Source organism: Diorhabda sublineata, chromosome 2, assembly GCF_026230105.1.
Source record: "Diorhabda sublineata isolate icDioSubl1.1 chromosome 2, icDioSubl1.1, whole genome shotgun sequence".
NCBI lineage: Eukaryota > Metazoa > Arthropoda > Insecta > Coleoptera > Chrysomelidae > Diorhabda > Diorhabda sublineata.
The window spans coordinates 8,133,636-8,277,814 of NC_079475.1; the positions used below are offsets into that span (position 1 = coordinate 8,133,636).

The 144,179-nt window shown below is 32.3% G+C and overlaps 11 protein-coding genes across 26 annotated transcripts; 5 read left to right on the forward strand and 6 right to left on the reverse strand.

The window, feature by feature from the left end:
* The first annotated feature begins 10,387 nt into the window (after positions 1 to 10,387).
* On the forward strand, positions 10,388 to 31,468 carry LOC130452895 (PP2C-like domain-containing protein CG9801). 4 transcript variants are annotated; one of them, XM_056792398.1, is made up of 10 exons: positions 10,388 to 10,589; positions 10,647 to 10,764; positions 10,823 to 11,043; positions 13,271 to 13,756; positions 21,834 to 22,055; positions 24,347 to 24,582; positions 24,743 to 24,929; positions 24,995 to 25,657; positions 26,946 to 27,293; positions 29,328 to 31,468. In XM_056792398.1, exons 2-10 carry the CDS (start codon positions 10,649 to 10,651, stop codon positions 29,582 to 29,584), a joined length of 2,736 nt encoding a protein of 911 aa, XP_056648376.1. In that variant the 5' UTR covers positions 10,388 to 10,589; positions 10,647 to 10,648; the 3' UTR covers positions 29,585 to 31,468. The 4 variants fall into 4 exon arrangements, with proteins under 4 accessions (XP_056648376.1, XP_056648379.1, XP_056648377.1 ...); XM_056792399.1 differs by having other exon boundaries at positions 10,400 to 10,589; positions 10,636 to 10,764; XM_056792401.1 differs by lacking the exon at positions 13,271 to 13,756 and having other exon boundaries at positions 10,394 to 10,589.
* A 1,445-nt stretch (positions 31,469 to 32,913) lies between these two features.
* LOC130452897 (thioredoxin-related transmembrane protein 2 homolog) lies at positions 32,914 to 37,429 on the reverse strand. Its single transcript, XM_056792402.1, has 3 exons — positions 37,137 to 37,429; positions 36,261 to 36,441; positions 32,914 to 35,451 (listed from the first exon to the last, which is right to left on the reverse strand). The coding sequence occupies exons 1-3, from the start codon at positions 37,278 to 37,280 to the stop codon at positions 34,985 to 34,987; spliced, it is 792 nt and encodes a 263-aa protein (XP_056648380.1). The 5' UTR covers positions 37,281 to 37,429; the 3' UTR covers positions 32,914 to 34,984.
* Positions 37,430 to 37,661: 232 nt separating this feature from the next.
* Positions 37,662 to 55,605, forward strand: LOC130440859 (inner nuclear membrane protein Man1-like). Of its 10 annotated transcripts, none has more exons than XM_056774244.1 (12): positions 37,662 to 37,964; positions 38,022 to 38,188; positions 39,547 to 39,712; positions 39,959 to 40,313; positions 41,014 to 41,200; positions 42,464 to 42,636; positions 47,363 to 47,583; positions 48,071 to 48,205; positions 48,295 to 48,625; positions 48,689 to 48,827; positions 54,602 to 54,880; positions 55,210 to 55,605. In XM_056774244.1, the coding sequence occupies exons 2-12, from the start codon at positions 38,022 to 38,024 to the stop codon at positions 55,337 to 55,339; spliced, it is 2,283 nt and encodes a 760-aa protein (XP_056630222.1). In that variant the 5' UTR covers positions 37,662 to 37,964; the 3' UTR covers positions 55,340 to 55,605. The 10 variants fall into 10 exon arrangements, with proteins under 10 accessions (XP_056630222.1, XP_056630218.1, XP_056630221.1 ...); XM_056774240.1 differs by having other exon boundaries at positions 37,667 to 37,964; positions 54,596 to 54,880; XM_056774243.1 differs by having other exon boundaries at positions 37,667 to 37,964; positions 42,470 to 42,636; positions 54,596 to 54,880.
* A 1,785-nt stretch (positions 55,606 to 57,390) lies between these two features.
* LOC130453347 (uncharacterized) lies at positions 57,391 to 72,872 on the reverse strand. Its single transcript, XM_056793030.1, has 4 exons — positions 72,681 to 72,872; positions 72,181 to 72,342; positions 68,052 to 68,175; positions 57,391 to 58,612 (listed from the first exon to the last, which is right to left on the reverse strand). Exons 2-4 carry the CDS (start codon positions 72,336 to 72,338, stop codon positions 58,424 to 58,426), a joined length of 471 nt encoding a protein of 156 aa, XP_056649008.1. The 5' UTR covers positions 72,339 to 72,342; positions 72,681 to 72,872; the 3' UTR covers positions 57,391 to 58,423.
* A 5,054-nt stretch (positions 72,873 to 77,926) lies between these two features.
* Positions 77,927 to 103,555, forward strand: LOC130453348 (kinesin-like protein KIF17). Of its 2 annotated transcripts, none has more exons than XM_056793031.1 (15): positions 77,927 to 78,007; positions 83,783 to 83,884; positions 83,975 to 84,124; positions 84,217 to 84,431; positions 86,305 to 86,384; positions 86,832 to 87,011; positions 87,956 to 88,146; positions 88,383 to 88,520; positions 88,695 to 89,179; positions 89,419 to 89,706; positions 92,711 to 92,811; positions 98,200 to 98,267; positions 101,243 to 101,369; positions 101,872 to 102,006; positions 103,430 to 103,555. In XM_056793031.1, the coding sequence occupies exons 2-15, from the start codon at positions 83,813 to 83,815 to the stop codon at positions 103,537 to 103,539; spliced, it is 2,340 nt and encodes a 779-aa protein (XP_056649009.1). In that variant the 5' UTR covers positions 77,927 to 78,007; positions 83,783 to 83,812; the 3' UTR covers positions 103,540 to 103,555. The 2 variants fall into 2 exon arrangements, with proteins under 2 accessions (XP_056649009.1, XP_056649010.1); XM_056793032.1 differs by having other exon boundaries at positions 101,899 to 102,006.
* A 3,052-nt stretch (positions 103,556 to 106,607) lies between these two features.
* Positions 106,608 to 111,255, reverse strand: LOC130452979 (cytochrome c oxidase assembly factor 7 homolog). The gene is made up of 5 exons (XM_056792537.1): positions 110,990 to 111,255; positions 110,657 to 110,940; positions 109,109 to 109,211; positions 107,287 to 107,433; positions 106,608 to 106,811 (listed from the first exon to the last, which is right to left on the reverse strand). Exons 1-5 carry the CDS (start codon positions 111,087 to 111,089, stop codon positions 106,696 to 106,698), a joined length of 750 nt encoding a protein of 249 aa, XP_056648515.1. The 5' UTR covers positions 111,090 to 111,255; the 3' UTR covers positions 106,608 to 106,695.
* Positions 111,256 to 111,376: 121 nt separating this feature from the next.
* On the forward strand, positions 111,377 to 114,245 carry LOC130452977 (lethal(2)neighbour of tid protein). Its single transcript, XM_056792532.1, has 2 exons — positions 111,377 to 111,787; positions 113,085 to 114,245. The coding sequence occupies exons 1-2, from the start codon at positions 111,508 to 111,510 to the stop codon at positions 114,227 to 114,229; spliced, it is 1,425 nt and encodes a 474-aa protein (XP_056648510.1). The 5' UTR covers positions 111,377 to 111,507; the 3' UTR covers positions 114,230 to 114,245.
* Positions 113,152 to 123,782, reverse strand: LOC130452978 (2-(3-amino-3-carboxypropyl)histidine synthase subunit 2). Of its 3 annotated transcripts, XM_056792533.1 has the most exons (8): positions 123,522 to 123,759; positions 122,208 to 122,320; positions 121,909 to 122,132; positions 119,743 to 119,886; positions 118,398 to 118,651; positions 116,930 to 117,383; positions 115,533 to 115,901; positions 113,187 to 115,465 (listed from the first exon to the last, which is right to left on the reverse strand). In XM_056792533.1, exons 1-6 carry the CDS (start codon positions 123,675 to 123,677, stop codon positions 116,943 to 116,945), a joined length of 1,332 nt encoding a protein of 443 aa, XP_056648511.1. In that variant the 5' UTR covers positions 123,678 to 123,759; the 3' UTR covers positions 113,187 to 115,465; positions 115,533 to 115,901; positions 116,930 to 116,942. The 3 variants fall into 3 exon arrangements, with proteins under 3 accessions (XP_056648513.1, XP_056648511.1, XP_056648512.1); XM_056792535.1 differs by having other exon boundaries at positions 113,152 to 115,465; positions 115,533 to 117,383; positions 123,522 to 123,782; XM_056792534.1 differs by having other exon boundaries at positions 114,244 to 115,493; positions 115,563 to 117,383; positions 123,522 to 123,782.
* A 1,121-nt stretch (positions 123,783 to 124,903) lies between these two features.
* LOC130440449 (uncharacterized) lies at positions 124,904 to 133,827 on the reverse strand. The gene is made up of 5 exons (XM_056773593.1): positions 133,526 to 133,827; positions 131,508 to 131,639; positions 130,876 to 131,005; positions 129,918 to 130,121; positions 124,904 to 129,749 (listed from the first exon to the last, which is right to left on the reverse strand). The coding sequence occupies exons 1-5, from the start codon at positions 133,619 to 133,621 to the stop codon at positions 129,070 to 129,072; spliced, it is 1,242 nt and encodes a 413-aa protein (XP_056629571.1). The 5' UTR covers positions 133,622 to 133,827; the 3' UTR covers positions 124,904 to 129,069.
* A 382-nt stretch (positions 133,828 to 134,209) lies between these two features.
* Positions 134,210 to 138,288, forward strand: LOC130453093 (major facilitator superfamily domain-containing protein 9-like). Its single transcript, XM_056792689.1, has 5 exons — positions 134,210 to 134,454; positions 134,507 to 134,638; positions 135,690 to 135,819; positions 136,548 to 136,757; positions 137,580 to 138,288. The coding sequence occupies exons 1-5, from the start codon at positions 134,407 to 134,409 to the stop codon at positions 138,263 to 138,265; spliced, it is 1,206 nt and encodes a 401-aa protein (XP_056648667.1). The 5' UTR covers positions 134,210 to 134,406; the 3' UTR covers positions 138,266 to 138,288.
* Positions 138,289 to 139,182: 894 nt separating this feature from the next.
* Positions 139,183 to 142,851, reverse strand: LOC130453094 (DNA excision repair protein ERCC-1). The gene is made up of 4 exons (XM_056792690.1): positions 142,579 to 142,851; positions 141,281 to 141,552; positions 141,025 to 141,210; positions 139,183 to 140,435 (listed from the first exon to the last, which is right to left on the reverse strand). The coding sequence occupies exons 1-4, from the start codon at positions 142,652 to 142,654 to the stop codon at positions 140,250 to 140,252; spliced, it is 720 nt and encodes a 239-aa protein (XP_056648668.1). The 5' UTR covers positions 142,655 to 142,851; the 3' UTR covers positions 139,183 to 140,249.
* Positions 142,852 to 144,179: the final 1,328 nt, after the last annotated feature.

Genomic DNA, 144,179 nt, shown 5'->3' on the forward strand with positions numbered 1-144,179 from the left:
GTATTCTCAAACAGCACCTGTATTTGTTAATCTAAATTTGAAAATTCGTTTTAGGATAAGTTAAATTCGTATTTTGTTCAAATAAACTTTAGTAAAGTAATTTTGAGTCTAAAATTGATTCATTTGTAAAAAAATTCATTTGGAATGTCTCTGGTAGCTACCTCTGACTATGTATTCTCAAACAGCACCTGTATTTGTTAATCTAAATTTGAAAATTCGTTTTAGGGCAAGTTAAATTCGTATTTTGTTCAAATAAACTTTGGTAAAGTAATTTTGAGTCTAAAATTGATTCATTTGTAAAAAAATTCATTTGGAATGTCTCTGGTAGCTACCTCTGACTATATATTCTCAAACAGCACCTGTATTTGTTAATCTAAATTTGAAAATTCGTTTTAGGGCAAGTTAAATTCGTATTTTGTTCAAATAAACTTTGGTAAAGTAATTTTGAGTCTAAAATTGATTCATTTGTAAAAAAATTCATTTGGAATGTCTCTGGTAGCTACCTCTGACTATGTATTCTCAAACAGCACCTGTATTTGCTAATCTAAATTTGAAAATTCGTTTTAGGATAAGTTAAATTCGTATTTTGTTCAAATAAACTTTAGTAAAGTAATTTTGAGTCTAAAATTGATTCATTTGTAAAAAAAATCATTTGGAATGTGTCTGGTAGCTACCTCTGACTATGTATTCTCAAACAGCACCTGTATTTGTTAATCTAAATTTGAAAATTCGTTTTAGGACAAGTTAAATTCGTATTTTGTTCAAATAAACTTTAGTAAAGTAATTTTGAGTCTAAAATTGATTCATTTGTAAAATCCATCTAAAATAAATTTCGAAAAAAAATTTTATGGGAATTATATTGTCGATTTGACAGTTTTAAACCAAATTGAAGTCGGTACAGTCAATCCTCGACAAAATTAAATTTGGCAAGGTCAATTTTGTCCAAAATCTATTTAGAGAGTGCATTTTTCCGGAATTAATTCTGAAAAAAAATACGTTTATTTCTTGAGCTAAAAGAAAACTGGAAAAAACAAAAATTAACTTCGGAAAAGTCGTTTATGGTCCCAGTAGTATTAGTGAAAATTAAATATGGAAATATGAGATATTATGTTTTTCAACGTTACGTATAAGAAGAGAACATAATTTTGAGTTCAAATGAATTAGGGGATGTTTTTTGTGACATAAATAAATTTGAAAAAGCTATAATTCGATAAAGTAAATTTATGAAAGCCATATTTCAACAAACTAAGTCAGGACAAGTTATTTTTCCGTCTGTTGTCAAAATCATCTTAAACTTCATGGAAACATTCTGCCTGTTGCGGTCTACACGCAGATGTTATTTCTCTTAAAGTCTTCCAAATATAGAGGCCGTATTTCATAAACAATAGACTTTAGAAGACTCCAAACGCAAGAACCTAAAGATCCTAAGTAATTCTGAATCCTTGTTTTTTCTCAATTTTTTTTTATCAGACATCTTTAGGGGAAAGATCAGAGGTTCCTCTTCTTCTTCATTCAAACATTCAAACAATTTTCACATGCTGATAAACATTTTAAGCCTGCTTATTGTAGCTACATTTCTTGCTAGCACAGTCTAGAACAGAGTTTGAAAACTCTGCCAGACTTGACACGCCTCGCAGTTTAAAACGACAATCATTTCAAAAGTAGTTTATAATATTTTGAAACAAAGCAATAAAATAAAGAATCAATGTTAAGGATACTGTACATTTAAATAATCTACAGAAATGTACCAAAGCTGACAACGTAACTCGATCCAGCTAAGTGATGATAGTCCAGCTAGAACCTTTCTAGAAAAGAGAAGACGCAAGCAGGTGATTCTCAGCGTTTCCAACGCCCGATTAGCGACTTTGCCACGGTTATAAGGAAAACTTCCAGGAAACAGAAACCTCCTGAACTTTTTCAATTTTTATATATAATGTAGTTGACTTTCAAGTCTCCTCACTAGTTTCATACGCTACTGTAATTATAAATTTAAGAGGTCTGGCTGTTAAATAGCGAGACTGGTTCCGAAAAAGGGTTTTATTATAAAAATTATTGTACATTCGAATGCTCCCCTTCAATATACTCCCCACCTCTCACCACACACATTTCCATACGTTCCATCTATTGATCGAAGCCGTGCTGAAAGTCTTCTTAGGTGAGTGCCTTTAGGAACTCTTCTTTTTGTTTTACCGTTTCCATCGACTCAAATCGGGTCCCTTTCCAAGCAAATCTTTTTCTAACCTTTCAAGGATATCTGAGCAGACCCGTTGACGCAAGATCTTTTGGTCAAGAGTCAGATTTTTTGGCACCAGCTTCACACAAACTTTTTTCATGTGTATCTCCTCGTGTAAAATTTCTCTAACCGTTTCTTTATAACGACAACTGTAAACAGTCTCGTTTTGCTGTACTGTGATTTTCAATATCCATCCTACCCCCAACACTGTTTTTTTATATGGTATGAATTCAATTTGTACACAATTCAAAGTCATCAGATATTAGTAAGACCCAATTATACATAAAACGTGTTAGTGAAGCTATAGACCGGTTTCGATCTTAGGAGGTCGTATCATCATAGGAAATTCACTCTACCAGAACTTCTAATTTGAATAGAAAACGATTTGAATTTGATCAATTATTTAGTGCTTTCAGTTTTTTATATAAAAAGTATTACCAAATTCATTCTTGAATCGAACATAATCTTTAAGGGTCCTGTATACCTCTGGCTTGAAAGTGATAGTGGCAGTAACGCTCATTCCAGCAGCTATTTTTTTATTGTTATTGTCAAACATTATTTTGAAACACGACAATTTCGGTAACTTTTTTAATCCGATGGCTTGCAAATATTTGCTGGTGTTAATGATTTTAACTTTTTTCTAAAAAGGAAAAGATCGATTTTTAGTTTTGATTACCGATTTTTCAGATAATATACGAATATTATATCGTCAACAATTTTGACATAGAGACCTAATCGTTTTTACAAGAGTTATCTGAAAAGTTTTTCACTCGAAGATATCCGCACTTATCAATTCAAGTTGGGAAAATATAAGGGCATGCATAGGGGAAACTCGTAAAGGTTTCAGCTTGTAAACTGGCGGCCCCAAGTTAGTACATCACCAAACGCCACTTCTTAAGGTCAGCACAGGTAGAATTTGAAAATACCAACCGGTTTTCCCGAATGAAAAAATTGGCTGAAATAACTCATAACGGGCGCGCGTGAAACCTTTTATAACGTGGGGTTTAAACCTCAAATAAAAGCGGTTTAATAGTGCAAGAAGTGTTGCAGGCCGGAAAACCCTTGTAAGAAGTGATCGAAAATGCCGGTAAACTCATCTGAAAAACCTTATAATTTGCTTGGTTCACTGTACTATAAGTTCGCTATTACCTTTAACGCAAATTGAGTTATAACTTACGTGATATATCTGACCAACTTCATAATTGTGGAATATAACATTACACGGAACCACTTTATAACTATTTGAGTATTTCCTTACTAATGTCGCCGTCTTATCTTGGAATTTTGTCTTAACTTCTGTTTCCCTAGGACAAACATATATGCGGAGCTATTCAAAAATCTTCTTTCTCTTTTTTTAACAATTAAACTATTTTGGATGAACTAGCGTAATATGGAAACTGACTAATAAGATTTAGTAACAATCTAAATCGTTATTATAAAAGTAGAAATTTATAAAATCTCCATTAACGTAAGGAAATTAATTTTGGACAAAAACAAAAAAGCAGACTATAGAAATAAACCAACTGAAAAGAATTGACGTTGAAATGAGTTAATTTAGGTATCAAGTATTTCTAAAAAAAAATTAGAATTCGGTAACATTTAAGTTTACCGAAAAGGAAGCCGAGAGCTGAAGAAAGGAAATGACAGGCGGTGGATAAAATTGAAAAAATATGAAAGAAGCTATCAGAAAAGTCATCAGGAGTCATAGGAGTGTGCATGTCAAGTTATAAAAGGTTTTGTTTGTAGTAAAATGAATCCACGACTCACTTTTGATGTTTATTAACCACTGTTTTTATTTTATTGTCACAGGATGAACATAAAATATCACTTCCGTCTCTGAAATCTGCAAAAAAAACACAAGATCGATTAGAGGAAAATAATGAATTGAATGAAAATATTGTCTTCTTCTGGACGCGCTATATTTGTTTAATGAATGTAAGCTGTCTTTATTTTACAACATATCTGGAAAAAATATTCTTTTTCTACAAATTAGATCAATAATTATACAGGGTTTTTTACATAAGAACCGAAACCGTGTAGGGGAGCTGAAAATATGACGAATTGCAGACCATTTTCCTCTCTGCCAATTTGCATCCCTGAGGATTTATAGGTAAAGGGATCATTCGTCCGGGTTTTTGCGAGACAGTCTCGATTTTAACACGTTGAGCTCCCCATAGGCCCGCAACTGCACTTTCCCCACTTCCCAGAGCGGTCTTATCGACCGCATGAATTAGTTTATTTCGAACATTCTCTTCTTCTTACCTTGTGACTTGAACCTTTTTACTTCACTAGGCATTGGTTTGTTTTTAGTTATGGCGTCTATTAATCAGCAGCAGCGGTAGTTTCTTTCCTTAGTGTTGTACACTGATTTGAGAATCAGTAATTGCTATATTCTTTTATAAAGAATATGGGCATTCACCATTTCTGTACCAAATAATAGCGCATTAGCAATATTCCTATGCCCCATCAACGTCCTTCTCAAAGAAGTGTTGCCAATTAATCAGACAGATATATAGAAGATTTGCCTTTATTATAGTCGACCACGGTTTATCGTTTTATAGCCATTCCTGAGCGTCTATCAATGCTTATTGTCTCATCAACATACTTTGTAGAAAGCATCATTATCCTTCCATTTTAGTATTGTTATTCCTTGTTCTTTGCTAGTAATTTCATTTTTTCAGCTTCTTTTGTACAAAGTCTATGGGTAGTCCTATCTTTCGCAATGTCCCCAATAAATGGATTTGGTTTCCTTGCAGTTTTCCGGCTAACTCAAAACTTGTGTAATAAACACAAAAAACATCATTTTTTGTACTTTGTATTTATTCGAAATAAGTCTTTTTATTATTTTTCCTTGGATCCACATCCCATATGGAGTGTAAAAACACAACAAAATTTTTGAACCCTGGGGAAACTTTTATCAATTTTGGTTGGGGCTCCACGTGTTAACATTTTTAAACACAGACCACCCCCAAAAGTTTTGTGAGTGTCTGATTGTATAAATAAAAAAGTCTTGCATTTGGATGTATCTGTTTTATTATATTATTTCATCACTCAAAAGTCGTGTGTCTAACTAAGAAAAATACTTTTTTTTCCAAAAAATAGATTTTATTCATCATCTTAATCTCCTTTAAGAGCAATACGATCATTCCAACGCTTCTCTATCTTCTCGATGCCGTGCTTGTAAAAAGATTTGTCTTTTACCTCAAAATAGGATTCAGCTTCAGCAATTGCTTCTATATTTGAGCCAATAATCACTGGTCACTATTACGAATTCGTCCAAGACATGATCGGTTATAATGAAAATCTAAAATTTGGCGGATACGCCAGTCGCAGAATTCCTTTAATGCTTGTTTTTATCACAGCGGCGATTTGTTTACATTAATTTCTTTAAATATTTTATAGGAAAAGCTTCCGTTTGTTTGTTTATTTGTTAACTTTCTAGAATTATTGCGAAATTATTTTTGGGGTGTAAATACCACATGTTTATGAAATATGATGTTAGTTTATAATTAAAATAATACTGAACGGGTAAAAAGTAACTGTTGAATTTAAATAAACTATAAAAGTAGTGATAAAGTTAATTATTATAGTATTTAGTGTGTGTAAATAAACTAAGTAAGTAGGAGACATTACTATGGTGACCACAGAGTTTTTAAAATAAAATTCCTTGAGGTTTTCCAGAGATCTAATTTTAAAATTCCCCAAGCTTAAAAATATTCGATTATATGTATGATTAATAGATGTATTTGAAGAATATCACTCAGAAAAAGTTTAGTTAATAAGAATTTATTCTTTAATTTCGACGACTAATTTCGACTAGAACTTTCTTTTTATCTAAAAGATTTTTCAATTGCTGTTTCGTTAAATATTTATTCTTACTATCAAGGTCATCTAATTCTTCATAACGGCTTCTTGGATTCTTAACCGACTGAATCAGACTATTCGATATTTCAATATTTTCAATGCCAACATTTCTCAATTTTACCATAAATTAACCTTTGAGCGATGAGCGAATCTTCTTGAAGATTTTCATCCAAGCAGTCTTTATTAATAGAAAATCCTCGTTCAAGAGAAGAGTTACCATGAAAAAATGTAAAAATAGTTTTTATGTATTTGGTCAATTCTTTAAAATCATCTGGCATAGCCATAATATTATCTAACCACAAACAATTAATGATTTAGGGTTTGATCTTGAAAGGATGATCTTCTGCATAACTTCTTGTATTGATTGAGTATTTTATCAGTGTCAACCCCGCTTATCAAATTATTTTCGAATAAAATATAGAGCGAATTTGATAAAAGTTTTGCTCCAATATCTAAATTTTGTGCGACATTTTGATCTGAACAAGAAATTCCTTTCACGAATTCGTAGTTTACTGGACGACAATCTTTCGTCGACGGCGTTCTTTCATGTTTTTGCATTCTTTGATAGATAGCTCTTTTAGTCGCACAACCAATGTTTATGTTATTATAAAAAATCAAATTTTAAGATTTTTTTAAATCCATAGATTTTATAGATTCAAAAAGGTTCGCTGATAGAAATTTTTGCAAGATATCGTGTAATAAAGACGCAATACTTTCATAAAGTAAAGGTGCTAAGCAGTCATCTGATTGAAATTGAACCAAGAATTGGTTCAACAAACAAAGCAAGAAATTGAAAAAAAGTTAGCTTTGCTTTCAAAAACACAGAGTTTTTAAAATAGCAGTCTAAATAGGATGTATCAAGGTATTTATCAAAACATTTTTAAACCTTTTTTTATTAACAATACAACTTGAATATCCAAAAAGTTATAAGCATAATATTCTTTCTTACTTTTGTAAGGTTAAGTTGCTCAATTATCAGCTGATATTTTTTACGCACACATTTCCGAAAGATAAAACAAATGGTACTGAATAGTACAATAAAAAGTACGCTAGATGGTATGCCAATCGCACGCGCCAATTTTTCAATCTTATTCGAAGGAAACGAAAAAATTCTAGTAGTTGAATAATTTCAAATAATCCTAATTGAAAATATTAATTTTTTCCAAATTTTTAGAGAAATTCCCTGACTTTTCCAGTAAATTGAAAATTCCTTAACGTTTCCAGATTTTTCAGGTTTTCCAGTTTTGTGGCCACCATGATTACAATATAATATTGTTTTTCAAATTCAATGGCCTTAAACCCAAGGGTGATTAATTAATAATAAAGTTACAAACCTAAATATCTTCTAATTAAATCGGGTAACAGATCAGAGGATTGAATTAAATTATATTCTGTAACAAATTCGTCTTCCAATTTTTTAAACAAATCGCAACGTTTCAATTTGATAGTTTCTTGTAGTGTAAAGCTACTATTTATTTTTTCTTTTTCAATTAAATATTTGGCTTGTTGAACCATAATGTCGACAGATGCCAGTTGCGTTTTGCGGATATTTTTGCTTTCTTCCACGTAAATCTAAATAAAACATAATCAAAATTGAAGTTAGTTAATCATATTATACTGTTTGAAAAGAAAACATCTTTTAGTGTTTGACAGCGGATATAGCATTTAGAGACACCTCGTGAAAAAATTGGAAAACGTGAATAAGGAACGTCGTAGAAACAAAAATTGTGTATCAATCATGTAAAACCTTTGATTAAAAATGATAAAAATAATTATAGAATAGAAGAATTAACTTGGCAAATACCAAACACAACCACACGCCACCGAAGATCAAATTAAAAGAAATATTAGCGACAAAGTAAAGGTCAATTTATAAACTTTTACGCTCGGCTCGCGTTGTCGCGATTATTCGCGTTCAACAATAATTAAACAAATTATAAAATGTGATATAATGAACACAAACGCCCGCGCTCGCGTTTCAACGCCTACCCAACGTAAAGTCGAACGTAAAGCTACGCGATTTTGAGTGAGGCGCGAACGTAAAAGTTTGTAAATCCAACTTAACACACTCACTTCAACGTTTCATTTTGTTTCTTTTTCTAACGACACATAATTCTACAACCTACTTTTAATGTCTTAAAAGAGCCTTCACTTGAGAAATCGTTACAAATCGATTATGGAACCACTTCACTTTAACAACTAAATTAAAGAGCCCTTCAATTTAAAGGAACCTCTAGTTAAATTACCAATTAAGGTGGGATTATGTATAAGTTATGTAAAAAATATTGATGACTCGACATTGAATGTTCCATTGAAAGTTTTTTCTAACTATATAGTTCTTTCTCTTCGCCGAATTAACAAAATCGACTTTAGATATAATTTGTTCAGTCCAATATAGTTTAATAACGCGAACAATCTTCTCGCCATTGAACTATCCTTGACGATTCGGTTATTGCCATCAGTTTTTTGTGTTTAAAACCACATGCTGAAAAAACTTGACGCAATTTTTCTCACCAAAAGACCCCACTGCTTATCGCAGACAGTCTGGCAGGAATATTTCGAAGAAATTGTGTACATACGCTTTCCAACAGCTTCGGCCAATAGAAATGCATTTATGTTTACGATTCGATGTTTTCATTGGTAAACAGTGAAGATGATGAGTCCACGTGGACTGACGGGTTGTTTACCGAATTTTATACGGGGAGTAAACATTTTTCATTTCTTAATTTGATATGGAAAGACTATAAAACCCTAGAGGAAACGTTCGGTAACACATACACTACAAACTCAACACGTTCTGGAGCGAACGCCATACTTCGAAACGCTTTTTATTTGTGCTAGTGGTACTTCATCTAGTTTTTTTTTTTTTAATTACGATGTATAACCAGCATTCATGTTATAATTCAAAACTAGATTAAACGAATAATTTATAGAGCTCCAGTTTATTTTTCTCATCTTCTTGACCGAATGCAATCATTTCCGTCTAAGAAGGCTACAGCTTAACGTTTGATCACAGAACATCAAATTCCTGGTCTTGTTCTGTATCAGTTTTTGTTCATTTTTCTCATGTTTCAGATCCGCTATCGTTACCAAGAACAAATTAAAAGCATTTTGGAATATGGCGTTCGCTCCAGAACGTATCGAATTTGTAGCGTATGCGCCATCGAACGATTCCTCTAAGGTTGTTCAACAGTTGTACGACTTCGTCTGCCGAATGCGACCGATGTTTCGTGGATATTTCTTCGAATTTGTTGAAGACAGCATACGATATAATTTGTTTATTCTAACGTGAAGAGTTTATTTTCAATATTAATAAGAGAATTTGAGCTCGTGATCATCTTGTGACAAACGATTATTGATCCTGTGGTTGTCAAAAAAGGAAAAATCCCAGTAAGAAATCAAAGTATTGCCAAAGAGCAGGTGCATTCAGATGAACAAAGCGAGGAACTGAATAAATCGGCGCCTCGTGAGTTTCTGGAGCGGGTATGTCCTGACTAAAAGACCAAGCATTTTATTTTAAAAAATACGAGATTTCAAAAAATTAATTACTATATACTTTTCGAATTAATAATTGCCTCACGAAAACAAAATACACTAACTTATTAGACATTACTTACATCAATTACTGATTTTGCATTTTCAAGTAAATAATCCCCTTCTTCATAATGAATGTTCTGAACATAATTTTCCGCAATATCTTTTGGATAAATATTTCCATCTAGCTCTGTTTGTAAAGCCGCTCTTATGCTTGGTGTAACTTCGTGATTAGTGAAATTTTTTGGAACTAAAGGCAAGAGGTCCATTATGAGGCTTCGTATAAACAGTTAAAAAATTCGACCAGCTTTTTACACTCTGACGGATCAATACAGTTGTCAATGGCAAACAGTTTATTTAGTTATGCATGCCTTGAAATTTGAGTGTTATACATATTTTATGGAAAACTATCATAGAATTTGATTTTAAAGACACATGGATTTACGGATTTTTGAGTTTCAAAAGTCAATTTTCAGCCAGAAGCTCAACAAAACCTATCATACAACCCCCGTAATCTGAATATTACATGTCTTCTTACTGTAGAATCATCAGAAGAGACTTTGATATAAAAGTTTCACGATTCTTACGAATAACATAACCGCTAAAACGTACCTTTCACTTTTGTATCTTTTATAGACGATTCATATTCCTTTACTCTTACCGTTTATATACAATTTTGAGCAAAATTTAAAAAATAAAAGAATAGAATAGAAAAAACTGGGAGAGTAGACTAATGATCAAGACCATCAAAAAGATATAAAAGAAGAATTTCCTGGAGGTTATGAAAACATTGCAAAAATAACAAGTTACAAAAATTGTTATTAGTTTAGGGTGTGACCATTATTTTTTTATTAATCCAGTAATCGACAGATAATATAGTAATAATTTTATTTCCATAAAAATGATATCCTAAATAATATAAACAGATATTAACCAAAATCAGTAATAATCGAAAAAGGTAAAATGAGGTTAATTATGGATAATTTAAACTAGTTAACATTTAGTATTCTTTTAGCTATGCCATCACTTAGAAAGAGAGTTTCTAGTTATTTCAGGCAACTAAGTTTCCACAATGAACAAAGACGAAGGCACAACATTAACGAGAACTCCTTCGTAACGAAATATTTACAGGGGTAAGTTTTAAATACTTCATTTTTAGAGTCATATTGATGTTTCAAGTTTCTTATAAAGCCATATCACCATAACCGACGGCCCTCCGATCATTTATGGAAAAAATCCTACCGATTTACCCAATTATGATCTAGGTGTTTATAACAATGGATCGGATACTGTTGTGGGTTGCTACACAGGACCAAACGGAGGTTTAACTACTGTTAAAAGAATTGAAAAACATTTGTCAGTAATGGATGAAGATATCGATTACATTGATACACATGATGATGAAACAGACAGTAAGTATTCATTAAAAGTGCTAATAATTATTTTTTTTGTTCTCAGTACAATTTGGTAACTGTGTGAAGAGCTGAATAGTTATAATTTGATCAATCCACCAAAATTTCCAATGAATAAACTGCATTCTTAGCTAATCCACTTAAAAACTTGATTTATATAGGAAAAAACGGTTGAAATAACAATAAATTGCATATTTTAGATCATTAACACTGTTTTTGAGGGAGGTTTGTAGTAATACTTGATTTTTTTCCATGATTATATTATTTCCTATTTATTCATACATTTATTCCTTATATTTGCAAATCTTTAATAAAAGAAATAATAATTTTTGATCATAAAGAATTATAAGAAATGTAATTATGATATATTAATTTTAAAATTCACTGTTGACTGTTTCTTTTCATTTTTTGACAGGACTACAAATTCAAAAATTAATATTTTTTACTGTAACCTGGTAATAATAATTTTAAATTATCTTGATTTACTTTAATCTAATGAAATAATCAACTCTTTAATTCATTCCAATTTGAGACAGACCGTATATTTTCTTTTTTTTTTCTTGTTCCCTTAGATTAGATAAGATGAGCTAGGGTGTAAGGTCGTGAATATATCTCTCTAACCCTTTGATCCATTGATCTATTGTGTACTCTGGACTGTTCATCAGACAGGTAGCAATGACTTTGCAAAGTGAGCTACCTGCCTTGGGGCTATACAGCTTACCTCTGCTGGCTTTGAAAGCTTGAATTTAAGCACTGTAGTTTTTATTTATTATTGATTACCCTGCACTCAAAAAAGAAGTATTTGGGGGCTTCCTTTGGTTCCTTATAGAAATGACTAGAGCTTACAGGAGTTTCTCCTATGTTCTTCAGTGTCCATTAAGCATAGCCGTAATTCTCCTTAGCTCATCTTTGTTCAATGAAAGAGCCTTTTAAGATCAATTGGTGGAGTAGGAAAGAAACTTTTTCGATCGTTTTAAACCTAGGTAGGTACTTTGTGCATAACGAGCTGCTTACTGTATATTTCCACCTGGAAATGGAAGATTCTGAGCCCATTGGAATAGTGACTTTGATTCCTGTGCTGTGTATTTCTCCTATACTTGTCGATTTCCTGTTTTTCAGCCATCAGTGTAGAATATTAATGAGCCTTGTGGGAAAGCTATTTCTGAATTCCTTTAGAAGCTGTTGAGATTCCCAGTCAGGTCGCCGGGCTTTATGATTTTATTCCTTGTATGCCTTTATTACCCACTTCATGGCTTCACTTTCTATGAAAGTCTCCATAGTACATTGCTCAGTCTCCAAGTCAGAATATTGTAGTAAATCAACTATAAAATTGTGTCAAAACTTGCAAATAGTGACTTCTGTTAATTTTTATTTTTTTTTTTTGAATAATAAGAGAATAATTGAGGGATCTATTTTTCTATAAATTATCAAATATGACATTTTAATATCATTTTACTTTTTATTTAAAACCGAAAATAGTATGAAACAAAACGTCCTCGTCCATAAACATCTAACTCGCACCATACTAAACCACTTCCCGGGCTTATAACGTAAATGACTATTTATAGGTTAAGTTCTTACATTATTACATAATCACATTTTAAATTAAAAGTATAATCAACTCAATTATTATAACATATTAAAATAAAAGTTTAATTAGAATCTTACTTACATTAAAGTGATCCTGGCAACAAAAATAATTACATCTCGCAGGATCGTCAAAACGACCAAAACTTTCAAACTATTTTTGTTGTAGTATATTCGAATTTTCTTTCATAAAAAAACTTTATCAGGTGTTTTAGTCGTGGTATTTTTATTTCCTGGTACAAAACACGATTTATACACCATTTTTCACATTAACCAAAATTTATTTTAGAATAAATGTTTAAACTACCTACAAAATTTTTTAATTTTCAATAATTTTTTTTCTCTATAAATATTGATTAAAGAATTGAAAAAAATACAAATAAAAGTTGTATATAAACTATCTAAACCTATTTTTTCCTTATTGTCTTCATGTATCATATTCTTCGATGTTTCAATGGGTCTATCCAAGACTAAATGTTATTTAATATTTGTTATGTCACACTGAACTAATTCTTCTTTATTTATGATGGTTCAAAATTGGTGAAACATTATGTAAATACACTTTATTTAATAGTTTAGTTGATTTTTGGTGGATAGATTAAATTGTAATTGTAGTATTCTTGTAATGGGTTTCTTTCAGTACAACCTACTTTACCAAAAAAATCTCCTAACCAAATCAGCCCAGGACAACCGATAGATAATACAACAATGGTTATAAAAGTTGCTGGAAATGAATACTGTGTTATAAACAGACCAAAGAGACATAGCAAAAGTCATAGTTTAGGTAGCATCAAGGATTTTAATATAGAAATCGAAAAAACTAAGATCGACAAAAGTTTTTATTCAAATACCGTTTCCCAACCTTCGGAACGTAAAAATAATTTAGTAGAAAACAATGAAACGGATCGGAAAAAGAATGAGGAAGTAGATAATAAAAAAGATGCTCCCAAAGACACAACTCAGAAGAAAATTTCAAAGGAAAATGTCTCTTCTGTGAAAAGAGATCCACGACAAACGGAGAAAAGAAATGAAAATTATAATCTTTCTAAATCTAAAAGTGAGGGTAATCCCTTTCGCCATCAGAAAAGAGGAAAAGTTATCCAAATCGAAAGGCCAAATACTAGGGGTAAAATATTTTTCAAGCATGATTTGGCATATTCCAAAATCATTTTATAAGAAATGCACAATACACAATTTAATCCAAAAATAAAAAAGAAGAGAAAATAAATTTGTTGCTTTTTTTGAAAAATTTCTATAACTGTGTATAGGGGGGATGAAATAAATTATATTGCACCTACAGAGCGAGTCAAAATTAATGTGTCAAATTGTATACATTCAAATAGAAAAATTATTAATGTTTGACTTAATAGACAGTCCATTATGCTTTAGATTAATTTAAAACATTTAAATTGAATAGATTTTTGAAGATAAACAAGTATTTCTATTCTCATGTTAGGTTAGGTTAAGTTGGCCTAACAATACAGAAACAAGTATAACCTTACTTCCCCAGGCTCAGTTAAAGTAAATGAATAACTGGTACTCAGGGTCCCTATTCTTAGCTCACTCCTCTCACAAGGGTTCATCCATAAATTACGTTACACGTTAAGGGGGTGAGAGTGGATCGACGAAGTGTGACATTGTTGGTGGGAGAGTGGGTCGACGAAGTGTGACATTGTGGGTGGGAGTGGGATTTGTGGTTAGGTCCATAAATTACGTCACACGTTAAGGGGGTGAGAGTGGGTCGACGAAGTGTGACATTGTGGGTGGGAGAGTGTGTCGACGAAGTGTGACATTGTGGGTAAGAGAGTGGATCGACGAAGTGTGACATTGTGGGTGGGAAAGTGGGTCGACGAAGTGTGACATTGTTGGTGGGAGAGTGGGTCGTCGAAGTGTGACATTGTTGGTGGGAGAGTGGGTCGACGAAGTGTGACATTGTGGGTAAGAGAGTGGATCGACGAAGTGTGACATTGTGGGTGGGAAAGTGGGTCGACGAAGTGTGACATTGTTGGTGGGAGAGTGGGTCGTCGAAGTGTGACATTGTTGGTGGGAGAGTGGGTCGACGAAGTGTGACATTGTGGGTGGGAGAGTGGGTCGTCGAAGTGTGACATTGCTGGTGGGAGAGTGTGTCGACAAAGTGTGACATTGTGGGTGGGAGAGTGGGTCGACGAAGTGTAACATTGTGGGTGGGAGAGTGTGTCGACGAAGTGTGACATTGTGGGTAAGAGAGTGGATCGACGAAGTGTGACATTGTGGGTGGGAGAGTGGGTCGACGAAGTGTGACATTGTGGGTGGGAGAGTGGGTCGACAAAGTGTGACATTGTGGGTTGGAGTGGGTCGACGAAGTGTGACATTGTGGGTGGGAGTGGGTCGACGAAGTGTGACATTGTGGGTGAGAGAGTGGGTCGACAAAGTGTGACACTGTGGGTGGGAGTGGGTCGACGAAGTGTGACATTGTGGGTGAGAGAGTGGGTCGACGAAGTGTGACATTGTGGGTGAGAGAGTGTGTCGACGAAGCGTGACATTGTGGGTTGGAGTGGATGATAAAAAAACCTAATTATTTAGTTGAAGAATATAAAGGTTTTTGTTTTCTTTCAAAGGAAATTTTATTTTAAATAACCTAACCTATCACAAAACAATTCGCATCGTTTTCGGTGGAATAATGAAACCAAAAATAAAGTAGTTGATTTGAAATCTGCAATTTATCGTCATCAAAATGTTGCACAAAACGAGGCCATTACAAAAGCATCTTGTGCATGTAATTTTGAGATATAATGCAATCAAAATAAATTTGAAAGTACAGCTAATTTTTTAGTCACACAAAATATTTTTTAAAAGATTGATTGTGCTACTTAGCGAAAAGTTATGGAAATATCATTCTTTTTGGACTGATATAAGAGAAATCGTTTAATCAAATTGTTTATTATACTTTGTTAAACTGTTCAAGTAATTTTGAAATATTTCATCTGCTCCACAAATTACACATTTTGTGCGTTTCTTATGCCATGAAATGTTTATTTTTGCTACATATTTTGTTTGATTTTTGCCCCTTATGTGCCTGTCGAACATTGCATTGAATTTTGTAGGGTTTAGTAGGAGCTCGTTTGGTTTATTAACACCATAGTTAACACAAATATTCGAGTCAAATATATAGAATCTGAAATGATCTCTTCTATTTTTTCTAATTCTAAATTGATGTTTGTATCTTTTTTTGGATAGCTTTATATCTAGAAATTGCAAAGAGAGTTTCAAAATCATGAGTAAATTTTTTTTAATAACGTTTATCCATAATCCATCCATCAAAAGATGGAAATAATACCCAAAATGTTTACTTTTATCAAAAAATGGTAAAATCATATAAAGGGAGAATTCTTTTTACAGATAAATAATCTTTTTAACATTTCCTCCAAGACATCCAATATAAAATAAACAAATGTGAACATAAGGCCATTAATAAATGATACCATTAAATGTTATTCAAAAAAAGTGGGATAGTAGTGTACGAGTCTGGAAAAAAAGATTGTAAAATTTGGAAAAACTCTAAGGGAGAGCTCGAATTGTCGTGATGGAGAATGATTCGTCTTCTGCGATTGGTGACTGATTTTTACGAACAATTCTGGCAAACAAATGCTGGTGTCCCATTCAGAATTGACCGAACTACGTGGCTCTAATGGAAAGGTGGTGACATGTCCAGTTATTCCAAAAAATAAACGACCAGTTGTATCGAAGATTCTTCGAGCACGAACAACTTTTATTGAATTTGGCTCTTCTTGAAAACCCCCACAGTATATTATTGTTTAGCTTCGGCTTCATGTGCATGGACCCATGAATCATTGCCTATCACGATCTTATAGATACCGTGGTTGAATTTTTTTCAACATTTCTTGCACCAACGCGAACATGTTCATGCAATATCGAATGTATGCTAGTGGAACTAATGCCCAAATATGCCTCAATCTGACGGTATGTCAAATGACGATGTTGCAATATCAGTTTACGCGCGACCTTCACGAAATTCATCCCGTGATGAAGTGCGACCTTGATTGAAATCGAAAAACCACGGTTTCTCGAGATGGTGCTTGCGTAACAAACCTCGTAATCATGTCTATACCAAGACAGCCATTAAAGAGATAAGATCTTCTGAAATCAGCTGTAAAATCGATTGAGAATGGTTAAGCAGTTAAGAACTATGCAGAAATAACTTAGTTACCCAGGTACTAGGGTAGAAGGAAGTGAGATAATTGATAAATTAGCAGATAAAAGGCGCAAATACTCTTTTGGGGGCAAGAACCGTTTATGAAATAGGAAAAAACTAAACGAACAAAAAAAATTGGTATACTGGGACGACACAGTAGGACTATGATAAGTGAAGATACTACCTGGAAGCTGATGAATTGACCAGAGGAATTATTTTCACCTGAATAGACCCCTTAAGAAACTAGTGGGTAGACTACAATTCAGGTTAGAATACATACATACACACGTATGTGTGTGACTAACATTTTTCTTTTTTACTAGCATGCAGCTGGAAAACCAAATTGTGTTAGTCACGTGGAGCTAACACACATATGAGACTGCTATGGAACAGCTCGTGTTCTAGTCGCGTGCAACGTTACTAGGAACCGATCAGTTGGTGTAGGCAGCGTGAGTTTTAAGTTGGAACATGCGCAAAACACATTTCCAAGTCTCACGGTCATAAGCAGGCAACTCTGACGCTCTCTTTCCCACAGTGTACAGCGTTGAGAATGTATTACCTTAAGGAAATACTGAGTCGTTCCTCAACACCAACAGAATCACGCCATCTACTATTCTTTATGTCACAATGGTCTCTCAGAAGGTCACGTGTCTGGATTTATGCGGTACAACTTCTGGAACTGTTCTGGGTGTTCTAAGAGCTGTTTGCTGATTATGTATTGGCTTCTTTCAACATTTTTGCGCCAATAAGGGTGTACTGAATATTTCATCATTCGACGAGGAAATTTTCCAATGAACTTAGCGCCAAAAAGTTCTCAACTCTCGCACAGTGCTACTGTTATCAAAAATGTTAGTCGCACTGTGCGAGATGTGTATAACCCGCCTAAAGTTACCCTGTGTAGAGTTATTATAGTGAACATTAGAAGAAAGGGGGATAGTTATAAAGAGTGCCTGTGAGTAAAAAGAGGTTCTATTTCAGATGATATAACAAAAATTTGAAATATATCATTACTTGTAGCTAAAATTATAGATTTGTTTCATACTGCATGTGCATGTTGAGGATATTTCTATTTATAAATAGCAAAAATAATCAAGTTCTCCTATCTGTTTACTTATTTTTACTAACTTTCTTATTTTGCGTTGCGTTTTTAACACTGTATTTAAGCTTTACTTTATAATGGTGTGCTTTATTAACATAAAAAATTATTTATTACTACTAATAGACCAAGTGCGATGAAAAATACTGTGAACACGTTTTTATATCAGCATTTACTTATGGTGTATCTATTTCAATTAGTATACCTCTTACTGTGTTTGGTTTCCAAATTTTATGTTGATTTGAAGAAAGTGATAAACTAGCTCATGAAAGGTTAAAATCTGTCAATAGGCGATGATCTACTAACTTTGAGACTGTTTACGAGTCGTATGAGCGATTTAAAATTGGTAATGAACTCGGCAACGATGAAATTGTGCTAAAAAGCTACAAACTTGTTGTTTTGAACAGGCCATTGAGGTAATGGAACGTTTTCAAAACGAAGAAATAGGCATGAAAATGGCAAGAAATAACATCTTTGGATTCCAAATTTTATGTTGATTTGAAGAAAAGTGCCAAACCAGCTCATGAGAGGTTAAAATCTGTCAATCGGTGACGATCTAGTAACTTTGAGACTGTTTGCAAGTGGTATGAACGTTTTAAAATTGGCAATGAATTTCGGCAACGATGAAATTGTGCATAAAGGTTACAAACTTGTTCTTTTGAACAGGCTATTGGGGTAATGACGGCCCGTTTTAAAAACGTTTATTTTCTTCATCATAATAACTCGCAGAGTCACAAGTCGCTTTTTATTTGATCGCTATCTGTCTAGGACTAGCCCATCAGATTTGGTACCATGTCACTATACCCAAAATAATAAAATGTGCTAAATAGGAAACGTTTCAAAGCCATTCCTGATATTGACAAGACCACGACAAAACAGATCAAAGCCTTCTAGAAATGCTTTAATTTATGGATTCCTTCTTTGCTATGTTTAAAAAAATATTTCACCATTTTTTTAATCATTTCACCTTCTTAACAATTATTAAATAAAAACATCTTTTCTTGTGTTGATATTTTCAACCAACCCTAATTATGGTATAATTTATTGATAATGAAATTTCCACGCCACCTGTGAGTTAGTATGCTCGTTTTTTTACCGTAGTTACCCCTGTAGGCCTACTCCACTAACCGTCAGGATAATTTAAAAGAACAATACCCGTCAAGTTCTAGATATTACCTTATTATTGATAATAACATTGGGTTATCTATTGTTTTGATTTCTCTAGATATTTTAATCAGATTCATACTTTTGAAAGTCTACTTCAACAGTCATGTCTTCTTCGATTTATTCTTCATCCTCTTCCTCTTGCTGGATGTTCATAAATTGTTCAAATATAGTTCAGTCATTGGTCTCTTCATTAAAATCACAGCAGTCTTCCTCTATTGTACTCAACTGGACATTTAAGCAAGACTGACCTTGGCAATTGGTACACCCTGGAAAACTGCCACATTTGGCCCTACAACCTTTGTTGCAAATTTTTCTGGAGCAGTTGGGAGTAAAGTTTTAATCGGTTCCAGAGTATTATCTATCGATTTCCAACTTCTGGGTTCAGTTGAATGCCTAGCAATGTTTGAATTTGACAGTATACTCGATAAAAGTGTTGAATAGCAGATGATAATGTTGGAGGAAGACATGATAGTTGTTCTTATTTCGCGTATTTTTTACAAAAGTCAAGTATCGGTATTTATCAATGCAAGTAATTTTTTTTTTGGAGCTCCAAATACCGCAACAAGAAAACGAATTCCTTCCGTAATTATTGTATGAAATCAATTTCCGTAAATACTTTACCGCAGTCAACTGACGTTTTTCCTCTTCTGTACAATGTTGACGAAGTGTCGCAGCCGGTTATCGCATGTAAAAATTAAATATAGTTTTTGCATTTGGAATAAGCAATTAAACGTTTTGAAAAATATTTTTCGCTGTTGAGCCCTTCCAGACTTCAGAAAATAAATAACTTTATCTATTGGAGATCTTGCAGTAAATTGTACTTAACATCTTCACCAACTACATTTGTTGTGTTTGCTAAATTAAATTTATTTCGGTTTTCCTCGAGCAATTATAATAATACTCAAAAAATAAACAAAATTTCGAATGATTATTTCCGCTTCCACTTTCTTTCTCTCAATCATCGCTAATTTCGCTCATTTATTGAAGAAATTACACCGTCGGTCTGGCATCTCGCTTTCCATGTCATTTTCGCTATTATCAGTATCATTCTCTGCATCCAAAGCATTGTCTGTCTCTTCATCTGATAGGTTACTTTTGATTATCTCTTCATTTTCACGTCGACATTTCCGTATAAAAAAAATTTCAGGCGTGTACCATATCATTTCCGAACTTTCGATCGCTTCTGGAGAGTGTCTTCCGACTAGCCCGATTTCTGCACCGCTCTTAACTCTTCTTCAACGTATTGTAGGCCTTAGGCCTGTAGTTTCCAACTTGTCATCCTTGAAATGTTGATGTCCATGAATCCATCCATCTTTTTGGAGGTCTTCCTAAAGGTCGTCGTGTCCATGGTTTACCGTCTCGTTGGATCTTTGCTAATCTTTCTCTGGTCATCCTGTCCACGTGTTCGTTCCAAGCTCTTCTGCGTCCCCATCTGAGTATGTCTTCCACCTAACATTCGTGTCTTTGTTTTTCTTTCTGTCTCTTAGTGTGTATCCGCATATGTTTCTGAGTATTTTCATTTCTGTTGTTGAATGATGTTGTTTTTATAGCATATGTTAATATGGGTCTAACGCAGGTTTTATATATTTTAACTGCCCTTTTGTTCAAACTGGTATTATTCCAGATGTCCCGGAGTGTATCTGATATTCGGTTGGCTTTGTTTGCTTGTCCTTTGGTCTGCGCTCTTAATTAAGGTCCTCAAAAAAATATGAAAAAAGTTTTACGATTGTACCTTGTCGGTTTTTCGGTATAGATTTTCCGGAACTTTGAGTCTATTCTGGCAGCAGTTTTCCAACCAGATACATTTCTGGCACTATTGCACAGTAGAACAGAAGTATGAAAAAAACTTTCATGCGTGAACCTGATCAGTTTTTCCGGCAAATTTATCATCGAGGAAAACAAGCTGCCAGAAATTCCGTTCGGTGATGAATTCAAACGTCGTGTACCAAATCGTTGTTGTTTTATGTAACTAGCTCTCCGTCTACAGTAACATAGTTTATAATATGTATTGTCTTCAATTATGTCTTTATTAATAATGAAGGTTATGTTGTGTGCTTTTATTTTGTTGATTTTCATTTTCTAAGAAATTTTATCAGTCTAGAATGTGAAAAATTTGGTCTTATAGGTGCTCAGGAATTTTTATGGCTAGATAGAACAACTATATAATCTGATGAATGTGCCAGAACGGTACTATCTGCCTCGAGGGTATATATCTAATACTTTTATATGGACAGTTTTTATAAGTGGAAGCTGTTCCAACTAAGGAAGACAGAATGACAACTATTTCTCTATCCTCCGACGTTCCATCTCGGTTCTGTGCATTGTCAAGCATGCGCAGTATAGATAAAGTGTCTCGAACGAGAGAGAGAAAATGGGCTGATATTGAGAAGCTTTATTATTATTGTTCTAAATTGTCTGTCAATTAGATACATTTTCATCAATTTTTCCAGTCTTTTATTATTTTTTAATATTATTGGTTTGTGGAAAATCCTTGATGAATTCAAATTAGTGATTTGGAATTATCTTTAAAAAGCTGGATAAAAAAGAAAAATGTTAATCAGTACCATGTAATTATCATTTGTAATGTTTAATATATTTATTATCATCATATATAATAATCATTTTGCCCTTAACAAACGATGCTTGAATTGGTAAATAATCTAAATTCTGCGTTGATGAAATTATTGGAAAAGTTCCAGTAAGAATAATGAATATTATAAAACAGTATTTAACTTTAATTTATTTTAGGTGATGAAAACGTTACGAATAACTCTAGGCTTCAAAATGATGATTTGTTGCTTCCGAAAGAATGGAGAAGGAAATCTGAATATGCTTATGGACTTTCCGATTCCCTTTACGACAGAAATCAAGTCACTAAAAATAAAAATGGAAATCCTATTGCTGATTGTTTTGGTATAATTGCTAGAAAAGATTCTGCTATTCTAGCCGTAGCAGATGGAGTTAATTGGGGTATGTTAAATTGTAGAATTCACTTGAGGACTATCCAGGGGTATTTTTTTTTGTTATAATGTAACATATCTTCTTCATTATCTGCTCTGCTTTAAATGTGTGAGAGCAGTGCTTCAAACTTTTCTAAGTTTTTCCAAGGTATCATTTTCCAAAAATATTTTTTTTCAATTATCTCTGAAAGGATTGTTGTAATTCAAGACCCACTCTATGTATATATTTTTGTATAATTTTTTAACCTAAGATTTCCAAGGAAAAGTTTTTCCAAAATGATTTTTTCACATGCTCATTTTGTATTCTATTCACATATTTTCTAAACAACAAGCATATTTCTCACTTTGATACTTTGTTGTTGCTCTTTTTATTAATTCATTATTTTGACAGCTATTAAACGATATTCTTTAAGAACTGTCAAATTTGAATTATATTTTAAGGCAGTCTCAAAATAACTCATACAAATCAGTTTAATGCTTTTACAACCACTTTTCCAGAACGTATTTTCTCGAGTTTTGAAATAAGCTGCTGTTTCAGCAATGACTACCTCATTTGTACAATATTTTTTATCTAAAAGTAGTTTTTTCGGATCTGAAATCTGCCAGTAGTCTGTGGGTATCAGATCTGAAAAATTTAGTAGATGTGGAATCAATTTTCCACCTCTTTCAAATAATTATCGAACAATATACCATGTGTATCCCAAAATACAGAAGTCATATCTTTCCCAGACGAAAGTTGCGTTCTAACTAGCTTTTGGAGAACTAAATCCACTTGGATGACTGCCATATTGATTTAAATGTATAGTGGATGAATCCACTCTAAGGTATTGAGGCATAAAATTGTTTTCATTTCGCCTAAATAACTTCAATAACACACTCTAAATAATTGATTCGCAGTTGTTCAAAATAATGTAAAAATCTCAATTGCACTTTGTGGTTTTCCTACCTCTGTCTTACGCATCTGTATAACAGTCAATTGAGGTTAATTTTCATCAGGAGAGTCACATCTAAAACAGTTCTTTAATAACACACCATTGTTTGTCTAAAAATATGAGAGAGACTGTTCCCTTTAAAAAATTCTAATCAACAAACTATCACAGATAGTAGCGAAATATCTAGAAACCATTTTACTTGGAACAAATACCTAGACAAAGTAATCTCAAAACCTAAGATGGTATACTGGGTATCCCAAACACTCATCAAACCCATGATCAAAAACGCGGCGCTCAAAAAAATTGAATAGGATTCAAAGTCTGTCAAGGTATTACAGGGGCGGTGTCAACCTACCCTACTAAACGTACCTCCTCTTAACCTTATAGTGAAGAATGAGACATTCAGCGCTGCTCACAAGCCAATCCAGACAGTAAAATTAAATCTAAGTCACCTAAAAAAAATTCTAGAACTGATGAAGCTAGAAAGCAGTGACAAACCAATGGATCAAATGCATAGCATAATGGACAAAGATATTCCATTCAAAGTGCTAATTAATGACCACCAAACATTGGTCAATAAAAAATTTCCTGGCGTTCTCTAGTACACAGTCAGTTCTGAGCTAGTGCAAGCAGTGCGATTGGACAAGCAACCTTGAAGGTCCTGAAAACTATTGAGTAAACGTCCAAAGTAGTGTGGAAGTGCAAACGAAAGGGTGTAACAAGCTATAAGGCAGATAGCCTTGCCAAAAAAGAGGCAACGACTCTATACCTTGGACCAGAGCCTTACTGTGGCCTCATGAGATGACACATCAATAACGAACTGAATGGATGACCAAATGATCAGATGGAGTCTTATTGAAGAAATACTGTAGACCTAAGACAATCCAAAAGATCATAACTTATCGTGATGACCGGAAACATCAACCTGGTGGTCGGTCTTCTTATATGGCACTGATTAACTATAAGACATGGAAACAGCAAAGCATCTACTCTGTAAATATCCCAATTTCACTGAAAGGCTCAAGTACCTTGGGAAGTGGACACGAAAACCCCAAAAAAATAGCCTTCTTTGGGAGGTGTTTATGTATTTTGGAAGCAAAACAATGAGATGTAGATTCTAGTACAAAATATCTTCTAGGTATAGGTGCAGTGACTCCCCAAACAATCTACAGAGAATAAACTCAAAATTTGACAGTTATCTTTTGAAAAATAGTACATCCAAGGAGTCATTGATTAATTTTTACTTATGCTAATATTGCTCCATCTACTAAACTCTTTGATTTTAAAAAATATCATGTATATTTATCTTATTTGCCATGTAGATGATTAATATTTATATTTTTAATAATGAAAACTAATTTTCTTATAGGTGAAAAGGCCAGTATAGCAGCTAAGTCAGCAGTACATGGTAGTTTACATTATTTGAATAAAACTATATTTAATGATACAAAACCTTTCGAAAATCTCACCATAAAGACTGACGAGAGCTCTTTGTCAAGTGCAGTATTGGATGAAAAAGTAAATCTTGTCAGTAGTACAAGAGAAGTGTTTGTATGTCTTTTAAGAGCTTTTAATTGTGCTCATGATCTCATCTTGGAAAATAAGGTACTTTTTATATAATTCAAAATCTTCTCCATCTTCTCTTTGCCTTTTTAAACATCAGATTGGGATTTAGTGTCCTCTTTCACCCAGTTTTTTGCTTCTAAACAAATTTCGATTCTGTAAGTCACAAAATCTCATTTTGTTTATTTATTTTTTACTCAAGGGCATGTTGACTACTTTGACGGTGGCAGTGGTACTACCATTGAAACAGAAATTAGAAAGGAGAGTTAGAACACCCAATGGAGAAAAAATAGAAACTGAAATTCAGTACGTGTGTTGTGTTTGTAACGTTGGTGATACTTTGGCTTACATTTATTCTAGAAAATATGGAATTAGAGAGCTCACCAAAGGTAATTCATTTCAAAATTAAAAAAATGGTATTCTTCATTCACCACACTTTATTAATATGCTTCAGGTTCACACGATATAAACTGTAACAGAGATATGAGGGATGCTTTAGGAGCTTTAGGTCCCGTGGACGGTATCAATCCAGAACTAAGCAATCTAACACTGTCTGTTACAACTTTGCAACAAGGTGACATCGTTATGGTTGCTAGCGATGGACTTACAGATAATTTTGATCCAAATGTTTGTAAATTTGCTGTTAATATAAAAAGTGATCAACAAAATGTTCGTACCAAACAAAAAACAGAACAGCCAGAAGAACCTAAAGAAATCAAACAATCTTTAAAGAAGCCTGTTAGACAAATGGAACCCGTAGGACAAAAACCTCCAATGAAACCCCCTAGGAAATCTAAAACGACATATGTATCCAGTAGGAATTCTATGGATAGAAGTACAGTTATTAGTAACTGTTTACCCGATAAGTCTTCAGTGAAAAATAGTCCAATACAGGATAAAAACGCTTCCATTGTTAAACATTCCGATATTAGTCATTCCAATCAACCTAAAAAGGACGATAATAGTAGTAAGGATATAAATACGGAAATTAAAAATGATTCTCCTAAAGAAAACAGCATAAATGATTCTATGAATAGCGAATCCGAATATAATAATCCACTTATAGCTGCATTTATGAGCCAGAATTCATTGGATGGAACGCCAAAAAGTGAAAAAAGTAAGTGTTATTTGAAATTTAATTGATTTTTAGGTTCGAATCGAGACCCTTTACCCTAAACGGTGTTTGTATGTTATGATTATGGTGTCAGATACACTGAGACCCAAATGATCTATTGTATACACTTCAACGGCTCTAGCACTGGAAGTACTCAGTGTTTACAACATGTTTCTTGTCAAGGATCTTTTTGATTTTGAAGTGTAATTCAAAACTATCAACTACCAACCATGTAAAAATGTATATGCAACATACTAGTTGATAAACAGATCATGTGAATTCGAAAAAAAAAACAAAGCACATGTCAAATACTGGAAACAATGTCTACTTTCAAAGTAGTAAACGTCTTCTTCTTTTATTGGGTCCAAATCATCTTCTTTGTCACTGCATCTCTTTCTGTTCTCAGTGGACTATGTCGCTATGAAGTTGCTGTTGGTGTCCACACTGTCGTAGCTATATTAACAGACGACTTCTTTAAATTATTCGAAGGGAAACGTTTCAGTTTTCAAGATTCAAAATTTTTGGGTGACCAACCAAGAACAATATTTTATTTGCCCAGAATTTTTCTTAAATACTCATCCCCGCACTGTCTAAAATATCGAAATATACAATTTTGTAATGTTGAAAAGTCATTTAATTTTTCACCTTGTTTCAATTTTTTCTTTGGCCTGCTTTTTCTCTCGAACGTCCAACTCTAACTCTACACCAACGTAATTTTCGTTTAACTTAAGATTAAATGCACTGTACACTATCTCAGTGTCATTCCTTTTATCCTTGATTTGCTGAAGCAGTGTTTGTACCAAGTTCCAATCAATGGACTGTTTTATATGACATAACTATCTATATATATTTTCTTTCATGGCTTCTGTTTATGCTTATCTGAAATTAATAGTAAACAATCCACGCTTCTATAATAGATTATCCCAACAGCACACAAGACATGCTTTTAAATTTTCTATGATTAGTCAATTCTTCCCTAGCCTCTTCCTATTATTCATTTCATTTAATATTTTTTCCTCTATTCTCTTTCTATTACACTATATCTTCTAGTATATTCTATTCATTTTTGTTTATTTCTATCCTAACCTCTCCCACATGTATAGTTTAAGCGAGTATTCTTTCCTTCATTTATACTTCTCTGGTACATAATATTCTTCATTTTCAATATAACTGATACACTTATAACCTTAACTAATTTTGTCCAATTTTTTACTAGTATGATAGTTTCTCATTTTAAAATATCTAACCTCCAAATATCATTATATACAACGAAACCTAACACTATTTTTAGGTTATAAGCAATCCGCAGTAGCAGAAAATAAAGCCAGCAGTTTGAGACGTCAAGCTGCTAGTCAAACTCGTCAAGATATTGTGGGATCTAATCTGAAGCAATCGAAATCACCCCACGCCACCCCATCGAATAGAGAGAAAAAATCCGCTGGAGAAAAATGTAGTACAACGTCGGGAAGAGTTGAGGCAGGTTACAAATTTTTACGATCAAAAACCGCTATAGATATCAGAAGTTCAAATGCAAAACCTATAGTGAGAAATGAAGATGGTATACCTTACATTACTCCAAATCAGAGATATGATCTCCAGTTATTGTTGATGGAAGATATTCTGAAAAATGGGTTATCGGGTAGGTTTTTTATGAAAATACATAATTGGTAGCGATGTCAATACAAAATGTGACGAATCCTATTAAAAATAATTCTAAAACTTCTTCTCTTTTCCTCAATTAAGGGGTTCGATTTCTGTTCTACCTGTTTACTCCACTGTCTTTGGCTATTTTCTCCATTCATTCAAAATCGTAAATACGAATGCAGTACCTTTTGTTTTTCTAAACAAATCAGTATAGCCGTATTCTTTAATTGTCGTTTTGTTTTGCATAAAAAACTTGAAACCGCAACTGTAACTCATAATTTAGTGAAAATAATGTATGAGAATAAATGTTAATCGCGTGCACGCTTTACTCTAAACAAATCAGTATAGCTGTAGTCTTTATTTGTTACCAAAAAATAGCTTTAGAAATACTGCTGATTACGCATTCAGTGCTTCAATCGATTAAAGACAGATATTCACGGTTTTCTTGGGTAATACAAAATCTTAAGTAATTACGAATGCAGTGCATTTCGCTTCTCTAAACAAATCAGTATAGTCGTAGTCTTCAATTGTCGTTTTGTTTTGCTTTAGAAACTTAAAACCGCAACTGTAACTCATAATTTAGTGAAAAAAATGTATGAGAATGAATGTTAATCGCATGCACGCTTTTGTGAGATGTTGTAGATGATTCCAGTGTGTGTCCCTCTTTCACGCCACAAACTGATGACAGTTTTTTTCTATGTAATAAGCAAGCACCTCATTACACTCAAGTAATGCCTGCCATATGGGGATGCCTGTGGATATTGACCTTGGAACTTCTGTAAATTGTAGAGTTATGTAAAGACGTACCTTCATAGCTGATTCTACAAAGAAAGGAGTCCCGATCAATTGACGTCCTGGACGTCAGCAGACGAAACTCTGTGTTTATGAGCCACTTCTGCCTGTCGAGTAGGTCTTGTAAACATTGCTATAGATGTTGGACAGCTCGGAAGAGTATTTGCCGTGGCAGTATCTGTAAAACAGATTCAGGTCTACGACCTTTTTTCTATACTCTGAGCTGTCCAAGTTTGTGATCAACGCTGTATCCCTTTTTCTCTCTTCTGTATTGAGTCGAGCATTCTCAAGGTATGCTTGGAAACTGACCTCCAAATGTGCGACAGATACTTCAAAGATGGATGAATCTGGGCCTTGTAGAAGCTGTTGCGGGGTATACAGCTTTTTGGTCTTAAAGAGAACTCCAAGTTTTTGTGATGCTGCCTTAGCTAATTCGGCCACGTGACCATGTCAGGACATTTTAACCTCAACGCTTATCAGTATTGAAAACATTAGTAATTTCATTCGATTTGGCTGCCGATTAAATCTTTTCTTAATACTTTTCTTGAATTTAGTGAATCAATAACTTCAAGATTTATCTGATTTCAATAATGTGTATTTCATTAATTGAGGTTACGATTGATTGCAAAATGTGTAAAAAATATAGTGAATTATTTTATTCCTTCTCAATTATCTCAACGTTGAATCCATGACGGAAATAATTTCATTCACAATGACTTACACGTTATCTACCGTGACCTTCTCAATACCAGTCATGTAAATAGCCAGAAGTTACATAGTACTAAATCTGTTGAGTAACGTGGATGTTGTAAACTAGCGATTGGTTCATATTTTAGGTTAATGTACTGTCAAATTATTTCGTTAACGTTTCAGACCCCCTTATAAAGTTCTAAATTTACTTTTATTCCTTTTGGAACGATTTCTGGTCGCACTATACTATCTAGATGGAAGAAAAAATCATCAATCTTCGACTTTTATTGAGGAAACATTTTTGGAAGAGGTAAATCATCGGTTCTTCATTGAACTTTGAATTTTGGTCTCATAGACATAGCTATAAACAAATTTCATTATTTTTTTGAGTTTTTTTGTAGACTGATAAGCTGGAATATTTTTTATCCCACTTTGTTTGCCAACAGTTGTTTATAATAGATGTGTTATTCAAATGAACAATTTATAATTTTGGTACTTTTTTTTTGGAAATAGTACTTTTAAAATTAATGAAGTATTGATATTTCAGGTAAAGATGGTCCCTGTACATCTGCTAAACAATTGTGCGAAAATCTAATTAGTTATACTATTAGTATAACATCTGCGAAACGTCATACACTCGAAGATCAAGATTTGTACTTTGATGACAAAAATGGTGTTTTGGTGGAAATTACTAACCAAGAGAAAAAATTACGTAGAAAAAAGGGTTTAGAAAAAGTACAGAATTTACCCGGAAAATTAGATCACGTAACTGTTGTCGCTTATAATGTTGGTATCGTACAGTAATACCAATAAAAGAAATCGCCTATTGAGGTTAATTCACACAATAAACGCCTAATTTTTTTTAATTCAATTGATACTACACAATGTTTCAAATTAAATAGAGGGGTTCGAACGCTTTATAATATTTTTTACATTAAACTGTCCATCATAAATAATTATTACATTTTTACATATAAAAGTATCACATGTCAAAACGATATGAGAGTTCTTTCCAAACGTTGATCAGGATCTTTGGAGTGATTCACTGTTGTTTGAATCCTGTTTCAGGAGTATTAATCCCCGAAGGTGTAATGATAGAAAAAGATCTCCTTGCGACCTAGCCAACTACCAGATTCAGTGACGTTTACCCAACTGTGTACTTCGTTGGGTCAGTGAATTGGCTCACCATCATGCTGATCTAGTTCATATTTTCCTAGTATAGCAAGATAAGGTGCATAAGGTCCATAATAAGAAGCCCATAAACTATTCACCGGAATATAGCAAAAAGAAAATTCGTTGTATTTGTACCATATCGTGAGAATTTCCAGATCTGATGAATCCTCCAAGAGTCGCTGGCTTTGAAACAAGGCTCTTCCACTAGGTCAAATCCTCTTGTGAAATTACACGGTGTTAGGACAGGTGACCGTGAAGGTAATAGAAGTTTATTTCATTCTGTCGGTGAATTGGCTCACCGTCTTGCTGATCTAGTTCATATTTTCCTAATATAGCAAGATAAGTTGCCAAACCAATAAAAAGTAGCCCATAAAATATCCAGTGGAATATAGCACAAAAAATATTCAATTTACGGGATTCTCGTTGTATTTGTACCATAACGTGAGGCTTTCCATATTTGATGAATCCTCCAGAAGTCGCTGGCTTTGAAACAATGCTCTTCCACTAGGTCAAATCCTCTGTCTGAAATTATACGGTATTAGGACAGGTGACCGTGAAGGTAATAGAAAAAGTGCATTTCATTCTGTCATTGAATTGGCTCAGACTTGCTGATCTAGTCCATCATATGCTAATATAACATGATAAGAAGAACTTGTTCCAGGTGTTGAATCAATAAATTAAAGCCCAGAAACTATTCACCGGTACATAGCACGAAAAATATTCAATTTATGAGAGTCTCGTCGTATTTGTAACATAGTCTTTCCAGATCTGATGAATCCTCCAGGAGCGCTGGCTTGGAAACAATGCTCTTCCACTAGGTCAAATCCTACAATTTTCCTATGTGTGGTAATGAGCTTGACAATTACAGAAGACGTGGTACAATAGTAGCTTCCTCTATTCCACCGAACCAGAACTGCGGATTGGTGGACCTGTCCTGTCTGTGTTTTATCTGCGAAAACAGGCTTCCACGTGTTCTGGGGTCTTACTAGTATTTCCGCCACACATTGTGAGGGTTCGTCTCAACTATGAACGTTTTGGTTAGGTCTGCAACTTGCGTCATGCCTCTTTGTTTTTACCTAGAGCTTAAGATGTTCCTTAATATGTAAGGGATTTCCATTGCAGCTTGGGGTTTGCAAACAAAAAATTATCTTCTCTTTTATTCATCGAAAACATTGTGTGAACAAACTTATTGGTGCCATTTATAACTATAAATGTAATAAATACAGTACCCTGCTATTAATTTTACAACATGCGGTGTAATAACAACGAATTGTCGTTTAAATAAAGGTTTGGATAAAATAAGGAAGGTCCAATTGACTATCGATTGTTTTATGAATTAGGCATCTGAAAAATAATTTCTCTAGAATATGGAATATTGAAAATAGAGGCCCGGTACAGTGCAATTGATGTTTTGTTTAATTTTTGTTACCTTTTCGAAATTTTTTGTTATGAAATATTTACATAATTTGTAATTTAACATGCCGAATATAAAAAAAATATACATTTTTAACAAAATTGAAAAGATTTTTATACATACCTTATTTTGAATTCTTTTTCTGGTGTTCGCAAAACCAAATTAAAAAAAAATGAAAGTGCGTCTGTTTCCAACCCTGCGTTTTCCGCGCGGTGAACCCGCCGCTCAATTCAATTAACAATGTCAAGCAGTGTTGGATTTACCCCCAGGTTTCAAGGGGCGGCAGGGTTTATTATTTCCATTTACTAAATTTATTGTTCTACCGAAAAAGTTTACGGCGGAAACGACGTTGATACTTACCTACTCCTTTCTCCATATACTCTACCAGCTTTTGGTTCAACCAGCAGGTAAGTATTTCGTAGGATGTACACAGCAAAGCGATCCCCCTGTAATTTTAACAGACCATCTTATATCCTTTTTTGTAGATTCCTCCAACGCTACACTCATCTGTCATCTCTTTAGTGTACCAAACTAAGAGGGGTTAGTTCGTATAAGGTGTTCTTCCCCGCCGTATTTGAAAAGCTCGACAGGAATGTCATCTATACCAGGGGGCTTGTTGATTTTCAGCTTTCTGTTGATGCCAAAGATTTCTTTTGTCGGAGAATCCATTTGATCACTGCTGTGGTCGTCGTCGTGAGAACTATACTCGGACCAAATATTACAGGAGATGGAGAAAGAAAATTGAAACAAAATTTAGGGATAGAAGAAAAAAATATAAGGTATAGGAAAGCAAAAAGACTTAATTGGGCAAGACACATGGAGACCAACAGAAATGGAGAAGAGGTAACACAATGGATACCTTTATAGCTAAGAATCAGAGGCAGACCAAGAAATACCTAAAAAACCGGAATCCTAGAAATAGTAGACTGGTAAGTAGAATGCAGAAACAGAAAAGGATGGAGAAAGTTGACAATCGAAGCCAGGACAAACAAAAAACTGTAACAAAAAGAATAACGGGAGTAATTTCCCCCAATAAAAGGATTTGTCGGCACATAAAGCGCTAGCCATAATCCAAGAAATAGAACGGCATAATGATGTATTTAAATAAAAACCCAACAACTAATTACAATTATTTTCAAATTTATTCCAGTTCCAATCTGTCAATTTTAAAAAAATTATTCTATGATCAAGATTTTTCATTGTAAATCTTTAGTTTGGGTAGTAGATATATAAACTAGGATTACATTCATTGTGTATTTTTCTTTTTGTAACAAAAAAAATTACATAAAAACCAAAGAAAAAATTACCAACAAATTTCACTGCAAATTTTCTTAAATAATTATTTATTCTAAAGAAAATCAATCTGCTACTTTGAACTAATCGAACTACACTGCGGAATTGATAAAATTGGAAGTGGCTATAGAACAGAAGTGACTACTGCTTCGTAATAATTAATAAAATTAGAAAGTATTTGAAGAAAGATCAACTAAAAGTTTAATATGAACTCCACAATTATTATTAAATGTTTTATAAATGAAACAAATAGACTTTTAATAACTTTATACTTTATAAAGCATGTAATATAAACAAAAATTCAATAATAATGATATTACACTTTAAATAATCTAATAACAATAATATTATAATGATAAAATACCACACTAAAAATAAATACCGTTATAAAGGAAATAAAAAATAGCTTATACAGTAGTGTGCCTACTTTAATTTCCAGTAAACATGAAACTTTTTATAATTAATATTAGAAAAAAAATTATACACCCACTAAATTACATAGACAAACTATATTCTTTTTATGAAGCCCATGTACTGAAATGGGCTTCCTCTGATCAATATAATTTACATAAGCTCACAACATCCTGTTAACAAACTCATAACAATAATAATTGTTTTTCAGTTTCCATTTATCAGGTCTGCAATAAATTCTCCGGATTGTCTTTGACTTAGTGAATTCCTCAACCATAACCTAGAAATATACTCCTACAATTTTTTAGTGGTCGCTTTAGTTATGATTTTGCAATGCTGTAGAAAGGTTCTGGTCAACAAATGGCAGTAATGCAGCTTTTTTAGCCCCAGACCACAATGATTTTACTAAGGTCACCCAACATGTTTAGAACAGAACTTTTTTACTCGTAAACCATTTTCAAAATATTTATTACTAGTTTTCTTTGATACATTTATACCATATTACCATCTCGTCAAAAAATGAGATCTAACTATGGAAATTCAAGTACACTCCTGTTGTATAGTTCCCCGTAAACTCCTGGAAGTACACCTGGACCACTTTGGGAATCACTAGTTGAGAACAGTTTCATACTAGCTTAAAGTTGACTTCTATAGAATTGCTTGTCTTTGAAGCTACTTGGCTAAATGTGCAATTAGTAATTCATTCCTACTTTTTAATTTCTTCCACACAGTTATGAATCTTTGTAACTTGGAAACTTGTGGCTTCCTTGTTTTGAGTCAATAGTCTTACACCATATGCCTCATTATACCAAGTAACTTATGCCTCTCTTCCAGTCTTATCTACCTTATTTTTAAATTTGTATTACACCCACAAGTATATTCCACATTAGGACAGATGGAAATTGTTGATTATTAATAATGTTGAATTTTTCTACATGGATGGACTAGCATTTTTTGGAATTACAATGAGAAACTTCTTTTCTCCTACCTTTTCAGGTGTCAGAGAAGGTTTCTGGTCCTTTTAATTAGGGATTTTCCTTTCTTATCTTCTATCTCCAATATTTGGTCTATCCACTTTCTTTTAGGTGCACTTTTTCTTCTGTTGATAGTATTTTCTGCTTCCATCAATTTTCTGTAGGACTGTAGATTTCATATTGAGGTTATGTCCATACCAACTTAGCTATTTTCTCTTGATTTTTCTTATTATTGATTCTTGTTTTAGTATTTGTCTCATTTCTTCATTTTATTTCTGATATTTATATTTTAGCCTTTATAGTGTTTTATGTCTTTCTGATTTCCATTCCTAGGTTTCAATCTAAATTTTTCCGTCTAGTTTCAATGCTGCCTATCCAACACTGGAAAACTTGAACCTCATTAAATTTTTGCTAAAAAATAAGTTTTACCTACTCAACTGTTTATCAGATACAAGTTTATAATTCTAAATAAATTTTCTTGATATTATAAAAAATGTTGGTACTTTTTAAGTTAATGCATACTTTTTGATAAACCTTGTATACTACTGAAATGTTTTAATATCTGATGATGGCAATTTAGGTTATAGGCTATGGGGAATTTTTTAAGAAAAATAAAGTTTTTTGTAATATTAATAATAATATTGTTTTTAACAACATAACAAAAACAATGAAATGAAATTTTTGATTTAAATATGGATACAATAGTGATTCAATTAAATAAGGACGAGGACTACTTTATTGGAGATTCACATTTAAAAATAAAATTAGAAAAAAAAACTTTTGAAATGATAGTTATGATTATAGTTAAATCTTGGCACGATTCATATCATTTAGGTATAAATAAATATATTACTTTATAATAAAAATAAAATAAATCCTAAAAAGTGACTAAAAACATGCACAACAAAGCTAAAATCTTTATTACCTCCAAAATATGACTCATTCTGTATGTTTTTTACTTTTTATTTGACTTTTACATCTAATATATAAATCTTTGAGTCCAAAAACATGTATAACATTTTCTTCTGTGAAAGAAAATTTAATCAACTTTCCTTTACTGTCACCCATCGGTCTCCTAATCACTTCTTTTCCTTCTTGAAACAAAATTACCGTTGGCAACTGCCTACTCATACTGCTATCATTAACTTGATATTTTTTGCCTGCATCAGGATACCGTCCGATGTCCACTTTACCAAATTTGAGATTATCTAGATCATATTCCGAGCTCAGTTTTGCGAAAACTGGTGCGAAATTAACACACGCCGGGTTCCAAACTGCATAAAAAGTTACTATCCATGTTATCTTTTTGTCCCTCTGTAATTCTTCATCCAATCCTTGGACACCTCTGAAGTACGTCACTTTATCTGGACCACTATAAGTGGGTTCAGGAAATAGTAATGCTCCTACTGAAATAATGTTTTCAATAATAAAAGGAAAGTTAGTATATAAAATATTTAAATGAAGATAAAAAACGAATTGATGGTTATGTATCAAATATGTTGTCTAGAAGTATAAAACAATTGTAACCCTACTGATAATTAAGACAATGACTTGTCAAGGATGGAAGTAGAAGTTAGACAATGAAGGATCTGTCTTAATCATCCATCCATAAATATGTTATTCAACTCCTGCTTAAAATCTCTAAGAAAAATAAAACTGATTATTATAGATCACGAAAGTTTCCCTGTACAAGGTGTCAATTTTAAACTTTAATATTTGAACCCCTAAAGAAAATTAAAAAATATACAAATCTTCATAAACTTATTTTTGAGTACAGCTTGTATGCTGGTTTTAATCTAGTAGTAGTCAAGTATTAAAATCTAAAATACATAGTTAAATGATAAATGTCCTGAAAGATGGATTGGAAGTTTGAATTGTATGGATTTAGCAGTTTTACTTGTCACACATTTATACACTTTATACATTTTTATATACTGTTATTTTTTTCTTCCGAATGGATATAGCAGCTTTACACTCTAAGGCCAAGATGTAAAATTGATTGCCTCGATATTTGAAAAATTTGAGGAGAAAAATAACAGCTGCAAGTAGTGATTTTTAAAATTTTGAGTTTGAATGCAGACTTTATTATTACTATGTAGAAAATAATAGATCAAATAAAGAGTTTGAATTGGCACCCTATATGATAAGGGGTAGTCAATTGGGTATGATTTGTGAGGTGATAATTAACTTTTGAAGGAAAAATATATTTACTTACATATAAATATAATTCCATACACCATACCCATCAAGAAATCGGCGCTAAACCATAATATTAAATTAGCTACTTTGGTATAAATGAAACTTGATGAAAGATAGCTAATCATAGAAACACTTCCAGCTTTCCTTGTTCTCATAGCTATTACTATTATAAGGAAAAATAATATTTCAGTTTCCCTCTAAAACAAAATTATGCAAATAAGAGGAGACAAAAATAATGGAGTTGAGAATTCAAAGACAATAGTTCTTAATAAATAATAAACAACTATCTGAAAAAAAAGGAATAGAGTTATTACCAGAATAATAAGAAATAGACTGACAAAAACATAGAAGGGTAAAAGATGCATACATAAACTTCATAGTTTCAACAAAATCAAAAGAAACACCAGAAAATGGGAATGAGAGGATACAACTAAGAAGGGGGAAAAGGAAAAGATGCAGATGAGATGAGATACAACTAAGAAGGAGGAAAAGGAAAATATGGAGTTCAGAGGATACAACTAAGAAGAAGGAAAAGGAAAAGATATGAGGCAACAACAGCTGTCCTAAAAATAAAGACCCTGAGCATGATAATTGGAGAAAGACATCTAATCTAGTTGAACCATATACTTTGAATTCATGAGAATATGAGGCCCAAATGCAAAATAAAACAGGATAGGGCGGCCACAGAAATGGTAAAATCAAGTTTTAGAAATGCTAGAAAAGGATGAGCTTCAGTTAAGAGCAATGATACTCTGAAAGAATTAAAAATAAATAGTAAACTCGTCACTTAATTATAGTCGTTTCGTAAATATGGTATTCAGACACTACAAAAGCTACGTGAAAAAATGTGTCATTTATCAAAAAAATACTCAAGAGTAAAAGAATCACTTACCCCCTCAAATTCACAATTGGTAGTGGAAAATAAATAATTACATACACCAGATATTCTCTTGAGAGCTATGTAAGAAATACTCAATAAAATATTGAATATATAATATGGCTTAACTAGTAGCTTTAAATCATGTTTAAGAGACATTGTTAATTCAAATTTATTAAATTCATTAAAATATAATTTTCATATAATTTTTTCTATTAATAGAGGTAGAAGAAATCACCTAATTGATTCATAAGACTGCGTTCAGTCTGTTCTATTGGAGACTATTATTGTTTCTGGAACTCTATTACAAACAGTAGGCGCGTTTACCAATATAGTATAGTATAGATAAAAAATATTTCTTAAAGGAAGTATATATGTTGGTATAATATGGCTTATTCTAAGTTTTTTATAAAAATTCCAAAAATTTCTAAATTACCAAAAAATTTAAATGAAAATCATAGAAAGTTGTTGTCTAGAAATTTGAACAATATTTGGTAAACCTGAGTAAACCGTTAGTTGTGGTTACACTGCTATGTAAACGGATTGTCATTCGTCATTGCTATTTATGGCGGTTGGTGTGAGGTTTAAGGAATAGTTAGGCTTGTGCGTGTGCCTTATAATTGTCATTAAGATCAATAAATAGTTGATTTATATTGTATATACAATCGTGAGTCGTGTATGAACAGAGAGCTCATTAGTTATTTGTTCAGTATATTGTATATTTCGTTGTTTCAAGGTCGCTTTATTTCTCAAACGGGTTCATTTCCAAATGTAACTATATCCCACTACAAAAGTTGTGAAACATTTACTTTTATTTGAATCAGTGGTAACCGACCATTAAATGTAAGGTACTGATGCTCTTAAATGTGATTCAAACTTATTGGTTATATTAAATTTTAGATGGTAGTGGACGTTGATAAACTTTCTGATGCGGAACTCCGTACTAAGCTCCTTGAATTCGGTTTTCCAGTGATGCCCATAACTGGAACAACTAGAAAGGTTATGGCAAAGAAATTAAAAATGCTGCTAGAAAACAAAAATAAAATTGGGAATGAGGGAGGTAGAAGGTAAGGCTTATTAAAAGTTTTTTTTTTAAATAATCTGGTATGTATGTATTAGTTAAGGTACAAATTTAGATATTTTATGCTAATGTAATGTGTGAGAAAAGGTTTTGAACGCTTATAAACTTTTGAGTATTGGTTTTCCTATATAAATTTTTGATATAAATATATATATATATATATATATATATATATATATATATATATATATATATATATATATATATATATATATATATAATGTATATATATTTAATTCGTTTGAAAGGTATTAAAACTAGTCTGAATACCATGGGGAACAATCTCTCAAAGGTACTGGCCTGCATATGTACCACTGGGGCCATGGCATCATGCCCAACAGCAGAACTAGAAGTGATTCTAAATCTCCTATCTCTCCTTGTAGTTTTAATGCTAATACTAATCTATAGAAACAATTGGGATCAGAACATCATATGAGAAATGAACAAAAATGCCATCAAATGGATTAGATGGGTCTGAAACAGCAGACAAAACTGGAATAGGAGAGTACGCTCCTAGAACTAAACACACTGATAGCCTGGGCAACACACCATGCAGAAATATATGCAATTGAAAAATGTGTCTGGTTCAATCTAAAAAGGAATTATCTCAAACAGGATAGCCAAATAGTCATTACAACTCTAAGCTCCAATGTCATCAAATCCATACTAGTTTGACAATGCCTGGAGAAATTGAAATAGCTAGGCAAGATAAATAAAGTTACCCTGCAATGGATTTTGGGACATACAGGAGTGGAGAACATCACAGTTGCTGTCAAACTCACTAAAGTAAGGGCAGACAAATCCTTCATAGGACCTCAACTCTTTTGTAGTATCAGCTACAGAACAATAGAACAAAGCCATTTACTGGAAAAATCTACAGGGGCCGAGACAGGCAAAGACACTCCTGGAAAATCAGCTGAATGTATCAACCTAGGCATGCGCAATGTATGAATACTAACAGGAGTCCTGTTTGGAGCAGTGTCACTTCATTGGATACCTGAAGACACTAGAGCACTACATCTGGGAGTGTATGAAATAGAAGACAAAGGTCCCTTGCAGCTAGAGCCATCCCACATTCTAAAATTTCTAGGAGGAGTGGGATTAACAGATCAGCTGTACACACTGGGTTTCCCAGTATTGAAGCAAGAAAGGGATACACAATAGATCCTTTGGGTTGTGGTATACATGGTCACTGGGTTTCCCAATATTGGGGAATGAAAGGGGCGCACAATAGATCCTCCACATAGCTTCAGATTTTGTTTCTGAAAATTTATCTCAATCTAGATAAACTTCCAGAAATATTGGGAGTATCCAAACAGTTTGTACATAAATGTATTTTTTCAGGTCTCTTGGAAGGTATTCCAGTGAAGATGAAAGTGATAATGATGTTAAAGTTACAAAGAAAAAAGAGAACAGAAGAGTAACTATGGCAGCACCTTTGATGCAACCACCAGCTCCGAGTATGAAGGTTAAAAAGAACAGCCGCTTTAATGAACAACCTGAATTAGAGGTAATGTTTTTATGTTATATTAATAGATTTGATTTTAATTTATAAGATTAATCATCAGTTTAAGGCTGGATTCTTTTAAAAATTATTCGGAACAATAGTTATATAACTGTTACCCAAAAATAGATGGAACTACTCATTACATTAAATTATGACCCGTGCCGTTATATGGCGTGCGGCTGTTTACCAATGACTATATTATAAGCTCATTAGTGTTGTCCATTATATAAAATTTTCATACATTTTCAGGTGCCAGATAGCCCGATAAGAAAGGAAATCCGTACTACTACAACCAATAGATCCCATAAGATTGTTAGAAGTACACAAGATGAGTTTGATACTGGATCTGATTCGGAGCCAGATCTTAATTACCAGTCCAAAGGATCTGATCGATTAAATTCGTCATTAATATCTTCTGTGAATTCTTCTATCAAATATTCACCGCCGAAATCTGTGGAAACATCATATTCGACAAGAAACATATCTTTCAATACAAATGTGTCACCTAGTAGACTTACTAGTTATAATTCACCTTCTTTAGCTTCAGAATACGCTACTGATAAATTGAACCAGATCCGTTCCAGGCTGAGTCTTAATAATCCAAGTAAGTAGACAACTTTGAAATAACAGGCATTTTATACTGATATAAAAATTCCAATTTAGATCATGAAATAGAAATTTTTTCATTAATCTATTATTTTCTTCCTGTCTTTTTTTTGATACTAAACCCCATTTCTTGGGTACACTTTGAGTATAACTGAGCTCTGATGAACTCTAGTACATGTACTAGATGCATGTCAATGTACTGTATTTGAACAGGTGAAATCTTCACTTCTAGAAGTTTCTTGTCCAAAGTATTATTTGTGTGTTAGCAATGAAGAGCCATTCTAGGACTAGATCAACTGAAATCTACACTTATCAGTGGCTTGGTTTTGCTGAAATCCAATTACATATTGAACCTAGTGGTTCGATTGTTCTGAAGGGACTTGTTTTAGTAACCTAGCCAAGAAAAGCTCCAACAAAGTGCTTTTCTTCTAGTTTCCTTCTTTTTAGGAAGTCTTTCATATAGAAACATTCTCCCATAGAATGGGGTCTCTGCACTTGTTTTATCAATTAAAATGGAGGTGAATTTCTTGTATGTAATTGCATGGGTTTATTGAGAATACTTAGTGGTTTTAACTCTTAAATCTTATTTAATCACACATTTGTACACACTTTTGCTTTGACAATTTTTTCTGATGGTTCTAGTTACTTTTGACTATAAATATAAGTAACAAATAAGTAACAAATATTATTACTTTCAGGTTATGAAAAAACATCTTATTCTTTAACTAGTGACAGGGAGGAAACACCATTCTTGAGTAATTTTACAAAGAGACTATCAAATCTGTCCTCTCAGAAAAATGACTATGATTACAAAAACGACATTATCAAGGAACATGACATCAATGGATCATCTGGAACTGCGTCTATTAGAAGTCAGTTGAACAGGTAAGTTTCATATTTAATATAAAATCTGAATATTCAAACAAGTTCTAATTTGATTGTGTTCCTTTGCCCAACCCAGCATTTCAATAACTTCATATCTCATATACAATCATGACCCTTGAAGAAGTTCTGTTCCAAGTTATCCATGAAAAGCATCTCTAGATAGCAGTGTAGCAGACATACTGATAAACAATTTTGCTAGGGAAGGAGGTACATTATAACTACTACAGTTCAGTAAAACTCAAACTATAAGGCAAATGTAGATGGTGCATTTCTGGAAGGCTTCCAGTTGCTCAGTCATTGATTTGGATCTATTTTTCTATAAACAAACTTGTAAGAGAAAGGATCTGACCTCTTAGAAACCACCATAGGCAATAGAATTCATTAGTATACTGTAGATGCCGAAAAACAGTTCTGATAGGGAAGACATTAGGTCTACTACAGTTCAGTAAAGCTCAAACTAGTAAACTGTAGCTACTGCATTTTGGAAAGGCTTTTTTTGGAATGGCTCTCAGCTACTCAATCATTGCCATTTTATTGTTAGGAATAGTGTGAAAACTTTTCGATTTTAGAACATTTTTATATTTGGGAAGAGCCAGAAGTCATATGCTAAAGCTGGTGAGTATGGCAGATGAGGGTAGACAAGACTGGTGAAAAAGAGAGTTATTGTCTTATTTTTCAGGTCTATTCACTAATGCTCTAATATTTCATTCCCTGTTTGAATAAACAAGTATGTCCACATTTTCGTTTGTTTTTGAGCTTATAGGGCCGTTTCCAGTTTGTAACTGATTTTAATTTTTAAATTGTTTGTACTGGTTGTATAATCATCTTAGAGGTTACTATATTAACACCATAAATTGATTTTAATATTTCATGGGCATTTTTGGTATATTTTTCAACTTAGAACAAAACTTAATGTTTAACTAACAAAGTGGATCCAGTAGTAGACTGAAAGCCATTAAGGGTTCAAATTTTTCATTGTTTGTCTCAACATATGATGCTAATATATTTTTTTACTTCCTACCTCGTAAATATTCCTTACTGATTGGTTTGTCAATTTTTAACAAATTTTATAAGAAACCGTTTAGCCTCAATATGAGTCAAGAGAAATATTACATATATGCAAATAAAAACTATAACAAAACTGTCCAGAAAGAAAAGTAGTTTTTATATTCCAAATAGCAGAATTCTGCCTTAGAGGGAAAAACCTAGTGAAGGGTTGATCAAAGTTGGATTATTTTTTAGAAATTTGATTTTCTTTTTAAGTTACAGATCTACTCGAGGCAGGGAAACAACTTACGACTACAGAGCCAATAGAAACAACATTCTTAAGAATAATTTCGTATCTTTCGCTGTTCTTGCTGGAGCTGCACTATTTTTTGTGCTTTTAGCTATCATGTATATGGGCATGAGATCTGATACTTCTGTTATTCCATCCGGTAAGAGTAATCCTTACACTCCAAATTTTTAAGGGAAGTCAAATTTTTGAATGTCACACTGTTGCACTTGAATTTTAATATTTAGATCTAGGTAATAACTTTGAAGATATTTGAGGTTAGTTAATATAAAGAATGAAAAAAAAATTGTTTATTTTTGTAATTTTTATTACCCCTAAATGAATGTTCTGTTATTAGAATTGTGGATAAATATTTGAACCATTACCTTACAAACTTCCATTTGAAAATTATTTTCTATGACTTTTAATTACAATTTGTTCTAATAAATATATTGGAAGGTATACCTCTAACAAATGTCAGTTTTCTGTTAAGACGCAACTGCAATTTATGTTTTGTGTACAAAATTATTTTATTGTGAAAATATATTTTTGAAAATATTGAGTTAACATTAGACAAGTATTTAATGACATGATTCTAAATTCTGGGAAATGCTAAAAGTTTATCGTAGACAGATCATAGTTCCAAACAGATTTTTTAAAAACTTCTTAGACAATGTTCTGGATATTGGGACATCATCAGGGAATTAATTTCAGAGTATTATATATTTTTTATTCCTCACAAATGCCCGTATAATCCCAAAGTTATTACCAATATTTTTAGCCTTGATAATGTTTTTTAAAAAAAAACGGTTGGGTTAAGATTTCATGAGAATTACCCATTTATATAAAATTTTTGTTCTAAACAAACCTAATAATGTCTTTAAAGGATGTCACATTGTTAATTCCCAGTTTTGAAAAATTCTCATGTTATTATTCCAGTGAAGTTCTAGATTTTAAACTTGTTTTAATTATTGATTATTTGTTAGTTGGTTAAGGTTGGTAACTTGATATATATTTTTATAAGGAATTTGTGAAAACTAATATGGTTTTTTTATTATAATTTTTAATTGTACAATTTTAATAAACAATAAATATTTTGCTCTTATTAAAATTGTTTTTATTTTTATGTGTCAATACCTTTATTATCATCCTGTTTGTGTTGTTACTCTTAGACCAAAATATTTATTGGATGTTAAATATTGGAAAAAATTATGTATAAGAAATGGGGAACTTCATTAACTGAAAAGTGGTTCTAGGTAAAAAAAGTGTAATGGTAGAAATTGTTTGTTCATGTTGTTTTGGCCCAATGGAAAACAAGTTGTTTAATTTATATTTGATTAGTAAAAATATCACCATAATATTACCCTACTTGTTTAATATTTATCATTTTTTCTTTCTCCCACTATTTCTCATTAATCATATTTTGGTTTTAAATGTAGTATTTTTCGATTTTTCTAGGCATTAAGAAAAGAAACTTTTGGAATTTATTGACATGTACCACAAATTGTTTCACGTAAAACAGTGTTTTCTCCATTATGCCAAACCAACATGAACAGGACAAAACCAACTTTGGTTGTTCCATTTTGTACATGGTAAAATTTGATCGATGTAATAATTTCCAATATTTAAATAACCATTTGAAGAGGGGACATTTCTTTGCACCGAACATGGAAATAATTATAAATGGTTGTTGACAAGACAATAGACTCAATTAAAAACGTGTTAGGTGTAGTACTAACCTGTTTCAAAAATATATATTATAAATAAATAAATTATAATTAACCTAGTAGTCGAGGAAATAACACAAAACTTAGAAATTTCTGAACAGTGAGACTGATTAAGATTCAACAAAAATTGAAAGAGCCTCAGGAAATTTTGAATGAAGATTGGGCTTGTGCAAGGAAAAATGCAATTTAAAAAGTGCATCTAGAATGGTTAAAAAATGGAAAATTTATAATTCTGAATATATTACCGGAAATAAGTACAAGTTTAGTACTCTGATGGTTTTCGAGGTCGCTGAACACGAATATCACTAGAGAAAAGGACTACAAGGTAGCCGGTGCTCCTTGAGAATTCTTTACGAAATTGGCAGATTATATACACTACCCAGCATTAAATTAGAGTCACCCGTAAAAGTTATTTTAGAACTTTCAATTTTTTTTTTTGGTTTTTTTGTACGGTTGTGCGATAGTTTCCTGATTGCTTGAATAAACAAAAAGTTTTTGTTGTTTTGGTAAATGGTAAAGTACCCTCGCCTGAATTCCCAAAAACCATTATTAGCATTTTTTTTAAATCTGTCATTTTATCAGTCTATTGCAAATTGTGGTGTATTCCAATGTACATAAATTCGGGGATACGAAGAGACTGGTTTGCTCACGAAAAGACCTCGTTGAGGTAGAACTACAAGAGCTTGAGATGACTGCTTGCTCGTTTCTAGTCCTTTGACAAACCGAACGGTCATAGCAGTCTCCCTTTCGAAATCATTTGCAAGAAGTGAGTGGACAGTTAGGAGGCAACTTCATCCTGTTGGATCATCTTCTCGAACAAGAGCTATTGGACCGTCGCTTTCCCGTGAACACCGGCTTACCAGGTTGCATTTTGCATCTTGCTTGTACAATAACGGATTGGAGTCGCACATTTTTTTCCGATAAATCGCGATTCTATCTTACGGACTCAAATAAACTTGTGTGTGGCGACGACAAGATGTGTATTGCCGAGCGATTTCCATTTGGTGGAGGATCAGTAATGGTATGGGGAGGCATATTCTTTGGAGCTCGCACGGATTCTATTCATAACTATTCATAACTCTTTTTGCATTTGCACATTGGTGATTCATTTCATGTGAGGAAGAATTTTGCAAATATAACAGAACTGGATTCAATAAAATTTACTGAATATAAAGGGAAAATCTGCCTGCGTCTTAATAGATGAAAAAGTAATTTTCTATACCACTTTAGAGATTAATGCTTGAGGTTTTTTTACTTTTTGTTTTGAACCCCTATTGAGTTTTTCGGTTTCAACCATTTCGACAGTGTGCGTAGTTGAAAATCTCTCCTGTCACACCATTTGGATGGATGAATTAGTGGAGACAAATCTGTTTTATTAGTAGAAGTAGAGGTAGAACTTGAAGTTGAAGGTCGATTTAAATCCCGAACTTCATCTTCTGATGAAGAAAAGTCAAATTCACTATCCATCAATATTTTTCGCACTTCGTCGATCGAATACGTTTTAGGAATTTTTTTACGTTTTAAGACAAACATTCACGAAATCATAACACAAACTGAATAACAAGAAGCAAGCAGATAACGGTAACAAAGGTGCGCAGGTATAAGTGTCTTAGGACCTATGACCCTTAATGTTTGGAATGGAAAAGTCCGGAATTCTTTTTTCACTCGCCAAAGGAAATTCGTCCAGTTATGCAAGTTTTCAAAAGCAATAACAGTTTCATATATTTATTTCAATTACAGTAAATTGTTTGTAAATCTAAATTCTCATTTATTCGGACATAAAAGTAAAATATTTCCGATAAACTTGCATTTGGAGGTAGAATGATTCATTGCGCAATAAACTACTAAAAAAATAGTAATAGAAAAAGATTTAAAAACGGGGCAAAGAAAATGTTATTTTATAACCAAAGTCATACTATTAGCGATTTCTAGTGAGAATTTATAAAACTATTGAAGGGTTGAGTTTGTGAAGAAATCCACTAGAATGCGTAGATGGGCCTAGTTTAGTCGGTTGCAGCAGTTAACTGTTGCCCGACTTTAGGGGTGGTCCGCAACTACAAAACATTCGGCTAGACCTACTAAAATTGGGCGTAGCAAAACGGGAGAGCCTTACCGCCCCGACTATAGGAGGGCGTAGCAGTGAAAAGGTTAAATCTTGCGTCTGTATTTGCACTTTCCTTACGATTACTTCCAATGTCGAGTTAAAAAGTAAATTTGATAAGACATTCACTTCAGCCCTCTGTTTCCTTAAAAACTTTTTGATATCCTTCATCCAGACACTACATTGATCTCAATTCTATTCAGTCAGTTTCAACATACTTATTAGTTTTCTTGAGACGCCTAAAATATCTAAAGCCTCATATAACCTCATCCTCTCAAGTGTATTGTAAACTTGCTTATAATCCACTAAACAGTAGATGCAGTTCAAGGTCTTCATTGCTGCTCTATATTGTTTTTAAGGTTTAAATATATGCTACATGTTCCTACAAATAAATTTTCTCCATTCCTCTTTCAACCTAATTAGGGATTTACCAATGATGAGTATGGCTTAAGGTTCCATTAAGATGTTTATAAGAAATATAAGGGTCGCTGGAATGAAGATTTCCCCTGTTTAAATACATTGTTTCATAGGACACTTGCAAGAAACCGAAACCATAACCGTACCATAGAACATCTTATACTTCCTAAATCAATTGTTACGTTTCTTAATTTACCAATTGAAAATTTTCAAACACAAATTGATAGGAATTTCCACACAGTGAACTAAACAACCAAGAAAACAAGGGTGTATAGCCAACAGGCTAACTCTTAACAAAAAGATAAGACTTACTAGAATCTCCCATAGAACTCTGGGGAAGAGAAGGAGTATAAGCGCGAAACTGCAACGCGAACGAGATTGAGGACTGGTCGAAATGACTGGAGGTGGTAGATTGTTTTTCGTCATATCCATCCGTGGACTTATCCAAGGGTGGATGATTTAAAGGGACGGGATTTATCACGAGCGCGCGCTCGTATATGTGTGTGTGAATCAAAAATTCATTTTATTTTTATATTGTTATCAGACAATTTTATTAAAGAATTATTGTTATTGGTCTCTCTGAGGATATTGCTGCACTAACCTAGAAAAAATCATCATTCTATTTAAAATTTTCCAATTTTTAGATTATAATGTACCACATTGCGTTAACGACGACCCCAAGTCAAAGAAGATGGTTAATTGTGTTTCAGAAAACGATGTTTATACAGCTATCCATTTATTAAACGTCATTAAACCTGAATTAACTAAAAGGGCTGTAGCGCATACTTGTTTCGATCCCAAAATCAAACCCCAAATGACCGATTATGAAATTATCAGCTTTTGTCTAACGAATTATGCTATTAAGGTATGTATATCATATTATTTTTCATTTTTGTGATGATTTGTCTTTATTTTCGATCTTTTTTCAGAGAACCAGTTCAAAACATCAGATAAAAATTTGACTTTGGTCTTCATCAAAATTTTTACTTGATATTTTAAACCGATTCTCTATGAAAAGAGACCCAAAATCAAGACAATTCAACACTAAATTCATATATAAAAAGGTCTAAGAAGGCAAAAGTTGAAAAAAAATTAGTTTTCACTCCTGAAATAATATTCAATTGTAAATTTTTTTTAAATATTTACAGTGTTTCTTTGTTAGTAATTCAGGGTGTCCTATATATACTGACCCCCTTGCTGTAGCACTGAGCAAGCTGGATGTGGGATCGCTCCAGTTGCCAAAGAACTACGTTCCCTGGTGTAATGATCTGGAGTTTCGTAGTATCTCACATTTCAGTATCCTATTTTTTTATCCTAAATGTTTGTTAGATTAACCACACGTTTTGTTATAGGATCACGAACAAATCAAAAATGACTTACGTAATCTATTTATATTAACGTTCAAAAATCCCCAGTGGAATTTACATGTTGCACAAACTGAAGACAATACTGGGGTTGTTAATGAAAAGGATTTTTCGAAAAATATGGTATGTACCAAATTCATATTCAGTGGATAGAAAAAAACTGTAGCAATACATTTGAGCCTCAATTTTTATTTGCAAATTTTATTTTTTAGGAGCAAGTGATATTCAACCAGGATAAAAAGACGACAAGTTTGATTATGCTGAATCCTCCACTACCTTGGAAATGCGTTTTTTATAACAGTTTTTCATTCATTTTGAATAGCGTGATATTTATTGTATTGATTTTCGGAAGTTTATATTTATCCAGTTTAGGTTATAAGTATTACAAGTATCATAATCAAAAGCAGATCGACGAAATCGGTTTTATGGTTGAAAGAATTATCGACATATTACAATCTAATGCTAGCGAAGACTTGAATGGAGAAAATTTTGTTGTTATTAACCACGTTAGGGACATGATTTTACCAGTTGGAGAAAGACAAAGTAAGTTAATATGGATATTTCCATAAAAATCGATAACAAATCATATTTTCTAATTAATCTTAGATAAAAGTAGTACTTGGGCCAAAGCTGTCAAGTTTATTAACGAACACGAATCTAGAGTAAGAACGGAAGTACGAGAAGTAAAAGGAGAACCGTTCGAAGTATGGAGATGGATAGGAAATCCGAATATTAGTAACAGTAGGTAAGAGTTATACTAGGAGGAATGTTTACTTATGAGGCACCGAGAGCTGCCTCATTGGCATTTCGACCTCGGTTAATCACTTTACGTTACGACCTTATTACAAGATTTTACACATTTAACAATAATTAATAATTTGCGAAATAAAGTTGGAATTTCTCGAACCGTTGGTTATATTCATACTGAATACACTGATTACATCAACACTCACAATTACACTGTCTGATAACCAAATTTTCATCTTCAGAGACTAAAGGTGAACTAAAATTATATTAAATTTTCCCAACATTTTTTTCTTTTATGGATAAAATAGCAGATTTGGAAAGGAGTGGTATCGATTAAATTAGCTGTTGGGATCGTGACAGGAAATATCTTTGGCAGACTAAGAGATCCGTGAATGTTCGGTTTAAAGAGCACATTTAAAATATGGACAGGCCGAAATAAAATTATTGAAAAATGTGTCCATTTGGACGTATTTAGATTGTTAAATGTAAGAACAGTTTCAATTGGAACAAAGAGGTTATTCTTTATAGCACCACATAATTTATATTCTTGATAAATCCCTCTTTGTCCTCCTGATGTAGTGGAAAAGTTTTCTACTGTCTTTGCTTTTTTCCTCCATTTTCTCTAGCATTGCATTTATCCACTTTCTTTTTTTCCTTCATCATCTTTTAGTGCTTCATTCTTTTGTTGTCTGTAGCTCGTAGCTTGTTTTCTATTTTTTGTTGTAAGCCACAGCAGCAATGTCTTTTTCCTTCAAGGTAAATCTCTTGCACCACGCTCTCCTTTGTTGAACATTTCTCTCCCCCAGTCCGTTGTTTGCTGCGTTTATTACTGCTTCTTTTATAATCCTCCAATTGTCTTCAATTGAACTAAGACCATCCTGCATTAGATCCTCTTTTAGTTTGTCTTGGTACTCCCTACGGATTTCATGATTAGTTTTTATTTGGTCTGTGTTGCACTTTTTCCTTCATACTTTGACTTTGCGTTCTCTTATTATCCTCATCTTCGATAATACTAGGATCCTAGTCTGCATTGAGACCTGAAGGTATTCGTGTTTGTCGCCAGACTGACGAAACTTATTCCATTGTGATTTGTTAAGACATTTGCCCGCTATGTACTCGTCTATTTGCTTCTTCCCGCTTTGGGCGTTTTAGTCCTCCCATATTACTGTTATATCTTCACATATCCCTTCTATTTTTCCATAAAACTCCTCATTAACTTCGTGGTTAGCTTCTTCGGTTGACTCGTAGACATTTACCAGTTTTGATCGCCTGCTCATTATTTAGTAATCATAAAGGAAGTGTTTTTTCTTGACTTTCTGTGCCCCAGCTCTCACCTACGATTTCCCCCTCACCTTTCCATCTTGTTTCATGTAATCTATGTTGTTATGCATCATTTCTTCTGCTATTTGCTCCATTTTGCCGATTTGCAATGTATATGTTGAATAAAATAATGGCCCCAGAACGCTGCCTTGTAGTATCCCAGACTTGATCGGGAAAATGTCTGAGATTCCTCTATTTATTCTTCTTCTTAACTGTCTGTTTATTAAGTCAGGATAATTTGAAAATGTTTTATTTTGACAAAAGAGGCTATCGTGCCACACCTTATCAAAGGCTTGACTTATATCAAGGATTACTGCTGGGCAATTTTTTTTCTTCAGGGAATTTGTTGATCTTATGTATAATTATGTGGCACTGCAGGATGGTAGAGTGTGAATTGTGGAAACCAAATTGTTGATGTATATTATGGAAATGTTTTCAAGAAATTTGAATATAATTTCCAAAATACTAAAGGATTGGGACATGATTGGGATTTTTACCTGGCTTGGCTACAAAGTCTGCTCATTTCAGTTGTTTGAACTGAAGTCTAAGTATATGTGGATATTTATTTATTCCAAACCAGTTTAAGTAATCAAAATATGTATGGATAAATTTTTTTGTTGGAATCTAAACCTTAGTGAAACATTTTTGATAACCAAAGTTGACGAAAACAAAACTTTCGTTCTAAGAGTGGATAATTTTAAAAATTAACAACCTTGGATAGACTCCACATGTGAAACGTAATTAAATTTTATTTAACAATTTATTATAAGGTTGCTAATTTTTAATATTGTCTATTTTGCAGGAACGATTCAAGCTTTGGGTATCGTCAAGGAAGAAGAATTGTAGATCCGGAATATTTAATAAACGAAACACTTAAATTTTCCCATGGATTTTTAAGATTCTGCAAAAATTCAGATGTTATAATAAAAAATGAAGTCAGAGAGGGTTTCGTTTCGGTATTTGTATTGGAATGTAGGAAATGCAAAGTTCAACATTCGATTTGTAGCGAAGAACCCGAATCAGATTTACTAAGTGCCAATTTGGCTTTTATTGCCGGAATAGTCAGTTTGGGATTGAACTTATTCGAATTGAATGAACTTTGTAGTTCTTTACACATTCCTTTAATATCCGCAGAGAGTTACAAACACTATTTGAAAGAAATTTTTGATATTTATAATGAAACTGATCAGTCCACTTATGATAAACTGAAACATGGAGATACTAGTTTTGAAAAAGTGCATTTGATATCATCTACTCCAAAATTAAAATATCCTGATGATTCAGATACAGATATTATTTCGTCTTCTACTCCAGATCAGACCGATATCAGTTTTTATGAAATTAAGAAAAATAAATTCCTTGAGGAATTGAAAAAAACTCCAAAAGAAATAGAAGAAATATCTAAGTTGACCGTAAATCAAAAGGATAATCCAGTATGGTTTCAAGAAAGAAGAAAGAGGCTAACTGCCTCTAATTTTGGACGTATCTGTAAACTTTTAGATACATTCTAATTTTGTCGGAAACGTTTTTACGAAATATGGAAACGATAACGAAAAGTTTGCTATAAAGGATTTTGAAAATTTAATAGGATTATCTGTAACTTGTTGCGGATTATTCATAAGCTACGATTATCCATTTTTGGCAGCTTCTCCCGATGGATTGATTGAAAATAATGCTCTTATCGAAATAAAGTGTCCTTACAAAAGTAGAGATATGTCACCAGAAGAGGGGATAAAGCAAAAACTGATACAATTCGCTACTTTGGAAAATGGAATTTTTAAACTGAAAAGAGACGATAAATATTTCTATCAAGTGCAAGGGCAACTCTCCATAACCGACAGAGAATTTTGTTATTTTGTTGTATGGACGCCATACGGTTTGTTGTACGAAAAAATTTGTAGAGATCCTCAATTTTGGGAAGAAAAAATGCTCCCCAAATTGAAAACTTTTTATTTTGATCATGTTTTACCAGCTCTGCTGAAAGATTATTAATTGAATATAAAAATCTGAGAATAATTCTAAAGAGTTTTTTGTGATTCTAGACTTTTATGATTTTCTCTTCGATTACATCCAGATAGGATCAGCTATTTTACATGGTACCCTTTTACTTTGTGATTCTAGACTTTTATTATTACATCCTGTATGAGAGTGATTCTTAGATTAATATGAATCGTCAGGCTCATCTGTTGGTATGATTGGCTCCGTTGTACTTTCTGTTTACATGCCGTATGAAAGTGATTCTTAGATCATTTCTGTCAACTAGGATCAGCTATTTTACATTGTATGATTGGTAGTACTTTGTGATTCTAGACTTATGTGATTCTCTGTATGATTACATTTGGTATGAAAGAGATTCTTAGATCATCTCTGTTAACTAGAATCAGCTATTTTCTGTGATTATTTTTTATGATCACATATGGTATAAAACTGATTCTTAGATCATCACCGTTGACTAAGATCAGCTATTTTACATGGTCTGATTGCCTTGGTAGTACTTTGTTATTCTAGACTTATTAGATTATTTTTTATGATCACTTCTTGTTCGAAGGTGATTACATCTTGTAAGAAAGATATTTTTAGATTTTCATGAAAAGTTATGTTCATCTGTTCTACCTAGTATGATTTGTTATTCTAGACTTTTGTGATATCCTCTATGATCACAACCTGTATGAAAGGGATTCTTGGATTAACATTGATAGTCCTGTTGGTGTCATTGGCTCCTCCGTGGTACATTGTGATTTTTTTCTATCATTATATTATTTAGAAAATTGATTCTTAGGTTATCATCGCCAGATAGGATCAGCTATTTTATATGGTATGATCATCTCCATTATACTTTGTGATTCTAAACGTTTGTGATTATTTTCTATGATTACATCTCATAAAAAAAGTAATTTTTAGACTATCAGGTCAGTTTATATTCACAGTTGGCTCTTTCGTGATTCTAGACTTATGTGATCTTTTCTATGAATTATATCATATATGAAAGAGATTCTTACATTTCCTTTAGGTTGAGTGTGATTGGCTTTGTGTATTCATTTTTTTTTCATCTTGATGTTAATTACAAATAAAAACTGCACCCTATTTTTAACGAGGTTTTATAATTATCAATATATTGATATATCTCAACATAGCTAAATATTATTATGTTTGAGACATTACTCGGTGTCCTAATTGGTTTATTTACGTTCTGTTTTTTAAAATTATCTATGGAAAATTTTGAAAAAGACGCTTTTATGTTTTTTTGCTCATTTAGTTTGATAAATAATAAATTTTGACAATCCAAACACAGGGTATTCCAATAAATATTGTACTGTTTAAGGGCATTCTATTACAAACACACTGTGAATTAATGTACGGTTCCAATTAGTTCAATAAAAAATCACAACGATTTAGATCTAATGAAAAAAAATTGTTTAATAAAAATTCTGCAAATACATAAAATCAGCCAAAGTATAAAAGAGTTATGTAAAACTAAAGTTGGGACTCTAGGTTACGTCAAAAAAATAACCCTGAATTTGGAAACTTGTCTCCATAGACTTTCCAAACTATGTGATTCAATATGGTGTTTGTGGGCAAACAGTTTCAATGTATGCATTAGTATTGAGGACGTTTTCCTGTTTTTCTCTGTAGTAAAATACCTATTGTAGTCAAAACTAACTGGAGTTGAGTAACAACAAGCGTACAATCCATTCCAGTCAATAAAATAAAAATAAAAAAACTGTAGATGGGTCAGAAAACAATGTATACTTTAAATACTAAATTCTCCTATTTGCTCACAGACGCCATGATTTGAAAATGTTGACAGGTCTTTAAAATTTCTGGTTAGTTTATTTAGCAACAGTTCAATCTAATATAGAGCTATAGAGCTATCACATGTATGTGATATTGTATAACTAAACTTATTGTTATATTTATTATAGTTAACTTTGTTTAACAATAAATGTATTTTACTACTTTTTCTTGCATGCAATAACAAATAATCGATCACAATTTTAATATATTTCTTTCAGTGGAGAATATCAATATATATTTTGTCTTGTAATGTGTTTTAATTACATTTTTGATCAAAAAATTTTTAATTGTAAATATACAAGGTTTGTCCTAAATGTACCGGAGCTGCCGACATTTGTGAGGCGTGGGCGTCACTAATAGATCTTCACGCACTCCATGGTATTTGCAGCTACCGAATAATTTGCATCAAACTTTGCTTTAATCTTGGAAAAACTGAATTATGATTGGTGTTGAATCATGGGCTTACGGCTAGGGTTTATAAACAAAGCGAAAGTCTTCAAGTTAGAAGCTCAATCACTGTAACTGAAGTAAAGCAAAGTGAAGACGGTGTCACTAAATAATTCCTTCTTATCTGTTACTTATTGAAAGGGCGAGCTCATAATATTTCAAGAGTTTCTGTTAAATCCCAATCCATATGATAATGATAATCAGTTTCAGATCTTCGAAAAACAAAAGCTGGCAAGGACAAGCGTTCGAAACTCAAGTAGGTTCGGTGAATAGTCTGCCGTGTTCGCCTACTCCTTGTCTCAAAATTCGTGGAATGGTCGAAGATGGTGATAGAAATACAAATATGATCCGAGAAGCCGTTCTTAGTAAATGCGCACATCAATGTAGAATTCTTCATTGCGGGGTAGATACTAGTACCTTTGCAGTTTACTTAAAGTGCGCCGATACCAGTGATGCAGCTATAGCGTATAGAAATTTACATGGATGGTGGTAAGTTTTCTTCTTAAATGATATTGTAATTGGTGTATTCCAATTTATTTAAACTCTATTTTATAAGTTTACATTAAGTACACTATTTACTATTCATTGAACTTTACACTAAGAATGATTACTAAACACTTATCTAACTCTTAACAAACTAATTTATTTAAACACACTGTTACTTGTCTATTCCAATATGTTTGGGGAACCATCAGATTATTCACTAACTCCCTCGCCGATAAACAAGATCATGTTTATACAAAATGGATTTCTCGATAATTGGATGGATAAAAATAATTAAATATTATTAAAATAATTGACAACTGACTTATTTTCAGGTATGCGGGGCACTTAGTGACTGTGAAATATTTACGTCTGGAACGTTACATGCAGAGATTTCCCGATTCACCTGTAAGCGGCCCACCATATTTAAGCGCTATTACAGCAGCAACGGATTGGTCCAGTTAATTATTATTATTTATAACAAATTAACCGAAAAGTATGGTTCAACTTTGTGGAAAAATGTTATAGTTTTAAAGTCCAAAGGCAGTTTTGTTAATGATAAAATAGTTGAATACGTGTAGAAGTTACGGTATAGAAAAACGAATTTTTTTGTAATACAATTAAAACTTTTTTTATGTTGTATGACGTTACATTCACATTTATTGTACAATCACGATGATTTCAAAAATTTGTTTCATTTGTATGATAATAAAACTTGAGATACTGATCAATTTTTTTAAATTAAATTTTCGAACCTAACCTAACCAGATAAAAAAATATTACAACAGCTCATTTTAACTACTGTAATAGTTTAGTGTGAAGTCGCAACAAACTCCTATAAGAAGAAAGTTTTGATGTTAATTCGCTTAATTGATTACTACCGACAGCACCATCTATCTCCCAGTGGCCGAAACAACAAAACGAATTGATGGTATAATAAAATAGTTCACCATGAAGACAGGAATCAATGGAAGAAATAATAACACAAGAAACAGTTGAGAGATATAATAATAACTAAAGGACTGGAGGCTGGAAACATCATTAAAAACGAAGGAATAAGGAAGATACAAGAGGAACGAAACCCTCATCGGAAAACATGAGAAAGTGTAAAAAAGTTATTTAACGATTTATGATTTTCTCTACTTGCACATCTTGTATGAAAAACAAAATTTTTAATTTAATTATATAAACAATTTTCTTTATTTTAATACTTTATAACTAAATCGACATACTTATTATTTTAGGTAATTTTAATGCCAAACAGGAGAAAGAAGAAGACAACAGATATATGGGAGGATAGGAAACTGCATACGAAGATGCAAACGAGAATGTTAAAAGAGTTTGCAACATAGCAGCCATAATAAATACCATGGACCATACTGGAAACAACAATGGAAACCGGATAGACCATGTCTTTGTATCTAAGTGGGAAAAAATAATAAAGATGAGGAGTAAAGAGGAGCCAATGTGTACTCAGATCATTTCCTGGTAATGACAACACACCAGAAACAACAAATGGAAACTAGATAGACCATGTCCTCATATCTAGAAAGTGGAAAAAAAATAATAAAGAAAAGTGCAGAGGAACCTGACTGAATGTGTACTCTGACCATTTCTTGGTGGTGTCAAGGATGAAAAGTGAAAAATAAAAAGCAATTAATAGAAGAACATGGGTTATAAAACTAATAAAAGAAGAGAAGAGAAAAAAAATATAAGAAAGTCTTACGAGACATGAAAAATAGAAGACAAATGTGCAAAAAAAGTTGACAGAATGGAAAAATTCAAAAGGAATTTGAAAAGGAATGTTGCGAAAGTGTAAATGATAAAAACAAGGCCAAACAAATTAGTTGAGACATGGGAGGACAATACGAAATTAATAAGAAGTCGTGAACATAGAACCGGTCTAGAAAACGTAACCTAAAATAAAACGAGAAAATTGGAAAAACACATTTCAATGGCATGTAGAGATTAACTAGAAGAAACGGAAAGGAAAGTGAGGACGGAAGAGGAAATTCCTTACTGCGAAGACTTTGAAAGGATGGAAAGACTTCTAAAAAACAATAAAACATCAAGACAACAATGAACCTTTAAAAATACAAGGAGGAAAATATATTTGCACTTGTTAACAAAGTATGGAAATTAGAGTCAATGTCAGGGGAATGAGCAACTGATTACAATATTTAAACAAATGAATTATGTTGTTAAACTCTATTCCTTGCGTTATTTCATATCTTACAGCAGTACGATAATACGATGCCGGATGCTATCCCTGTACTGTACACCTGATCTAGTGGCTTTTGCAGCAATGCAACACTCGCCATCCCACGCGGTTTTTATTTGTGTGTATATTATGGTGCCACTGATTTAGACCAATAACGATGCTGCGCTGCGCTTGGTCCGTAATATTCACGTACTTATCATTGTTTTCGTGTACTATTTTTCTTCGATAAATAGACTTTAGATGAAATATTTTTATATAAATTTCTTTTCGTAATAATTTGTTGTTGATTCAAAAATACATTTCTAGTAAAATAAATTTTATTATAAAATTTACAGTAATTTTAATAACAATAAATCTACATTAAATTATCGAAATCTTTTGTTGCTATTAGTAAGTTAATATAAGACTGTAAATCTCCATATTTTCAATATGCATAATGTATGATGTGTTAACTTGTGAGTCCTTACAATTACAAATTGATTAATATTTCAATTTTTCATATTAAATTTTGATCTCAATATCGGTTTTATTAATTTTTGAAAAATTTACCTTGTATACCACTACCCGAAAGAAAAAACTGCATTTTTTAATGTGAGTTGGTTTTAGCATAAAATATTTAAAAGATTGTGTAGCTCAAATCTACCGAATGGGGATGAAAAATAATTAAAAAGTACTAAAAAACAACTTTTTTGAAAATATATCAAAATTATAATAAATATATGAAAAAGAAGATTGAGGTAACATTATATTTTTTTATTAAGTTATTAAGTTGTGAACATATATAACAATAAAATCTTCGGTGATTGTAAACTTTTATAGGGATATAAATATTGTCTTTTTAAAAAAATTAATAGGAAAAATTCAATCCCTGTCTTTCTGTCTAATTCTTTCTCTTTCTATCTATCTATCTTTTATACCTCTGTTTGTCTATGTTTCTACAATATTTATCTATCTGTCTACCCCTTTTATTCCTCTATTTGTCTGTGTTTCTTCCTTATGTCTTTCTATTTATCAGTTTATATCTTTTATTTGTCTATGTTTCTACAATCTGTCTATCTAACTGCCTCTTCAATTCCTTTACTTTTTAATATTCTTGTCCAAAATTTCCGATTTTTTTATCAAATTCTTATTGAAAATACGTCAAAAATGATTAAAGGGGCAATTGTATAGAAAATTTTAATATTATTTTTGTTTGGAACTTTTTTCATATATTTCTATTTTTTAGAGACATTTAGAGAAACATTTATTTTTTACTAAGTAAAATGCAGGCTTGTCTTTTGGATGGTAATACAAATCTTTAGTTTACTGGACTAATAGACGATGAGTAACTAAAATTTGGTTGTTAGTCTTTTCCTTAAACGTTTTTTTACTCTGATGTTCCTATTTTCTGCAACTAGTTTGGAATCGGCGAATTTATTGTCCATTTTCATAATGTAATACTCTTTATCAACATCTGTGAAACGAGCCATTCGCTTACCATCAAATGGAGAATCTGAACCTGGTGGGTGCATTCGCATCTAAAATTTATAAAAATACATTATTTGCAATAAATTACAAAGAAAAATTATTTTCAAATTACTATATATATTGAAATGTTTATTAATAATAGCTCGTAAAAAAACTATCAAAGTGACAGGTGGTTAAAAAATGTACGAGGATTATTTAAAAAAAAATCCCACCTCAACCTCACTAAAATTTCATATATTTCGGACGCTTAGTTTCTGTTTAATCATCGTATAAGTGAGTCGTTGAGAAGATTTTTCCGTAAATGGAAAAAATTGAGTATCGAGCTGTAAGGAGTAAGACATTGTGGCTTCGCATCATCTACAATCGTGAAATTTTGAGCAGCCGAATTACGACTTAGATTCGGGACGACCAAAAACTGTCGGATTGAGGTTAGAAAGATAGAAAAGGCTATAGGAATGTCAAAAGAACGCTATAATACTGATTGAAGGAATAAGTTGCGTGTTTGCTCACTTTGGACCAAAACAGCATTGGTATAAACATTTTCAAAGCCTTTCTCTCTCTCTCTCTCTAAAACGTCAGTTGATGATTAGTGATCAAAATATTTTCATTTATTTTTATAATTTCGATTGAATATTTTGGATCTGGTGGTTTCGAATGATGGATTGGTACTCGAGCAACAACAGTCCTAGACAAACACTAGAAAACAACAGATCCGTTTGTTGATAATGATGAAAAAAAAAAAATTAGAATAGTGATAGTGGAAAATTTATAAAAATAAAATGAAACAAAAATCTTATTTAGGGTGCATTCCACTAAGCACTCACGATAATCACGTTCACGATAGTGGAATGGAATTTTTTGATGGAGTGTTTAACTGATTTACATTAAAGTAAAATTAAAATATCTTCTGCGACGATGGTAAAAAATTGATGGTGCATCAAAAAAATGCTTCATAAGTACTTATAATATCCCATACCAGATCAAATAATGAGATATATTCTCATGGTTGCAATCTGCGATGCTTCAGTTTTGAAAATACCGTCAATTCTTTCAACGCTCATTTCCACCCAAGTTTTGACAAGGCTCATAGTGCACATTAGTCACGACGTCATAAGTGGCATTCTCGCCGCGACCACAACGATCGTAGTCTTAGTGGAACGCGCCCTTAGAATCACGATGTTACTATAGGTTTGTTCGTGGTAGCTGCACTGACAGAACTAGTTCAGGAAGTGTACACTAAAGCGTTCTTTATAGCAGAAGCAACGGTAGTTTCGCTGTTCTTAGTAGCAGTGCAAGAGAACTAGTTGAGGTTTGTTTTTGGTGACTGCACTGGAACTGTACCAGTGCAAGCCAATTCATGAGTGTATAGAATTACTTCGAACGAATACCAGAACGATATAGTGCAGAGAGCAATGGAGCATTTGTTGATTGTTGTATTTGAGATTTTTTGATGTGATTCAGGCCTTGAAGTATTAACAATGTTGGAAAACAATTTAGTACTTTTTGATATTTTACATTCGTCCGATGACGAAATGTAGTGCCACCATTTCGTGTATTCGATGTAACTAATTCTATACACTCATGAACTGACCTGCACTGGTTCGGTTCGATACAGCTACCAAGAATAAACCTTATATGTCACCTGTCAACGAATTCACACTACTGCGTTCCCTGTGTTGGGTATGAGAAATCATACTCCAACCTACCAGGTAGTTAACAAACAATTCTGCCATGAACTACATCAAAATATGCTGCATTTTCAAAATTATTTATTTAAAATATATTGAGAAAGCTTAACTATAGTAAAAAAAGTCAATTATTGTTTGAACTCATGATTGGCAATCTATTTTTCGAACTTGAGTCCAATTGAATTCAACTTGAGTCGATTATCATTACCTTAGAAATCATATTAATTCTATAATTACTAAACTTACCTTGATAGGAATACGCATCTTCTATCTTTTTAAATTGTATCGCGTCTTATGCAATGAGTTGAGTAAGTGAGTAAATAAATATTAAATATGACCCGATACGTTATTTTTTATAAATTAATAACATCAAATGGTAAAATGTCTTTTAATGTTCTGTTTTCTTGAAGCGTCAGTTTTTATTGATAACATCGCTTCTTCAAAACTCTATTAAGAAAATCTTGTATTTTTTCAAATATTTATTCCTAAATTTCCCCCACATTTTTTGACAATACCTTGTACTGTGCCTCAATAATGTGATGTAGTTCATATCGGATCATACTATTATGCAAAAAGGAAAAAATACAAAGTTTATTACAACCACTTTTCACTATTGGGGATTGTATGACGATTTAAGTAAATTATTTTGTCAGAGATGCTCTTTCTTATACAAAAAGTTATTTCAACAATTTTTTAACCTTCCAAGAATTTAACTAAGTTGAAATTTCTGGAACCGTTGGCGTTATTCATACTGGTAGTTTACCTTCAGTCTCTGAAGACGATAACTTGGTTATCGAAACGTGCATCTGTCAGTGTATTTGTGAGTGTTGGTGTAAACAGAATTTTTTGCAGTACTTCCAAGAATTTATTGATTATAGTTTCTACAGTTTGAATTTCTTTCTTCATGAGACGTACGTGAATTATAAATAATGTGTAGCTTTCATTTTTTTAAATCCTGATGTAAGTAAATAAAGTGTGATACTTCTGTAACGAATCTGTCTCTTTTTCTGGCATATAAATATCTTTTCATATGAGGATTTGTTTCCTAGTACACAGATTGGTGGATATCGATAGATAAGAAAATAAGAAAAAATTATTGAGGATGTAGCTGTTTATGGTTATGTTAGAAAGAAACATCTCGAGTATTCTCGAGCCACTGTGTTTCGCTGGTTTTTTGAATTCTATCGTGGCCGTTTTTGCTACAGGATGAATTTCGTGAAGGTCGTGCAAAATCGATTGTTGTACAAGAAAACATGTGGCAAAAAAGTTCATGTCGATTTGTGCAAAGATATACCGAAAAAATCGTGGTGCTTCAATCGCGATGAATCATGGATCTATGCTTATGAACTCGAAACTAAACAATCGATTGTATGGGACTTTCAAGACGAGCCAAGTAAATATGTTCTTTATAGATATATTACTGTGAAATCACTCGTATAGATATAATTGTAAATTCAGATAAAAAAGTATTCACCAGCTATATAAAATTTCCGAAATTTTTAATTCCCGTAGGATCAAATTCTATCAATAACTCACATAATTTTGATGCATTATATATACGAAACTTCATCAGGATCCAAGGTGGGTGGTATACTAAAGATGAGCCAAAGTGGGACTAAAAAAAACGTCATCCAGAAAAGAATATGTATCAAAATAATTTGCTTAAATTCGTCATACTATGTACTACAAATTCATTCTAAATACACCAGCATTCAGAATTATTGGTTATCGAAACGGACTTCAAACCAAAGTTTGCAGAACTTCCAGCTTAATTATGTAAATCATTGTATGTTTCATTTTAATATACGAGGTCTGGCTATTGAATAACGAGACTGCGCGCCTAGGGGGCGCCCTAGACGGGTGGGGTAAAAACGAATAGTGCGTTGGTTATCTGGATATCTTATCTACGTACACCCAAATAACGTGTTCGTCACAATTATTATATTTGTGCAGTAGGGATTTGTAACGAACGTGACTGAGTGCTATAAATTGTTGCAAGCGCTTTAGTGAGGGCCGAGAGAGCAAATCAAAATTAAAGGCAATGTTGATAGTTTTTTTCGACATTAACGATATCGTGATGACTGAATGAGTTCCAGAGGGTCAGTCTGTCAACCAGACTTACTATTTGTCAGTTTTGGCAACACTGCGAGTACGAGTTCGTAAAAAACGCCCCGGAAAGGTGTGTGCGAGGAAAGGGGAGTATAATGAAAGGGAGCATTCGAATATAGAACAATTTTTATAAAAAAACCCTTTTTCGTAACCAGTCTCGTTATTTAATAGCCAGACCTGGTAGCAAATATTTCAATATACAATAAATTTATGAAATTGCAAATATGTTTTATTCGCTAAAAACCTATAATTTTAACAAATTATGGAAATACAAAAAAAAATTATAAAAAACACGAAATATACAGGTAACTTTAATAATCGTGTTAGTGAAGCAAAATATACAAAAATTAAAAGTGTTAGAATAAGTTAAATTAAGCAATTGATTTTATGATTAAGGCAGTGTCTTAAGCTGTTATTAATTATATCTTAGGATTAATTCGTTTCTTTCCCATTTATTAGTCCTCAGCTGAAGCTTTTTTGAGCCGTTTCTGTAAAAAAATATTACTGTTTAGTTTTGTTCGAAACAGGGTTGGTTTTTTTAATAGCAAATTTATGACAACGTAATCACCAAGGTCGTCGAAAATCGGCTGTTTTGCCAGAAAACATCGATGCATTGCGTAAACAGATATTACAAGATCATCATTTGGTAAAAAAGCTCATGTCGATTGGTGCAAAGATATGCCGAAAAAATCGCGGTGTTTCAAAAGACGTGTATAAGATCATGGATACCGCTTAATTTGACCGTTTCTTCGGAGGAATTACGTTCAATTAGAGCAACGTAGAATGGTCAATTCTGAATGATACACCAGGATTTGATTGCCAGAAATTGCCAGAAGAAATCAGGGAAACCAATCGCAATATAAAGTTTTTAAATTTGGTGCAATCATAACTGAAGACATTATGAAAATCTTAAGAATTAATGTTCTCAATTATGATTGCACCAAATTTGAAAAACTTTATATTGCTGAACGGAGGACTGAAATCCCTTTCCAACAAGGTGCCACACGACCTCCTTACTTATTTCAAATTTTCGAGGGAGTGCTTATAATTCAGATGGGGTGCTGGATGGGGATAATATTCCCATACTGTAAATAGTCAATTTAAGAAAACAAATTCATCTGTTCCAGGTTTTTTTACGTAGTACATACAAAACTGAATTTAATCCATACAACTTTGGATTTATGATCTGAACAAGATTAAAATCCTCGGGTGTCTAATTGAAAAGAATTCGTAGAAACTACATTTTGGTACGAAGAAGTTATTTCTTGAATCCAAATGCAGAATATAAAGTTTGTGAACAAATTATTGAATGCTTAGGTGAGATATTATGTGTAAACACAACATCGACGTCAGTCAATAGCTCCGTTTACAAGCTTTCATAGAGAAAAGGATTCCAGTCTAAAAAGTGTTCAAAGTTGCTGAAGAAACATTTAATAATCAATAGAGAATGGACGGAAAATTCGTAATCTATAAACTAAAGTCATCGATCAGTCATTTTTAATTTTCTTGTTTCAAATCATCGCTGCAGAGAAAGTTCAAGTTCGGGAACGCCAAATTCAAAAATAGTGATATTAGAAACATCAACAAAAATAGTCTCAAAAAAATCATAGAAACCATCGATTTGTAGGTTAACGGGTGATCGATCGTAACACATTCAGATTAATGGGGACTGAGAGGAACAACAATCAAATACAGATCATAAGTGATAAACTATGTGTTCCAAATATTCCAATAAGGGTAAAAATATTAATATTTATTTTAAAAAATTGTACACAAATGGACAAATGGGAGGAGATGGAACTTAGATGTTCAATTTTACAAGGCATTCCTGCTAGCAAGCCATCGTATGTTCCATACATAAACAATTTTGCAAAAGTAACATGTTTTGCGCCTCTTGCACTATTTGCAATTTCCCTCGTGCCTGTAAATGAGGTGGGTAAAATAAAGGATTTCAACTATTCATCTCTGAAATATATTCGAAATTCAATATTTCTTTAAAGGAGAAAACAACTACTTTCTTGGTTAATGCCTCGACGAATATAAAATTACAACTCCTGTGAAGAGCGTGATGTAAATCCACCTTTTTGTCGATATTAACATGGCTCGCAATTGCAAGGAAAGGGTGTAACTATTGATTAGTTTCGACGTTACTACGTCTTATCTGAAGGTTTAACACCCCTCGTTCGCGCTTGAGAACCGAACCGAAGACAACGTCAAAGTGCGAACGATAAGTGGCGCTATCCTCACTTCCAACTGCGAACTATTGGTTAGGTACGAACCTAACGTAGTTGCCGATAATATAGATTTCCATGGTAAATAAATTGTGTAAAGTGTATCAAAATAAAGAATTTCTTCTTCACCTCTGAAATAATTTCACAATCCAATATTTCGAAAATGTATTCCGCCGTTTTTCAAAGGGGAAAACAACTACTTTCCTGGCTAATGCCTCGACGAATATTGAATTACAACTCCTCTGAATAGCGTGATGTAAATCGACCTTTTTGTCGATATTAACACCCCAATATACATTTCAGTTTAGTTTAAAACCACCGTGTATAATAAGAAAGAGAAAATCATAAATAGTGTATGAGATATAACAAATTTTCAACATTTCTATTTCAATTGGTGATTACGTATTTAGCATTTGGTCATAAATAGCCTAACGCCTACCCTGATTGAAAGTTTATTTTAATAAAATATCCACTTATTAATCAATAAATACATTTTCAAGGTTTTTTTACGATGACTTAATACATATGAACAAATGCATAAAAATTACCAAGGTAGTTATTTTAATTTATAGAATTGACACAAAATCAATATCTACCATGATTGATTAACTTGATAGATCGCAGTAGTTTAAACATAATTAAATAAAAATTCGCGTTGAATTAACCTCTGTGTATATATATAAAAATAATGGTAGTGCTAGAATGATTTGATAGATCCGGAAACTAGCTAGACTGAAGGTCGGTTTCTTTGCCTTTCAATTAAGTCCTAATCCTTACTAACTAGTATTCACTGGATAATCAAAAATTTGGTTTCTCTACCTTCTAATAAATAAAAACTTTAAATAATTCGAGTTATTTATAAGAAATAATAGTCCAGTTTCCAGAGACCAAAAAAGGGGTTCACCTTACAAGGCGGGGTAGAAGATTTTATATTTTTATTTCGCTTTAATGGGTATAAAGAGTAAAATTTAAAAAATGTGAGTAAATCTGGGCTCGGCACAACTTTTGGTAGCCGAAAAACCTCGAATCTTTCGAACATTTTCGGTTTTTTCGCAATATCTCGAAAACGAGTGGTTCTAGCGAAAAACAGTCCCTATACAAAGTTGCAGAACAATAAATTCCCTATAAATTTTATACTCAACTGTTTCTTCTACGACCAATAGGGAGCGAGCTACGCATCTCAAAAATGGACCATTTTTCTCAAAAAGGTCTGGAGAACCTTATTCGACAAAAATCTAAGTCAAAAATAGAATCAAAGAATGCATGGTTCGCAATATCACATCCAAAAGAAGGCGTTACTTTTTTACCATTTTGAGAAAAATGGTCCGTATTTAAGATGCTGTAGCTCGCTCCCTATTGGTCGTAGAATAAAAAGTATGAAATTTGTAGGGAATTTAATATTCTACAACTTTGTATAGTTTTTCTCTTGAACCACTCCTTTTCGAGATAATGTGAAGAAACCGAAAATTTCGAGGTTTTTCGGCTAACAAAAAGTTGTGCCGAGCCCTGATTTAGTCACATTTTTGATATTTTACTTTTTAAACCCATTAAAACGAAATAAAAAAATAAAATCTTCTACCCCACCTTTTATAACGTGAAATCCTCTGAGAACTAGACTATAAGTTATTAGGCAATCACAAATCAATGAAATAGTTGGAAACATAAACCAAAAACTGCACTGAAAGAAAATAATCATCGAATTATTTCAGTAAATATGATAATAGTATAAGTCATAAAGGACTTAATACATTATCCAAATATTTCATCTTTCTCTAAAGACATGTTTCCAGTACTATTCAACCTTTTGAAAAGAAGATGTCCAGCTTTCGTACCATCGCTTGAAAGGTCGACCGGGAGGTCTCCTTTAAGTTGGTTTTTTATCCTTTGCCCATTTAGCCCATCGATCTTCCATCATTCTGTTGACGTGGTTTCTCCAATATCGTCGTTTGGATTTCGGGAATCGTACTATATTCTGAATTTTCAGATCTCTTATGCTTAACTTCTTAATTGATCTCTTGGACTCACACCTTTTATAGATCTCAACGTTTTCATCTCTACTGTCCTCTCGAGTTTCCCCTGCCCATGTAATTATAGGTCTTAAGATTATTTTATATATGCAAACTTCAGTATAGGTGGACATATATTTGTTTTTCCATATGAAGTCCCGTAGATATCCAGAGGTTCTTGAGGCTTTAATTACTTGGGTTCTTACCTCTAGTTGTAAGTTGTTGGCGCTTGTGATCTCGACTCCTCCATTCTTTGAATCTTTGATTAATTTGATTTATTTGTTTGTTTTATCTATTTGAAAAGGCATTTGATTCTATAAACCATTATGAAGTTTTAAAAGCTGCCATATAGACCACCGCTATATTTCTATATTACAGCACATATACCAGCAGGTAACAGCTAAATTCAAAATATATGTAATATGTATGTAATAATTCAATTCACAATTATGAGAAAAAAACTATTTATTAAGAAAAAAAAATGATTAATTAAAATAGCGTACTCGACGAATGTCAAACTATTAAATACCCAGTATCGGTGTACAAGTGGCCTTAAATACTAAATCTTATCGTATACAATAACTATAAATAATTATAAAATGGATATTTATGATCGCTTAGAGTCACATCAATAAATATAAGTAATTTGAGGCGATACTTTATTGCAGCCTCCAGTGTCTAGTAACCTAACCTACCCCAACCAAATTAGTTTACACCTGCGTGTATATTAAGACAAAACAAGAATATGTTCCAATCAATCTGTGGTTGAAAGTCATTCTTTGAATCTTTGATTAATTTGAATTATTTGTTTGTTTTATCTATTTGAAAAGGCATTTGACTCTATAAACCATTATGAAGTTTTAAAAGCTGCCATTGTTTACATCTAGTTCATAACTTGTAGGCTCTTTTGCCATTGATTCTGTTTTTTACAGATATATACATATTAAGGTTTTCGGCTGTTGTTAGCATCATCATCGTTATCGGTTATCAATATTGCGTCATCGGCGTAGCATAATATCTTTAATGATCTTCGTTCCATCTTGTATCCTACAAAATCTTCTTTTACACTATTATTTTATCCATGACTAAATTGAATGAGAATGGGCTCCGACTGTCACCTTGTCGAATTCCTGTTAGTGTTGGGGGTTTAAGGTTAGGTTAGTTTTACAACATTTACATACGTGTAAAACTTCTCCCTTTTTTCGTTATCTTATTATTTGGATATAATTTTTTTTTGATAAATTATTATTATTAATACTGACCTTACCTGTTTATACATTTCAACAAAGCATTTAATGTATTTTAAATCATTTGTTCAAATATATTTGTTTTATTAAATTTGATCGTTATTTACATGAAATGAAGATTGACCACAAGAAAAACCTTGAAAATGCATTGAATCCCTTTATACAAAAAAATTAATTTTGAATATCAATAATTAATTCAGCCACATACCATTATCCTGTATTTTTCTTTGCAGGCATAATTAGATTCATCAACATTTTGATAACAATCACTTTTGTAATCTTCAGGTAGTGGTTTACCTTCGAATTCACACAACTTTTTAAGAGGTCTTGCCCTAAAATTGATGAGAAATATCCTAGTTAAAGTTTGAAGGGGCAAAGAGAACATTAGATAAAAAATTAAAATATTGTATGTACTAACATAATACATCACTCAATCACGTGTATGAGGTACCGATTTTGAAAAGACTATTTGTGAAATTACATGACACTTTTTAAGGTCACAATATTCATTTTCTTCAAGACACTTTATCTATACTGCGCATGCTTAAGAATGCGCAGAACCGAGAAGGAACCTCGGAGGATAGAGAAATCGTTGTCATTCTGTCTTCCTTAATCGGAACAACTTCCACTTATAGAAACTGTTCAAATGGAAGTAATACATATATGCAGTAATAAAAACAATTTTTCTGTGATTCTGGTACTTATACTTTACGGACATATTAATTTGGGGCTTTTAAACCTTTCGATAAACCATCTACAAAAGCTTGATATTTTTCTTTTTACATTTGAATTTTGCCAAATTTTTGTAACGATATGTCCTTCATTCAACGAGGTTTCATTTGTATATTATATTTTTCTACCCTGCTATATCTTTCAGATATTTTCAGGGATGTTTCCATTAGATCATAAAGATAAAACTACTTTTTTCGTGATGAAATAGAAACAATATTTATTGCAGTACTTCAAAACTTACGAGTCTCGAGGATAAGTACTGCACGAAACTGAAAGTAAAAACTCCTTCGCTAATAAAACACAAAAATTTCGGTCCTTGCTTTAGAAAGACTACAGCATGTGTATGAAACTGACAGAAATCACCTGGTCATTTGCGATGTTGCAATAACGCAGCTTCAATTGGTGAAGTCAATTTCATCTCGACTATTATCTACTGGTAGACAAAGACTTGTTGGTACCTTCAAGTTGAATCATACAATCTGACTACGGTTCGTTTTATATTGAACGTTTTATTGCCAAGAAGAAATTTGAACAGTTTAAAAATAAACAATTAATCACTTCCCCAACAGGGACAAAGACAAATAAAAATTTATAATTAGTTATAGCTTTATTGTTTTTCAAAATATTTTCCATTATAATCAATACACTGTTGTATGAGTTTGATCCAATTAAAAGCATTTTTTCCATTCCGATTGAGTAGAAAAACATTGATCTCGCAATTTCTCTTTGACTTGTGGGCATACGAAGAAACATTGGTTATTAAACAAGGATTGCACAGCGGATGACTCATGAATTCGAAGTTTTGACTGTTCAAAAACGTTTTTGTTTTGAACTGATGTGTGAGTGCTCGCATTTTCGTGGTGGAGAATGATTCGTCTTCTACGATTGGTCTCTCAAATTTTTTCGAACATTGACACATAAAAATAAAATAAATTGTGCAGTAGAATACCAGTGACGGCCGGAGACAGCCTCAACCCGATCTTGTTCAGCATAATGGATGCGATTATAAACGAGGTGAAGCAAGCTGGAAGAGGATACCAAAAGGGAAGCAAAGATCACGCAGAAGACGAAGACAACTTACTGTATAGGTTTGAACCAATAGCGAAAGCTTTTAAAATGCAAATATCCCTGAAGAAAACCAATTCTTTTACAGTATCCAGAGAACCGAGAAGATGTAAATTCGCAATATACGATCAGAACAAGTGATGTCATTCAAATATCTAGGAGCGAACATAACAAGACCTGTGTGAGACCAGTAATGCCATATGCGATAGAGATTAGAGCTGAGATCACCATAATGAAGCTGAAGGTATGTGACATGTAGTGAGATGGACGAGAAATCGGTGAATGGAATGGAAAGACTACGTGGACAGAACGTCAAATGACAGGTTGGCAAAGATTGCAAAGGAAGAAAAACCGAATATACCCCGACCACCTACAAGATTGTATGAAAGCTGGTCTTCATCATCCCAGCTGCAGCTAGGCAACCATTGATGCAAACACAGGACTAAGTCCTAAAGTACGATGAAGAAGAAGAAGAAGAAGAAGAAGAGACATAGAGATAGGGATTTTCTCAATTTTTATCAAACTATTTGAACGTATAGACTTTCGAGAGTGTGTAAAAATTTGTTTTTGTAGTTTGTTGTTTTAGAACCCACTTATTTCTCAATTAACGCACGCCGATTCTTCTCTTTTGGTTGGTATTCAAAAATTTAACAACTTTTTGGTATAGGGTAACTGTCTAATTTAATTGGCCTATAAAATCGTTCTATAATATGAGTCACTCTAAACAATTGCGGATTTTAATGTTGTGTAAGTATACTTTGAAGTGAGATATACAATATGAGGCACTTTAATAAATCCTGAGTACAGGTACATAATCAAATATATATGTTCGGCTTATCATTAAACATATTCAGGCAATAAAAAAATTCAGGTCTTAAAAAAACTTTTTATAGAATTTTTTTTAGTTTTTTGGAAATTTTGTCACTTTCGTACCTCTGACCCCTGTATCTTTTTCATTTTTATAGCTAGGCCTAAATTTTATTCTTTATTAGAATCATGGTGAATGGCATGGCCAATAAAAATTAATATTGGTCGCGAATTATGGCTAGAAACTAACTTGTGGACCGCCGAACTCCGCCGAAAAGTTAAAAAACTTGGCGTTGCGTTTAAAAAAAAAGTAAAAGTGATAGGAAGCTTCTGATTTTATAAGAACATCGCTAGAGTGTAGGCTTTCTAACGGTATGTAATTTGTTACGCAGTTGGACCGATTCGACGAAATTCGACTTAATGTTCAAAGTTACATGTTTTGCGATATTTACCAATCAATAGCAATAATTCCCGACCAAAATTAATTTTTATAGGCCATGCCATTCACCAAGATTCTAATAAAGAAAAAAAATGAAAAAGTTACAGGAGGTCAGAGGTAGGAAAATGACAAAATTTCTAAAAAAAAAATTCTATAAAAAGTTTTTTTAAGACCTGGATATTTTTTTATTGCCTGAATAGATAGAAAATGACCCCGCCTACGCCCTGTGTTTAACGATCTGCCGAACACCCTACATGAAGGCGATTTGATTGAAATTTCACTTACGCTAATTATATTATTAAATTTCGTTATATTTCTGATGTCATCTGTCAAAATTTGACGTGAATCTAATTAGTATATTACTCACAAAAAGAAAACTTTTCGATGATAAGTAAATTTGGTGAAAAAAGAACAGTATTTTTCACGTGAAAAAACAGTTAAAGAAAGAGTGCTTTTGAAGTGTTTCTTGAGGTTGATTATGTATATTATACAGGGTGTCCCACGACGAGTTTAAACTATCTGTATATGGCAAAATACTTATAGTAAAATCATGAAAATTTCTACGTTTGGGTTTTCCGATACGATTGTTTTAACTAAAATATTCTCAAAGATTGCAGACTTCCGGTTCTACTGACTGTAACTTTGTTATTTTAAATAGAACATCCTTTATATTAATACATTTTTGAAATCTACTTAAAATTTTAGTATACTTTTGTCTGAAAACGTTTTTCGAAAAATGCATACTTTTTGAGTTATTAATTTTTTTGTAAAAAAATTGACCGTTGCAAACCCTTATAAATTATTTTTTTACGAGGAGACCCTTGAAGATATCAAAATGCTTTCTATTCTGTTGCTTTTAGCAAGGTTAGACGTATTTGAATCTATGTTGAAAAATTCTCCTTTTTATACAGGGTGTGTATAAAAAGTGTTCAAAATTTAACTTCATAAATATCAAATTTCTTCATTTTTTTAAATAGAACCACCCGTTTTTTTCTATTTTAATGCATTCAGGGGCAAAAAATAAGTCAAATTCATATTTACTCTTCTATACCTAAACTTCATCGTTATCCAGATATTAAATGTAGAACCGGAAGTTGGCCATCTTTGAAAATATTTTAGTTAAAAAGATCGACCCAAACAGATAGTTTTAACTTGTCGTAGGACACTCTATATAATATGAAGAATTGTGAATCATAGTTTTTTTTGTCGGAAAATATGATTAACCAATTGTGCATCCTAACCCAAAATCCGTGGAAAATTCAGTAATTTATAAATAAAAATTCATTATACTTACTTAACAATCATTTTGTCAAGTCCCGTATACTTATGAATTGGACAATAAAAAACATCTGGTGTATTTTTATCGTATATAATACTTTTTCTTGTCATATCTTTTTCACAATTAACGAAAATTGCGAGTAAACATAATGAAAATGTTATAACGCCTTTCATTTTTCTGAAACAATGAAAATTCTAATTTAAATATTATATTACTAGATATTAGAGAAGAATTTTTTGAAGCCATTTAAGGTAATTTGAATATTTTTTACCACGCACACATAAGTCATTCAAAAATTTAGAAATTTAATTCTATCCTAGCAACAATTTTTATAGTAGTTATTGAAAAAAAATCATTTTTACTAAAACATTTCTACAATATTTTGTATAGTTTTTTATTATATTTTAACCTTGAGTTTTACTGTTAATTCCATCACCTAACTGTTTTCACTAACCTTTCACTTATTTTTTACCTACTCATGTTTTTTCGAATATAAATCATTAATTTAATCTCACCTGTTTTCGTTGGTAACTTGTTGATGTTAATATGTACAATTTTTTTTTGCTTCTGAAACACTTTCACCACTTCGTCATTCTTTGTACTTAAGGATCTCGAGATATTCGAACCTCACACTGAACGACCGTACAGTTATAAAAAAAGGCGTGAATGTAAACTCGGTGTTCAACAGAGCAAATCTTTGCGCATATAACTCTCAATTATTTCTTCTTCTTCCTTGTGTGTTGACCACTCATATAAGCGTATAAGAAATTGTCTATACAGTGTGTTGTATAATTTCGTTCTTCCTGTACTAGTTCAATTCTAAAATAACGCATATCTTTATAATTTTTTAACGAAAATTAATTTTTTCCACGACAATGAGTAAATAAGTAATTTCGAAATCAATTTCAACATTCTCTCGTGCTTTCTTTAAATCTCGGTTAGTCGCGCATGGAACTGGTACTCCCATTACAATTTCATAAAATAAAAATTATTACATCTAGATCATCGTGAGTCTAAAACTGACTTTCTGTGAACTCTTTGCCTGGAATTTTATAAAGAGGATTAATTTTATTGGTTTACAAATCTTCAAAGAAAGCACCTGCTTTAAGACTAATAGTCCCAGCGGGACTAAATATTATTACGAACTCGTCCTCCGCTTAGCCCGTGAAGCGAGTCCTGGCCGGCTATAATGGAAATCTATAATTTGAAGAATACGCATATTGGCGACATCTTTTATATTACCTTTGATGTATATTTTTTATAAATAGTGGCGATTTGTTTATATTATTTGTGTATTTTATTATTGTTTATGCAATAAACAATACAAATATGAATAGAAGACGTTATAATCCTGATAAGCCTTACGATATTGGTGAACTAAATCGATTGGCTTTCAACGAAATTGAAGAAAACATTCTGTTGAGTGATGATAATTTAGAAATTGCGGATATTGAAGATAATATCGAAACTAAGTCTAACGATTCTGATACTGAGCACGAGATCGATGATGAAGATGAGGCAATGGAAGACAATAATTATTATATTGGTAGGTAAACATTTAACATTAGTCAACTGTTTTCTTAAAGTTGAAACGCTTTGGAGGCAAAGAAAATTGCCTGGTGTAGTTAGCCGATATGCAAAAAACGAAAAGGTACAAGAGTGCTGTAAATTGTTTGTTGACGATAATATTTTGAGTATTATCGTCAAAAATAAAAATAAGTATATAGAGAGCATTAAAAAGTTTTTTCTCTATCAGAACTACAGTATTAATTTATATACTGTTTTTATAAAGGAGACATATCAGGATTTGGTCGTGCCTGGACATAAAATATCACCATCCCCTCAAATTTGCTTCTTAGGTGTTTAGGTTGGGAGCAATATGTGACGTGGACGAATCAGCTAGAAATATTAAATTTATTGATTCTCTAAATTCAAGAAAAGTATTAAGAAAAGACTTAAACGGAAACCAGATCGAATGAATTTACAGATTTTTCCAATACTGTTGAATGTTGAGGCTGGGAGAAATATCTCCTGATATAGACACGTGGCCGAATTAGTTAAGGCAGCCTCGCAAAAACTTGGAGCCCTCTTTAAGACCAAAAAGCTGTATACCCCGCAACAGCTTTTGATCATCTACAACAGGGGTGCTCAAACTTGAACTGCTGGCGATCTACCTCAATATTTTTAGACTACTTACGATCCACTCTGAGAGGCTGCAAGTATGTGTGATGCAGGGTTGTCGTACATACACGATACACCCTACCTACCTAGGTAGGGTGTACCTTGGCATATATAGATATTAGCTTTCTGCACAATATAGGTACATTATTTTAGTCAAGGTTTGGGTTAGGTTTAGTTAGGTTCTTCTCTACAATATCAATGAAAAAAACTCATAGTTATTCAAAATTGCGAGTTTATTGATTGTTACAAAACAAAAGAGTTACATATGGTATTAAACCTAACTAAAGAGTGGCTTTGGATGTTGAAGCGTGGCACTGCATGTCCTCAGCATACTTTTCATAAGATGGTACGTAACCACTGAGTGCTAATCGCAAGCATGATCGTCAGTTAGTCGATTGCGATATTTGACTTAATTATCTTCATTTCAGAAAATGCAGACTCGCACAAGTAAGTTGACCAAAATAATGCCGTCAGTTGAAGGGCGATTTGCCTTAGATTCGGATATTTATCTTCAGATATAAAACACCAGAAATTTGTATCAGATGCTGTAGCTTTGAGATGTATATCTGATATAATCTGTACCAACTCATTTTCAAAAAGAACATGAGTTCATATTAAACTGACTTGCTATTTCAGTAGCTAATTCCTCAATGTTTTTACATGAAAAAGGATAACTCATAAATGATACTATATTTTCCAATTTACTGCAATCATAAAAACGCATTTCGAATTGTCCCAAAATATTTGATAATTCAGCCTCATACGTATCATAATTAAACTGAGGAATCCTTGCTTTCAGAGACGGAAAATGTTTCAGATCCTTTCTTTTCAGTTGATCTATCATAAGTTGCAATTTACTTTTGAATGCGTTTACTGCGCTAATCATCTCAATAATAGTTTTTCCTTTACCTTGAAGCTCCAAGTTAACGATGTTTAAGTGCATTGTGATGTCAGTCAAAAATGCCAAATCAGTCAGCCATTTGTCGTTTTTCAAAATCTGAGTGTCATCACCTCTTTCGTCTAGATTCGAGCTGTTATTTCGGGCAATAATTCTTGAAACCTTTGTAGGAACTTTCCGCGACTCAACCACCTGACATGTGAAGAACTAAATCAGTGTGTCCAGCTGACTCCCTATCTTCCAACTGCAACTGAAAGAGCCGACGTTGCAAGCTACGTGCACGGATGGAATTCACAATTTTTGTTGCAATGCCCATAATTTTCTCCGTGTTTAAAACTTTGGAACACAAAACTTGTTGATGTATAATGCAATGGAATGAAAAAAATGAAGGGAATTCTTCATTAGCTCGACACAATGCCACAAAACCGTTTTTGTTTCCAGTCATTGCTGGTGCTCCATCGGTTGTAATGCACACTAATTTATATATTGGTAGCTCGTAGTTTTTTACAAAATTAAAGAAAACTTCATATATATCTTCGCCACGGGTCTTCCCCTTCAGAGGAATGATTGTCAAAAATTCTTCCTTAGCCGACATGTCATTGAATACCATCCGAATAAAAATACACAGCTGGGCAGTGTCTGTCATATCGGTGGATTCGTCGAACTGTAAAGAAAAGTATGTACATTCCATGATATCATGTTTTAGTTTATCTGCGATGTCCTGACTCATGACTTCAATACGCCTTGTGACAGTCGGACAAGATAACTGAAGTTCTCTAATAGCAGACATGATTTCTGTTTTATTTTTAAAATCTCCAAATAAAGTCTCACCCGCTTCATTAAATGCTTCCTTCACCACCGATCCATCTTCGAATGGTTTCTTGTGTTTCGCCAATATATGAGATATTTTAAATGACGCGATCTTAGCAGCTTTTGATTGTTTGGCTGATCTTGTGAACATGGTTTGTTCTTTTTTCAAACAAGATATAAAATCACTTACTTTTCGTTTTCTTAATTCACTCTGTGGCGGAAAATCCTTTTGATAGTTTTTATGAACCGTTTTATGATGCCTCTCTAAGTTACCACGCTTTGGTATTGCAACTGACGCACGACAAATAACACAAATGCACTTATCCTTCACCATACAAAAGAAAATTTCTTCCTCCCAATCCTTATTAAAATGATACGTTTTAGATTTCTTCTCTGCATTCATTTTCCACTATTTAATAATAAACTTTGTATCGACGTAGTATCGCTATCAAGTTACAATTCAGAATGACTCCAATTCATGCAGGTGCAACATTTATATCGGCGTGAAAGAAAGTCTCGAATGTTCCCCTCAAACGCGCCGCCCGAAACTAGACAGTACAGTCTAGTCTAGAAACAACGCGGCTTTTCGTTGACAAGTGCCGCGCGTTCCTTTGATAAAGCCGCCTTTTGCCGCAAGCAGTGTAATTTTATTACGTAATACATTTTTGTAGTTTAGTTACCTACCTTTTTGAAGCTGTTGAACTTTATCCCACCTAGATCAGTATTTGATAGGAAGACATGGCTCATGAACATCGAGTTTGCCTGTAGACGCCAATTTATCGGGACTCCCTTCTTAGGTGAACTGCAAGCCCGTGGAATGAACTACACGTCTTTCCCGAATACTTCAACCTACGGAAGTTTAACATCAATATCTACAGGCATCTTCACACGAGGAGCACCACTAGAACTATTGGAGTGTAATAGAGCTTACCCTCTTGTGCATGCTTTATACTGTCCACTTCAAGCAAGGTAAACCTCACATATTAACCTATGAAGCTGAAACTAGAGCAGATGCAAGCAGGACAAAACAACTTGTGCGAACAACAGAGATGGAAACCCTTAGATCAATAACTGGAGTAACTCTCTGGGACAGAAAACGCATTTCCGACATTAGACTGATCTGCGATTATATAACAGATGTAGTCAGATGTTAGTTACGGAGGAAAAGAAGAAAGTGGAAAGCACACGTCGACAAATAGGCTGGCGAAAAAAGCATTCAAGAAGATCAGCAGACAGATCTCTACAGAGTTGTGTCGAATATACTAAAGTGGAAGAAGAAATTGAAGAAATACTGATATTATAAAATTACGAGCGTCTTTAGGATCATTGTATCCAGAGGGTGTTTTTTGTGGAGATCTCAAAACCTGTCTGATTGTTGGCTAGCAGATGGTTAAGGACTCGACATATTTAGATTGCTCTTGTCAAAAAAATATTTTCATTTCCTGATTTGATGTATTAGATTTGATGACCGTTTTTTACACGAAATGGGCTATGTAAAAGTGATCAGTGCAATCATCCAAAAGTGGAATCATTATAGTCCCTTTCTCCCCTTTTATCTTCGGAACGATTGTACATGATGAAATTAGAATTTCAAAATTCAAAATTTATCAATCTCTCAATCATCCAATTTTTTGTACATTCCGTTTCCAAAATTTTCCAAACATCGTGTATGTTTTAATTCTACAGTAATTTCATGTTTTATTATCTCATCCCATATATAAACGAAAGTGGAAAAATAAATGAGCAAAAATTAGTCCTTAAGGTGAAAATTAGTTTGATAGCGTACATTTTTCTGTTAAACAGAGGTCAAGTTATGACGAACCGTAGGTATGCATCTATAGGAATAGCGCAGGTCATTTTATTTTATACGGTCAATCGGTCAGTTTGTTTTCAACATTTCTACGGTTTTCACGAGTTTGTCGTTGTACTGTTTTCGTGTTTTCCACGTAAATGGTAAGTTTGACGTTGTTTCGGTAAATTAAATTTTTTGTGTCGAAAAAGTATTTTTTGAAGATGTAGTTTCCAAAATATATATTTATTTAAATTACACGATTTTAAAATTGTGATTGTTGATATTGAAGAAAAACTTTCAGAAATAAATGAATAGTTGAAAATTTAATAACCGAAATCTTCTCCAAGTGATTACCAATCAAATTGCTAGACTTATTAGGTACAAAAGAGAAAGTTTGCTTTGACCTACATCTTCTTCTTGTTTCTCCTTCTTCCAACCTTACTCTTTGAACTTTAATGTACCTTGTTCAGTTCTTGGTTAGTTGTTCTTCTCCAAAGTTTGCCATTTGTTTTTATTCCGTCGAAAATTCTCCTTTATACATCTCTTTCTAATATAACCAGTTTTTTTACTGTCTTTATGAAAACTCAAATCGCATTCCATAAGCAAAAGCTGAGTTATACATCGAGGACATCTATGGAGAAGGCGAAAGACCACTCGGATTATATATTTTCTTGCCGAAGAAGGCTGGAAAGAGTTTACCAGAGGCCGCGAAAACGCTTGGACATGTAGACATTCAGACAACCAAGAAGACAAGACTGTATACCTTTTAACAAAAAAATGACACTTCCCAGAATCTACCATTGAACTCGGGGGAGAGGAAGGAATCTACGCGCAACACTGTGGCAGTTTTTCTCCCAGGTATCCGAATTTACAAACTTTTTCTATATGTTTTCTGTACTTTCCCGCCTCAAGCTCTACATATTCCTTTTGGTCAAACACATTCTGTTTGCTATAATATAAATTATTTTCTCTTGGTTTATTATGTCTATAATTTTTTGCAACCTTTTCTAGTTTACAGAACGCGGTTGTTTGTACCTTGTTATCTCGTATATTTTTTTTATATTGTCAATGCACACTAGGGCGAAACATCAAATTATTGGACACAAAGTTAAACGTAATCTTCAATTATTGTTTAACGAGGAATCGATTTTTATATTCAAATTTTAATTTTGGTTTTTAGGGTGGCCCAGAAGACTTTTTTTTAATTGGAAGTCTAGTATTTGACGTCGGAAATTGATTCCACACACTATTTCCAGAAACTTTTACTTAGGTCACTTTTTTTATGGGAGTAACCGTGTAAAAAGTTTACGGCAAACTAAAATCCTACTTTCCCATATGAGAGGAGTAGATACCATTCAATTTACAATAAATTTTTTGCGCACACACAACTCTTCTTATTAGGAATATTTTCGAGTCGAATATCGTGAATCCATTGTCTACATGTCTGAAACTTTATAGTGTGTTCTGAAAAAATCAAAAACTTCGCGATTTTTTTTTTCATATTGCTATCAATGCTTTATTGACCTTCTTGTTACAACAATTTTTGAGGAGTAAAGATAATAATGCGTTCATAAAGTATAAACGAACATTTAAAACAAAAAAATTGGTATTTATAGGGACAAAATTTGAAAAAAAATGAAAGCTAAAATAAATAAGTTTAAATATTTATTTTTCGCATCTATTTATTGATGGAAAGTAAACTATAAACCTTATAGACAAATTTCTGGGGAAGTACATTTCTGAGTGACTTTGAGCGATTTTCTTTATGAATTTTTCTTATATTTTCCATTTAAAAAAAACTTTTAAAGTTTATAAAAGATCAAACTGCATTGACTTAAATTATGATAATGAGGTTATAAAGAATATTCATTAAATATGGTTCATCAAAGTAGTTGTGGTACTTTTTTTTTTAAAAAAAACGGACGTTTTCCATGGACGGTCATTTTAATAAGATATATTAGGTGGAGATTTTTAATTAAAAAAAATATGGGAAAATTCGAAATTTCAGATATTTAGATGCATAGGTTCGCCCCACTGTGGAATTTCGATATTGGATCTTCCTTTTAAACACTCAATTTCTCTGATACAGTGCCGTCACTACAATGTGAGTTGTCTTCGTAGGAAATTGCAAAAAACTTTCGATCTTCAAATTGCAATTTTCCAATGTATTCCTATTTCTAATCCATACTCACATTGTTAATTCTTGCTTTAACTTCAAAATAACTGGAAGGGCTAGATGCAAAAGGGTACAAGTAACATTAGAAAGAAACAGTAAAAGTAGAGTTTTTAGGTTTCGAGAAAATCTGATAATGCTACCCAGATCGTATCTTAGGGTGAACATTTTGTATCTTTTTGCTTCCAAATTTTCGAGAATAAAATCATATCTTTGGTTATAAAATTGATTTTTTGGGCACTAAAATAATGTCTTTACATAGTTTTTCAGCTTTGAAACTCTAAAGAAATATGTGTATTAGGCTAATCCTAACCTAATCTGACATAACCTAACATAACATAACCTAACCTAACTTGTGTTAAAAAACTAGTCAAATAATCATTTTCCAGACAACATTTGGACATATTCCTCATCCCCCCGCCCTTACTTACAACTTCCTTTTGTATCAAACATTTATAAAATATAAGTAACACACTATTTAATATTTATATCTTTCAACCTAAAAAAACTGCGAAGATGACGTTTCCGCGTCCAACAAATATATATGTTCTAGTTCAGCGAGAAAAACTGTACAACATATTCAATTTTCAAGGTGATCGGTGGTAAGGGGGTTAAGCTGCTTAATTTCAAAAATTTCTGTAAAATTTTAAGGTTAGGTCACCCCTAATTAACTCCAAAAAATTGTTTTATCGCATTTTATTTACCATTATTCAACGCACTTAACAGTCTTATATAGTGTACCAAATTTAGTATTTTCACGTTTAAGGGCTGCAAAGAAATTAATTTTTTTCGAAATTTTGAACGTTATAACTTCAAACGGATGCAACTTGATATAGAGGTGTATCGATCCCAATCTTCATATTTTGAGCTTCCCTGTAGGCCACTGCTCTGTTAAGACTCAGGATATATATAGGATGTATAGGATATATAGCATAAGGGACGAAAACAAATATGTAAACAGCATCACTAATCATTGTTAATTGGTTGACGTACCAAATGTATTAATCCTTGAATTGCAAATCAACGAAGGGTAAATTATTTTATTTTTGCTTTTTTTGATCACCAAATGTATAAAGGAGAAATCATTAGACCCCTAGAAATATTTATATTTGGAGTTAAAAATAGAAATTTTCTCAGTAAACCCATGGTATATGATTTTTTTTAATTCTAATCGGATTAAGCTGAGATTTTCGAATACATTTTATAGAAATTATTATTTACGACGTGCAGACATGCTGTTTTGGGATTCTCGAAGAAGGATTATCTGTTTGGAACCAAATTTATCTCAGTGACTAAACATTAGCACAAAAAATTTGGATTGAATGAATGGGAACTTGAATTCTCTTGAATACTGAATATTCCCCTTCGTTCTTTATGCTACAGCGGTATGAGTATTGTATGTTGAAGCCACTAGAAACTTATGAATCAGGTATTGTTGACAAAAACCATTTTCTTTGTTAGTGAATGTAATTTAAAAAATCAAAATTAAACATTTTGTGTATCTACTTATCATGCAATTCAATTATCATTTCTTAAAAATCGTGACGTATTTGTTGTGACTAACTGGGTATCCCCTGGAAACCCTAATGCTCAAGTTCATATATTATATCGGTGAGGGAATCGCCACTTTTACTGAATGAATCGATATTTTACCGTTTTAATAACTGAAATACGGTTGACCCAATAACCTTGCTCCCTTTTGCGCACATACTTGTCACGATTTGTTTACCTTAACCTACCTAAATTTGTTTCGTAAACAAATATAATGTTTAAACTGATTTGCATGATGCAAGGTTATGGAACTTCAGCATTTAAGTTGGTAGTAATAATGCTTAATTAGGTTATGTTTCACGTAGTTTGAGGTTATACGTATCTAGTGCATAATGGTTTCCGATACACACACACACTTCGTAAAATTAACACTTATTTTTATTTTATAAAATAGAAATATCTATGTTTGAATGCAAGCTAATGGATTAAAAATTATATTTTTATATTTTGCCCTCCAGCTTTTTGGATTTTGAGTCTAAAGTATGGGTCGCATTCTGCAGCGCTTTATATGTGAAGCTGCGGATCTTTGGATATGCAGCTGCGGTTCTTTGGATTTGAGGTTGCGGCTCTATGGATGTGAAGCTGCGGCTCTTTAGTTCCAAACGCAAATATTATTAATTTTATAAAAAAAAATTATAAATCATAAAAGTCAATTAACAAGGACTAGGCATTGATTCTGTCAGCAGCTTGTACGAGCTTTTTTTAAGCCTTCTTCCTCGTGACACACGTCAAGGATTGCTTTATACGTTCATCTGAAGAATATATGCTGGACACTCCATAGCCCGAAACTTCTTCTCGATATATCTATTAGCAGTTAAAACTCTTCTTTCGTGAACGCGGTCACCTCTACAAATGAATACATGGACGGTTCGTGCTCTTATAGACATTGCACCCCAGATCATGCAGGAGCCACCTCCATAAACGCTCCACTATTCAATGAAGCAATATGCTAATCGCTCTCTTGGTCTTCTGTAAACTTTCACAGAACAGATGCCCAATGATCCATTCATATGTTCCTGTCCAAAACGCAGGTGTGCTTGCCGATGAGCTAGAATAAGTTGCAGGTGTTTTAGGGGTAAGGTTATTTTCCTGCTGTCTAACGTCTAATAGTCACACCTCGCACCTCACAGAGCTGTCGATGCACGACATTAAGGTGACGATTAACTATTCCAAGTCGCCTATATCCAGTCTCCTCTTGACGCTGACATACTCTTCAAAGCGCTCGGTGAGTCGTATCAAATTATTTAGCCTTCCGCCAGGCGGTTAGGCTTTTGCAACACCACCAGGTGGTAGCCGTATTCTGGTCGGCAACTTTTGTTTCATTTCACTTTGTAATTCACTCGATGATTTGATTTGCTATGAAAAAATAAACGTCGTCGCAAACACCTTCCATGGCACCTTCCTTCAAACAATATTCGCTTATTATTTTGGAATGTTTCCAATACACAAATTCTAAACACTCTTTACACAATTTTATAAAGCTTGATTTTCTTCGAAGTTTTCAACAGCTCTTTTCTGATAATGAAGGCTTCACATCTATGGAAAGGTTTTTTATGTCTGATCTGGCATACAACTGCTCTTTCATTAAATCTTGACCCAGATTTTTGAGAAAAATATTTCTTCAATCAGGAGCTTCTACTGATAATCGTGATTTGAACAATATCTGTTTTTTGATCCCTGCTACGTTCATTATATGATGAAAATTACCATCGGCCATCTTTTCGCCGAGTAACCGGCGCATAATTTGTTGACAGTGTCAATTCCTTCGGTTGTATTTTAAGTCATAATCATTCCTAGCTTCTTGGTGCCTGTCGATTCTATCATTATTATGCATACTTTAAATCAAAACTTGGACGTCTTTTTTGGTGTAGTATGCATTAAACTTGAACACCATCGAGATTATAAAAAATGAATAACATGCAAATTTCTGTTGCAAACACAATAATTTCAATATTTGACAAAATTGTTATTATCTTTACAAACCAACACGTTTCATTTGTTTAGCGGTTGCTACGCATATCAAAGCTTATTAAACAGTATTTCAAACAGCATATTTTTTTATTTGATAAATAATTTAAAAAATATATATATAGTTAAAGTAAAACGTTTACAGTGAACCAACTTCTATCCACACAAGTTTAAAAAATTGTCTCTACTCTAATATTCTTGTGTGGCGTAATTCAAACAAAAAAATAATATTTGTAATTTCCAGATGACTTGAATACTTTTGGGATAGCTAGTTATGGCAGAAAACGTTAAAGTTATAGTCAGATGTCGGCCTATGAACAAAACAGAAACAGCTCTTAATTGTCAAGTAAGTAAAAGAAAAAAACTCCGCTCAAAATGCTGTAAAATTGTTAAAGAAGTAGCGAATTTTGAATATATAATTGATTGTTATTTACAGTGTACTGTTAAAGTAGATAAATGTGTTGTGGAAACATGGGATCCCAACGATGGTCCAGCTTTTGCGAAACAGTTTACCTTCGATTCTGCTTACGGAGAAAACTCCACCACAGAAGTGATATACAACGATATATGTTATCCACTAGTAGAAGTAAGAATTTTTATTACAAATAGTTTTAATACAACTTGCACTATTTTAAGTATTATTAATTAATCGAGTCGATTATTCATTCATTATTTTAGAGTGTTTTAGAAGGTTACAATGCTACGATATTTGTTTATGGACAAACAGGTTGTGGAAAATCATTTACAATGGAAGGTATAAAATCGGAGAACAGTCCTCAGAAGGGCGTAATTTCCAGGGCGTTCGAACATATTTTTGAAGCAATTTCAGTCACTAGTGGAGTGAAATATTTAGCTCTAGTAAGCTATCTAGAAATATACAACGAACAAATAAGGTAAATAATTGTAAACCATTATAAAAGTAATAGAACAAAGTTGAAGTCATATGTAAAGGGTTTAGTAGTAACTAGAAACTGAATTATTAATTATTTATTTAATTTTGTTTCAAAATATATCAAAACGCAAAAGTAATGTAATGGAAACATTTATTTAACAATCAAACTTTGATTATCTTGTCAATTTAAGTTGGGTTTTACAAAATTCAAGTTACAACTTTGACTAACTAACTTCACACACAATTAGCACGACCAGGGAGGCGGAAAATCGTGCGATTCATCACGTGATTCAAGGAATCGACAAAATGGCGTCAAGAAAGGTCATAATAATTAATGTTTTGTAGTGCTGTCAATGAAATATTAGCCTAGAATAAGAAGAAACGTCATAAATAAAAAAAATTGTGATTATTTTACAATATATTATCCCTTTATTTCCACAAACTTTTCAGAACGTCTGACTAAACCTTCATTGCAACTAGTCAAAATTTTTGTACATCACCTGTTTAATTCATCGTTGCTGTTAAATCTTATACCCCTTAATTCAGACGGGGCCAGATTAGGGCTATATGGTGGGTGTTCAATCCCTGTGAAGCCACATTTGTATACAGTAACCTTGGAAAACGAAGCAGTGTGGATTAGACGTAACCTAACCTAACCATTGCCACTTGGTTTTGTCGACCTTTTATCGACAATTTTTTGGCACAAATGTCTTAGTAAGTCAATCTGAAGGATATGCTCGCAATCCCAAAATCTTGTAGCTTTTGTGACCTTTGCTTTTTTGGCACAGTCTCTCCTTTCCGATGCCACTCCCAGGAATCTTATCTGTATGTCGGATCTTAGTAAGACCTTAGTTTCACCACTCGTTATAATTGATTAGATCACACTATCATGGTCCTCGCGGCTAAGTTCTAAAAATCGTTGACAACATTGTACTCGACTCTGATATGGCATACTGCTGAAAATTCCAGGTACCCACCTTGCACTAATTTTGCTTTAGAAAACTTTTTTTTTGAAATGCCGATATGTGCTGCAACTTCTTTTGCTTTTAGGCACCGATCACTTGAGCTACCAGCACTTGAGTCATCTTCCAATTAACCTTGTCTCGAGTGAAATAACTTTCATCAATTTTAATTGGTGGAAATATGTTGGTGCTAATCCTTCTTCAATCAAAAATTTTAAAACAGCCCGAAACTCAATTTGAGACATTTTTCAAAACAACTTGACTGAGTGGTCGCTGGAGCTCCACTATAATAAAACTTCGTGTAAAGACTTTGAGAACGCACTCTATTTACTATATGAGTCCAAGAGCTCACGTATCGCAATATGAATTTCGATCTTTATATGAAATTGATAATTCACATAATTTCATTATTATTATACCATGTGCAACTCAAAATACTGATGCTATAACTTTGTCAGCCGACTTGTGCGTCTTTCCACGCTTTGGAGTCTATTTATCACGTGCCAGACTATCAATTGGACTCCGGTGTAAAATGATAAATCCAAGTTACATATCGATGCAAAAATTTGGGTTGATTGCTATTGAAAAGATCTAAACACTGCTCAGATTCATCAATTTGTCGTTGTCTTTGGTCAAGTAAGAGCTCACGCGACACATTCTTTCAACAGTTCTTTCGCATACTCTAATATTCATTCAAGACATGTTTCTCGTTTCATCAGTACTTTATAGTTATCCGAAATTATTTTCTTGACTTTTTTAATGTTATTGTCGGTGACATTCTCCTTGAGGTGTCAACTGCTTGCATTTGGCTTCGATAGTAGCCAAGAAATAATTCTTTATTAACAGACGAAATTCCTTTTACATTTTTTTATACTAACAAAATAGCCAACATTTCATTGAATTGTATTTCAGAGATCTGTTACTACCACCTAATAAAACTCCAACACCTTTATGTCTTAAGGAATCTCCCAATGAAGGTGTAACTGTACCTGGTAAGTAATATCTAATGAAAATACAATAATTGCTAGATGCTTTCTAAAATACGCCTAACATCTTACACGAAACTTTAGTTGTCAGATTATAAAGTTGGTATTTTATTTCTCTTACGCAATAGACTGCATTCTTAAACGATTTCTGGTAATTTTCTGTATTGGGTTGGTTCCTCTGAATAACTGTTTCATTTTGATAGCTGACTGGATGATGCATTCTTAGGTCATGTGTTTGGTTATTTCAATTTAATATATTATGTACAATAAATTATAATAAGCAATAATATTTCCAAAGTCAACTGTCAAACATGAATCAGTGCTACAAACTGTAATTTTCATAACGCATATTTTTAACATTATACCGTACTAAGGAACAATAGTAGAAACAATGTTGCCAGATTGTTGATGAAGGAAGCGGTATATTGAAATGAGTTTTTTTATAACTTTAAGGTTTATCTCTGCTACCAGTACAAAATGCGATGGAATGTGAACGACTACTAAACATTGGTTCAAAAAACAGGATGATTGGTGCCACTCTTATGAACCAAAATAGTTCAAGATCCCATAGTATTTTTTCAATCAGTTTAGAACATATAAGTAATGTAAATAATAATGATAATATTAGGAAAGGTAAGCCTTAATATGTTTTTTAATAATTTGTTTCAATACAAATATATTCAGTTGGTTCTTTCATATTCTTCATATTAAAAATACCTGAAAAATTGTCTTTGGAGGTAAATCTACATATACAGGTCATAAATAATAAAAATTAATGCACTTGTTTTTCTACAAAGTATCCACCAATGCTATTCCTGTTATTATTGAGTCCCCATAGTGATTTCTAACGAATCGCATAAGTTTTATGAGAACCTCGCTCTATTTTATTTCATAACCTGCAAATTTTGTACCCTTCAGCGCGACTTTGGAAACTAGAATAAAGTCTCCAGGGGTCAAGTCAGGAGAAAACATAAGATACTCTGGTACGTAGTTTTGCGAATAATGATTCTGCTGGCAAGGCAGAACGGATGTTTTAAAAAATCATCCACGATTTGGTTGTAAATGAAGGCAATCGAGGGTGTCGTTTCACGTCTTTATTTACAACACGTAAAAACTTGTTAAGGATAGACATTTATTTCCGTTGATCTCTTCTCGACAACCTCATATGACAAATTTTTATGTGTCTAGTTGATGTTTCATCATTGAGGTTTGGAGACCAATTTTCCATGAAACCGTTTATTTCTTCAGAATAGGTAAATTTATGTAAACTTGGCAAAGCTGTAACGCTATATATATATATATATATATATATATATATATATATATATATATATATATATAGGTCTGCCTCGACAGTGAAACTAAACTAATAATTAATATTAATTATGTTTTCTAAATGTGCCTAATTTTTGAGAAATCGATATATGGCTACTAATTTTTAAATGATGTGCTTATATTGTCAAAGTTTGTCGTACATATTTATTCATTTAATTTATTTAAACAAATACTCATTTTTATTAAACTGTAAATGCAGCAATTTATATTGTAAATTAAATATTTCAAAAAATGGGTTTTAGGTAAATTGAATCTTGTGGATTTAGCCGGATCAGAAAGGCAAACCAAAACAGGCGCTACTGGCGAAAGACTGAAAGAAGCAACTAAAATAAATTTGTCTTTAAGTGCTCTTGGAAATGTCATTTCTGCTTTGGTAGATGGTAAGGCAAAACATATACCTTACCGAGATTCCAAACTCACTCGACTTTTACAGGTTAGTAGGAAATAAAGAATCCTTTCCTTTCTTTTTGGAATTTTGACAAATGCTTCACAAAAAATAGTTTTTTGTAAGCATGCGGTATCCACACGTAGTATATTCCCTAAAAATAAGATTTTGGAGTATTTAAAGAGAAGGAGTTGACAAATAAAGAATTTTTGTATCGTATTTTCTTAGAAAAAACATCTACTGTTTTTCGTTGCCCATTCTGTTTATATAAAATTTTATTTCAGGATTCCTTGGGAGGAAATACTAGAACTTTAATGATAGCTTGTATCGGACCAGCTTGCAGAGACTACATGGAAACTTTATCCACTTTAAGATATGCTAATAGAGCTAAGAATATTCATAATAAACCCAAAGTTAACGAGGTGAGATCAATAAACACTTTTAATACTATTAATGCATCTAAATGCTCTTAATTTTATATCTCTTCTGTTTTAAAACATTAATAATTTTTGGAAGATAAAATTTGACGTTTCTACTTTTCTTTAAGTCTCTATCAAAATATTATCTAGTATCAATAATTATTATTTCTTGTTTAGGATCCAAAAGATGCGATATTGCGACAGTATCAAGAAGAAATAAGTAGGTTAAAAAGTCTGCTCGAAAATAAACAAACAAACATAAACGATATCAAAGTAGAAGACTTAACAATAACGTCTAACGAAGAAACTGATACGAATCAACTTTATAATTATGCAAACCTGGACTTAGACGTTAAAAGAGACCAATTGATCATTCAGTATCAACAGGAAATGAAAAAATTGAAATCGTTGCATGAAAATGAAAAAATAGAAAAAGAAAATATATTGAAACAGATTCAAAAAATAAAAGAAGAATACGACGAGAACATCAAACAGTTAAATAAAGAAATAAGTTTAAAAAGAAAAGAAGAAGTATCGGAAGCAGAAATAATGGATAGAATAGAAGTTTTAAAAGCATCTATTATTGGTGGCGAGAAGGCAGACGATAGGGAATTATCTGAAAGAAGGAGAAGAAAAAAACAAGCTGCTGAGGAAAGAGCCTCGTAATAATTTTACTAATAATACAGTCGATTCTCGTTAATTCTGAACTTTGAAAATAATCCGAATCATCTAGTAATAATTATTATCGTGCTTCAAAGCATTGAAAAATCACTTTTCCATCAAACTTTCCTTGTATATCGTAGCTTTGAGATTTGTACTTATAAATTTTTGTTTTACTCTAACAATAAGTATCATTTTTAGTTTAAACAATATTTAATTATTGTTTGTTTCTTTTCTTAAGAGTCGTCGCTCACTTGTTGGCCAAAATCGAGATGAACGAAGACAGAGAACTACTATATAATCAATACAAGGACATAAGTTGCGAATTGAGAGTTAAAACGGACGTATTGAGAAAATACAGGCATAAAATGAAAATACTGGAAAAAGAAATTACTGACATTCAAAGCGAATTCGAAACTGAACGCGGTGATTATTTAGAAACTATAAGGAAACAAGAAAGAAATAATAAACTGCTGAGTCAGATAGCGGACAAATTAACGGGGACGTTGAAAAAGGAATGTAACTATAGGTAATAGAAATGTAGTTCATTATCATTAAAACAACAAATTTGTTTGCCAAAGTTGGGTTCTTACAGAAAAAAATACAGAATTTTTGCTTGGCAACATTTTGTGCTATTGTTCGAGTGAGTTCTAACAGTAGCAGAGGTTATAAACTTTCTATAAAGAAAAAAATGAGATGAGATATAAAATAAAAGAAAAATAACATGATATGGCAAAATAAAAAAATAGGTGGCGTTCTCAAAAAGGAATAATAGAATTTGGAAGGTTCCCTCTTGAAAATTTTTGCTTGGTAATATTTTGCACTATTGTTTAAGTGAGTTCTAACAGTAGTTTGGAGCATTTTTTAAGTGAGTTCTGACAGTAGTAGAGGCTGTGAAACTGTCAATAACATCTTAAAAGTTACTTTGATAATGTAGTGAGCTGGACTTTTCATACCATGTACTTTCTTGGATTGAGTAATATTCAGAAAGATAACTAAAACTTCAAATAAATATTACATCACTCATTCAATCGTGTGAATAACTAAGAAAAACACATATTAATCTACTTCAAGAGCAATACAATAATTCCAAAGCTTCTCTAACTTTTCGATATCGTACTTGTAGAAGTATTTGTCTTTTGTTTCAAAATAGGTTTCAGTTTCAACAATTCCTTCTCTATTTGAGCATTTTTTTGAGTTCAGCGAATAGCCAGTAGTAACTGAGGGCCAGAACTGGACTATACAGTGGATAAGAGAGCAATTCGAAGTGTTATTCGTTAAATTTAACCATCGTTGCCATCGAATTGTGAATCCGTGCTGTATTTTGGTGAAACAGAGGTGTTTTCTTCGACATATGAGGCCGTTTTTCCTTGATTTTTGCATTTTTGATGAATAATATTCCATGCGCATCCCAAAATACCAAAAGCCAAAACCTTCCCAACTGACTGTAGTGCCTTTTAACGTGATTCACCGGCTGCAGTCCACTCAGATGATGATCGTTTTGATTCCGGATTGAAATAGTGGATCCATGTTTCATCCATTGTTACATATCGACGCAAAAATCTGATTTATTACGTGTAAACACTGCTCTGCATCATCAACACGTTGTTGTTTTTGATCGACTGTGAGTAAACGCAGCACCCACTTTGAAAAAAGCTGACTCATGGTCAAAATTACATGCACAATTGTAAGCACACTTCCTTCTGATATCTTCACGGACTTAGCTATTTTACGCAATTTCATTTTACGATTAGATATAACCAATTAGTGGACTTTTTTGATGTTTTCTGGACAACCAGAACGTTCATCATCATCGTTGTCTGTGCGAACACGTTTTAATTCAGCAAACCAATAACAAATGGTTTAGTTAGCACTTTTGAGGCCATTGATGAGCTCATACAGTGTGCTTTTTTATCAAGAAGTAATGATAAATTAACATTTGTTTTGAATTGTTTTGAAAATAACAAAATTAGCTTCACTTAAATGTCATGAAATTCTACACATAGTTTTTTGAAGGATGGTACTTCGTAAACGTCATATGGATATGACAATGGCAGCGTCATCTGTGTGTCAGTCACATGACTTATTGATTGATGTAGTATCTGTTGAGCTAAACAAGTTTTAGAGGATAGGTGCATATATAAATTGACAAAATTTTAATAAAAAGTGAAGAGATAAAACCTAATTTTTACTTATCCTTCTTTGGAACATTGAATAAAAATGAAAAAATAAGAAATAATTAAAGAAAGAGACATCTTCTACTTTTGATTTTACTGAACTCCTTAATGATTGGTTCGTAATTTATCTTAGTGCTATATCTGCTCCAATAGATAAAACTGCCAAATCTGAAAGTCTTTCTTGACCCATAATATTTCTTAAATAATTTTTAATTAGTTTTAATTTTGAAAAGCTCCTATCAGCGGAAAAAGTACTTATAGGTATTGATAACAAAATTTTAATTACAATGTTAATATTTGGGTAAATTTCTTTCAAATCGTTCTCTATGAAATATTGAAGCAGAAGTTTCACGTCTTTAATGGAGTTGGGTAAATTTAGGATCATATTTTGTAGCTCCTCATACAACTCATAAGATTGGAAGTTACTGCTCTCACCTACTTGTACGACTGTGTGTAATCCTGACAGTTTTTCAGTATTTCCTCTTTTGGAATTTTTTTGAACTTGTTTAAGTCATAGAGAAAACAAAAAATACTATATAACAGACTTTACATAATATTTCAACTGTTTTTCAAAAAAATTTTCTACATGTTTGATGAATTCCAGTAGAGATGTACCACATTTCACACCAGAATTTTACCCAGCTCTAATCAGTAGACAGAAAAAGCTATAAAACAAAGTCAAGAACAAAGCTTACAGCAACGTCATAACCAGTCTTTGTTGTGGAGATATCCTTACTAGCCAGTAACTAATTTGGAGTAATTCTGGTATATTTAAAAAATTGGTCTATGTAGTTTACTTCACCATTTATCATGATAAACACTATAAGTTTTACCCTTTTCATTTATAGGGCGAAGTTTTAATGGTCTTTTCCTTTTAACTCCAGACCCTAATGCAGACCAAGATCTACAAATTATTTGACCTAACCCCTAAAAATATCTTCCCTTTAAGCCTACCTACCAAGTAACATACATACACGGAATTTTAACATGTTTATCTTTTTGTTTACTAAAATTGAGGTTACGTTCACACAGCAACTTTTGTTTTTATTCACAGACAACTGCTTTGGTTTGTAATGTATGGGATGACATCACGACCTTGTGCGGAATGCTTAACATAAAATAAGAAGCTAATCATTTTTTCCTTGAATTATGTTATGCTATTTTACAGTCATCATGCAATCCCTTAAAGTTAACTCTCATTTTTGTTTTAATATTTTATTTTCTATTTTGTTATCTTATTGTTATTTCTGTATGAACCCAGCTTAATGAAGGGAGGATTTATTGATAATTTTCAATAACGTAGTCAAAATTGGGCAAAACCACCCTCGTGTGTATTAACCAACTTTTTTTATATAGCGATTTGGAATCCATCAAAGAACAAGCAATATGGCTAGAAGATTCTCAAAAATACAAACTTCCAGAATTAGTGATACTAAGGACGAAACTACCACCGCCAGGTATATATTAATTTTTTTTGTTTATCGAGTCCACTCTTGCAGGACCAAACAAAAATAAAAAAATTAACTTACTTGTTTACTTACTTAATACTTATGTCTTTCTACACTGACAGGTATAAGACTTGGGGTTGAGTTTCTTTATTCTTCCAGTTTCCCCCCCCCCCTTCTCTCTGTCCTTTTCTTTCGATCTTTTCTTTGTGGTGGTACCTCTTGTAGATTCTTTCTTTTATTATCACTATATTTGTTGATATCGTTCATCCTGATCTCTCTTGATCTTATTCCTTATTCATTATTTGATTATATAGCTCAGAAGTCTGTGCCAGCATAAGTTTATTATCACCACATAGGAAAATCCATAAACGCAAAGTATGGTTGAAGAAATTTTTGAGATAAAAAATTTATTAAATTGTTTCAATTCACTAGACTTGACTCTGTTACTTTTAGTTGTATTCACTTTGAATGAATTCTATGAAATATTGTCGATCGACGACTCATCCAACGACCAAGAAGCATTATTCGGACCAAGAATACTGATCCCTTAATAATGAGAACCTGATTTTCTCCAAATCTTCTTTCTGACGTGCGTTAGATATAGATGTATACAAGGTGTAGCTATTAAATATCGAGTCTATGATATTATGTAAATTTATTTATTATCGCCTTCAATATGTATCCCTCCTCTATCCCTACACCGCTCAATGAGAATCTTCCATTATTCGAAACAGTCCAGGAAGTGTTTATCTTCAGGACGTGTGCAACTTTTTCTTTCCCAGCTTCCACAAAATCCAATATTGTTCCTTTTAATGCAGATTTGAACTTAGGAAAGTCGCACGGTGCAAGATCTGGCAAATGAGGTGGGTGGTTTAACATTTGGAAGCTGTACATGGCTAGAAAACTCTTGATAGACATTGCGGAATGAGGCATCAATCTTGCACATAATTTTCGCATATTTCATTTTTGTGTCAAATGTTTCGCCCACATTCTTTGTCAATTCCTATAGATTCAGCAATAGAAGGAATACTTAGTCAGATCGAACAAGATTTTTTCATCGGTTTTTGAAGTGGAAGGGCAACCGAACATCAATCATCTTCAATATCTTCTCAGCTATCTTGAAAACTAATTGCCATACTCTTGTTTCAATAAATTAGATTCAGTTGCAGCTTTACCAAGTTTCATGTGAAATTTCACGACAATTCGTTGCTCTATTTTGAGAGCAAAACAAAAAAAAAACATCCGCTATACAAACGAAGACAACGGCTACACTGGTTTGTCTACAGTTTGTCTTTGTACGTAGCAGCCCTTGTGCTTGCTTACATCGGAGAGGAAATTTCCTTGTCCCCGCAAAATCTGCTGAACCCAATTCCATCAGGTACTTATTGAGAAGAGATTACTTTATAAAGAAGTTAGTAAGGAGGTTTAGCTTGTTCTTACTCAGGGATATTAAAATATTTTTTGGATCTAAAGACGATGTACACAATGAATGACAAATGACATTCAAATATTGACGTGCTCAGAAACTCCAATACTTTCTAATCCCCTTAATATTTTTTAAACAATCATAAAGTTTTCTTCGTTCACAATTTCTGTCTCTGCCAGTTTAAAAGTAGACCAAAATTTTGAAAATGTGTAATAACTAATTTGTTTATTAATTATTATTGAATATTTCTCCTTTTGGTGGTATTTTATTTAATATTTTTTATAGGGTATATGTTTAATTTGATTGGATTATAAAATCTCTTTATATAATAAAAAGTAGTAAATATCTATCTATGAGCTGTGACAAATAGAAATGAAAATTCATTTTATAATATCTGGTTTTTCAATAAATGTTCATGAACTGTATCAACATGAAAACTCTTGGATAAAAATACAAGCGTGTGCTGATGAGGTCCACAAATAGATCTCATCGTATTTCTAGTCTCGAAGTTACCTAAATCAATGAGAAATTTGAGGAAGTTCTCTTTTTTCGAGGAGAGTTAGCTCCCTTATCCTCCCGGTTAAAAATTATCTTCGGTAATAAAAGCTCTAGCTCCATCAATCCTTTGCCTTTTTTATAATTATTGTCCTTGATGTATAACACGATACTTATCTGCGATTATTTTCTTGAGATTAGTCGATTTAAGCTTAGTACAAACAACATTTTAAAAGCAGTAAAGACCGATTAAACACTGTATTATTTTAATTTCATTTAGTTAAAGAATACAAAATGACCAAAAAGAATCCTTTTGGTTTTTATGTTATTTTTGTATTTTTTAACTAACTAAAATTATCCTGATAACCAAGTATTTTCTCAGTCTTCTGTGCTATTAGAATGATGATTGTACTAAGTTTAAATCGTTCAAAATGAACAAAAGCTTCTTAAAGACAGGAACACACGTTCCGGTAAACCCGACAGGTATACCTGTGGAAGATAGAGCTCACTTTAGCTCAGTCAACAAGATGATGACATGATCACTTTATTCGATTTATTGTTAAGGGTTGTAAAATGCAAAAATTTTATCCAGGAGTTTATATATTAAGTTTCGACTCTAAAACATGAACATACAAACAATGTAGGTCGAAACTGCGATACTCAAACAGCCCCCGGTCGTTTGGAAAGTGATGAAGACAGTCGAGAAGACGATTATCCAATGAGAAATTCTTTTCTTAAGGTGAATAAAAATTTAGTTTATTTTTTTTGGCTTTGAGTTTGAGTGTTGGATATTGGGAACAAATTGAATTTTGTGTTTTTACGTGTATTTGAAAAAATATATAGCAACATCATACAAGTTTAGTAATCGGTATTTATTATTTCAGCATTTGATTTTCGAAAAAGTAATTGAAGTTTAATTTCACAGTGTTAATGATTTTGTAAGACTGATATATCAAACTTTTGCAAACACAACCTTCTACATTTGAAAAATAGATGATAATATGCTTAGTAATACTAATAAAAATTAACGACAGTTGTAATAACACAATTATAAAGAATGACTAATGCTATAATAAATGTTGTTTATAATATTAGTACCGGGTTTGTTCAGAATATCACACTCTTTCAGAAAATCACAAAAATAGAAAAATTACAAGACAGAATTTTTTTCTAGAGCTGTCAAAACTTCATTTCCAGGTAATTTTCTTCGACAATCACTTTCGACCGGTTATTTTCAGTAGGTATCTTTAGATCAGACATTACTGAACCAAGATGGGCGACCACGGGGACGTTCCCGATCAAAATTTTTGAAAATAGTGATCTTTTGGGTTTATTTTCCAAACGGTCACATTTTTCTCTTTGATCTTCTGCAGTTGGAGTTATTTGCAACCTCTAACATCATGAGGGTACGTTGCATGGATATTTATGACTAGTCTTGTCTACATTTTTCGTGAAAAGCACTGAATATTGGTACTTACTTATTATTGCCACAAAACTATTCTTGACATCACTTTTCTTCATATATAAATATGTAGAAAAAAGAAGAGACGAACCTAGAATCTATATTTGTCGATACTGACAAAAATATAGTATGAACTCACCAAGTCAATGTGTAATGTGTCGAATATTCTTCATTCTACCTTCCTACCACTAATTCTGAGATCAAATTACCTTTTATCTTTCTCTTACCTCTTCTCCCACCACTTATGCCCACTTCCCGTGTCATACAACAACCTCAGCGTATCATATGTCTCCAACTGCAGAGGACCAGAGTGAAAATGTGCCTGTTTGGTAAGCAAACTCAAAAGAGCACAATTTTCAAAAATTTTGACACCACTATACACTTACCAGTCGGGAACTCCCAAAAGTCGTCCATTTTTTTTCTGTAATGCCTGATCTAAAGACACCAACTCGATAATCGTTCAAAAGTGATTATCAAAGGAAAAAAATTAAGTTTTGACAGCTCTAGAAAAAAATTCTGTCTTGTAATTTTTCTAATTTTGTGATTATGTGAAAGAGCATGATTGTAGTGTTTTTTAGCTGAAATTTCTGGGATATATTATTGACTAGTGACAAAAGGAGAAATTTTCAGTTATAATGAATAAACAAAAAAAACTAATACACAAATTTAAAAAGTATTTTCTGTTTTCAAACTGCTTCAAGGCGAATAAGAATTCGATGCAAAATGAAATATGCGTGATTCAACCCATCAAAAACTTATTTTTAAATGGTGGATATGTAAAGTGTGACAAATTATTAAAAAAGTGTCTCTGTTTTAAAAACATCGACTTGTTTTAATAATTCTTCACTACTATTATTATTACTCCTGAGTCCTAGAGGTTCCCCAGAACTGTATAATCCTCTAGATGTCGCTGACTTTATAATAAGGATCTTCTACTAATTCAAATCCATAGACAAAGTAATAGTAGACTGCATATTCGAAGAATTTCGTGTTCCATTATTAGAACGGGATAAAAATAAAGTTAATGTATCTCTATTAACTGCTAGAAGTACTCTTTCGGTACGTTTCACTAAGCATTCCCAGCGTCTGAAATAATCTTTTGACCATCCCAAATGGAGACTACGATCGTTGTAATCGCGGCGAAAAAATCACTAATCTTCATAATCCATTCCACTTAGATTTACTAGTATAACGATCTGATCAAAGTGAAACGTGAAAGCGCGTGGTCGTGAACGCTATTATTGTAACTGCTTAGTGTAATACAACACTTGTAATTTCTCTAATCCGTTATCTCATTTTACAAGTCATCGTACAATGCAGCAACGATATCTCTAACTTAGACCAATAAAGTTGATTCTTTCTAAATCTAGCACAGCTTTTCAATATAGAAACTATATAAATCCGCAGTCAAGTTTTCCTATAATCTATTATCAAATTACAGAATTTTCCTTATTGTGTTAATAACAGATTGACAATTGCAAATTTCATGGAACCAGTTGTTCGAATTGACAACTCTGCATGTGTTAAATCCATGATAAACTACTTGTAATTAGGCCTGTCAGAGTTTTTACCTTCCTTCTAAATTTTGACTTGCATACAGAAATATGACAAGTGCCTTTTAGTTTTTTCACTTCTTGACAATTTAATGTGTTCTTCAATCCACTAGATTGGGAAGTTCGGGCTCTGTTGCCAGCGTTTCCTCCTCCTCGGTGCTTAGAAAGTAAATGAACTAGGCAAATATAACATGAATGTTCTATTTTCTAGTTCGGTTTTCTGGAAGTTTTAATTTTGCAAAACAATAAATGGAGAGGTAGAAACTTTGTTTAACGGTGAAAAAGATTAGGTAGTATGTTTAAACAACAATTTTTTAGTAATATCCATAAATACACACACCAGTATATAATCGAAAATGTTTGGGAAATCATTATTATATTGATAAAAAAATTAAAACTTGTATGATAAAATTGCTATAATACTTTTGTTTGATGTTTTTGCATGCTGCTGCTTGATAAAGATCATAACAACAATGGAATGTCTTCGAGTGAATCTAACACATCTAGTCCATATTTGAACAATAACGAGGTACACAATTTCACATTATGCACGATTTAGTTTTGCAATTTAATTCAATAAAACTTCACACTTCACAATCAAAGATATTATTTGTACGAGGGCCGTTTTTTTTCAACCTCCGATCGCTCTGTGCAGACGCTACGAGGGCATGCGCTGTAGGCGACTCGCACTACAGACTTCTATTGTTGACGTCAGTCGGCGTTGTGCTACAGTCACGTAAACATGTCCGCCATTATTGATGCTCCCGTCAAGTGTGATTCGTTTTCTACAGGCTGAAGGTCGTAATGGTGCAGAAATACATCGGAGAATGAGTCTTATGTATGGAGAAAAATTCATGAGTGATGATATTGTGCGTGAATGGTGTCGAAAGTTTAAAGATGGCCGTAATGATGTGCATGATGAAGGGGATCAAAGACGCAGTTGACAGAATGGTTAAAGAAAAACGCAGATTCACCATTACTACTTTGGCTACGGAATTTCCAGAAGTGTCAAGGTCTGTTTTGTACTCTACTTGAATTCATTGGCGGCAATTTTCTTTGAAGAGGGTTTTGAAAAGCTGTGCATAGATATGACAAATGTCTTGTCTTGTCTTTTATTTATAGCCTATCGGAGGTTGAAAAAAAACGGCCCTCGTATATAAAGAAGACAACATTGTTCACCACTTAATGACAATAACTGAATTTGTGATATTCATAATGAACACACCAATTACTCTAAACTTTTAGTCCCTGAAGACGATAACTTGGTTATCGAAACGCGAGTCAGATTATGTAATTCTGAGTGTTGGTGTGTGGTAAGGTATATTTTCCATTTTCAAACGGATTCCTCAAAAAACTTTATACGGATGTGTATGGAAGGTGAAGAGTGGACAACAATACGATGAATTTAAGCCACGAGATGTATTTTCATTACAACGTTCAAATACTCTGAAACAATTTATGAGAAATACAAGATCTATATTCCAACATCACTTAAAAGCGTCGACGACCTTATAAGAATTTGGAAAATGGAGTAAGCTCCAAACGGGTTGCAAAAGGAAGAGACAATATAAGGTTTCAATATAATCGGAAACAGAATTGTACTATATAAAATTGGAATAATAATGGATCACAATAAATACTTTCTTGAAATCGGAGCACCTAAAGAAGAAAACAGTAGATATATTCTAGTGGGTGATTGAAAGACTACTTCAGAAGACAAAACAACAAAAATCGTCTGGAAATAAACCTCAATTGTAGAAAAATCCCTTGAACGATGTCGATGTTGATGATGGAACAATGGATGGAACATAAAGATAAAAGCATATTCGTATCCGATCGTTGGATCAAGAGATTGATTATCAACAAAGCTCTAATGGGTCTAGATCCGACTCTTTGTATAACTACCACATAACCACGAAGTTTTTTCGTAAAACAGTTTCCTGTCTTTCCAATCAACTTTTCTGTTTAAACAGGCGCGAAAGAGGATTAATGACTGGTCTTGATAATTTAATACGTCATCTCCATGCTATAGACATCATCGACGATCCGGAATGTCGCTAGGGTTTAGAGATGAAGAAACTGCAGACCACGTTATCGGTGAGTGCCCAGCAATCACACATGCGTGTTACAAACACATGACCAAACCTAATGACGGGCGCTACGGTTCTTAAATTATGAATCGGTGTACCTAATCAATTTCACGCTGAGGACGTCAAATCTTTTGAAATTTGCTTACACTGCTCAATATTGTACGAATGGATTGGAAATGACGATGAGTTATATTTCCTGAAGAGCAAATAGCAATATATTTAAAAGTTATTTGGCTTGTTTTTCAATATGTTTTTAAAACTTTGATATTAACAAGTAAAAGTTTGCGTGAAGCAACCCAGAGAACCGTGATATTCGGCTATAGAACTAGAATCAAAAACTCGTAGATTATAACTTTTCACATTATTTTTAAAAAAATTGGGTTAAATAGAACGAGATCATACACTTTACCAAGTGATTACAAATCGACCACAAATGCTCTATTTTGGTTACTGAGAATAAATTATGTCTTGCATTGGAGAAGAGTAAGAAGAATTACAAAAAATAAGGCAGAATTGAATGATCTAAATGAGCCTTTATCTTTAGTGGAACAATCAAAACTTATAGTGATGATGAAGTAGTGAAAACATTTGACACCATCATCATCATCATCAAGCCTTTCAATCCCATGTGGATTATGGCTATCGCTTTTGGCTTTTTAAATCCTTTTTTTTTGAGGTGGATTACTCCTAGTTTTCTCATTTTTATTTTCTTTTATAGTTTGTCGTTTGTTTTAGCTGCTTTTGTTATTATTTTCCATTCTTTTCGGTTCCGGCATTTTGTTCTTCAATTTTCTATATTGAGTCCTCTATTTCGTTTCTCCAAGTTTTTCTCGGCCTGCCTCTTCTCCTTGGCCACAATGGGATCCATTGCGTAATTCTTTTCATCATTTCAATTGGTTTTCTTCTCATTACGTGCCCGGCCCAGTTGAGCCTTCCTGCTTTTATGTATCTCACTATATGCTCCTTCCCCAGTTCTCTCTCTATTTCTTCGTTTTTCTTTGCTCTTCTTTCTCCTTCCTTGGGCCTGTTATAGTTCTCATTATCCTTTTTTCGATTCTTTCAAGTTCTTCTTCTTCTCTTTTGTTTATTACTGTTTTATTAGGGTTTTGTATATTTTTATTTTGTTTTGTTTGGTTATGTTTTTGTTTTTTTTTGTAGGTTTTTGTTTAGTCCATAGACTTGATGCTCTTTCGTATCCTATCCTTTATACTTTCTCTGGTTTGTTTGACACTATCTAACATAAATTAAATTTTTTATTTCTAGACAATATAAGATGTTTTGAATTGAACTAGAATACACCTATTTTGAGATCAAATGATGAAGTATTAGATTTAGTAATTTTTTTTTGTTTTTATCCCAATCTAGAAGAAGCGATATAATTTAAATAATTCTTAGATGGTTTTTTTATTGGCAGCGGATGGAAGGAATTGACAGAGAGGATGTGATTACCAATTACTTTCAACCTGCTACTAAAAGAGTTAGTGAGTTACTTAGGCAGTCTGCTAGAATGGATCCCGCTAAAGTTATACAAACTTGGAAAGGTAATTTTCCAATCTCACAATAAATTTATTTAAATGTTAGGTAAAGTAAAAGTAATATGAAAATGAAAGAGTAACTACGTGTAAGGACTCAGAAGTTGCACAATTTTTCATAATACAAATTTTATACTGGAAAACTTGGAGGTTCTTACTCTTTCACTCCAATCTGTCACTGATATTTTCGGGACATTACCGAGCCTTCAAGTTGCTTGAATATTATCTGGTATTTCAATTTTTCACTGCCGTCTTTCACTTTTTCAAAGGGATTGAAATCCGAATGACGAAGTGCTAATCTTTGTACAACGTTTTTCCTACTGGTTGTAACTGATATTAATTTTTTTTAATTACTCTATATTCCTTTGTGCAACTAATAAATGGGCATCTTAGACGACACCTTATCATATCAAAAACTCATTTTGTTCTACTTTAAAATTGGTAATCAAATTGGATTGTAAATTTGTATAGTATCAAGTAATTAAAAGAACAATTCATCTAACTTAAACAGGCCGAAATGGTCGTTTAATTATTTCAGAATTTGCGAGAAGAAACAAATCAACTGAGGATACAGATCGACGACAATCACCAACAAAAGTGAACCTTAATTATAGTACCAATTATGGAACAAACAATTGGTTGAATGGTAAGTGATTTCAATCAATAAACAAGATTTTTAGGTTATGGTTATGTCGCTATTCCGCAAGAATGCAATTTTACTGAAAAAAAAAAAGAATTTGCAATTTATAAAACATACTAGATATATCCACAAAGTAAATAGTAAATTTCGTTGGTTTATTTCTTCCTCATAGAAGACTGCGACCTGTGATTAAACTCTTTATTATTGCTGAAGTGTTTTATCTTCTTTCAATGCATATTCACTAATGGATGTTCGCGACAACATTTTTCTACGCTTCCTTGCGGTGTGTATTAAGGATTGTATATCATGTGTCCATTGCCTGATGTTTCGCAGCCAAGATATTTTCTTCCTTCCGATCCCTCTCTTTCCTTCAATCAGTATTTGTATTGATATTTGTTGTTTCGCTTAATGTACCTTAGGTAAGGCGGTTTTCTCTTCATAATTCATTCAAATAATTCACGTTGCTTACCGATGCGTCTCGGAATTTTTTCGTGTTTCAATCTAGCCGTCCAAGGCACCTTAAGGATTCTGCTGTGCAGCCACATCTCGAAAGCCTCCAGCTTTTTAATCGCAATTGTCTTCAATGTCCAGTCTCCTATGCTGTAGAGAAGCACCGACCAAACGTTGCACTTCACGAACCTCAGTCGTAGGCTAAGATCAAAATCGGGAGAAGTAAACACTCTTTGAAACCTCAAGAATGCCTGTCGGGCTTGTTCAATGCGATTTGAAGTTGAATTGTTTACCACCAAGGAAAGATTTTAGGTGTAAGAGCGAGGTCAGGACTATACGGAAGATAATCAATCACATGCCATTCAAATTCCATGTGCGGAAGGTCCGGTAATGATGTAATGACTGGCTCAAAAAGCATCAATATAGTGGAAGAAATTGATGAGCGCCTACAAACAAGAGAAATTGAAGCACAGGTCGGCATTTCTAAAACAAGTCTTCTCAAGATCCTACATGAGCATTTGAATATGACGAGAATTAGATGGGTGCCTAGAATTTTCAACGCAGTGAATAAGAAGCGTCTAATAGAATGATGTGAGTGATTTATAGAGCTTTGCAGCGACGATCAAAAAAATGTAATGCGATCAATTGCAACGGGAGATGAAGTCTTTTACTAAGATCCGGCATCGGCATCGGAAAGGAGAGACGATTCAAAAAAATACGAATGTTACGAAAAACACCAAAAATGTGATGACTACAATATCAGCTAAGGTGTGTGTTTGCTTCATCACAATACACCAGTCCACACTGCTTCGTACTCCAAGGCTATTATACATAAATGTGGCTTTACAGAGATTGAACACCCACCATGTAGCTTTGATCTGACCCCGTTCGACAATTTTTTATTTTATTTATGTTTATCTATGTTAGTTCTAAGAACGCTACGTAATATTAAACATTTTAATTATAATATATTTCTTAGGAATACCATCGATTCATCATAACGAGTCCAAAAGACCATTTCGTCTTGAAGCATTGCCAAACATCGTCAAAAATCATAAAGAAAGACTAAACCAATTGGAATTTTTTTAAATATTATTAACAAAACTATTTTGTGATACCAAATGTATTATAATTAATGAAAAAATGTAAATAAATAGTGTATCAAAACTTGGTTAGTGATGAATGCAAAACTGTTAAAATACGTAGTAAATCAAATAATACAACACTTACAATGAAAGGAATTATTGCCACCACCCTCTACTCCACGTACAAAACCATCTGACCCATCTACCCAATCATCTTCTCAAAAAGAATATCTTAATATAGACGTAACCTAAATTCCAATCAGTCTAAATGACATAGTAGTTCGATACGTGAATCAAATCCAACAACTCCCTTGCCAAAAATACCCTTCTCTTCCCCTTTGATCACTAGTGAGCTACCCCTTTTCTCAAAACCCAATGGGAAACTACCCTAGCGCTTCAATTTCATTAATAGCCACGGTTAACGAAGAACTGCTCTGATATTTTCCTCATCGTCATTAAGGGAAATCCATTTCTAAGCCTCACTTCTCTACTCATCGGTGCTGCAGGGTTTCTGCGATTTCTTTGGGACCTGGTAAACTCGTTTATAAATCAAATGGCTGACGACAAAAAACAAAACAGCAGTAGCTGTACCTTACACATGCCGCCTATTAAATACTATCGAAAAACTATTTGGTTCGTCGAACCGTGTTGTTATGATTTTTTTCAACTTTCCAAATTTAATCTCACGTGCCATGCTACACGGTGAGTATAATCTATTTGAAAATGTCCCTGTCTCCCCCAATAAAATTACCGTAACGAACTTTCTATATTATCAAGGGTAATCATTTTCCATCAGGATTTTACATTTTTTTTGTAATCCTTATTTATTACTTTTTTCCCTTACATCCTTTTCCCCAATAGGTCACTGAATATTGCTAGGCCTATTTGTCCTTGGTCAGGGTTAGATGATTACTTCGCCCGGGGAATCTATTCCTAGGCCTCCCTTTACCTGTTGATCTATTTGTTCCCTTTCGTAAATTTCTACTGAAGAAACTACTCTGAGTGATCAAAATCAGGATATTCATGTTTTTCGTCATCATATCAACTACGACGACTTCCAATTTAATCTTTAAATACATTTTGAAATACCCTACTGTCAATTTTATCATCAGATAAATCACCAGTGTCAACGAAACGTACATCGCTACTAACAACACTCGTTTACACACGGCTCCGATTATTTTTCTTTATATTTACATATATAATACAAAAGAATATTTAACTAAAACAAAAACAGTACACAACCATCAAACTATGGAGTGTACACTCCATACATCAAACCGTTGTTAAGTCACATTGGCGATCATTTGACAGTTGAACGACAATTAGTTGACAGTGGGACGACAAACAGCTGACAGACAATGATCAGTTGATAGATGGACGACGAATAGCTGACAGTTGGACGACAAACAGCTGAATGACAATTAGTTGACAGTTGGACGATAATCAACTGACAGTTGGATGGCAAACGAAATTAGATAGGCAGGCATAATCGGTATTCTCGAGAAGTCTACATGGTTTACAACAATATGGTCGAATTTAGTAGTTTTTGGAATAATAGTAAGCTAGTGAATCACAAAAAAGTTGATGGGTGTCTACTACTGCCGTCATATATAAATTGGAAAAAACAGGATGTTCAACTTGAGGTACCTCTTCAGAAGGCTTATCGGAGTAAGAAGCCACCCAAATACTTTTTTTGACTTAAATCGAACTGTCAATTGAAAATTTTTTTGAAATAGGCTGCATGATTTTGTATTAAACAAAAATACTGAAATTTTTTGCTAGTTTAGTGATAAAGTTTTCTCAATAATACAATTTTTGATGCATGTAATTGGGCGCAGCATATTTTCAAAATATTTATCGAAAGAAGTAGAATTCCATTATAATATCGAAAATTTCCTTATATCTGCGCAGTCAATTAAAAGATCTCTATAAATAACTTTTTGTACTACAGATACTGTATTTCGAATATCAATTATGTAAAAAAAACTGTCAATCATCTTAAATTTAAAGAAAGAAATAGAAAGAATAGTTTTGAACACAATTCCTTCGATTTTCATCCACAACATTGGCAATCAATAGTTGAACGACCATCAACTGAAAGTTGGATGACGAACAGCAGACAGTTGCACAACAAACAGCCGACAGTTGAACGAAAATTAGTTGACAGTTGCACGACGATTAGTTGACAGTTGAACGATAATTAGTTGACAGTTACACGACAATTAGCTGATAATTAAAATTAAAACGATATTAAAGGGGGGCATAATCGGTATTTTCGTAAAGTCCACATAGTTGTCAACAAACTAACTGAATCCTGTGGTTTCTGGAGTAAGTAAGCCAGTAAATAAACAAAAAGTTGAGTGCCTAGATGAAACATGACCTGAGTTTTGATTCTTTATACTTTTTGAAATGATACTCATTAACTACCAAAAAATTACTCAATTCTGGTGTATCTTCGGGCTAACTAGTGATGGTTGGCCATATTCATTATAATAAAACATCAAAACTACTTTAAAGTAAACTATTTATTAAATAACAAAATGAGTAGTTAAACTTGGTTTCTATAATCCGACGATCATACTCGAACGAACCAGATGCCAGAATATTAAGACATCTGTCTGTTTACAGACCGCTCTTAAATACTAAAAAATCCTATTGTTAAGTGTCCAAGGGACACTCAGAATCAATACTCTATGATGTGGGTCCCCATTAAGATCGTGTATCATCAATACTAATGAATGCAATAACAAATTGAAGTTAAGTGGGTGCATTTATGATTCTTCACAGTCACACTAAGACAGAAATTTGGTAATCCGAGAGGATACGTTAATGGAGGGTAAAAATAAGGAACGTTATTGTAATCTTCAACAGATCCCAATGGTTCGCACCGGGGTTGAGTTAAATTACACTCAAGAAATTGTATCTCTGTTTAAGTCGAAACATCTCGGACTTAAATGTCCCCATTTAGTTAGGAACTAAATTATTGTCAAACACTGTTAATAACATTATCGTTAATTTCAAGTGCCACTAACTGTTTACTAACATCGAATTACATCAAATCATTAAATATTTTCAAAAATAAACCAGTTCAGTAATAATTTATTGTTTTATTTATATACAAATTCGAAATATAAACTAGTTCTGCTACTAATTGAATTTAGGTTGGATTTAAACCTTCTTGGAAGGTTAAAGTTTTATTACTTTGGGCATCCTTTTGCATTTCCATCGCTTTGGTTTTATATTTTTCCGCCAACTTTTCATTTTTCTCAACACCTGCAAAATAAACAAAATTGTCTCACAAAAAGTGTGCACTGTACACAACATGACATTGGCATGTAGTTAGAAGGTAGATTGAATTAATAAATAAATGCGACAACGTTCTGTACATTGTCCCAGTTCAATTCCAGCTGGGCATGAATAAGAAATGTATCAAGATAACAAGGAGTCATCTTGAAGGTTAAGAAATTTGTCATAACATAACAAAGATCAGTTTTCCTATAACAATAAGTATTGGCTGGCAGTTGAACGACAATTGGTTGACAGTTGGAAATGAAGATAAAGAGACGTGTATATTCGGTACACTTGACAGTCTTACTGAAGTAAGGGTTGATAAACCTTTCATAGCGCATGAACCCTTTTGCGGGATCAGGTACAAAATAATAGAAAAACCATTAGAAATGAAAGTAGATAGATATTTTTTGGCTATTTATATAAATTTCCATATTCTTGGTATAAATAATTCACTTACCATCGCCTTTTGCATACATCTGGGATAAATTTGCACAACTATACATATTTCCCATATCGCATCCCTTCAATGCAAATTCAAAGGCTCTTTTCATATTTTTTTGAACCAGGTACTCTTCTGGGTTGTAATCTTTTTGGAAAAGACTACCTAAAATTCATGTGAATTTTATAATGATTTTTTAATACCATTTCAATGGAAACTATCCCATTGATTAATATTAAAAGAGTTTATTTCATTACCTATAAACCTCTCTTTTATTATACCATAATTTTCAAGCAAGTAATTTTTTCTAAAATTCGTTTTTTGATAGTAGATTTCAAAAATTGTGTAAGGTGTTTGACTAATATTTTGGAAATGATTCCAATTTAATTACTGAGCAAATTAAACCACAAATAATTATTTAAATGTCAATAACAAATCTTTTCTCTGAAGATCTATTTATTCTCAGTCTTCCTCTCTTCTCTTTTCCTTCTGGTAATCTCCAAACTATCATATTACTTTTATGTTATCTACTAACTGTCTTCGATTTCCTAACCATTGTTATCTGTTGGATCAGATTATGTCTATAATGATTTGTTCGTATTGTAACTCATAACTTTAGATATTAAGATGTGATGTAATCTTCTTCTCTTTTACATATTTATTGCTTTAACCAATCCGAAGTCAATTTCTTTCTTCTTCTTCATCACATTTGTCATTGATTATACATTTTTTATTTATTCTATTTTTATTCTTCTCTCTTATGTAATTTCCACTCCATTTTTGGTTCTTTCATTTCATATTTATTTCATCTCATACATTACTACTACTACCACTAGTTTTTTAGATATTTTCTCTAGTTATTTTCTTTTCCTTTCTATTAGCACAACATAATCTGCAAATGCTAGTCATCGGTGGCTTTTTGTTGAAACATTTTGTTTTCAATTTATTCATCTTGTAATCTCCAAAGCTAGGCTGAGCAATATAGTTGATAGTAGTCACAGTATTTGTGATATCACAAACTTATTTATGTATTTGCTGAGTTAATGAATAGCACACATAATTTTTAAAGTATCAATAAGAGATCTTCTGTGCTTTCTTGTTTCCTCTAGTATTCTCTAATATACGGATTTACTTCCCTCTTATCTGACATCTTTTTCAGTTTTTCCAACCCCTAAGATTGGATTATGTCTATAATTGTTTGTCATACAATACATGATTGTCGTTAAATATAAGCTTAATCCACCCTTATTTGACCTTTTCTTTATTCTTTATTAAGAATCCAGGTTTTGCTTCCCTTAAATATTTTGGACTCTATATCTGTTTTGTACACCCTTCTTTTCACTTTCCTAAGAAAACTGCTTGTATATTAAGATGGTAGTGTAGCCCCAACCAATCCAAATTCCATTTATTTCTTCTTCTCATCACATTTATCATTGATCATTTCTTATGTAATTTCAACTGTAGCAATTTTGGTTCTTTCATTTTTTATTCATTTCATTTATTGGATTTTCATTTTTTAAGTCCATAGTTTCTGCTACTACTACCACCAGTTTTTTAAATTTTCTCTTTAGTTCTTTTCCTTGCTATCTTCTGCATATGATAGTCATTGGTGGCTTCTTGTTAATACAGTTTCTCTTCAGTTTATTTAGCTGCTTCTTAATGTAATGAGTATGGATCATGGACAACAGGATAAAATAGTTCTGAATATAGAATGATACTGCTGAGATTATTTAAAATGGATAGTTTTCAAGGAAATATACCTAGAACGGAACCGATAATAAAAACAGTTAATGTTCGGTTATAATTAAAAATATGTTACTTAAAAAAATGTGAATCTAACCTGGGAGATTATCCTTCTTTACACCAACAATGTACATTCCTGATAAATAGTAACATGCATTTCCATTTTGGTGCTGGCATGCTTTTTCTAATAGCTGCATACCCTAAAATTAGAAAGTAAACTATAAAGTTCAAAATGCAGCATATCATTTGTTAAAATAAAAAACAGTAAGATCAATTTTTTGCACATTTCAACCACCTGTTATATTAATTTTGGTGTCATGATGTATCATGAGAGTTTCCTAACTACATGGATTTACTGAAATATTTATGAATTTAAAACATGTGCTTGGATGATAGTGAATGTTTTCAAGTTAATTTGGTATTCTAAAGACACATTAATAGTAAAATTGAATATGGATTGTTATGATTTTTCATTTGATAATCTATCAAAATTAATTTCTTCATGTGAACATATAACATATAAGAGAGTCAGTGGCGTGTGAGGAGTGAGTAAAGTGGGCCTTTGCCCACAGTCTCGCACTTAAAGGAGCCTCGCGAAGCCTCTTTAAATGCAATGTCAATCAAACTTAAAATCTTCGTTTATTTTTAAATTAAATAAAAACCTAGCAAATATGGGCCAGATTGGCAACACTGCTTAATTTTGCAAAAGTTTCATTATATGCATACTCCATACAGAACAGAGAAGATTGTAATTGAAATGTTAACTCTGGAATTTATTATTTCAATACACTTTATGGTTCGAAATATTAGTAAGATATAAATTAATGAATCGGTTTTGAGAATTTTTGTAAGTGGATTCACAAATTTCGAGAAACAGACTTTAATTAATGTACTGCAAAAGCCTATAAATTTATAGAAAATAGCAGTTGTGGAATTCCAATCATTTAAAAAAAAGGCTTCACAAAAAAATGTTGAAGCTGTAGATGACATTAACACTAGATTTATGGCATTCTCTGAATATTACAACAATTTTGGATTCCATACGAAAAGAATAATTTAAAATATTTTCCAAATATTAAATTTTTTAAGCACTGTAATGATCTTAACAGCTTTACAAAGACTTTTAGTGCCTAATTTACCAAACTCCATTAAAGACGCCAGTCAGATGGAACTGGAAGTTTTCTATACTAATGTATACATTGCTATTATAATTATGTTGTCTATATTTGTAAGTACAGCTTAAATAGAAAGAAGTTTTTCTGATTTAAAAATTATTAAAAACTATTAAAAAAACAATATGAAGCAGGACCTATAGCAATACTCTTCATTGAAGCAGATTTACCAGTAAAAATCAATTACAAATCTTTAGCAGAAGACTTCGATAAAGCAAAAAGCTGAAGAACTTAAACTTGTAAAAAATCATATCACTAAATTTACAATTTAAAAAAAATTTTCAATCTATATGCTTTTAAAAATTCTTTTCATTCATTTATATGGAGATAAAAATGAATTTATTAAGTAGATCTTGGAAACAGAAAAAAGGGAGACTTTGCCCACAACTATATTAGTCCAAGCTATACCTCTGAAGTGAGTTGTCTGATTTTAAAAATTCTTTAAATATAAGTTAAATCAATCAAATGCTTACTTTAATAACATCTTGTTTCAACTCAGGTTTATCATTTTTTGTTATTAGCAGCAATCCTTGGTTCAAACAAGAATCGGGTTCTTCTAAATGACATCCTTTTTCGAAATAATCGTAAGCCAATTTGTAATCTGATGTTTTCGAACCTTTTCCTAATAAACTGTAAGTTCCATATTTTAAACAACTTTTACCATATTTATAATCATCGCAGTTCGTTCTATAAACTTTGCCAGCTTTTTCATAATCTTTTTTAATCGATTCTAAAAAATCGGCTAACAAATGACACACTGAAATAATAGAATTAATTTTCATGTAGGTAATTTGTTTGAATTTTACCTTCTGGTTTTTTTTCGCTGTAACAACCAAACCTGTATTCTATGCCTAAATTGTTAATATATTCTTTTACTTCACTTTCTGATTTGAAATTATATGCCATTTTTGGATACGGAAAGTTTAGTTGACATTTATTATTAAATAAGGCAAATATTTCACTAATTTATCTTTATGACATAACCTCACATTAATTTCAATAGATCAACAGTAGATTATGCAATGACTTTTATAGAACCACAAAGAATACATTCTAACGAAATATGTGTAATATTAGTAAAATAAGCTACATCATTTCCGATAATTAAAATATATATTTTTGAATTTTGATTAGTTAAAACTATAGCTTTGCATATATTAACTAATTCAACACTGTTAGTTCTGTGGTCCTGCATAAATTTTAGTTCTTTTTCTATGTATTGTCATTATATGTAGGCGAGATGCATTATATCAAAAAAGAAGATATTTAGGTTATCTTCCAAAATTTATCGGGGTTTCAAGAAATAGTATGTTCGAAACTTGAGATGGTTCCAACTACTAAAAATAAAAAAGCTCAAAGCAAATCCCAAAAATCGGGAACCATCATGTTACAACTTCAAAAATATGTACAAAAAGATTATCTATTAAAAATTGTTTTGGATCCACATTACCTATGGCCAGTCTGTTTAATTTTGTTAATTTTTGAAACAATACTGAATATATTTATTATCCAATGTGTGCAATACACGGAGATAGATTGGATTGCTTATATGCAAGAAGTTGAAGGATTTTTAAATGGAACATTGGACTATAAAGATTTGAAAGGTATATTTTTTTATTTAAGTATTGAATGAAAAGGTCCTTGAATTCATTTCAAGAAAATTTCTAAATCAAACATGTCAATGGAAACAACTTTTCACGCTATATGAATTTGAAAGTGCTACTTTTATATATAAAAAACATCAAAAAATAAATATCATTTTGCCTTTTTTGTAGTCTTAAGAACAATTCAGTATATATTATGAGGTATTTTGAATGTATTCTACACCACAAAAGCTTCCTGCACATTATGTAACCTTTTTGGGTTTATTTGTTGGAATTTCCTTACTTTACAGGTCTAACAGCAATTTAATTTATTAGATTTCTCTAGTAAAAATCTAGGTGATCAGATGCAATAAGCAGAAATATTTCATTTAAAATTTGTTGCAGAAATTTTGATAAAACTTGCTGTTTAAATTTTCCTAAGAAAGTATGGTCAACAATTTTTTGGTCTTTGAATATTTAATTCTGCATTAAATTTTCAAACAGTTTTATGATTACTATTTTTGTCTCAATCAAAACATCATATGAATCACAGACTTTAGGTATGGAAAATGACAAATCAATTTCCTTCATTCCCAAATGCTTTATACGCACATTTTGAGCTTCTAATTATTAGGAGAAAAAAGTGTATGAAAGATGGAGGTAAGTAATGAATAGTAAATATAAGCAGAAAGGAATCCACTTTTAAATGATTTTTTACATATTTTCTATTCTTTTTTTTAATTTGTGTTCTGAGATCCCTAATCAAGTATCATGAAGAATACCTGTGGGAAACCTGACAAACTTTCAAAGGCTCTGCAAGAGCAGAGACCATGATAAATCCTCCTCTTTCTCCAAGTAATTTAAGCAAACAAGGACCACGAAACCTATTATCCCCAAAGGTTGGTTTCTATTGATGTCAAAGTTCTGATAGATGCTTTTGACAATGCCTAGTTCAAATGCCATAACATCAATGGTGTGTAGAAAAATAAGGAGAGCAAGGCTACTCAGACGGCCCAGTGCCTTCAGTTCATGATAAAAGAAACTATGAAGAATTACAAGAGTTTAGAAGCTCAAAATTTCCTCACCTCTAACCTTGTATTTCTTCTTTGTGTGAAAGTGCACAGGGGAATGTGTGATAGTGCTTGGCAAGGTTTGTATTCCACTTGTTGTACATGCGGCACCATAGTGTTCTTATTGTGGGGCACGACGAGCCTATCTGAAGGTCTATGTGCTCAACAGTTCTTGGCCTCCCACAATTAATTATCCTATATGTACTTTATGATTCAATAAAAATAGTAAAAACTGTTTCATATTTCAGGTGATACAGGACCTTTGGTATACCCAGCTGGTTTTGTATACATTTATACCATACTCTATTACTTAACTTCGAAAGGTACAAATATTTTATTAGCTCAATACATTTTTTTAGGTTTTTATTTGATACAAACCTATTTGGTACAAAGGATATTTAGAAAAACTATGAAATTACCACCTTACGCCTTGATTATTACAACTTTGACATCATATAGGATTCATTCTATATTCGTTTTAAGACTTTTCAATGATCCCGTAGCAGTTTTATTGTTTTACATAAGTTTAAACTTATTCATAGATAACAAATGGTTACTCGGTAGTATATTTTATTCATTAGCAGTTTCTGTAAAAATGAATATTTTATTATATGCCCCGTGTCTTCTTTTAGCTTATTTAACGAACTTGAGTTATGTTGATACGTTTATAAATTTATTTATTTGTGGGGTAATTCAATTAGTACTAGGTTTTCCGTTTTTATACGAGAATCCAGTGTCATATTTAAAGGGTAGTTTTGATCTAGGTCGCGTTTTCGAACACAAATGGACTGTAAACTACCGATTCTTATCAAGAGAAATTTTCGAAAACAAACTATTTCATATAGGATTATTGGTATTACACGTATCGTTGCTGTTATTATTCTTACCCCATTTGAAAAAATATCTGAGTAGTTATGCTAAATTGAATATGGTCACTGGTGAATTGAGACTGGAAATTATTAGAGAGAAAACAGAGGCTGAGAGACAATCGAAAGAGGAAGAAAAGAAAATGACTAAAAGTCAAAGAGCTTTCGTACGTTCTTTCGAAAAACAATTAAAAGACAGCGGAAGAGTAAAAGAAGAATCAGAAACTGTTAAAATTGAAGATAAACTATCTAAAATAGTTCAGTTATTCGTATTGCCTTTCTTTGTTGCTAATTTAATTGGCGTTGCGTGTGCCAGATCGTTACACTATCAATTTTATAGTTGGTATTTTCATAGTTTACCATATTTAGTATTTTGTACCGAATACAATATACCATTAAAATTTTTATTGTTAGCTTTGATAGAATATTGTTGGAATGTATATCCAAGCACCGATTTTTCAAGTGCTCTATTACACTGTTGTCACATTGTTTTGTTATTTGGTGTTTATAAAAATATGAGGAAATAAATTACTTATTTTTTGAGTCTGTATAATTAATAAAAAAATGGATTATTGGATTTATTGAAAGAAGTAAAATCTTTATGAATCTATTAGTAAGTATCGCAAACCTTTCAACTGAGGTACATGCAGCCAATAAGCCCAAGTTGGTAATGTGATCAATTCCTCAGCTCGGTAACTACCTAAACCATAAAGTTGGGTGACTTTGGCCATTCTTTTAATATTTGTACAATTATATGCAATCCTCCAAGTCTTGAACTCCCTTTCCTCTGACGATAAACAATCAGCTATCAGCACAAACAAATATATCCAGTACACCCTATCATTCAGAATATTCATGACTCCAATGACAGTCTTTCAAGCTCTGGTGTTAAACTTTCACACAGACTCTATACAAATCCATAATTATGTCATAGCTAACATAAGACGTATACGCGACCAATGGACAAGCTGCTTGGGATTCAACGGTCCATCGACTATAGAAACCTACCACCCATGAGTCGTAGAGACTCCACTGACTCATTTAATTGTCGCTTCTGATCCTCCCAAATGCAAATTACCACTGACAGTCAACCAAATACTAACAAGTTGCCCACAATACTCCAATAAGCGCCTTAGCCACCAGCTAGGAAGTTCGTTCCAAGAAAGTTAAGTTAGGAAAAAAGTTTGAATAACGTGAAACAGTTACCACACCTGATCCAATATTTGAAAGACATTGGTCTATATGGTAAAATATAAATTCTTAATGTTAGTAATCCGAACTGTTTGTTAATGTTAAGGTGTCGTAGTTATAGCTAATAATTGTTATTGGGTTAAAAAACATTACGTAACGGGTGTCCGGTGGCAGAATTAGGATTCAAATTTCTCCGTAACCATTGAGCGGTGGGGCGGGGAGGGTTCAGCATTGGCATCGTCATTCTGGCGGATTATTTAGTCGCGATGTCGCAGTGGACAACGTGCGTTTTCAATCGAATCGTATTTCAAAGCCAATGATTCGTGTGCAATTGTTCGTCGAAGATTTTGTTCACGTTACAAGTGAAGATTTGATTCGATCATGGGTGCGAAGTTTCCGAGCAACAAGTTAGACAGACAACAATCCTCAACAGGACGTCCAGAACATTGAATTTGCGCGATAATCTGCGTTAGTCCGTTCGCTTGAGCTTCCAATAACGATAGTGCACGAAATATTGAAGAAGCATCTTAAATTTCATTCATTTGAAATTCAAATTGTACAAGCGCTTAATCCTAATGATCACAATATACGTACAAATTTCTGTGAGACAATGTTGAAGCGATTTCGCACAGTGAGCACTTTTGGAGTGATTTGAATGGAAGTGTAAACAAGCAAAATTGTCGTTATTGGTCCAATGAAAGACAAAACCCCCGTTTAATACATCAAGAGCTACTTCACAGTTCTAAAGTGACGGTTTGGTGTGTGTTGGCAATAGATGGACCGTATTTTTTTGAAAATCCTTAAGGGCAAGCAATTTCTGTAGATGGTGTTGCTTCTAGGCGAATACTTAACCAACATTGAGAGAATATCCTGCTTTCACTTCACAGACATGGTTTCAGTAATATGGCGCCACTTCAACCATTACTAGGGAGACCATGGTGCTTCTTCCCTAGCAAATTGATAAGCCATTTCGGTGACATCCCTTGCCTACCCAGGTCATCATCATTGCTTTAAAGAAATAATTATTATTGTATGTATACATATCGTTTTATCTTTTTTATATAAAACTATTGGAATAAATTAAATTATTACCCCTTTCTTTACAAAAATTAAAAAGTGTCATATTTCTTGCCTTTCCCTTATGTTTTTCTAATGATAATGGGTCGTTATAAAGGAAGCAGGAACTGCACCCCAGCACAATTAGAAGAAGCAGTTCGACTTATTAAGTCGAGTGTTATGTCTCAAAGACTGGCTTCCGAAAGATATAAAATACCTCGATCCATATTGCAAAATAAGATGAACAAAAAACACAAAAAAAACTCTAGGTGGTAAGGCTATATTATCAGTTAAAGAAGAAAGAAAAATTGAAACGCATATTTTAGTAACATCGACATAAGGTTTTCCCTGAGATCTGAGAAAACTTGTGAAGAACTATCTAGATCGAAAGGACTTAGTTATAATCTTCCTGGTAAGGACTCATGTACAAATACCAAAAAAACAACAGCCATTATTAGAAAAATTGTTCCTAGTAAAATTATCTACAAAAAATTTGCATTTTTTAAAATTTTTCTGTTGGTTAGATTAGGTTAGGTGTAAAATCAATCGTCTTTGGAGTACAACGTTGAGAAAGCAACTATGATGTGTTGAGAACCATGGAAGTTTATTTTATATTTTGTTGAACAAAATTCTTTCTGATAAACTGGAGTTAATCTTCAATCCAGTCACTAGTCACATGTTCTTATTCACACACCTTAACCTAATATTGTATTTCTTTTTAATACCGATTTTTGTGACCTTATGACCTTTACAACACTATATCGATGTCGATTTTTCACATGTTCATTACAACAATGTTATAAAGATCTATACAAAAATTCAGCTCATCAGAAATAATTCCGAATATTGAGGTTTAAAGTGCATAAAATGACTGGACTATTACAATAATATACTTCATACTATAGGTTATCCTAAATTTTGGAAATATCATGATGTAAAAATATTAAATGTCTTGGCATGGCTATATTGGCTGCGTATACCTTATGAATTTTTCTAAAGCTGTTCATTTTCGTATTGCGACGCTATTCCCGAACGTCCTTCTTTAGCCAATCCTACTTCAGTTTGGCCTAGTTTTTGTTCCAAACCTTGCCAAGACCTTTGAGCCAAATACCCAGCACCGGAACTTTGTAGTGCTAATGAACCGCTACTTTTTAAAGCTAAAGATTGATTGTCCTCGTCGTTATTTGTAGATTCCTTTGTATTAGGTAATCGTAGCTTATTTGTTAATAAACTGACATCTCCGAGTGATTCTGGACTAGTTTTTATGCCGCATTTGTTGATAAAATCGTTAAAATTGAATGTGAAATCTTGATGCCTTTCTGGGTCTGCGTTTAAAGCTACTTCGACATCAAAAGGTACAGCAATTGGTTTATAAAAATCTCTGTTAGAATAAATTTCACTCATCGAACATGTTATCGCCACGTAAACGTCTAACTGAAACAAAATATAATTTTTATTGGAGTATTTTTTATACGAGGTGATCCAAAATTATATATGTTAATCTCTAGGGGTGATACTAAGTCTAAAAATCTATGATTCGATTCAATCTTTAAAAGGGTTGTAACTATCTTATTTTCCAATTTAAAAAAATTGTGTATAAAGCAAAATCCTCTAGAAATTAATGTAAATAATCCTACAGTTTTTTTAAAGAGGTGCTTTTCCAAGCAGACAGCCAAAACATGAGAAAGGCTTGAAGTATGATATGGACAATGAGCTGCTCTAAGGACATCGAGCCTCAACCAGGCTGCTCGAATGAAATAGGGCCTCAACCAGAAGACAACACTGGACGTCAATTTGCAGCAAATATGGCAGGAAGGTCAAAGGAAACTAAATGTATTTCAAAGAATAAAGCAGGGCCCGTGAAAAATTTAATATCTACTTTCCACATATTGCCAATACTAACATTGAGAAAAAAAACATGGAATCTAGGAAGAAAATCTTCAAAATCTCAAATGAAAACATCAATACAAAATATAAGTAACAAGGGAAAACTTAAACTTCAAAGGGAAAGAAAATCCAAAAGCTACCAAGACAGAAATAACTGCTCATTCGGATGAAGAGAGAATAATGAAGAATCGGATGATTTCTTTCCAGCTTAAGAGGATAACGACATGGAAGAAATTGATGGCATTTCAGAAGGGGAAGATACGGTATTCAAGTTTTGAAATGGTCATTTCAGGGATGACACAAAAGGTGAACTATAGGTCCAGTGTTTAATGTGTAATAATTGGGCACATAAAAACAAAAATAAAGATGTTAAATGGCATTTGACTACTAGATACATGTGTCCTGAATTTTATATTCATAAGAGTACTTATTTTGAGTTATTTTCAAATATATAAAAGGGGGCCAATATTTGGACCTTCTCCCTTAAACATCCTATATGAATATTAACATTTATGCATACTTTGAAATGTTAAATAAAAGATTGAAGAAAATTTTTCTTACCTCTGGAAAATTAGCCAGTTTTGAAACAGTAGGTTTCCCAACACTAATTAGATAATATTTTTTCCCACTTTGACTAATTAATGCTTTCATTCTCTCTATCACTTTCAAATAATTTTTTACTCCCAATGTACCGATAATTATCCCAATAGTTTCACTATCTTTTATTTTTTCAACGACGTAATTCCTTCTTCTTATTATTTTATTCGTAGCTTCGAATAGTTTTATACTTCCCTCATAATAATATAGATTGAGGGCTAAAATAAGGAAGAACAAAAAAAGAAAATTTTTTATAAATGCTCATCAAATGATTAACCACTTAATTGCTTGTTGTATTTTCTAATTATATTTTTAAACTCACTGTAAATGAGAAAAAAAATGAAAGTCTTCAAACAAAAATGTTCCCAAACTAGTTCTCATGTTTTCGATTGCCAATTGAAAACATTTTCCATCATATTACACTAATACAGAAATTAATAAATCTTAAACACCTGCAAAGACATGAGTTTGTGATATCAAGAGTTGTATAGGAAGTCAACAATATGGCTGTATGACAACTTATCATTATGATGATAATGCCCTATAAACTACTTTACTGCATTGTCCTTTACCAGGAAGACAAGGCACTTCTACATACTGTACCTCAAAAAAATACAGTTTCTTCAAGAAGCTGTCGTCGAGTTTTTACTACTACTAGTTTTTACCACTACAGTTACCAGATTTAAATCTCATCGAATAGTGGAATATGATGGGGTCTAATTTGCACTACACTCCACAGATTCTAACACAGTTAAAGTCACTCAAAACGAAGTGCTAGACATGTGATTTCAGAAAACAAACAAGAAATTTTGAAAAAGAATATCTAAAATATTTCCGGTTAGAAGATATTCAAGTTTCTGCCTTATCAGTTAGTACCAATGTCTTCCTAAGATCCAAAAGAACTTCTAGGATTGCTACCTCTCTGGAGACAAACTGTGCAAAAATGCCTTGAAGACATTGAGATATATTTAACATTTCAATAGCAACTGATTGAGCTAGAAGTATGAGAGGAAAAAATAAAGGGACAACAACGATTCTTCAAAGCAAAATAAATCAAGAAAATATCGTAAATTTATAATCTGTTCCTATAAAATGAATATGTGAAATGTTTCTAGCCGGGTGCTAAATAAATTGATTATATATTTGATAAAGACCGAAGTAGGTGGAAACGCCAATTTGTACATGTCATTTTAAACTGATTTTTTATCGAATAAGAACTAAAATCAAGACTAATTACTACGAAAAAGGTCTAAGAAGTGAAAAATTGAAGATAATTAAGTTATAATATTGAATGTAAGATGTTACTTACGTTTCATACTTAGAGCTACATTTAATAATTTCATTTCATTACTGCCTATAAAGAAAACTGTTTGTCCAGAGGAACAAGTCGCCATCTCGTCAATTCTTTGTAACATAATGTTTGTATAGCTTTCCAAAATACTTTTTATTTTGTCTAAAAAGATGAAATCTATTTAAATCAGTGTTTCCCAATCTTTTTTGTGCAATGCCTCAACATGAACTTTCTAAAATTTCTGTGTCCCCTGTGTAACGTACAAATTTTCAATATTAAAAAACTGATTGTTAAATTGAGAGATTTAATTGATGGGTTTTAGGAAGAAGTCATTATCAAACACACTCAATATACTATCACTGCAAAATAATATAATTTACCTTCTGACAAATTTTTTTTGAAAATTATGCTTCTAAAAGTTTTCCTTCAAATATTTTGTTTATTCACGTATTCAGTCAGTCACTTCGGATTTATTTATTCTAACATTCGAGTATTTGAAGAAATTAATTTTTTACTACTTCTCACTCCATTCGAGAATTCCAATAAAACCTCGAAATGTATTGTAAATCGTCCTCTACCTATCTATGCTCAAGGATTCAAATCAAAATGAATTTCGGTAAATTTGTAGTGATATTATTCTTCATATTCGCTGATAAGTTTTTCAAATATCTTTTTTATTATAATGCTCACAAAAATTCCAGTTATCTTTAACAATTTCCTATAGTTTTATATAATCGTTTCCCTACTAATTCGTATTTTCTATTTATTTGGGGAACAGAACGAAAAGGATAGCTCAGATTTGGTTATATTTTTAAAAAATATATCAGTATCATTATCAAACACATTCAATATACTGTCCCCGCAAAATAATATAATTTTCTTTTTGACAAATTTTTTTAGTAAATGGTGCTTCTAAAAGTTTTTCTTCAAATATTTCCTTAGTTCATGTATTGTGGCAAAGTAGTCACTTCCGTTCGAGAAATTCAATAAAACCTCGGAATGTATTGTAAATCGTCCTCTACATATCTATAGTCAAGGGTTCAAATCAAAATGAGGTTTTTCAAATATCTTTTCAGCTTTGCTTTTTTATTATAATGCTCACAAAAATTTTCAGTTATCTATATAAATTTCCTTTTGTTTTTTATAATTGTTTCCATATGAATTCGTATTTTCTATTTTTATATGTCGAAGCATAAGCTCCTTTTTATTCAAATCTGTTCTTTCTACTCGTTCCTTCTCCATTAATTTCCATCTGTGTTCCCGTTTTCTTCCTCATTTTATTTTTTCCCACAGTTCTACAGCTGCCGAAAGGACTCAATCGGTACACCACAAACAAACTCAACTCCAACAACTAGGAATTCAGTTGAGGGCTGCAACCATCCCGGATTTCCATAGATAAGTTCTAATCTGATCTTTAATTTATAGGAATCTGAGTTGTTTTTAATGTATAACTTCTGCGATTGGTTTTCCTCGATTTTTCGAAAACCTGGTGTACCATTCAGAATTTATCGTTCTACGTTGCTCCGATGGAACAATCGCGACACGTCCAATTATTATATAACAGGCGACCATATGTTTCGAAGTTTTTCATGTTTTGGTTCGTCTTGAAAGACCCATACAGTCGATTGTTGTTAAGTTTCGGGTTTATATGCACAGATTCATGATTCAGCGCCTGATACGATGTCTTTTGAACCTCCGCGATTGAATTTTGTTGTTACATAACGATCTTGCAATATCGGTTACGCACAGCATCGATGTTTTCTGGTACAACAGCCGAATTTCGACGACCTTCACGAAATTCATCCTGTAGCGAAGTGCGGCTACGATTGAATTCGGAAAACTAGCGAAACCATCACCAAAAGTCGAAGCGAGTTGATCGGCACACTGCTGTTGGTTTAATCCGCGTCGAATGTCATATGTAAATAACTCAAATATGTTCTGAGTACGTTTACCATTAGAAAGGTTGTTTAGCGAGAATCACTTGATGACACCAAACACCCAGTTGATATTTTGGTCTCATCAAGCCAAATAATACCTAATATACTGTGGGGCGTGGAACTCGGGTTGGGAGACACTGATTTAAATAGTTACTATGGAACCTAACACAAATTTCATATTTAAAAAAGTGAAAATCTGAAAACACTTGAATGATTGAACAGATTGTGTATGTATACTTAGACTTACCAAATAAATGGATATAACCGACGTCAATTATAACCACCACCTGTTGGTTTTCATCTTTAAAAGTTTCTTTAAAATTATCCTTCAATTGGTCAATATTAAGTGGAAGCTTTTCATAAATATTTATAAATGGAATTGCTGCAGATGATTTTGAAAAACAAACAGGACCAAAATGGATTATTGCATCGGCATTTATATGAGCAGCTGCAATATAATCTACACAACAACTGAAATAATGAAATTGTTGATTTTATATAAACATTCCAGACTTTATTTTATTTTTCTATGTATTTTGTACTTGCCTTTCATATGCAGTATCACCTAATAAGTACAATGTTGTATTTAAAATACTCTGGAGTTTTAAAATCACATTACTGGAATCTGGAAGTAAATAGTCTGGGAATTGAAGACAAACCTATAGAAAACAAAACTTCCCGTTAATTATTGTGAGAAATCATCAAATATATATCAATAAATTCTTCTTTAACCGACGCTACGGTTCTATGAAAACCAGGATTTCCCAACAATCAACTGCCAATCCTTTCTGTCCTGAGCATGGTGCCTCCAATGTCGAACCCTAAGCTGGATCCTCTAACTAATGAAGTCGCGCCACCAAATCTATCAGCCAAGCGTTCCTCAGGATCCTCTACCCCTGTTCTTGAAAACAGGGTCAATAATATTTTGTAGGATTTCATGTTCCCAGCAGTTGAAAATTTGCTCACTTGTCGTCTACATAGTTCATGTTACACATCTGTATGTGACTATGGGGCAGATTATTGACCTTCATGAGAGCCCCCTAAACTGGAGCACTCTTTGGACTGCCCAGAAGCATCTGTTCCCCACAGCAACTCTTGCCTTGATCTCCATTGTCACGTCCTTATCTTCAGTTATCAAGGCCCTAATATATTTGAATTGGTGGCACACAAGTAAGTAATGTTCTCTGACTAAATCGTGATAATTCTGTGAACTCTAATTAAAGATTTTGCCATGGTAAGTACTGTTGAATACAGGCTCATAAATTGCAAATTGAGAGTATATACTTGATATTGTAAATTTGTGTGACTTTAAAGTAATAACCATTAAACTGTGGGGCTTGTAATCCAAATTAGTTTGTTTTATTTTTGAAAATGAGGTGTATCGACTTTGAGTACACATATTTTTGATTTGAATAACAGTTAGAACCATCCTTCTATTACCAAAAATTTGACTAAAAGATTAAAAAAAATAATTTTTACTTAAGTACTTTACTTTACTATGTAAAATCTGCATTTGTGAAATACTGATATTGATAATCTTTTGTATGTTCTATCTAAATAATTAGAAGTATACTATTATACTATTTTGTTTTCCAACATTTTATTTATTTTAATTTTATTAGTTTAGCAGCATTAACCATTAAAGTGTCTGCCACTGGTGCTTTTAACTTACGTACATAATATATATATATATATATATATATATATATATATATATATATATATATATATATATATATATATATAATATATATAATATATATATAATATATATATAATATATATAATAGTTAATTGTCGTGCATTTATTGATAAAAATATAAAATGTAAAGCAATATCACATTATGATATATTAATTACCTTTTTAAATTTATTGAGTTGAATCCATTGGGCACATCGATTTAATTCATATACATCGTCTAAGTCATCTGGATTCGTGTTAACAGGAGAACGTGTCAGCTCAATGGGTTTTTCTATACTTGTAGTTTCATTTGATGAAAATGTAAGTTTTGTCATCTTTAAATACAAATTGTAATATTTATAAATCCAAGTTTACTAGTACTTCTTGTAAACAAACTTCACACCAGACGTAAAGGTTAATTACAATATGCATGTCAAACCATTGACAGAAGGTATGTTGTGTGGTTCCATGGCAAAACATTTGCTGTTCTATGTCATACACTAGCTAATTTTTCAATTGTCTATGGTCGGCTCTATATTCACTTATTTTCAACATGACAATTAAACGATATGTATACAGTGTGTCTCGACAAAGAACAAAGGCGTATCGGAATTATTACCCTAGAAAATCGACATACAAAAGCGAAAACGGAAAGCATTAGGTAAATGAGCCTAGAAATAGTGACGCCGTTTGACGTAAAGTACAATAAAATCAAGAAAATAAGCTGAAATCAATACTATGAGAAAAATAAATATCCTCTTATTTCAATTACAGGGCCGTTAACTGATTGGAAAAAATGATGAAATATAAGAGACCGTCTGACCCAGGCCGATTATGATAGTTTTACTCTGAAAATTAGGCATTTCTTTATTCTCTGTTATTAGATGACATTCTATTTATTCCTCTGTACCTAAAAATAATTTTTCTCCTTGTTTTTTTTTCCATAAATATTATTTTGTGCGTCAACAGATTATCGAATCTATTACATTGAATTTTATTTATTTCTGTTCAACTCAGACAGTAACTCCGAGCTATTTATTAGGCATGTGTAATGGTCTTTTAAACACGATTTTTCTATTAATTTCGAACTTATCCTTTCTAGTAACTATATTATATTATTATTTTAGATTATATACTTCCTATGATCATATCTCTAGGATTATATGCATTGGATCTGAGTAATTAATCTTTTATTGTGTCAAGTTGAATTTGTGAATGACCTTTTTTTTATTATATTTCAATGTAAGTGCTGAGTTTCTTAATACAGGTCTCAGTTAATTCCCGCACTATATAGATGAACTTACTATAACTAAAATTATATTGCGACTATAGGAGTCAGTTAATTCACTCACTACATAGATGAACGGACTGTAACTAAAATAAAATTGATACTACAGGAGTCAGTTAATTTCTTTAATATATAGAGTAACTGACTATTTAGACGAACGGACTATAATTGAAATGAAATTGCTACTATAGGAGTCTATTAATTTACTCATTACTTGGATGAACGGACTATAACTATGAAATTGCTTTTTAATAAATGGAACGGAAATAATGAGAACAATTCATATAATTTTTATTAAATATAAACAATTTTTTAACATGAGTATATACCAGGTTCATAAGAATATTAAATTGTTATAATCATACAAAAATTTGAAATTGAGCTATTCAACAATTTTTGTTTTGAATCACAATATAGTTGCATCAATTAATGACATTAAAAAAATTGAAGCAATAATATCAACTTTGTTTTATTGTAAAACTAAAGCACCAAGTTATAAAACACTGCACTCAAAAACTGAGAAAATAGATCTGAAATATTAAGAATTCACCTAAAGGTGCAAGACCCAAAAATAAATATCAAGAGCTGGGGTTGTAAACAATCTTCAAAAAGCAGATTTATAGAGTACCTGATAAATTAAGGATTTGCAAAATCAGATCGTGTTAGGAGAAATTAGTGAGTTGCCTGAGTATACCTAAAGAAGTTGCTGAAGAAATTAAGTATCAATTGAAAACAGATCCAATCAACATATTGCGATATGTTTGGAATATAATTTATCCTCAGTATTAGTCAAAGCATTGTGGAGTTATGTTTAAGAGGAGTAACGGAGTGCCCCTTCAATAGAAAGTATACGGAAATGATATCTAGCAAGAATAGACCATCAGAATCACATAAAGGTAACTTTTCGCCTGAAGAGGCAAATCGGTGCTAAAATAATTTAAATGGGGATTGATGATGATGATCAGATGACCTAAAAATATTAAAGGAAACTGGATCTAAGTGGCACAGGACCGAGAAGGGCAGAAAGGGAGGTAGTGGACACTTCAGGTTGCTTGATAATTATGGAATGATTGATGAAAGAAAGGTTTACAAAATAAGAATCAAGGTCTTAAGTGGAAGTAGACTGAATGAGTGGAAGATTTTATTGGTAAGAAGTATCCATTTCTGAAACCAATACGTTTTAAAATGATACTTTTTAGTTGCCGTAATCTATTTACCCACCCAATTACAGATGACTGCAATTATATTAAATTTATTCAACTATATATGATCATTGATATAATTCAGAGAAGAGAGTTAGTAATAACAACGATCAAAAACTTCTGTTAACTGTATGCAGCTAGTCTAACCGAAGATTTTTGTGTATCTCTAGTGATATTTCTACTCATGAAGAAATAACTCACTAGAGAAAAGAGAAAACGTGATCTAATTAAAGGATATTTCTTAAAATTAGAAAGAATAGAAGATTTGGCAAAATTGAAAGACATACGAATTAAATTGTCTTAAGGAAAAAGTCATAAATGTTAATGGCTTCTCTAGTTTTTGCTAACATGCCTAACAGTAATGGAATAAATTCAAATATGAAGCCTGAGTACACCCATCCAAATAAAAAATGAGCTAGAATAAGGAGTTTCTTGGTTTCAGAGTGACATTGCCACTTTTGTAGTGAGAATTCACTATATAAAATCTTGGAATACTTGGATATGGTTTTGAGGAAATGATAATATGAAAAAAATTATAAATTACTGACCTAATAGAAAATTGAGGAGAATGTAGATCAAATTCAGTCAGAAAATTTTTTTAATGTACTTTTCTCTTCATAAAATTAGAATCTATAGAATATTTGGTTGAATTGAAAGGTATACGGATGTATTCTGCTTCGATGAGATTCTAAGATATATTTCTGGCTTTTTTAGGTTTTTTGCTAGCATTAATACATAAAATTTTGAAAATTATAACAAGAAAAGCTGTTTTATGCAAATATCTTCAAACGAACTTCAAACAAAAAAAAATTGTTTGATTTAACAGATTTTTTTTGAATAAGAGAAACAGAAGTTTTTCCGTTTCTTCTAGCTATTTCCAATCTTCTCTAAAATATGCCTAACAAAAATAAAATCAATTTAAATATGACGTATGTACGTATTAAAGGGATGGAATTACAATAATTGAAGTTCAAATATCCCCAAATTGTTCAAAGTAACAAAACCTTATATAATCAAATACTAACTAGTAATACTACAAGGAATGTGAAAAGTAATGAATGATAGTAGTTTTAATAATTTAAATACACTAAGAATTAAGGGTTCTTTACTTTTATAAACAGATTTTTTAGCAATTTTCCCAAACAGGATGAAGCCAAAGAAAAGCAGTACCTGATATGGGATCACTTATCAAACTCCTCTAAATTTTTCAATTCAAATCTTACTGAACTCACTGTTTACACTATCACCACTACACTAAACAAAAATTACATTGTCTTATTAATTTAAATTAACGTCTTCGGAAACTCAGTCTCTGAAGACGATAACTTGGTTATCAAAACGTGCATCAGACAGTGTACTTGTGAGTAGTATTAACAGTTTCATAGCAAAATTTTAACTTAACTCCTCAATTCTTAGTTTATACATATACTGACTGACAATAATAGGTGAAAACAATGGAATTTTTAAGCATATCTGTTCAATCAAAATGCCTAAAATTCACAGGTGTCACAGCCAAGTGACTTTAAGAGAAGTCGGAATGTTGAACTACCGGAAATTAGCGATAAGTTTCGAATTGGATCAACAGTTCTTTGCCTCTTATAAAGTGCGTGGGTTCAAGACGACCCAGATCATAGAACCAGAAGCTCTGGACGTTATAGAGAGACTACAGAACGACAAAATCGTCTATTGAGGTTAGAATCACCTGGGCAATTTTAAATCATGATCGATATGCGTTTTGGTCTGTTTTCCACATCGGGTGCCGATTCTTACAGCTAAAAAAATTTGGTGCTCCGCTTTAGGGATGTACGATCGTCAAGTAAGGGTGTGAAATCAACATGGAGGATTGCACATCTACAATTTGGAGGTTATAGTATGACATGCTATTGCATATGGTAGCAGATCAATGTTAGAGGTTATATAAAGCTAGTGGCTTTATTCAAAAACCGTAAGTTCCATTCCATATCTTCACCTAATGCCAGACCACATGTTAGCAGAGAATCTATAGAGAACGTGGATCAATACGGCCACCAAGTTCGACTGATTTGTCTCCAATTTAACATAATTGATCACAGACTGTTGAATTAGCAGCTTATTATATAGACCTTAACTTAACTTAACGTTAAGGTCTTATATAGACCTTAACGACAGTAGATATAGCCAATTATCCGCCATTGTACTATTTTTGAACAGATGGCAAATACTATAGAACAATGGCGGACCATTGGAAAAGCTGAAATTTCAAACATTAATTTAATAAGGAGCATTCAATACGTCTTGCGAAAATTATTGAAGCTATTTTAACAGATATGTTAACCTTTTTTGTCAGGCAGCGTATAACAGTTACGTTAAGTGAGATTGGTGTAGACAATTGAAAAATAAACAGATAGTAATAAAAAAATATTGTAAATACACTACGAAAATAAATAATTTGTGATAAAATTTATTTAAAACAATTTCAACTAACGAGACATTTAGTAACATTTTGATTAAATTTCTTTTACTTTTTAGTTTTTAGACATTTATATTTTGATATTTTGAGAACCTCAAGGAGAACGCGGACCTCCCAGACCACGTTCCAAGTCAAACAATATCGCCTCCCAGTTTGTCACCAATTCAAATATCTTGGGGTCTTGATAACTAAAGATAATGACGTGACAACAAGAGTTGCACGGGGAACAAATGCTTCTGGGTAGTCCAGAGTTTAAGAGTTCAAGTTTTGAGGGCTTTCATGATGATCAAAGTTCCACAATTTACAAGAAAATAACCCATTCCGTAGATGGAGACATCGACATGACGAACACATGGCTCTGTTTGTGAGAACGGTGCGTGGAGGATCCGGACGAATGCTGAGCTGAGGCAGATTGTAGCGTTAATTTGGGGATGGGGGCGTCTGAGGTAGATGGGACACGTGGAGAAGATGCCTTCTGATCGATACTAGCGCAGAGCCTTATATGGAGTTCCTGGAAGACCGCGCCTAAGCTGGTTGAAGGACTTTGAAGCGGACCTGATCCAGCTAGGGGTTTGATGTTGATAAAAATTGCACAAGGAAAAACAACAATTCTGACATATTAATTTGAATAAATAAATAAAAAATAGTAGATGCCCCCATAGGGTAACTAAGAATCTACCAATTTTGGTTGTAATAAAAAAAGATTACAAAGATCCTTCCATTGAGAAATTAAAGTTTTGATTTTATATATATTTAAAATAATTATAAAAATATAAAGTTGATTTATATCATTTTATTTTGTAACGATTGGGAGCCATGTAACGATTCAAAATAATCAAAGATCCAACTAATGGTAATACTGAGAATATAATAACAGCGTGATGTCCGATTTGGTTGCACAAAATACCAAACACAATAGGTACTGTTAATCCAGCACCAATACTTATAGAATTTCCCAGTACTTTCAAATCTGTATTTTTCCTGTCATTCACTAAATCCTCCCAATAATCTAGAATTAAAGTCCTTGCTAGAACTATGGGAATACACAACGCAGCATATATGGAATAAACGGGAGAATAACAAGCAAGGAAAGTGCATACCAAGAGTACGATGAATCCACCATTTATAATCAATATGATAGGTACTTGTGACATTTTAGATTTGAACTTATTACACAAATAGATACCAATAAACATTAGAGCGTTCATGTATGAAGTTGTGTAACCGATAGCTACCGAATCAGCTTGAAAATTGTACTTCAAAATTTGTGTGAATTTTGAAAAAAATATTGTGGTGCTTGCAGTGAACATATACTTCATTGAAATCAAGTCCCAGTTAGTTTTGTAATCCGAATTATTAAAATGTTGGACTGCATCTTTGATATATTGCGCTGTTCTATTCATTACTGACAAATCACTGCCTTCAGACGGAGAATCATCATCTTCATGAGAAACTGTCGTCAATAAACCTAAAAATAACAGAAAAAAAATGCTTGAATTAAAAATATCCATCATGTATTCAACAAGATATCTTGTAGGTGATAAAATCAACATGATAAAAGATACACAAGGATACAAATAAAAAAAAGGAAATTCGAAAAAACAAATTATTCATAATATAAGGAAAAACTACTTACATATATTTATTATAGTTAAAACTGATGCCAAAAAACAAGAAATAGCAAAACTGATGTCGAATAGACAACCGGTCAATATAGGTCCTATTATGTATCCAGAAGAACTTAAGATGTTGAATATTATCAACTGGTATTGAGTCTCATCGCTAGGAACTTTTTTCATTAGAATCGCTTTGGTTAAAGAGCTAGATTGATTTGTTGCAGCTGGAAACATTCAAAGAGTAAACTCATTGCGTAAATATATATTTTCAATTCTGTTTATTCTAATTATTTCCACAAGTATTTAGTACTACAAGATTTGCTATTCACATTTATGTTATGGTAATGAAAAAACAAGTATTTTTGGTCGACACTGTGTTTTTCAAACTATTTTCTATAAACATTAATATCTACATCTTTTCATGCGTTTGAACCTATTAATGAAGAATTTTTCCTCTCTAACATAGATAGCTTCCAAATAAGCACTTCAAATGCAAAAACGATTTCTTCTGGTGTTAAATAAAAAGAAGATATGTCAAATTAGGCCTGTGTGGTGGATGGCCTATCAACAAGACCTTCTAACTGGTCAAAAATTCAATTGTTGAGAAACTTCACATCCAAAAGGTGGTTAGTACTCTAGTTCAAACGCGGTGTCAAAGGGGAGGTCACGGGGGTCAAGCTTTGGTAGAGTTTAACAAGACAACTAAGCAGTCACGTACAGAAAGTCCTGATCACAGTTTTACTGTTCCTATTTTTATTTTTTATTTCAGGACCCCCCCCCCCCCAAACTGAGAAGTCTCTTCTAGAATCGAATGTAATGTTTATGATGATTTAATGCTATTGAGCAATAACCTCAAATTTGATTGAAACAACTACACTCAGAAAAATATTTGTGAAAGATTCTAATTAATTTTTCAAATATCTTCAGTGCAGATTATTGTATCTGGTTTAATGAGTTTTGTATTCTAATTTTACTTACCAAAAATACATCTGGCAAGTATAGTAAACCAAGAGCTATTGGTGAGGAAAAGGAGAGCGTGGCATATAGCGGCAATATTAAAAATAGTATAAAGAGCAGTTTTTCTGCCTTGAAAATGTATTAGATCCCTCTGTAACAAATATTAAACAATTAAAATATAAAAATGTGGCGAATGCGCATATATATATATATATATATATATATATATATGCATTGTTTCTATAAGCTGTTTGTATTATATTTTGACTGTTTTCATAGAGATAAGACCTTTTTTTGTATTCAATATTCTGGAAATTTAAAAATCCGAATTATCTGGAAAGCTATCGGTTATAAATAAACAATAGTTTAGCAGCCAGAGTTAGTAAATAATTTGATGTTATATTGAACACATCGAAATAGTAAAAAGTAAACCAAACAGTGAATTTAAATAAATTAGTTAATTATTCAGTAATAATTGTTAGTGGATAGTGAATAGTTTAGTGTATGAATAAATTCCATAAGTAAAATTCAACACATGTATAAACTTTCAATTTAAGTTGATATAAGAAGCTTTTCAATTACATAAAATGAGGTTAGTAGGGTTAATTATAGAATCACAATTTAGCAGACTTAGTAAAGAAAATTGAACTTACAATAATATCGGAAGACAGAAGTTGTGCAATTAAAGTTGTAACGGCTAAAAATCCAATAGTCACATGGCTTCCTCCGAGAACAAATATATATGGAGGCAGAAATGCATATATCAATCCAAAACTTAATGAATCCTGAAATAAATGATGAGATTATTATTATTAGGTTAGGTTACTATTTGTAAAATTTGGCAACTAGGCCAAGACGCGTGAAAACCCGGATTTTAGAAGTCAGAGCTCGGGCATGCCAACAGAATTTTTAAAATATAATCAGTGTAATAAGAAATAAATTATCTTTTCATTTATGTTCATACCTTATAATTGAATTAAGTCATCTTTTATCATCATTTTAAATCTACCTAACAAAACAGAATCTTATGACAGTTTTTGTTTTAATAATCAGTGAAAACCGAAATCCATTAGCAACACGCCACGTCACGTGTCAAATATGTGTGCATATGTTTTTCCATTCAAATCAAATGTTTGCGTACCCACTCAGCCCACCATACGCCACGTCACGCCACGCCATCCCACGTGGGATTATAACATATTGTTGCACTGAGAGAGAAAAAAAAATTACAATATTTTACATAATTTCGAAGCATTAGATTTAATATTTTACTAAGAAAAATACAATTTCGTGTTCAGTTTTTTTACCAGTGATTGCAGGGGCGTCGCCTTAGTCGATTTTTTTGCTCACCAGTGTATATCTTTGTCAGAAGCAAATCCATTGAATTCTGGCATGATACAAAACAAAAATACATAAATAAAAGAATATTTTAGACAGAGAAAAAAATGATTATACATATTAGTTGAAGCAATTAATGAAAAAGTTCCTATTTACAAGTCAGTAAGGTTAAATTTTTGGATAACATGTATTTTTTGAATTTGATATGAATGTTTAAAAACTAGGACATCCTTTTATTTTGTAATTAATAATTTAACAAATTTGGATGATTAGGTATTAGGAAATAATTTTACTTTGTTTTCAACTATTTTATATACAGATTAAGAACTGTCGAAATTAGGTCATAATTTTATAAACAAATATATATAAAAAAAACTACAATCAAGGTGGCTTCCCAGAAATTGTTTATTTAAAACGGTGTCTTAAATGAATTAGTAAAATTCTTTTTTATAACATTATCCCAGGGGTGGTCTAATCCATTGTAGGGCACTGGGCAGGCATTAGATTCCTAGATTCCTTGGGCGAGGGGCTCCTCTCATCGTTGGTCCTACCCTACTGAAATCAAGTAATGCTTTTTAGGCATAAAAAGTATAGAAATCACAATTTAATTTCCATTTCTCACCATCTAAGACTGAGAATATAATCATTTTATGTTAGTGTCAATTCAGTTTTTTGCCAATTGTCACCTAATCTGTTATCTTTAATCCTTTTCTATAATCTATACTGGTTTTTTCCTCTTGGTACCTCTATGAATTCTTCTAAAGAAATTGTTATAATTTACAATTGTACCTTTGTTCTTTATTTAAACTATTATTATCTTAAATTAATGTTTGGAAACTTATTGTGTTTGACAAGCGTTTGAAAAGGCGTTTTAAAGACTATTACTCAAGATCTTCTGGACCAAACAGTAAGAAGTCATCAGAAGAATGAAAAAAAGGACAAAAGAAGAGGAGTTATAATAAACATAAAAACTCGCAAACTTCAATATTTTGACCACATAATGCGAAACGAATCCAGATATGCATTGCTTCAAGCCATCCTACAAAGCAAAATATTTGAAAAAACCTTCTGCCCTAAAAACATTTGTCATCAATAGGCACCACAAGAAGATCATATTTTACCAGTTTTCCTCATTCCTTGTATTTTCAATATGATGTATGAGATGTGAGAAAGCAATGAAAATTCTTTACCCTGATGTACTCAATATTTTAAAAAAATTTGAATTACTTTAATAGTTTAAATATTTATTTCAAGTACACACTTATAAAAGTCACGAGATATAAGCAGACCTATGTAGTATTAAAAGATTAAATAAATTAGAAATTGTACTTACGAATAAAGTTATGAGTTGTAACGTAAAAATATCATCTAAGGGTTCCATTCCTACTAATTGGCAGTTTTTTATTAAATGAACATATTTTCTATACATTAAGGAGATATTCAATGATTCGAGACGTTAATCAGCATATCTGTTAATTTGTGAAGGACCTTGGCGGTTTTAGACATCAATGATTCTAGATAGACAATTTCAAGTAGTGGGTATTTATAATAATTTGAGCATGGAAAAGACACTAAAATTTTTTATTTTGTTTACACATTTCAAATTGCTCCTGTCACTAGTGTCACCATACGAACAGTTTACATAAGAACTGTTCGTTTATGTCAATTTCTGGCATGGTGCAACGAAAATAAACACGTGTACCTATCATGAGTACATTCCACTAAGCACTCACGATAATCACGCTCCTGATCTTTCCAGTTCCACTTAGCCCAGAGCGTTATAATCATAAACCCATAAAGTGGAATGACTTACGAGGCATTTTAAGCGTTGAAATAAATATTAACGAATAGCGAAATAGAAAAAAAAAGCGAAAGGTTATGTTATAATTTGTAAGTTATTGAATTTTTTTGTTGAGTCCTTAGTTTGAAAATTCCGTTAATTCTTGCTCACTCTTCGACTCACTTCATAACAAGGATCATCATGAGCGACCACTACGATTGTAGCTGCTATGTTGAACGTTCAAAAGAGTATTTCTGGCGCCGTGAACGATCAGTGGAATGTACCATGATTTTTATTTTTTTTATCAGAACATATGTAAATGCGAAGGACGTTGAATTATCATAAGTTAGTAGTAGATAGATATGGGACATTGAGAACGATATCAAATACTTGTTTTATCAATTTTAGTGGAGTTTGACAGACACATTTATGTAATGGGTGCAATAAAAACTGTCAATTTAATATATGCAATATCATTTTTGGTATGTGGCGAGCAACAATTGAAATTAAATATGTTTTTATTTAAATTTTCAGGATTTGTTTGCTGTAGGATTGACTTTTCCTTTGGTCGGCAATTATTTAAGAGATATAGGAGCTTCCCATACCACTGTAGGTCTAATTTCTTCAACGTATTCAGCTATTCAAGTTTTATCTGGACCTTTTATTGTAAGTTTAATCAAAAGCAGGCACCTACATTCAAATAATACTTTGTATCAATAACCTATATAATAACAATGTTCCTTGAATGAAACCATCGTTATTTCTGGTGTGACTAGGTTGTTTTAATGATTCTAATGGATAAATTTAATGTTGCTTTGTTTGTAGTATTATACATTTACAATAATTTATTTATCTCTAGACTTGTTATGCCATGTTCATAGTGGATAGTGGGCAGCCAAGGATTCTTAATTTATGACAGGTTCATATAGGATAGTGGGCCGCTAAGGATCCTCAAGTTATGCCATGTTCATAGTAGGATAGTGGGCGGCTAAGGATCCTTAAATTATACCAGGTTCATAATAGGATAGTGGGTGGTCAAGGATTCCTAATACCAGGTTATTAGTAACATAGTAGATGGTCAAGGATCCTTAATACCAGGTTTATAGTATGATACCGGGCAACCAAGGATCATAGTTATGCCAGGTTCATAAAAGCATAGTGGGTAGTCAAGGATTTTTAATGCCAGGTTCATAAGAGGATAGTGTGCAGCTAAGGATCCTCAAGTTATGACATGTTAAATTATTGTTTGATGTCATTATTTAAGCATGATTAATTCCAAAACTGGGTTTTGTTGTTATTTATTCAATTATCCTTTATTGATAAAATTCGTCTTACACATTTCTCAATAAAAATTGTTATTTTAGTGAATAAAAATTGTATTTTGAGAAGTATTGAAAGCAAATAAGAAATTTATATCTATTTAAAATGATTTTACTCATTTGGTGTGCGATTTAGAAGATTAAATTGGAACTTTTGAAACCATTGGTGATATTTATACTGAACATTGTCACTGCAGTAAAATACCAAATTTGGAAAAGAGTGAAATTGGTTGTGGTGATTGTGTTGGGAAGTATGTTGGGCAGACTAAGAGATCCGTTATTTGACCTTCAGTCTCTGAAGACAATTACTTTGTTATGATTTTGAAGGTGTCTCAATTTTTGTTTCAATAAAAGTTTACAATTTCAAGGTATAACTATCTATGATTAATGTTTTTTAGGGCGGCTGGAGTGATGTGCGAAATAGAAAATCAGTTTTAAAATTTACAATTGTGATATGTGCTCTATGTTATGCACTTTTAGGAATTACTAGATCAATTATTTTCATAACAGCTGTAAGATGCGTATTAGGTATGTTCCCTGTAAACTACTGTTTTTGGTACTACTAAAAACTGTTTCAGTTTTATTTACACATACATACATGTATTAATCTAAATAATTTCTACTATTTACTCCTGAAATAATTTAGAAATTTAATATTTTGAAAATGAATGCTGCCGTTTTTTCAAAGGAGAAAACAACTAGTTTCCTGGCTAATGCCTTGATGAATATTGAATTACAACTCCTCTGAAAAGCGTGATGTCAATCGATCTTTTGCCAATATTAACATCCCCAATGACTTGCAATTGCAAGGTTTTGTAACCACTGACTAGTTTCGACATTATTACGTTTCATTAGAGTGGTATAACTCTTGTTCGGGTTTAAATTTTACTGTATATTAAAATCAGTCCCTTTACTCCTTTGATTACTTCTTGGATTCCATTTTTGCTTCATTTCAATCCTTTTTTTTGTAAAGTTTCTCATGGTCCTGGTATTTTATTGTCAATATTTTTTCATCCCTTTCTATCTATCTATGAAATTTTCTACTTTTTTTGTTTTCAATCCATTTTTTTTTCATCATGAAATGGTTCTTTTTGATGAGCCCTGTCCATTCCTAATTCCAGAACTCCATTTGTGAGTTCTATTTGCTGTTTCCCTGTTGGATTGTTATTTTTTTACAAAATTTTTATACAAAATGTTGTCTTACATTTACTATACAGTGTAATATTAATTATATAAATATTTAATTTTCTTATTAGGTTTATTCAAACATACTCAAAGTATTTGCAAGGCTGTGATAACAGATTTAGTGCCTTTGAAAGAACAAAATGAATTTTTTGCAAGGTCTGCTGCTGTTGCATCATTCGGTTTTATTATAGGACCTTTTGTTGGGGGACACATATCAGAATTTGAAAATGGTTTCACTTATGTCTGTCTCTTTACTGGAATGTTATTTATCATTAATTATGGTAAGTGAAAATAAGATAATTACTTGAAATAGTTTTTATTTTTTTTAAATAAATTTATTATTTTAACAAAAGGACTTAACAGGATATTTTATCGAGCCGTAACGGTGTAGTTGGAAAGGTTGTCGAATCTAATATTTTATTTGGTTTTTATGATTTCATTTTCTGTAGTTCATATATTATGTCAATGCTTAGGCAAATAATTATTGAATTTTTTCTCAAACGAAACATCCTGCTACCTAGTATCAAAGTTGCCTTTCAACTAGACAAAAAATTGAGGAATGGTGAGGATGAAAGTATGTTAACAGGCATGAAGATTTTAGATGAATTCACTTTGTATCTATTCAAAAAATATAAATTCTACTTAAAGCCAGAATCAGCAGAAACCCAGTTGAATTCCCGAAAACAATGTAATCTAAAGAGTTGAAAAACAAAACTTGACTTTCCTGTTTCCTAAATTAAAAAACACAAGGCAAGGAACGTAGTTTAAAGCAGTTTTCTTCTACTTGTATAATAAAAACAGAATTTAATAATGTTTCACTAGTAGTTCAACTCCACTTAAAGCTATAAATTTTTCTTTCTTTCTTTTCATGTGCAACCTTAAAAACTCGTGGTTCATAAAACTTAATATCTAAACTTTAATGCAACAGTTTCTGCTTGTTATTGGTCCTACAGACACCTATGGTGGTGAACGTTCTGGTCGTACATTTGAAGTGGTTACTCCAGAAAAACATTAAAATTTAAATAAAAACCTTTTAAACCTTGTTTTATTTTTAAATATGTTTTGATTTAAAAAAAATATTTATTGGAATTTGTTTTATTTAGGTTGCGCTTGTTATCTACCAGATGACAGAAAAACGACCAAACACGGTGAGCTTAGTTGGAAGATGGTAACAAATGAATTTAAAAAATCAATTAAAGAAATAAAGGACATCGATTGGAAAGTACATTGGGATACTTTCTTATTAAAATTTTTATTAGGATTGACGATAACAGTATATTTTTCAAATCAAGCTATATATTTAAAAGAAACATTTCATCTATCTCAAAAACATATCGGATACATGATTTCATTTTTCAGTACTGTAGGAGTAATATCTGGGTTGTTTCTCAAAAAGATCGATAACTTTTTGAATACAGATATATATTCAAAGATGAGTTTATGGTTCGGGGTATTGGCTTTATGTTTTATAACGCTTTATTTATCACCTAATATTTTCATATTCATGTTTTTCTTAATACCACTTTCTGTCGCCGCTTCCGCAATGAGAGTGACTAGTATGGAACTGATGTTCCAGAAAATCGAAGCATTGCACAGAGGATCCTTTTCCGGTGCCTCGAATAGTGTCATGTCTATTGCGAGGTTCATGACACCACTTTTCACCGGTTTAACTAGTGATATTTTCAATGAAAAATCTGTGATGTTGATTGCCGTTGTTCCTGCTTGCCTAGGAGTATTTGTTAGTATATTTACAAAAACGAAATATACAGCTAATGTTAAAAATAAATAAATGTTTTTGTTAGAGAGTTTAAATTTCTCTATTATATTTTTACTCAATTATTGTGGGCTTTAATAAAAATGTGGCAAAACTTAATAACAGTAACATAACATCGAAAAAGTATAAATATTCAACAATTTGAGAATAGACAAGATAAACAGTCATGGAAAATGAGTATATAAGGATATCAATAAAAGGAAAGAGGAAGAAGAGAAACTGGAAAGAAAACATGAGTTACATAAAAACACAATTGGGCTAGACACATAATAAGATCAACAGAAACAATAAGAAAAGTACCTGGAGAAACGAAATATGGAAGTAATAACATTGACAAATATAATAAAAGCAACCAAGATGACCAAAAAGAAAGTAGAAGAAGAGTTATGGTTCATGTTAAATGTATTAAAGACTTATTTAGGAAATGGTAAAAACTGAAAGGAAAGGATTAATGTAATATTTTTATTCAATCATTGTTCGAATATGGAATGAGAATCATAATAATAAACAAAAGGGAAAAAGAACTGAGCTATATGAATAACAAAACTCGAACTAGACGCATAATAGAATCAACATAAATAGTAACAAAAGTAAAGAAGAATCTGGAGAAATGTGTAAAAAGATAAGGAAGTAATGAAATTGATAAAAATAATAAAAGCAGCCAGGATGATTGAGAAGAAAGTAGAAGAAAAATTAATTTATAAACTCATGGTAAATGTATTAAAGACATGAATGAAACAATGTATGACAATAAAAAAGGAAGAGGAAGTCAACTATTTAACAATTGACAGGATAAACAGTCAAAGAACATGAGTTTAATAGGATAACAAGCTTTCGGAAATCAAAATAAAAGTCATATCTTTATAGAATAATTGTTCGAAAATGGTCTGAGAACCACCATAATAAAAGGGAAGAGGAAGAAATTAAAAAAAAAACAGTTGTATAAAAACGCAACTGAACTAGACACCTAATAAGATCAATAGAAATAATAAGAATAGAAAAGAGGAACCTGGTGAAACGAGATAAAAGAAAATATGGAAATTATAGATAAAATATCAGAATTGATAAAAATAATAAGAGCAGTCAGGATGACCAAGAAGAAAGTAGAAGAAAAATTGATGTTCATTATAAATATATTAAAGACATGGATGAAATCGTGTGAAACAATAATAAACAAAAAGGAAGAGTAATGTCGTTAACTAACTGATAGAAAACTAATAAGAATATGTGGATTAAAAGTGAGAGTGAAAACAGAAAAGACACCAAAGAAATGTGATAAGTAATATGATACATAAAGACTCAACTGGGTTAAGAAGAAAATAATAAGAAAAGTAACAGAAGTAATTTTACTACAACCAAGGGAATGAGAAAGACTTGACGAAAACATTAACAATTGAAATAACATCGGAAAAGATAAATATTCAACTATTTAGGAATTGACAGGAGATAAACAGCTTGTATCCTAAATGTAAGAGTAGCATCAATAGGGACAAAGGACCAATTCCTTACAGCCCACTCTAAAATTTAGTAGTTAAGGAATAAATATGACAATTCCCGCCAAAAGGGTTTTCCCCCTGGGATTATTTTCGTGGGAGAAAGTTTATTGGTGGGAAAATTTAGTATAAAACAGGTAAGTCAAATTAATAGGTTTTATTTTACCTTCAGTCTATGAAGATGATATGACAGAATAAACAGCTTGTATCCTAAATGTGAGAGTAGCATAAATAGGGACAAAGGGCCAATTGCTTACAGCCCACTCTATAGTTTAGTAGTTACGGTATAAATGTGAAGATTCCCGCCAAGGCAATTTTCCCGTTGGAATTAATAGTGTGTTCAGAATGTCTGAACCAACAAAACAATAATCCAAGTATCAAAATTACTTAAAAGTTTGCGTTTTTTCCATTGCGCTTGTTTTCACTTGTAAAAATAAAATTTAATTTTAACAAAAAATGAAATATTCAACTATATTTGGTACAAATTTAAATAGTTCTTAATTGTGTCACCTACAAAATCTTTCATGTAAACATGTATACAATTTATTAGCCTTTCTCAAACCGAAACCGGGAATTTCTGCCAACTGTAGTTCTGATGCCTGTATAATGCCATTCAGAGTTTTGAATTTGTCGATTAACGCCATTGCGTCAGACTTATTTATTGATCTCACAGATGTTAAAACTTGTATCAACTAAAAACAGAAAGAATTTAAAAAAGAATAACAGTATCCAAAAAAATCAACACCAAAGTAGGATGATTGAATGTAGGAAAAAAGAACATTTGCTATATAGATCCTAGAGCCGGTCCTGACGGATTGTAGTGGAATTCTAAAATTCGGCTTCTTCATATAATTAATGGGTACGTAAGGAAGTAGCGGTAAAGCTATTTATCCTACTTTGTAACTTTTTTTTACTTAGACCACAGAAAAACCAGTACAAATAAGGTTGATTTGTATTTATATTCTGGGCTCTTTGATTCCTGTGTGAAGAAGAACTCAAACTAGAGTCTAACGTTGATATTTGATATTTGTTGATTCCATGACAAGGATACTTTGATAGCAGAATGAATTTCCTAGTTTCTATCTGAAAGATTCTCAGATAGGAGCCTAGCGATGAATGTCTGGTACTGGGAAAGAAACTCCTCTACCAGCTTCTTTGATGGTTTTTAAATCATATGTATATTATTTAATTTTGGTTAATGATACACAAAACCAAAGAAATATAAAAGAAAGACATAATGAGAAATCAGAATTTTATGATTCAATATATTAAAATAATTACCCTTAAATATGGCGAAGCTTCCCCTTTTTCTTTAATACTTTCTGCTGGTTTATTTTCGTAAATTTTATAAGTTTCTATTATTTTTCCTGCTTCTTCAGGACTCCATGCCAGTATTAATGTCAAGTCTGCCAAAATACATATTCTTGTTAAATTTTTTAAAACGTGATGTGGATCTTTAATATCAATCTAAAAAATATTGATTTACATATATTCTATTTTCTTATTAAATGCTAAATTATTAGTGAGAGATCCCAACCTGAACTAAAAGAACTCTTAGCTGGTACATTTGCCCCAACTTTTTTAATCTTTCATGAATGTAATCAGGATTTAAATTATGGTATCTAATAGAAAGAAATAAAGCGCAAGTTGTTAATCCCATTTGATAATCTGGTATTATATCCTCATACTCCCAAGGAACGTTGTGTATTGATTTCAGTAGAGGGTTTCCTCGTTGTTTCGGATTCACCAATATACAATGAGTTTTGCTACTAGGTATCTTGATATTTACATTAACTTCCTTAGATGTACCTTTAAAATTCAAATATACACAAACTTTTTACGTATATCATCCATATAAAATAAAGTTTATCATATAAAGGCCTTTAATTTTTAAAGTGTATTTTTAATTGCCAGAAGTAACAGCCTAAGAATATTAACATTGAAAGAGATATCCAGGTATACTAATGTTAGAATTTATAAGACACCTCACCCTGTCACACGCCTGTAATATAAATACTAGAAAAAATTTTGAAGGAAAGCAGAGTTAGGACTCTTGAAATGAGTTGCATAGAAGATACCAGAGGAAAAGAGGTAGATCAACAAAACAGTGGAGGGAACATACTGTAGAATGTAGGTAAATTAGTTGATTAAAAAAATGATAAAAGCAAATAATTTCACAGTAACTCCACCAAAAATTCCTGAACCTGAAGGGCTTCCGTGTATTGTACTACTTTAGAGAGTCCCACTGGATAATTTGTCTACAGTCAAATTGCTCCCATGTATGAGAATAAAACCACTAAAGCAGTGTTGTCTAGTTCCACTAATAATAAATGTTTCAATGAATTTCATGAATTGTGTTTACCTTACATAGAATTAAATAAAAATGACATTGTGTTATCTTTAATTTCATAAGGCCCTAGTGGGTCTTGAACGACCCATGATAAATATCATAAACAACAATTCAAAGATTTCTTAAAAATTACTGTAGTACATACATTTACTCAATCAATATTTTTTTCTGAGAGTAATAAGAAATGAGTATTGACGTTTTTCCTTCCATAGCTTCATTCATATAAGTAGTATACCAATGAATTTTTTTTAACATGAAATAATGTTTTTTAACCATTCTATTCGTGAAAATAATCAAGGATCTTACACAGAATCTTAGTTCTCAAATTGTTTTATTGATGAAAAATGTAATTGATATGATTGATTGTGAGCTAATCTATAAATCAGTCATTGATTATATTTTAAGTATTCAGTTTTCTAATCTCATTGAGCGAAGGGAAAGTTGTATCCTCAAATAATCAAAAAATATAACAATTAGGTACTTACTAGCAGTTTGCTCGGTTTCGTTAACAAAAAAATCTGTTTCGAATTCAGTTGCTACGTCTTGTAGAGAATCATCCATTATAAATTGTTACTTTTTTATAATAAATATTCGATTAAGATAATAAAAAGTATAACAGTAATGTGCATAAGCTTGAAAATTCTGTTCAAAAATTATATACACATTCTGTTTTTAAATTTCATTTATTTTAAAGGTTATGTTATGTTCTTCTCTTTTTACTACGTTATGGATCTTTACAGAGTATGGATTGGCAGTCCCCTTAGTAATTCACAATAATTATAGATTTCAATGTCATCTTGAACAAATTATGATATATCAGAAATAAAAAATTATTACTAAATAATAAAATAAATATACAGAGTCATCTATTGGAAAACTTATATATAAATTGAATAACTCTTTTTTATCGACTGTTGTCACAAATTTTGTCTGTCAGGTGGTGCCATCAGTAGAATTAATTTGAACCACAGTTAATTTATGCGATGTTGTCACTTCGTTTTTAAATTTCGATAAATAGAAGATACATTTTCAGATGAATGTTGTTATAAGAACTATATTATATCTTCCAAAGTTTGTCTCTTTATTTGTAAAATAGATGATACAGTCAGTTTTATATAGAAGGCTATTGAGTTTTGTTCAATCTATATCAAAAATATAAGAATCTACGGGGGCAGTCAGAAACTATTAAACAAATAACTGAACTAAACTAAAATGTAGAACTTTGTTTGAATTTTATTTATACTATTCTCAATAGAATTAAAATCTAAATTATTACTAATTTCATAATAAAATATTACTTATACATATAGAAAACTAATTGAGAATGAACTCGTTAAATGATTTTTTCATATTTATTACACAAAAACTATAACGAGCTGTTATAGACAGAGCATCGATTCCCAAACTACCAATTTCCAAATCTTTTAAAAAGTGAAGATTATATTTATTTATGGAAACTTAATTTTCAACGCCGAATTGATAGTTTTCGAAAAAAAAGGGCTAGAATTGATTGCTTGATAGGGTGCATTATTTCGTAATAAAATCAAATAAACAAATTTTCAATTAAATTTTAACTGATTGTGCTGTGAATAGATATCAAAAAATCTACAGTGACAAAATTTGACGAGGGAAACGTGATCAGAAGCTTTTGCTCAATTCCCCGCAATCCAAAATTTTTTATACCCACATCGCTTCATTAGTGCTAAGCTAGAGTAGCTTGCCTTGTAGTATCACGTTCTCCAATCATCATGCAGGACAATCAAATGTTGAACGTATGTCTGAATATCTTCATCAAGGCGTTCTACCTGCGACAAGTTTGAAAATTGTGAAAATTTCAATTTACCAAAAAAATCTGAAATTACACTCTTTATTTTTATTAAATTGAGGTAATTGTAAGTTGAGGTCGTTAAATTTTTGAGCAAATCTGTCCAATATACGATGTTTGCTCAGGTTTTCTGTTAAATCAGCATATTTACTTTCCAGAAACTCTAAAACTGAATCAAAAAGTGAATAAAATCTTGCACCTTTCAACAACCAGTCTACTCCGGTATCTAACAGCATTCGTTGGGAGTCAACGGCAGTTAAC

Bases quoted from the DNA above. Each gene is read 5' to 3' on its own strand.
- LOC130452895 (XM_056792398.1), top strand. From the start codon at position 10,649: ATGCCATCACTTAGAAAGAGAGTTTCTAGTTATTTCAGGCAACTAAGT. The intron at 22,056-24,346 runs GTATGTTAAATT...ATTTTCTTATAG, and splicing joins AGCAGATGGAGTTAATTGGG to GTGAAAAGGCCAGTATAGCA. The intron at 24,930-24,994 runs GTAATTCATTTC...AATATGCTTCAG, and splicing joins AATTAGAGAGCTCACCAAAG to GTTCACACGATATAAACTGT.
- LOC130452897 (XM_056792402.1), bottom strand. From the start codon at position 37,280: ATGTCTCTTAAACATGATTTAAAGCTACTAGTTAAGCCATATTATATA. The intron at 36,442-37,136 runs GTAAGTGATTCT...ATTTTGTTTTAG, and splicing joins CCAATTGTGAATTTGAGGGG to AGGGAAACTGAAATATTATT. The intron at 35,452-36,260 runs GTAAGTAAATAT...ACATTATTTCAG, and splicing joins GTATGGAATTATATTTATAT to TAGGAGCATTACTATTTCCT.
- LOC130440859 (XM_056774238.1), top strand. From the start codon at position 38,022: ATGGTAGTGGACGTTGATAAACTTTCTGATGCGGAACTCCGTACTAAG. The intron at 42,637-47,362 runs GTAAGAGTAATC...TCCAATTTTTAG, and splicing joins TACTTCTGTTATTCCATCCG to ATTATAATGTACCACATTGC. The intron at 47,584-48,070 runs GTATGTATATCA...GTTTTGTTATAG, and splicing joins TAACGAATTATGCTATTAAG to GATCACGAACAAATCAAAAA.
- LOC130453347 (XM_056793030.1), bottom strand. From the start codon at position 72,338: ATGAAAGGCGTTATAACATTTTCATTATGTTTACTCGCAATTTTCGTT. The intron at 68,176-72,180 runs GTAAGTATAATG...CATCAATTTTAG, and splicing joins CTTGACAAAATGATTGTTAA to GGCAAGACCTCTTAAAAAGT. The intron at 58,613-68,051 runs GTATGTGGCTGA...TATAAATTTTAG, and splicing joins AAGAAAAATACAGGATAATG to ATGCGAATGCACCCACCAGG.
- LOC130453348 (XM_056793031.1), top strand. From the start codon at position 83,813: ATGGCAGAAAACGTTAAAGTTATAGTCAGATGTCGGCCTATGAACAAA. The intron at 92,812-98,199 runs GTATATATTAAT...TGCTTGATAAAG, and splicing joins GACGAAACTACCACCGCCAG to ATCATAACAACAATGGAATG. The intron at 102,007-103,429 runs GTAAGTGATTTC...TATATTTCTTAG, and splicing joins AACAAACAATTGGTTGAATG to GAATACCATCGATTCATCAT.
- LOC130452979 (XM_056792537.1), bottom strand. From the start codon at position 111,089: ATGGCATATAATTTCAAATCAGAAAGTGAAGTAAAAGAATATATTAAC. The intron at 109,212-110,656 runs GTAAGCATTTGA...TTCTAATTTTAG, and splicing joins TGAAACAAGATGTTATTAAA to GGTATGCAGCTATTAGAAAA. The intron at 107,434-109,108 runs GTTAGATTCACA...CATGAATTTTAG, and splicing joins AAAGAAGGATAATCTCCCAG to GTAGTCTTTTCCAAAAAGAT.
- LOC130452977 (XM_056792532.1), top strand. From the start codon at position 111,508: ATGGTTCCAACTACTAAAAATAAAAAAGCTCAAAGCAAATCCCAAAAA. The intron at 111,788-113,084 runs GTATATTTTTTT...TTCATATTTCAG, and splicing joins GGACTATAAAGATTTGAAAG to GTGATACAGGACCTTTGGTA.
- LOC130452978 (XM_056792535.1), bottom strand. From the start codon at position 123,677: ATGACAAAACTTACATTTTCATCAAATGAAACTACAAGTATAGAAAAA. The intron at 119,887-121,908 runs GTAAGTCTAAGT...TCATCTTTTTAG, and splicing joins CGGTTATATCCATTTATTTG to ACAAAATAAAAAGTATTTTG. The intron at 118,652-119,742 runs GTAAGTAACATC...TCCTTATTTTAG, and splicing joins TGTAGCTCTAAGTATGAAAC to CCCTCAATCTATATTATTAT.
- LOC130440449 (XM_056773593.1), bottom strand. From the start codon at position 133,621: ATGTATAGAAAATATGTTCATTTAATAAAAAACTGCCAATTAGTAGGA. The intron at 131,640-133,525 runs GTAAGTACAATT...CATTTATTTCAG, and splicing joins TACAACTCATAACTTTATTC to GATTCATTAAGTTTTGGATT. The intron at 131,006-131,507 runs GTAAGTTCAATT...TATTTGTTACAG, and splicing joins TTCTGTCTTCCGATATTATT to AGGGATCTAATACATTTTCA.
- LOC130453093 (XM_056792689.1), top strand. From the start codon at position 134,407: ATGGGTGCAATAAAAACTGTCAATTTAATATATGCAATATCATTTTTG. The intron at 134,455-134,506 runs GTATGTGGCGAG...TTAAATTTTCAG, and splicing joins TATATGCAATATCATTTTTG to GATTTGTTTGCTGTAGGATT. The intron at 134,639-135,689 runs GTAAGTTTAATC...AATGTTTTTTAG, and splicing joins TTTTATCTGGACCTTTTATT to GGCGGCTGGAGTGATGTGCG.
- LOC130453094 (XM_056792690.1), bottom strand. From the start codon at position 142,654: ATGGATGATTCTCTACAAGACGTAGCAACTGAATTCGAAACAGATTTT. The intron at 141,553-142,578 runs GTAAGTACCTAA...TGAATTTTAAAG, and splicing joins CGAAACCGAGCAAACTGCTA to GTACATCTAAGGAAGTTAAT. The intron at 140,436-141,024 runs GTAATTATTTTA...TTCTGTTTTTAG, and splicing joins AAGCTTCGCCATATTTAAGG to TTGATACAAGTTTTAACATC.